Source organism: Budorcas taxicolor, chromosome 19 (assembly GCF_023091745.1).
Source record: "Budorcas taxicolor isolate Tak-1 chromosome 19, Takin1.1, whole genome shotgun sequence".
Lineage (NCBI taxonomy): Eukaryota > Metazoa > Chordata > Mammalia > Artiodactyla > Bovidae > Budorcas > Budorcas taxicolor.
The window spans coordinates 56,389,516-56,527,521 of NC_068928.1; the positions used below are offsets into that span (position 1 = coordinate 56,389,516).

Genomic DNA, 138,006 nt, shown 5'->3' on the forward strand with positions numbered 1-138,006 from the left:
CCCTATGACTTCGGTCCTATGACTTCCTCGTTTGCTTGCCTGAAAAATGGATGATACTCATGGGTTGTTGTTGAGACACTAAATATACAGATGGATCATGGCCAGAGCTTCTGTAAAAATAGATCTCTGACCCGCAATCAGCGGCAACCATGCCAGGAAGCCAGCCTGCTAGCCGTAAGTCAGACTTGTAGGAAATCAGACCGCTATCCCGGACAAGTGGTCCAGAAAGCCAAACAGTAACCCTGGTAACAATCATCCCATGTGGGCAGGGCTTGATTAATGATTGACAGCTGCCCTAACTCTCATCCAGGCTTCCAGCCTAGGACTAATCAGAGAAAACCAGGTATGCACTTCTAACCTCTCACATAGGACACCCTACTTTTTTTTAAAAAAACATTTATTTATTCTTGGCCATGTCATGTGACATGTGGGATCTTAGTTCTCCAACCAGGGATCGAACCTGTGCCCCCTCCCCTGGAAGTTCAGTCTTAACCCATTGGGCCACCAGGGAAGTCCACGCTCTACTTCTGTTATTGTTTTCATTTTATTAACTATTAATATTGTTAAATATATTAATATTTATTATCATACACTGATTTAAACAATATTAATAGATAGTATTGGGCTTCCTTAGTGGCTCAGATGGTAAAGCGTCTGTCTGCAATGCAGGAGACCTGGGTTAGATCCCTGGGTTGGGAAGATCCCCTGGAGAAGGAAATGGCAGCCCACTCCAGCATTCTTGCCTGGAAAATCCCATGGACCGCAGTGCCTGGTAGGCTACCGTCCATAGGGTTGCAAAGAGTCGGACATGACTGAGGAACGAACACTTTCACTCTATGGGAGCCCACTTCTATTTCATCACAGAGGAGCTCCCTGGAGGTGAGGCAGCAGGTCTAAGAGAGAGGTCAGAGGTCTCAGAAGACCAGGAGGCGTGCACACACACACACATACCACAAACACACACTGGTCCATGGGAGATTCTCAGAAGCTGCTGCTTATTCTGTGAGATGCCTCTCAACCAGCAGGCTGTGTCTCACCCTTCTATTCTGAACTGAGGTTCCTCCAGGACTCGGGAGTTTGCCAATGGACTTGACCGTGGGTCCCGTCTTGTCCAACCTCCACATTTTACAGATGAGCTAATTGAGACACCTGGGGCCAGAAATGACTTTTCCAAGGTCATGCACTGTGTTGGTATCAGAGAAGGTCCAGAGCCCAGGTGCCCTGGTGCCAGCTCAGTGGGTTCCCCACCATTAAAGCCAAAATACTGTGCCATCACCCCACCTGTCAGTCACTTCTCAAAAGTCAGGCCCCTGGAAGCGCTCTCGATGGAGAACTTAGAAGAACTCCTGCTCTAGCCCACCCCACGTGACGTCTGCTGGCGATGCCCACTGTCCCAAAGTGAACAGGTGACTGCTGGCACACGGCTCCCCAGCCATCTCCCCTCCGGCCACGTCCAGCCAGCCAGGTGGGCACCTGAACTGGTTGGGGCACCTGGCCTGCGACCCTCAGTTCCCACGGTCCCTGGCCCAGGCCAGCATCGGGCTCAGCAGGTGGAAGGAACCCTCCCAGCCAGCTGTGCCCCAGCGCCCCTTGACAGTGAGCCCTCTGATGCCAGCCCCTTTCCCACAATCCTGCCTCCTCCAGCCCTGGGAGACCCAGTCACTAGATCCTTCTCTCTGGAAAAGGAGCAACGCCCTGCCCTTCTCCACAGGGGCCTCCAAGAACCCCTGAGGCCACAGCCTTCCATTTAGAGCCGCCCCCACCCTCCCGGGAGTGGTGTGGCCGTCAGGGGCTCCAGTGCCAGGGCAGCTGGGCATTCCTCTCCCTGGCTTTGCCCTGTCTGCTAAATATACATCTAGGAGGAGTCTGGGAGGGAAACGCCACAGACCTTGTTAACTCTTTCACTTCCAGCATCCATGGAGAGAGTTGGGGCGGTAGGGCGGAGCCAGGCCTGCAAGCGGGTGGGAGGGGTGCCCAAGCCTGGAGGAGCCCTTGCCCAGGCTCAGCTGGAGGGGTGGGAGCCCGGCCAGGGGTATGGGACCTGGGGTCAGAGGCCAGGAGTGACCATGGGAAGTGGACCAACCATGTCCTCATCACCCCCTCCCCGCTCCCGCCCAGATGACCCCGAGAAGGAGGAGGGTAGGTGGGGGCCCTGGGTGGGAAACCCCCTGCTGGCCACGAGGCGGAGTCAGGCCAGCACCCACTTTCTCTAGGGGCACCTAGACCGTGGCCTGAGCTCTCCCTTCCAGGAGAAGGTGAGGGAGGGCCAGGTGGCAGCCCGGCTCCCCCCGGGGCGTCCCCTTTCCCAGCTCCTTGAGGGGAGGTGTGATCAGACAGCAGCAGGCTCTGGATGAGCCCCCACAACCCCCTTCCCTTCTTCCCTCCCCTGCAGGGCGCCCCTCAGCCAGGCCTGCCTTCCTGCCCCCTCGGTGCCCTGAGAGCCCCCGGGGGCCCTGGCTGAAGGGTCGAAGCATCCCAGGAGCCAGGCCTCAGCCCCCCACCCCGGGTCCCAGCTCAGCCGGTGACTCACTGTGGGGTCGGCAGGCCCCCTCCCTGCCTGCTCACCCTCCCCTTCCTGCCCCCTCCCTGTCCCTCTCCCCTTCCTGCCCGCTTCCTCCATCCTGGCGGTGTGGGGCTGAAGCCGAGGCTCACGCTCTCTGAGTAGGGAACATGCCCTGGGCAGGGGCTGCTAGGGGAGCCTGGGACCCTAGAGGCACTGACCGAGGCCCTGTGGCTGCGAAGCCCGGGTAGGCCGGTGCCCACCGCGGGGAGGGCAGGCAGCCAATGTGGGATCAGCGGGAGGGGCTGCCTGGATCAGGTGGGAGGGACGAGGGTGAGGACCGGGCCTTTCACACACTGCGCCGCGCAGCCAGCCTTCCCCGTCGCCAGGAGGACCTGGGGAAACCGCGACAGTGACACCCTCCCGTCTCTGCCACCTCCCAGCTTGGAGGAAGGTCGTGACTCTGTGGCCTCAGGGTGGAGAAGAGTGACCAGGGGACCGGTTGAGCCCTCCTGCCCAGCTGCTCCCTGCTGGCGGTGGACGGGATGGGGATGGGGGTGAGGGTGGGTGGGGGCATGGAGGGGCGTGGAGGGGTGGGAGTGGAGGTGGGCAGGCACAGTTTCTTGGCGATAACTCAGATCTGCCTGGAAATCTGCTTTAAAGGCCCGCCCCCTGGCTACCAGGCCAGTCTGCGCATCCGGCCTATCCTGCAGCGCCCCCTGCTGTCTCAGCCCATAGTGACGGGACAAAGCGGGAAGTTGGGTTGCAAGACCCTCAAGCTTCCCTGCTGACTAAGGAATCAGGGCCTTGATGGGAATGGGGGGGCGCCAAGATCCCCAAGACACCCCCATGCCAAAGACCATCCCATTGTCCTTGCCGACAGATCTATAACCTGGCCGACCAAGGGGCTCAACATTTAATCTGGTAAATAAGTAAAGTTTTGCTCTCTGGGGGCGACCCCCTCCCCGGGGCATGGTTGCTGAAAATAGCAGACCCTCTAGAAGGCTGGTTCCTTGTCTCCACCATGCCCCCTCCCACCCGTCCCCATCCCAGGAGCACGTGGACAGCCGTGGGACCCTTTACCTAATGGACACGGACAGGGTGGAGGTTGGGGGCTGGGGGTGGGGGAGGCCACGACGGGATTAGGGGAGGGAGGTCAGAAGCCCCCGGGACCGCTGACAACCACGTGAGGGAGCAGAGGCAGTGAGTGCAGGTAAGAGGGGATCTTTGGCAGTGCTGGGAAGCCGTGCATACTTCAGTGCCAGTCGCTCAGTTGTGTCCGACTCTTTGCAACCCCATGAACTATAGAGTCCATGGAATTCTCCAGGCCAGAATACTGGAGTGGGTAGCCTTTCCCTTCTCCAAGGGATCTTTTCAGCTCAGGGCTTGAACCCAGGTCTGCCGCATTGCAGGCGGATTCTTTACCAGCTGAGCCACAAGGGAAGCCTGTGCAAACTTTAAGCCCAGTGCAGAGTGGGAAAAAAACAAACAAACCAACATGCTGTTGGAGGTGAGAGCATTAAAAGGAGCCCAGGAGATGTGGCAGACAGCAATTTTATTCTCCTGTGTGAGAACAAATACGAGCAGCAGCCAGAAAGGGGACCAGCAACCCCGTCACGGCTAAGAAAATGCAGAAAATTCTTCTGAACGAGGAGGAGATATTCTCAGTGTGGAATTTCAAAGTTCTGTAGCCGACTTCGGGAAACTTCTTCAGGGAAGACACTTGTCCTCAGATATTTCTTCATTACGGTTTAACCAAAAACATCAAGATCTTCCAAGAATCCAGGAAGAAAGGAGAGGTCATGTGTAAGGATTCAAGACTGACACTGAATCCGGCTACACCAGCCAGAAAGAAAGGTGGGAGGACATTTCCCAAAGAGCTAAGAGAAAAATTCTTCTCGTCAAAAACTGAACGTACAGCCAAACGAACACTTCCTTTTGAAATAACCACAGTGCTATGGGCCAAATTGTGTCTCCCTAAATTCGTAGATTGAAGCCCTAACCCCTCTGTACGTCAGAATGTGAATTTAAAGAGATGATTGAGTTAAAATGAGGCCATTAAGGTGGGCACACATCCAATATGACTGGTGTCTTTTTAAGAAGAGGAGATTAGGGGACTTCCCCTGGCAGGCCAAGTGGTTAAGACTTTGCCTTCCAATGCAGGGGGTGCAGGTTCAGTCCTTGGTCAGGGAACTAAGATCCCACATGCCTTGCAAGCAAAAAGCCAAAAATATAGAACAGAAGTAACATAACAAATTCAATAAAGACTATAACAACAGTCCACATCAAAAAAAAGACCCTAAAGAAAAAAAAGATTTGGACACACATAGAGACGCCAGGGACGTGGCCGCCAAGAGGAAGGAGTTTCGGAAGACACAGAGGAGCCTCTGCACCAAGGGATAAGGCCTCCGAAAGCAACCAGCTTGCCGACATTTAATCTTGGACCTCCAGCCCACAGAGCCTTAAGAAAATTAATTTCTGTTGCTTAAACCCCCCAGACTCCGGTATTTTGTTATGGCAGATCTAGGGCACGAATACACCTGGACACAGAGATCAGAAAACAAGTTGTCGACCAACTTCCAGACTGGCAGAAATCATGTCTATAGACTTGGAAATACAGGACAAACAACTGTCCTCAGGTATTAACACAGGGTTAAAGATAGGAGATAAGATCAACTGATAAAATGGAAAATCTGGGGCGGGGTGGGAGGAACCTGTAAGGGAAAAGCTTGGAATTTCAAAAAGGATTTCCATCAGCCAAGGTATTTCAGCAGATGGGGTGGAAATAAGCAGGGCGACCCACATCCCGGAAGTGAAGTTCTCCAGAAGCCATTGAGACTTTAATGACAAAAATTCACAAAGGAAAGATGAGCAGCTTCAAGAATAGCTTTCATTCAGTGACTTGTTTATCTTAGTGATGATCTCTTGCTTTCATTAAAAGTTATAAAGATATCAAAAAGGAACTGCTACCTAAAGCTTCGTAGGGAAATATGATGGTGGTGGTGAGTTAGTCTCTAAGTCATGTCCGACTCCTTGTGACCCCATGGACTGTAGCCTGCCTGGCTCCTCTGTCCGTGAAGTTCTCTAAGTAAGAATACTGGCATGGATAGCAGTTCCCTTCTCCAGGGGATCTTCCCAATCCAGAGACTGAACCCATGTTTCCCACACTGCAGGCAGATTCTTTACAGTCTGAGCCCCCAGGGAAGCCCCTTAGTTCCCAGACCAGGGATCAAACCCGTGTCCCTTGCATTGGCTGATGGATTCTTAACCACTGGACCACCAGTGAAGTCCCTTTCTGTCTCCTTGAAGACAGCCCCCCAGCCAGTTGAAAGAGGCTTCTTGTCTTGCCCCACTGCAGCTGCCTTCCATGGCCAAGGTCTCCCCTGAGACGGGACAGCTCTTCTGCAGGGCCCTGCAGGTTTCCTATAAAGTGGGAAGGGGGTTCTCTCCCTCACAATGTGTCATTTGATTCTGCATCAAAAGATGCCTTTCTTCCCAGCACTTCGCTCTGTAGGGTGGACTTGGTCCCTGGGATAGGCTGAGGGAGGCATCACGTCTTGCGCCCCTTCTTGGGGAACCGGAACTCACACCCCCTTCCTCCTTAAGCAAGGAATGAAGCTCTGGTTCATCAGCTTTTCCCATGGACGCGTCTCTGTGCACATAGTGTTACTGAACAAGAATCGGGTCCTGTGCGGCTGCACGCAAAGCCAGTCTACAGACACCAGGTAGTGGGGAAGGAAGGAAGTTCAGTCGCTCAGTCGTGTCCGACTCTGTGCGACCCCATGAGTCGCAGCACGCCAGGCCTCCCTGTTCATCACCATCTCCCAGAGTTCTCTCAAACTCACGTCCATCGAGTCAGTGATGCCATCCAGCCATCTCATCCTCTGTTGTCCCCTTCTCCTCCTGCCCCCAATCCCTCCAAGCATCAGTCTTTTCCAATGAGTCAACTCTTCGCATGAGGTGGCCAAAGTATTGGAGTTTCAGCTTCAGCATCAGTCCTTCCAAAGAACATCCAGAACTGATCTTCTTTAGGATGGACTGGTTGGATCTCCTTCCAGTTCGAGGGACTCTCAAGAGTCTTCTCCAACACCACAGTTCAAAAGCATCAATTCTTCGGCGCTCAGCCTTCTTCACAGTCCAACTCTCACATCCATACATGACCACTGGAAAAACCATAGCCTTGACTAGATGGACTTTTGTTGGCAAAGTAATGTCTCTGCTTTTGAATATGCTATCTAGGTTGGTCATAACTTTTCTTCCAAGCAGTAAGCGTCTTTTAATTTCATGGTTGCAGTCACCATCTGCAGTGATTTTGGAGCCCAAAAATAAAGTCTGACACTGTTTCCACTGTTTCCCCATCTATTTCCCACGAAGTGATGGGACCAGATGCCACGATCTTAGTTTTCTGAACGTTGAGCTTTAAGCCAACTTATTCACTCTCCTCTTTCACTTTCATCAAGAGGCGTTTTAGTTCCTCTTCACTTTCTGCCATAAGGGTGGTGTCATCTGCATATCTGAGGTTATTGATATTTCTCCCGGCAATCTTGATTCCAGCTTGTGCTTCTTCCAGCCAAGCGTTTCTCATGATGTACTCTGCATAGAAGTTAAATAAGCAGGGTGACAATATACAGCCTTTTCCTATTTGGGACCAGTCTGTTGTTCCATGTCCAGTTCTAACTGTTGCTTCCTCACCTGCATATAGGTTTCTCAAGAGGCAGGTCAAGTGGTCTGGTATTCCCATCTCTTTCAGAATTTTCCACAGTTTATCGTGATCCACACAGTCAAAGGCTTTGGCATAGTCAAGAAAGCAGAAATAGATGTTTTTCTGGAACTCCTTTGCTTTTTCCATGATCCAGCAGATGTTGGCAATTTGATCTCTGGTTCCTCTGCCTTTTCTAAAACCAGCTTGAACATCTGGAAGTTCATGGTTCACGTACTGCTGAAGCCTGGCTTGGAGAATTTTGAGCATTACTTTACTAGCATGTCAGATGAGTGCAGTTGTCCGGTAGTTTGAGCATTCTTTGGCATTGCTTTTCTTTGGGATTGGAATAAAACTGACCTTCTCCAGTCCTGTGGCCACTGCTGAGTTTTCCAAATGTGCTGGCATATTGAGTGCAGCACTTTCACAGCATCATCTTCCAGGATTTGAAATAGCTCAACTGGAATTCCATCACCTCCTCTAGCTTTGTTCATAGTGATGCTTTCTAAGGCCCATTTGACTTCACATTCCAGGATGTCTGGCTCTAGGTGAGTGATCACACCATCATGATTATCTTGGTCATGAAGATCTTTTTTGTACAGTTCTTCTGTGTATTCTTGCCACCTCTTCTTAATATCTTCTGTTCTGTTAGGTCCATACCACTTCTGTCCTTTATCGAGCCCATCTTTCCATGAAATGTTCCCTTGGTATGTCTAATTTTCTTGAAGAGATCTCTAGTCTTTCCCATTCCGTTGTTTTCCTCTATTTCTTTGCATTGATCTCTGAGGAAGGCTTTCTTATCTCTTCTTGCTATTCTTTGGAACTCTGCATTCAGATGCTTATATCTTTCCTTTTCTCCTTTGCTTTGCACTTCTCTTCTTTTCACAACTAACTGTGAGACCTCCCCAGACAGCCATTTTGCTTTTTTGCATTTCTTTTCCATGGGGATGGTCTTGATCCCTGTCTCCTGTACAATGTCACGAACCTCATTCCATAGTTCATCAGGCACTCTATCAGATCTAGGCCCTTAAATCTATTTCTCACTTCCATTGTATAATCATAAGGAATTTGATTTAGGTCATACCTGTATGGTCTAGTGGTTTTCCCTATTTTCTTCAATTTAAGTCTGAATTTGGCAATAAGGAGGTCATGATCTGAGCCACAGTCAGCTCTCAGTCTTGTTTTTGCTGACTGTATAGAGCTTCTCCATCTTTGGCTGCAAAGAATATAATCAATCTGATTTCGGTGTTGACCATCTGGTGATGTCCATGTGTAGAGTCTTCTCTTGTGTTGTTGAAAGAGGGTGTTTGCTATGACCAGTGCGTTCTCTTGGCAAAACTCTATTAGCCTTTGCCCTGCTTCATTCCGCATTCCAAGGCCAAATTTGTCTGTTACCTCAGGTGTTTCTTGACTTCCTACTTTTGCATTCCAGTCCCCTATAATGAAAAGGACATCTTTTTTGGGGTTAGTTCTAAAAGGTCTTGTATGTCTTCATAGAACCGTTTAACTTCAGCTTCTTCAGCATTACTGGTTGGGGCATAGACTTGGATTACTGTGATATTGAATGGTTTGCCTTGGAAATGAACAGAGATCATTTTGTCATTTTTGAGATTGCATCCAAGTACTGCATTTCAGAGGTTTTTGTTGACCATGATGGCTACTCCATTTCTTCTAAGGGATTCCTGCCCACAGTAGTAGATATAATGGTCATCTGAGTTAAATTCACCCATTCCAAGTGAAGGGAAGGGCAGCGTTTATTGCAGGGTGCCAAGTGAGAAGTCCAGGCACCTAGTGCTTTAAAAGCCCGAACTCCTTATTTGGTATGTTAAATTACATGGAAATACATTTGTTGGACGAAAGGAAAACAGTCAAACAAGATAAAATCATAACAGTTTAGTCATTAAACCAAGTCAAAGACTTCAATTCCTCTTCAAGAGCTATAGGTAATATTCTGTGCCAAGTCCTTTGAGCTATTTTTGCAGCTACTGAAGCCCCCACCAGGTGGAAGATGTTAGCTGTATGCGGTCCGCGGGCACGTAGACTCCAGATGGGTTGCAAACAGAAAGGTCGATGATGTTGACTCCCAATTACCTCACTACCCACCAATCAGAAGAGTGTCCATGAGCTGATCACTCACCCTGCAACCGTCTCCCTCACTGTCTAAAAACCCTTCCCCAGGGCTTCCCTGGTGGCTCGGGGGCAAAGAATTTGCCTTCCATGGCAAGAGACAGGTTTGGCCCCTGGTCCAGAAACACCCCATATGCCGTGGAGCAACTAAGCCCGTGCCCCACAACTGTTGAACCTGTGCTAGAAACTGTACTCCCAAACAAGAGCAGCCACCGCGATGAGAAGCCCGCATATGGCAACTCGAGAGCAGCCCCCGCTCCCTGCAACTGGAGAAAGAACCCTGGCAGCAACAGCCAGAGGCCCAGCACAGCCAAAAATAAAGAAACAAATAAATAGATGACGTTAAAAAGCAAAGCACTTTCCCTAAAAGCCATCAGGGGGTTGCAGCCTTTTGAGCATTAGCTGCCTGGATTCCTATCTTGGCACCTGCGATAAACGCTGCACTTTCTTCCACCACAACCCGGAGTCAGTGGATTGGCTATACTGCGCTGGGGGAGAGTGGACCCGCGTTTGGTTCGGTAACGATGGGGGAATCCGCCGTGCCCCCGATCGACTCAGGGCAGGCTGACTTTGCTCAGAGGTCCGCTGTCCTTTCTCTCAGTTTTTGGGACCAGAGGTGTCTCATAATTCTTCAGAATAGAGGAAGGTAACGTGTGGTTTAGACAAAGTAACAGATCTCCGGTCTAGCAGGGTGTAGGGCATCAGCCCGGAATTACACCCTCTGAGTCTGAAATGCAGTCTGTGCAGCTCCTGGTGCCAAGACATACCTGAACCTGCGCTTGTTCCGGTCAGGTTTCGCCCCTCAATGTGTTTGTGGCAAACGCAGGACACAGTCTTGGTTTTCAGAGCTTTTTGGAATCTAGACAGGATTGGGGACCTGTCTTTTCTCCCTTATGGGTGTGGCTGAAAGCGTCTTCCTGGACATTCCTGCTGTGGGGAGAGAAGTAGGGAGGGAAGGGGGAAGGCCAAGTGCGTTTATTTTGCACTGACCGTTTGCCCGACACACATCTGCCTTTTTCGCTTCTGTGATCCCACTAAGGGGTTGGGTGCTGGTGAGGGCCCTCCTGGACCTCCCGTTCAGGGGAAAGGTCAGTTCAGCCTGATCAAGAAGCAGAAAGCAGACTGCTAATGTGTTTACCCAATGCCTGGAGCAGGTGGGAGGTCCGTCTGCTGTCTCTCCCAGCTGCCTTTCCAGGCTGGCACCGCCAAAAGGAGAGAGTCTGGGAGGGGCAGGCAGAGCCCCCCTGGGCCTCCCATCAGTGGAGCCACCTCCCTTCCCCCTCTTGGTGGAGAAAGAGCCTTCTTCCCCAAGTGCAGTGAGGTCAGCAGCGCAGCCGGGGCCGCCTCTCCCCTCTCCTGGCCCCTCAGCTAAGAGGGCCTTTTGTTGCTTAGTCCTGCTCCTTGGCAACCATGAAGACTGCAGCCCCAGGCTGTTTGGGGCCCCTGAATCTGTTCTGGCTCCAGCGCAGGGAGTCAGTCAAAATCAGTCCAGGACGCTCAAGACCCCAAGGTCTTTATGTCACCCCAGAGCTGGGACATTGAGTCTGCTTAAGACCACTTTCCCAGACAGCTCCTCCCCATTGTTCAGTCCCCACACATGGTTCCCCCCCGGCCCAGGAAAGGCCTGGAATCCTGGGGACATCTTCCTTTCTCCCTGGCATTGCCAGCAGAAGCCAGAGAAGAAATTGACGCAGGGAATGAGAGGTGGGCTCCAGGAAGGGGTGGGATAGAAGCAATTCATATTCATCCATCTATCCATCTATTCATTCATTCATTCAGCCCACCAACATTAATTTAGCTTCCTGGGGAGTCACCTCTGAAGCGAGAAACCACTCTCCCCACCCCCAGATTGCAATGGAGAGTGTTGATAAAGTTTGTGGGCACAAGCACAAAGACCCCAGTAATCCGAGCATGAGTCATCCCAAACTCCCTGCGTGGGCTCCTCCTCTACAATTCTGCCCCCTTGGGGAGTCCCAGAGGTTTCAGCATAGGCTCTGCCACCGTGCCCACTGACCGCGACCCCAGGGTGCAGGGCAGGTGGGTGTCCTGGAAGACCTCTCGGACAGTGGCCCGAAAACTCTTGCTGACGAAACAGTAGAGGCCGAAGTTGACGACGGTGTTGAGCATAGCCACCATGTTGGCCACATCCAGGGCCAGGTGGACCCTCCAGTCGCGGTAGACGGGGGCCACGTACAGGTGGTAGAGCATGACAAAGATGCGGGGTGCCCAGAGGAGGGCGAAGAGCGTGGTGACGCCCAGGAGGATGGCGGTGCTCTTGCCCACCTGGGGCCGCGGCCCGCTCCGGCCCCTCTGCTGCAACCGGCGGACGATGGCCAGGTTGGCCACCAGGAAAACGCCACAAGGGATGAAATAGACAGTGAGGCAGTGAGCCCACTTGAGCACCTCGTCCAGTGTGCTGGGCGGGTCCGTGTCCCGCCACACGTCCAGCCACCAGTAGAAGGGGATGCCAGTGAGCAGCGCGGCACTGAGGACAGCAGCGACGGCCCGGCGGGCCCGGCCCGGGGACGAGGTGGCCCGGTGGCGCAGGGGGTGGCACAGGGCTCTGTGCCGGTCCACCGTGAGCAGGACGGCGATCCAGACCGAGGCGTGGTTGGCAGCAAACTCCAGGATGTTCGCTGTGCGCACCACGGCCTGGGGCACCTCTCGGGCCAGCACGGCTCCCTGCAGGAGGAAGCCCACGAACACGATGACCACCTGGGTGACGATGTCCGAGGCCGTGAGTGCCAGAAGATAGTAGTAGGAGGGCTTCCGGGTCCTGGCGGCGAGGCGGGCCAGGGCCACTGTAGTCAGGAGATTGACTGATGGTCACCGAGGTTAGGGAGGGGAGGGGTCAGAGGTTAGAAGGGCTGCCTGGTGTGCTTTCTCCTCGTCCCTCCCCACCTGCTGCTTCTTGCCTCTCTTTTCCTCTTTCTGGAACCTTCTGAAAGCTCACTTTGTTGGAAAGGTTAAGCAGATCAGCCTTGCCTTGTCCAGCCATGGCACCGCAGGCCACTGCCTTACCAGGCTACAGGCAGGGATGAGCCATTCCCTAATTCCACCCATCCTCTCCTGCATCCATACCACACCCCTGCTCTGCTCTCTGAATGCAGTGGATGGTGCAAGAAGCTGTCAATGTGAGGCTCTGGGCTGTTCTGCACGGAGTTAGTCATTCTAGGAGATGCCCATTCCTGGGGGAAGAAGGGGGCTGTCTGCTCTGGTGAAAACTTGGGTTTAGCTATTGAGCATGCCAATCTTCTGCAGTGGCTCAGCGGTAAACAGCCTGCCTGCAGTGCTGGAGATACAGGAGTTGTGTGTTCGACCCTTGGGTTGGGAAGATCTCCTGGAGGAGGAAATGGCAACCCACTCCAGGCTTCTTACCTGGAAGACCTCATGGACAAAGGAGCTTGGTGGGCTACGGTCCATGGGGTCACAAAGCATCAGACACAACAGCCACTGAGCACCCTCGCTTTTACTCCCCACTATGCTTGGCTCTGCAGTGACCACAAGGCAAGGGGAAGGAATCTACGATCCCGTGTCTCAGAGGTCAGCACGGAGGATTGACACCCATCGAAGGAGGACCCCAATTTCTGGACCAGCCCTGGACCCCAGACCCCACTCCCCACTCACCAGGCAGCCCCAGGCCCAGGAGGATGCTGTAGTAGATGACAGGGATGACTCCAGCCACACATGGGGATGCCGCAGGGCTCTCGGGCCAACGGCCTTCAAGCTCCCGGCTCAGCCCGCTGCTGTTGGGTGTGGGCAGCAGGGTCACCCGTAGCTGGGCAGCTAGGAAGTGCAGAATGGCAGGTTAGAACTTTTGGTCTCTTTCCAGCCTGGCCTGGAGCAGCCCCACCCTGACCTTGGCCCTGAGGTCTCTACTCACCCTGGCTCCATGCAGAGCCCCTAGTCAGGTCCAGCCAAACGCGATCCCAATGGCCATGTCCTCTCCACCCCAGCCCACCTCCTCAGGGGCCTGGCTCCGCTATCAATGGGAAGAAGTGCTTGGTGGCCTTTCTTGCCATCTTAGAGATTATTTCTGAATCGCCTGGTTCCCAGGCAGCCTGAGTCAGACAGTCTGAACTGGGGCTTGAGCACTGTGTTCTTAAGGCATCCTGGGTGACTGACCCGGACCCACGGTAATCATGGCAACCACGCTGCATAGCAAACAGCTGCCTCCTCTTCAAGGAGAGATGTGACCAAGTTCTCTCCTTTCTACCCCAAACAGCATCTCTCTCTCTCTGTCTCCTAGTACCACTGGAGCTGGAAGGGCCCTGGTTTTCAGATAGGGAAACTGAGTCCAGGGGGCTCAGGTGTGACCTGCCTGCCATCACACGCATCTGGCTGGTGGCCGATATGGGATGAGGACTAAACATGCTCTCGTCCCTCCCCGCCTAGTCTACACTTTCAGATTTTAGGTTTCACCTTCCAGCTTTTGATTTTTTCCACTTCAAGCTCCCCATTCCCACCCCACCTCCAGATTTCTGGGTCTTAATCGCCTTACCTGTCTCTTCTGCTGCCAGCCGCATGCTCCTGGGTCCTGGGTCACCCTGTGGCTTTTTCCGGGGGTGCCTGCAGCTCCCTCTCAGCTGTTTGCCTGACGATTCTTCCAGCAGCACTGAGTCTGTGATCAGTACAATCAGTACGTGTGAAGCGGCGGGTGGTGGGAGGAGGGAGGGGGAGGAGAGGGAGAAGGGGGAGGGTGGGGCCCGAGGCCCAGGGGGATGAGCCTGAACAGTCGATACTGTCTGGAGCAAAGCAGGATTATGAGGGAGCCTGGGAAGGGAAGGGGCGAGGCTGGAGGGCGGCCCTGGGAAGGGTCACACTGGCACTCTGGATGGCCTGCCCCGTGCTCCAAGGGCGCTGGGAACTGGCCTGGGCTCAGTCTGGCTATCAGAAACCCTGGCGGCAAGGACTCTGAAGAAAGGCAGATGGGTTCCAGGAGCTGACTCAGAGAGGAGTGGGGGGCAACCCGTGCCGGGGAGGGAGCGCCGAGGCTGCCCTGGGCGGGACACGGATCTGGAGAGGAGCCCCTGGGCCAGGCTGGAAGGAATCGGTCGTGCAGTGGCTGCGGGTGGTGGGTCTAGAAGGAGGCTACCTTGGGGTGGGGTGGGAGTGCTGCTGGCCTGGAAGGATGGCAGGAAGCCATGCCCAGGGCTGGCCAGGACCCCCAGGAGGAGCCGGACCCAGCTGCCAGCAGCTCTGGGAAACCCAGACGCAGTGGCACCCCACAAGCCCTTGTTTTCCTAGCCCTGGTGAAATGGACAATTCCTTCAAGCAGTCACTAGCAAATAAACACCATCCGGCGTGGCTTGCAGTCCAGAGAGACTAGAATTTGAGCCTGGCCATCTCTCCCATCCCACGTGGGGAAAAGTCACCAGCACAGCCCGCAGTGGGAGCCCGGGACAGTGTGCGGATTGAGTCTGGGGCGAGCTGAGGCCCAGCCTGGAATCGCCTCCCACGCTCACCCTCTGGGAATGCCGCAGAGCCCATCTCCGGGCTCCCTGAGTTAGACCTGAGTCCCTGGGACAGCAAGGAGATCAAACCAGTCCATCCTAAAGGAAATCAACCCTGAATATTCATTGAAGGACTGATGCTGAAGCTCCAAAACTTTGGCCACCTGATGGGAAGAGCCGAGTCATTGAAAAAGACACTGATGCTGGGAGAGATTGAGGGCAAGAGGAGAAGGGGACGACGGAGGATGAGATGGTTGGATGGCATCACCGACTCAATGGACATGAGTTTGAGCAAACTCTGGGAGATGGTGAAGAACTGGGAAGACTGGAGTGCTGCAGTCGGTGGGGTTGCCAAGAGTTGGACACGACTGAGCGACTGAACAACAGCAAAGTTAAATCCCACTCTGGGGCTGGAAGTACCAGGATGCCCACCCCCAGCCTCACCTTCACACCCAGCCTCGGAACTCACAGAAGCCTTGCTGCTCCCTGGTGGCCAGGTCCTGGCACTGCATACCTCCAAGAGTCCACTGGCTTTGGTCAGAGGAGGCATAGTAGACACTCAGGTCCCTACGCAGAGTGTCCGGGACTCCAGCAACAGAGGGTGCAAATGGCACAGATAAGTCCCCAGGCTACCACCCTCCTGCACCAGGAGGCTGCGGGTGAGCAGGGGGCCACTTACAGCCAGGTGTAAGGGTCTCTGCCAACATCTCCTGAGGATCCACCCTATTCCCCAGGGGTCACCCTCCCAGCAGCCCCACAAGCTAACTTGGGACACCTCAATTTCACACGAGAGGGGACCGAAGCTCAGAGAAGTCCAGCAGGTAGGATAAGGCTAAGAGCATGTAAGTGGCAGCAGGCGGAATTTGAACTTGGCCTTGTCCCTCCTCCAGAGCCGTTTACTGATCACTCCCTCCCACCGGAAGAGCAGGTGCTCAGGTAGCGCAAGTCCACCTTGAGCTCAGGTTTTACCAGGAGAGGAAGTGGGTCAGGTAGATACACCCCTCGGATGCACAAGGCTCTCCAGCTGGGGGTGGGTGGGCAGCACGATGCAGGATGCTGAGGCTGGAAGGTGGGTGCCACCACGGGACAGCCTGGCTTCAGGCGAAGCTTTCCATATCATGTCAGTTACTTTGAGGAGCAATTCTTTCCTGTTTATCATTGCTGTGCCTCCCACCCCCAAACCCGAGTGGCCTGGAACCTAGATTCCTGATTCCTTGTTCCCCAATCTAAATGTTCCGGGGTACCCTAGCTCAGGAAGTGAGACATCACAGGGGAGGCTGCAGCTGGGGCGGGGGGCGCTGGGAGCCCACCCCTCCATCCTCCCGCGTCCGCAGATTCCGAAACTCTGCATCCTGCCCCAAGCTTACTCTACCAACACTAGCGACTCCTTGCCTCGTGTGTGGCTACTGAAATAGCTTCCCAGAAGAGATAGTATGGGGCTGCGGAAAGAAAAGCAGAAAAGCAACATCTGAATCCAGGCTCAGCCCCTTCTGGGCCAGGAGACCTCAGACAAGCCCCTTGGGTCATAGGTACTCTTGTCTCAGGTGGGAAGTTACACTGGTCTCCAGGAATTGTTTCAGCTCAGACTTTCTCTTGAGGAATTAAGGAGCTTCCAGATGCACAGGGCAAGATAAAACTGTCTCTGACCTTCCATCTGCAAGACTGGGTAGGGTGGACGCCCCGCTTCCTCTCTCCAGCTCCAAGACTCTCAAGCACACCACAAGCACACAAACACAGGCATGTATACTTCCACACCACCACACACACACACACACACACACAAACACATGTGTGCATACTTACAGACCACACACACACACACGCTTGCACACCTACAAACACACGCATGCATACACTTCAGAAACCCTCAGACTAAGAAAATGAAAACAGAAAATGCATATTCCTGGAAATTCAGCTTTTTTGTTTGTTTTTTAAAATTTATTTGGCTGCCCTAGATCTTAGTTTTGGCATAGGAACTCTCAGTTGCAACATATGGGATCTAATTCCCTGACCAGGGATCGAACCCAGGCTCTCTTCACTGGGAGCTTGGAGTCTTGGCCGCTGGACCACCAGGGCAGTCGCTGGAAAGTCAGTGTTTAGATCAGTAGAGGAGTTTCAGGGATGACAAGTTAGAACTAGAAGAGGTGAGGCCCCCCAGAGATGCGGAGTCAGAGGTGTCCCTCCTGGGTCTTCTGGGTAACCTGGGCCCTCCCCAATTCCTGCACACTTGAAATGCCATCCATCTAACTCTAGCCAGTAGAGCTTAGCTTGGGGGTGTACATGACCATCGTCAAGATACTAAGAAGACACAAGTGCCCTGGCTCTGAGGTGGAGGGTGGGAGATTCCAGCACAGGTGGGTCACACTTCTGAGTCTCAAGGAGACTTTCTAACTGAAAGACCATTTTCTGACTAGTGGGTTCTCTCAGCATCATTTTGTAAAACGTCATCAATGACATCCTATTGAACAGCACTGGGCCTGACCCTGCCCTCCCCTCACACTGAGGCTCTGTCTTGTTGGATTGGGTCAGGGAAGTGGTACAGCCCCCGGGAAGGGCAGGCACACAGCCAGTGGGCAGGGGGTGGCGAATCTGGATGAAGGGAGCTGGGCATGAAGGTCAGGACAGCTGGGAGGGGTTTCCGCTGGGCCGGACAGCTGCGTCTCTGCCAACCCGGACGAAGCAGGTGCCAGACCTAATTCCAGCTCGCTCTGTGGCTCCAGAGAGGGGTGGGGGGTGGAGCTGTTGGGTTTCTCTGTGCCAGCCCGGGGCAGAGATCAATGCATTGAGCCGGTCCCTGGGATTCAGAGAGCAAGGGAGGGCGGGCTCTGACTCAGCCCCAGTGAAGGGCCTGGCCTCGGGAGAAAGGCTAAGTTGGATCTCCTGGGAGGACCCCCACCACACACACACACACACACACACACACACACACACACACACACCCGCCACACACACACACCATTTCAGTTCATCAACTTGGAAGGACTCCCTCCCGCAAGGATCTGGGCCAGGCCCTACCTGTTCCTGGGAAAGGTGAGGCCCCACCAGTGCCGCCCACCCATCCCCCTGGGCTCCAGACCCCACCCTCTTCTCTCTATCCCTTTGTCCTTAGAAGAGCTCGCCCCTGCACTAACCCGGCTGACACTGTCACCTAGCTGTCTGCCTCAGTGTCTCCAACCATCAGGGTGGGTCCTGGCTCCGCTGTGTGTCTCCTTGCAGCTTTTATTATTATTATTTTGGCTGCACCTCTCTTAGTTGCAGCAAGCCAGATCTTAATTGCCTGACCAGAGATGGAACCCGGCCCCCCTGCCTTGGGAGCATGGAGTCTTAACCACTGGACCATCAGGGAAGCCCCCTCCGAGGAACTTTGAGATGGGAAAAATTACAGTAGGAAGTTGGACAGAAGCTGGTAAGAGAAACCTTCCAAGGAGATGAACCAAGAGACCTGAGACCACTTGAGAAGGTGAATTAGAGGAAGAAGGTGCCAGGGCAGCTCCTGGTCAGACGGTGGGTGGGATGCCTGTGGGGGACCAGCCTCAAGCGCGGCTCTGGGTGGGGGTGCTCAGCAGGGGTGCCCAGCATGGGGTGCAGCTGCTCTATGCCCGGCCCCACCATCCTAGCTCACCTTGACCTGGGGGGGTGTGATGGCCACAGCCCCCATGTCCCTAAGGCCCATCAACCTCCTCAGAGCATGCCAGGAACCTTCTTCAACGAAGGACAAGCAAATGACATCAGCTACCCCACGGGACCCTACTTAGAGCCCTGTCCTCTTTTCTGGAGAGCTAGCCCACCCCAACACGGGAGGGGGAGGGGCGGGGCCTGGGCCGCGGCCTCCTCCTCTTCCAGGCGCTTCCTTTGCAGTCCTTGGCTCACCATAGTGCTCCAGCCGTGATGCTGCCAAGCGTACTCTGTGCCAGGGTGGGGGGTCAGGGGAGGCAGCTGGGGACCCTCTGGGCTGGTGGCTGCCTCTGGTTCTGGAGCCCTTTGCCTGCCCTTTGGAGAGCCTTCGACTACCCAGGAGAGGAGTGACTAGCTGTGCCGGGTGGCAGGAGACGTGGGGGAAGCTGCCGGATCTGGTCCCCTCAGGGGCCCAAGAGCAGCACAATAGCGCCTGGGGCGGCCGCTCTCTGGCTCAACTGGTTGCCTGGGTAACAGCTGGGGCCAGTTTCCACCAATCCAAGGCAGAGGCTGGGTGGGGGGAGGGAAGCCAGCCGGGCAAGGGGGGCGGCCATCCCCTTGGGCTGGATCCTATATAAGGAGGAGGGATGTGCACGGAGTGGTCTGGGCTCTGCTGTTCCTCCTGTGGGCTTGGGGGCAGGGTGCAAAGATGTGCAGGCTGGGCTCTGCCAAGCCTGGGTCCTGGGCCAGCTTCTGGGCCATGCTGACCTTGGTGGGCCTGGTCACTCATGCAGGTGAGTGGGCAGTGGGCAGGGAGAAGGGGCAGACCTTCGGGCTCCAACTGCCCACAGCCAGGAGGGGGCGGTGTCCAGACGGCCGGGCCAGGCACAGTGTTGATTTGATCATGCAGCTCCGTGGAGGAGGGCAGCCGGCCTCCGAGGGCAGGAGGGCTGTGCAGGCAGGGGGCTTAACCACAGGAACACCCTTCCACTGTCCATTGTCCCTGGCAGCTGGGCCCAGGCTGGGGAGAGTGGGATCCATCAGCATTTAGAGCCTTCACTGTGACAGCTTGGGGGATGGCGGGGCTGGAAAATAACCAGGGCTCCTCTCTCACCCTTTCTCCCTCTCTCTATCTGCCTGTCACTCATACACAGAGGCTCTGCTTTCCTGGGAGCCTCTTCAAGAGGCCACATGGGCCCTGGGACTGTGTGTGTGTGTGTGTGTGTGTGTGTGTGTGTGTGCGCGCGCGAGCGCGCACATACGCGCACTGGGAGGGTGAGGGTGCCCATCTGCTCCCCTCGACTCCTCAGTCCGTGCTCCACTTGGGGAAGCTGCTGGCAGTGCTTTCTGTCGCCGAGTCTTCCGTCCATGAGCACGTATCCCCATCTGACCCTCATGGTGTCCTGGAAACAGGGGAGGAAGGTCCCGCTTGGCTCGCCTGGAAGCAGGAGGACGCCAGTCCCCAGGCGCAGGTGCCTCGAAAGTCCCGTCCAGGACCCGCTCACTCTGTGCTTTCTTGGGTCCCCCAGGAGGCCAGTGTAGACCCCTGCCTCCCAGATCAGGACCACCCCCCCCCCAGGCTGCAGCCCCCTCCCCTGCTCCGCCCCCTCACCTCCCACTCAGAACGTGGGCAGATTCCCTCCACCTTCCTAGCACCAAGCCCAGCCTCTCCCAGAGCCTTGGGTGGGCTCCTTATCACTTCCTCAGGGAGCCTGTCTCTGATTCCTGCACCTACAGGAGCCGCCACCCCACTCCCGTCACCTCCCTTACTGGTCACAGCCTAAAACCAGAGTGCTTATTTGTGTATTTATTGCCTAAGAAGCTAAGTTGTGCTTTTATGAGTGTAAGGAGCTGGTTTGTTTTGTTCACTGTGCTGGTCTGAGCTCCCAGGGGAGTGTCTGGCTTATTGTAAGTGCTCAATAGATTATTTGCTGGGGAATGTGCTGCTTTGGGCCAACTTTTCTCTTCCAAGGGGTAAGGTGGGCAATTCTTCAGGAAGCAAGGGGGTGGGGACCAAGAGGCTCCTCAGTCCTCGCCTAGGGGTCTGGCATCATGGAGATCAGCTCTAGATATTAATTTTTTTTTTTTTTTTTTGGATGTGTTAGGTCTCTGTCGCTGTGTGTGCTTTTCTCTAGTTGCAACAAGCAGGGGCTCCTCTTCTCCGAAGCGCGCGGGCTTCTCACTGCAGTGGCTTCTCTTGTTGCAGACCTCGGGCTCAGTAGTTTCAGCTCCCTGGCTCCAGAGCACAGACTCAATAGTCGTGGAGCACAGGTTTAGTTGCTCTGTGGCACGTGGGATCTTCCCGGATCAGGGATCAAACTTATGTCTCCTGCATGGGGAGGCGGATTTTTACCACAGAGTCACCAGGGAAATCCAGCTCTGGACGTTTTGTCCCATTCTGATTCATGACCTCTCCCTGCTGGGAATCTGCTCCCCCACCCCTTCCAAGAGCATCTTCTCAGGGTCTGCTCAGGTTCACGAATTTCCCCATCTAAGATGTGCCTGTCTGCACATACATGCATCCACGCACTTCACAGGAACAAACGGGAGCACACAGCCTCCCCAGGCTTCCCCTACCCTCTGCCCACATCCAACCACAGGCACCTCCAGCTGGTCTGTCTGCAACCCCCTCAGGCTGCCCCCTCAGGCTGCTTTGTGTTCCTTCCTGCTGCAGCTCAGAAAACTGATGTCGGTGGGGAGTCAGCAGGCACCTCCATCAACCACTCCCAGATGCTGCTCCAGCGCCTGCAGGAACTGCTGCGGCAGGGCAATGCCAGCGATGTGGTGCTGCGGGTGCAGGCCATGGGCACCGACGAGGTCCGAGTCTTCCATGCCCACCGCCTGCTGCTGGGACTGCACAGTGAGCAGTTCCGGGAGCTGCTGAGTAATCAGAGCGAGGTGGTGTTGCAGGAGTCCCGGGACTGTGCTGCCGTCTTTGACAAGTTCATCAGGTGGGGAAGGATCACGGGGAAGATGTCACCCCTTTCCATGTCCCTGGCTTCTCCACTCACAGGGTGATGGAAGCCCTGGCTCTTAGCCCTGCCCCCTCCCTGGATGGCATTAGGATGACCATGCAACCACCTCCCTCTTCCCTCTTTGCACCAGCTTCTTGCAAAATGCAGCATGACTCCCCTGCCTGAAAGCTCTGAGTGGTTTGAAGTTAGTTACCAAATACTCTCAAAGCTGTTTCCAAACCTGGCCTTGAGAGCTTTTAAAGACTAGACTTCTGGGCCCCACCCTGAATCCCAAGCTTCATATCTAGGGCCGGGCCAAACAGTTTCTTCTTTTAATGTCTCTGTGCGGTTTAGCTGTCTGGCCAGGTTTTGAGCCACAGGGCTAGGGGACTGCTTCCTGGTAGCGTGCTGCACAGGGACACTGCCCACACTCTAGTCTGAGAAAGTGACCCTGCTTTAATAGCTTAGACGAGATGGCTGCAGAATATTGGTGATTTCTTCAAACTTCCAGGCAACAAAAAGAGAGAGAGCACAGGAGAAAAGCATCTTTCCTCGACCCCCTAACTGGGAAAGATTGAAGGAAGGAGGAAAAGGGCACGACAAAGGATGAGATAGCTGGATGGCATCACTGACTCAACGGATAAGAGTTTGAACAAGCTCCAGGAGATGGTGAAGGACAGGGAAGCCTGGTGTGCTGCAGTCTATGGGGTCGCAAAGAGTCGGACAGGACTGACAGACTGAACGATAATCTCTACCCTAGTCAGTTCTATTTAACCAGGCTTTCCCCCAATCCCAGTCTGTGCCTTTGTGGACATCTCATTAGCTAGAATTTAGTCATGTGATTTAAGGGATTCTAGGAAACATCTTTTGTTCCCAGAGGCAAACAGCGAAGTTCAATGGCTTGCCCACTCTCATAGCAAGTAACTGGCAGAATATGAATCCGAACCCACGCTGTAAACCGGGTGAAGGTAGGAGCTACATCTTTCTCGTCCCAGCACAGAGCTCAACCACTCAGTGGACACTCAATCTAGGAATCACTGATGTGCTCTGTCAGCTAAGTCCTGTCTGACTCTTTGCGACCCCATGGGCTGTAGCCCACCGGGCTCATGTGTCCATGGTATTTCCCAGGCAAGAATACTGGAGGGGGTTGCCATTTCCTCCTCCAGGGGATCTTCCTGACCCAGGGACAGAACCTGCGTCTCCTGCATTGGCAGGCAGATGCTTCACCACTGAGCCACCTGTGCTCAATAAATGCTTGCTTATTCCCACGTCCCACGAGAAACCGGAAAGACGAGGAGGTGAAGTAGGATGCGAGTGGAAAGGTCCTTCTGTTGGCTTCCTTAATGACGATGCTGTCGCCCAACGCCGGGTACCCTTGGGACTCAGGAGGCAGTGCTGGGTAGGGTAACCGCGGCCGCCCTGACCGCGCTCCATCTCTGCGCCTCTCTGGCAGGTACCTCTACTGCGGTGAGCTGACCGTGCTGCTGGCGCAGGCCATCCCCCTGCACCAGCTGGCCACCAAGTACCGCGTGGCCTCCTTGCAGCGGGGCGTGGCCGACTACATGCGCGCGCACCTGGCGGGCGGCGCGGGCCCGGCGGTGGGCTGGTACCACTACGCAGTGAGCACCGGGGACGAGGCCCTGCGCCAGAGCTGCCTGCAGTTCCTGGCCTGGAACCTGTCGGCCGTGGCGGGGAGCGCCGAGTGGGGCGCCGTGAGCCCCGAGCTGCTGGCGCACCTGCTGCCGCGCTCGGACCTCGTGCTGCAGGACGAGCTGGAGCTCTTCCAGGCGCTGGAGGCCTGGCTGGGCCGCGCGCGGCCGCCACCGGCCGTGGCCGAGCGCGCGCTGCGCGCCATCCGTTACCCCATGATTCCTCCGGCGCAGCTGTTCCAGCTGCAGGCGCGCTCGGCCGCCCTGGCACGCCATGGCCCGGCGGTGGCCGACCTGCTCCTTCAGGCCTACCAGTTCCACGCCGCCTCGCCGCTGCACTACGCCAAGTTTTTCGACATCAATGGCAGCGCCTTCCTGCCCCGCAACTACCTCTCGCCCGCCTGGGGCACCCCATGGGTCATCAACAACCCGGCCCGCGACGATCGCAGCACCAGCTTCCAGACGCAGCTGGGCCCAAGCGGCCACGACTCGGGCCGCCGGGTCACCTGGAACGTGCTTTTCTCGCCACGCTGGCTGCCGGTAAGCCTACGGCCCGTCTACGCGGACGCCACGGGCACCGCGCTGCCCCTCGCACGCCCCGAGGACGGCCGGCCGCGGCTGGTGGTCACGCCGGCCAGCAGCGGCGGTGACGCGGCGGGCGTGAGCTTCCAGAAGACCGTGCTGGTGGGGGCGCGCCACCACGGCCGCCTGCTGGTCCGCCACGCGTACAGCTTCCACCAGAGCAGCGAGGAGGCCGGCGACTTCCTAGCGCACGCCGACCTGCAGCGGCGCAACTCAGAGTACCTGGTGGAGAACGCCCTGCATCTCCACCTCATTGTCAAGCCCGTCTATCACACCCTCATCCGGACCCCCAAGTAGCCAAGCGGGCCGGGTTGGGGAGCTCAGCATCCCTGATGCCTCTGGATCAGCAAAGTAGAGGTGTCTATCCTGGCCTGCTGGGTGACCAGGTGCTGGCGGCCTTAGAGCTGGGTGGTAGACCAGATGCCTGGTTTCAGGAGCTGCCTTCACACTGACTTGAACATGAGGTTCTTGGTGTTGTGTATATGTGTGCTCAGCTGTGTTTCAGTCTTTGCCACCTCAGGTGCTGTAGCCGGGCGAGCTCCTCTGCCCATGGAACTTTTCAGGCAAGAATACTGGAAGGGGATGCCATTTCCTCCTGCAGAGGATCTTCCCAACCCAGGAATTGAACCCATGTCTCTTGCATCTCCTGCATTAGCAAGTGGATTCTTTATCACCAGCACTACGTGGGAAGCCAGTGCTCTTGGTAGAATAAGCCAGTGCTCGGAGCGGCAAGGCGGTGATTAAACCACCCAGTTCTGGGGGTAAAAACAGTCCAAGGAGGGCTCCACAGGGCAGAGACTTCCCATCGTTCATTAGCTTTTCCCCAAGGGCCCCCGTCCCCACAGGGGACAGGGCAGGTAAAAGCATCGCGATGGCCAGGTGCACCTTGGGGGAGCTTTCTCACCTGAAACTGAGGGGCTCAGCTGAGCAATTTCTGAGCCCTGACTTCCTGGGGTGGGAGGGGTAAGCACAACCCTAAGTCTCTGACCTCTCCTGGGAGGAGGTCTGGGCAGAGACCTCAGAGTCTGGAGGAAAACCGCTTTCCCCCAGGAGTTTGTTGACTTGTGCTCTACAACCAGAGGAGAGGAAGAGGGTGTGGTGGGAAGAGGGGACTTGGGTTGAATCTTAACCAGTGATGTGCTCAGTTGCTCAGGCGTGTCTGGCTCTTTGCAGCCCCATGGACTAGAGCCCGCCAGTCTTTTACCCATGCGATTCTTCAGGCAAGAATCCTGAAGTGGGTTGCCATTTCTTCCTCCAGGGGGTCTTCCTGACCCAGGGATTGAACCCACGTCTCTTGCATCTCCTGCATTGCAGGCAGGTTCTTTACCATTAGCACCACCCGGGCAGGGAAGCCCAGTCTGTCAGGACACCCCACCTTTCAAACAAGGTCTAGTTTCCGGAACAACCAACAAAACTCTAATGGGATTTTTATTGTTAAAAAGAATTGGGCAGGGGGAAGGTGGAAGCAACTGCTAAATAATATTAGATTCCTTCCCAGGCCCCAACCACAGTAAGGGAAATGCCCGTCGGGCCGTTCCCCAACCATCCAGCATGCCCTTATCCCAGATGTGGGCCCAGGAGCCCTAATCCCACTAACAGTCCCTCCTTGCTCCACCCCCACCCCACATTCTTCAGGCCAAGCCTGGCTGCAGATCTTAAGAGTTTCAGCAACAGGAGTCTCTGCCCAGGGAGCTCTGGGATCCAGGGCTGGGAAGCAGGGAGCCCTGCCATCCAGGCCATGCCTCCTGGGCTCTGCTCCCCTTCCTGGTGGCACTGAAGGCACGGAAGTGTGGGGGTCAGGCACCCCCATGATTCCTGGGTCCCAGGGGCCCCAGCCTTCTGAGGTCCCGAGCTCTTGATGCCAAGTCATCCCCATCTGCCCAGCCTCCGTCTCCCTTTCCTGCCATACCCCATCAAGCCTTGGCGGGCAGGAGGGCCGGTTCCAGGCAGGGCCCTCAGTTGTGCTGCAAGCGTCCATTTTTGCCTTGGGTGCCTGTGCCATAGGGCAGGCGGGGCATCCGAGCAGCCCGTTCGGAAACATCCGCTGGGTTGGAGGGGGCAGCGAGGGTGGAGGGGTCCTCAGGGCCTGCGATGGAGACGGGCCAGGAGCTGTGCTTTAAGGCGTGCCTTTCCATGCCCCTCTCGTCACCCACACTGGCTCTGAACTCCCTAGGGGCACCGCCCCCCCCAGAAGCCAGTCCCACTAATAGTCTTCAGGAACCCTGTTTCTAGCAAGGGGCAGCCATAGGGGCAAGGAGCTCAGCCAGCCTCCTCCCTGGCCAGGCTGAGGGCTCCCCTCTCCCCATTGCTATCCCCACCCCCACCCCCACTTGCTGGCACTCACCCAGGTTCTGGCATGGAGGGAGTTTGACCTTGGCCATAGGCAGTGTGGCCTTTCCCATGTGCTGGATGGTAGGGGTCAGGTGCCCAACCACTGGCAACCTCTGTTCTGGGGTGTGATTCTCCATGGGACGGGGCCCAGCGACGTGCATCTTGGGGCGGGACAGCTGCGTTGGCTGGAGAGCCAGATGAGCTGGGAGCTGCGTGGGGATCTGATACAAGGAGATGTTAGGTTCACTTGGGGGTCGCTCCATGGAGAGTGGTGCACAGCTAGGGGTACCCTGGGGCCTCTGGAGGAGTCCAGCCTTCAGAACCCTGCAAGGAGGGGGCCCAGACACCCCCAGCTCCTGTCCCCCTAGGCTCACCCCTTGTCCTGTGACTTCAAAGGACTGGGACTTCCGCTTCCTCTTTGCCTCCAGGGACTCCTCTCGTTTCTTGCTGAGGCTTTTCTTCTGGCCTTGCAGCGCAGGACAAGGGCCATTGCCATGACGCTCGACTGCCCGGGATGGTGCCTCGCCCGTGCTGCTGGACAGGCTGTCCTCGCTGGCAGCATGCTGGAGGGTGGGGCTGGGTGGCCGCTTGCAGGCCAGCGGTCCGGGCGGCCGCACGTCATCAGTCTTGCCCAGCGAGTGCAGGGACAGGCTGCTGTGCTTCATGGTGGGTGCCAGCAATTGGCGCCCTTCGGCCCCCAGGGCCTTTGAGCGGCGCTGGGCAGCCTTCACGGCAATGCTCTTGGTGTCGGCTGTGGTCTCCTTCCTCCCTGCGGCAGGACAGAGGGGCACCCAACCCGGAATCAAGGCTACGTTTTCCTCCCCGTCCTGTACCTCCAACACCCCTTTCTCTGCTGCAGCTCACCCCAACTTGCTTGCTGTTTGAGAAACTTTGGGCAAGTTTCTGAGCCTTCATCTGTAAACTGATGATGGTAAAACTAACCCCAGTGGGTTGTGAAGATTTTTTTTTTTTTAACCATGAAACACGGCATACGGGATCTTAGTTCCCTGACTGGGGATCAAACCTTCGCCTGCTGCAGTGGAAGTGCTGAGTCTTAAGCACTGGACTGCCAGGGAAGTCCCAGGTTCTGAAGATGGATTGCTGAGATAATGAGGGTCGCCTGTGGCCACAGGGTAGGGAGGATTCGGACTCTATTTGCTGTTAAAATTATTTTCGAGTGGGAAGTGGAGGGGGCGTGTGTTCCCCATTCTGGTTTCCAATTGTGTCCCCTGCTCTGTGTGGACAGAGGGAAGGAAGGGGCTCCGGGATGGGTGCTCTGAGCTGTTGAGATGATGCCAGGCTCAGGCTGATGAGGGTGGTGGGGGGAGGCAGGGGACACACCTTTGTGGGACAAGGGGATCTCCGACAGGTTCTTGATGCTTTCAGGGGAGGAGCTGATCTGGCTGTTCAGACCGATCTGAGTGGCAGCCTGTGAGAAGAATGGGTTGGGAAGAGAAGCCATTGGACCCAGCAGGGACCCTACGTCCTCAGAGGGCTGTTTTGGAAAAGTTCCATCCCAACCACTGGGTGTCCCTCCCGGGTACTCCCACCCACATCTGGGGGCCTATGGGGCCCACTGCTCACCTCCTGCATCACCAGGTTGCTGGCCAGGATAGGGGGTGGGGTAGGCATAGAGGAGCCCTTCGCTTGCCAGGCCCGGGAGCTCGCCTTGAACTCGTGGTTCGCTTCACTGAGGTTGGCAGAGGAGGATGGGCAGCTGTTGCCCAGGCTGGTGCCACGGGGGGCCCACCGCCACCCCTCCTGAGAACTGTTGCATTGTGGGAACGAGGACCCCAAAGTCCTGGCTCCAGACCTGTGCCCCCTCCCCTCTTTCCTGCTCCATCCTCCCTGGGAAGCCAGGTCTGGGCTGGCATCTCTGAGACACGGCCTGGTGGCCTCAGGTGGGCTGGATGGCCGGAAGCGGTCCTCAGGCTCACCTCTCAGTGCTGAGCAGAGGGAGGAACCTGCTGTGCTGGTGTGGGGACTCCGAGTTCGGCATCTTGATGGTCTCTAGGTCAGACTCCTCTGGGGTCGGCACGGTTCCTGGGGGGCTAATCTTGGGCAAGGCACTGTCCTGGGGAGGGGAAAGGAGGGAGAGGGGAGTCGGAAGACTTGGTCTCGGACTGAGTAAACAGCCTGGGTGATACAGGCACACAGAGTATCTGGGGCTGTAATCTGGGCTGGGAGCCCCAGAAGACGGTTGGGGGGGGGGCCCGCAGGGGGCGGGGGGCGGGGCTTGTGTTCCGAGTCCCCAGGGGCCAGCCGTGGTCTGCTAGGCATCCCCAGTGGCACCGCCTGGTGGTCTGGTCTCCTGGGAGGGCATCTGGGGCCCTTAGTGATATCTCAGATGGCCAACCCTGATCCTCAGGCCCTGGAGGGGACACGTGCGGGAGAAGACCACCACGGGAGGGGACCTTGGCGAGGCTTTGGGTCAGATAAGGAGGAGGAGTCAGCTTTCTGGGGACCAGCCAGCCCGGACCCGAAGCCACCCTCGTTGCTGGCAGGCGCCGCCTTGGGCATCAGCCCTGCCCCTAGCACAGGTGCGCATGGTCCAGCCCAGGCGCCCACCTGCAGGGCCCGAGAGGCCAGGCGGTCCAACATGGTGGCACGCTCCAGGTTGCCCTCCTCCTGCTCCCGCAGGTACACTTCGTACAGCTCCTTCAGGTGCTGCGGGACGGCCAGGTTGCAGTCTGCGGTGGGGGAGCGGAGAGGCAGGGCTCAGTGTGCGCTCTCGGGCCCTCGGCGGGTCGGACGCGCGGGGCGGGCGCCCTACCCTGGATGAGCCGCCGCTGGGCGCGGATGATCTCCTCGCAGAGGCTGCGGCGCTGCTCCAGGCGGCGCAGGGCCTCGCGGCGGTGGCAGAGCGCTCCGTCGCGGCGCAGGGCTCGCGACTGCATCTCAACGTTCTCCAGCTCCAGCTCGTGCACGCGGCAGAGCAGGCCGAGCGCCTCGCGCTGCTGCTCCGAGCTGACGCGCCGCGGCAGCGTCTCCTCCAGGCGGCCGCGCCGCGCGCGCAGCTCTCGGCACCGCTGCTCCAGCGCCAGCTGGGGAGCCGAGCGGGCCGTCAGCACCAGGTGGCCCCGAGGGGCCGCCCGCGCCCGCCGCTTAGCGGGTCCTCGCCCTTCCAAGGCCCCGGATGCTGGGCGGCCGGCTGAAGCCCCACTCCGAGGCCCGCTTTTCGAAGCTTTGTCTTGAACTCTGCAGCCGGGGACTGCTCCTGAGTGACCCCTCTGTGCCCACCTTCTTGCAACCCATCCCTGAAACAGGCTCCATGCAGTGAAGTCGCTCAGTTCTGTTCGACTCTTTGCGACCCCATGGACCGCAGCCCGCCAGGCACCTTCTTCCACGGGATTCTCCAAGCAAGGATACTGCAGTGGGCTGCCATGTCCTTCTCCAAGGGATCTTCTCGACCCAAGGATCGAACCTCGGTCTCCCGCATTGGCAGGCAGACCCTTTACCATCTGAGCCACCAGGGGATCCAGGGAAATGAGCTCCGTGAACCAGCTCAACCCCAGCCCATCTAATGCCCTCTGGACTGGTGGACCCTGAAGGCCCCTGGTATGGCTATGCTCCAGAACAGAGAAGGGAGGTCTGGGAAATCCTAATTAAAATGTTGGCTAACAGTTTTCTGAGTCTTTAATATGTGAAAGGATTTATTTAATCTTCTCATCAACCCCACTAGGGTTGACCACTCCCATTTTAAAGATGAGTTCTTGCCTGGAGAATCCCATGGACAGAGGAGGCTGGCAGGCTATATAGTCCAGGGGGTAGCCAAGAGTCGGGCCCAACTGAGCACACACACACACAAAGCGTTCGTCCCTCACTGGCGTCTGACTCTGTGACCCGCCAGGCTCCTCTGTCTATGGGATGCTCCAGGCAAGAATACTGGAGTGGGTAGCCGTTTCCTACTCCAGGGGATCTTCCTGACCCAGGGACCGAACCGGCACCTCCTGCATTGCAGGCGGATTCTTTACCATCTGAGGCACCAGGGAAGCCCTCAGATGAGAAAGAGAGACTCAAAGTCACAGGGGATTTGTGGCCTGAGAGCCCAGGTTTCACTCCTCCCACAAGCCTCCCCCAGCCCCTTCCTGCTGTCTCTCAACCCCCCTTGCCCAGCCCCCGAGCCCCAGGCACCTTCTGCTTTCGCAGTTTCTTCTGCTCGGTCATCAATGTACCGATGCTTTCGCGGGCGGACACCACCTCGGTGGGCTCCTCGATGTCTGGCTGGTTGTCACCGGTGTCCAAGTCCTTCCTGGTGTCATCCTTAGTGAAGGACTCCTTCCGACGCTCCTCCCACCACTTGAGTGCCCGGCGTGACTTATGCTTCCAGCTGCCGCAGCCCCAACCCCAAAGGAGACGGGGGATTCAGGCCATGGGGGTTGGGGGGCATAAGGTGTGGCCCCAGCTCCCGGCTCCCATCCCAGGCCAGCGGTGCTTACCTGGCGATGGTGAGCAGGTGGCGGGAGGTGTCCATCTCCAGCTCCATCCTGCGGTTCTCCAGCTCCAGCAGGCGTCTCCGCGTGTCCATTTGCTCTTGGAAGGTGCTGATCAGCTGCTCACGAAGGTGTTCCATCGCAGCCTGTTCTCCCTGCCCGCTGTGCAGCTGGACCTCGGCTGCCCGTTGAATGGGAGGTGGCAGAGGTCAGCGGAGGAGGAAAGGTCAGCCCAGGAAAGTCTGGGTCCGCCTGGGCCCTCCCCTGCTCTCTTTCTCCCCAAAAGACTTCTGTGCAACCACCTCCTCCAGGAAGACCTCCTAGATTACCCCTCCCACATCCCACTTCTACACTGTCTTCAGGCGGTGACCCAAAGGTGACTCCCAGCCCCCCAGTATGAACTGGGCTTCCGCCAGCCTTAAGAGTGCTTTTCTGTCAACTAGTAAAAGGCGCCCCTTAGACACTTTATTGCCATGTGCTGCAAAATCATCAAAGCAAGTACAGAAAATCTGTCAGGGAACCGTATCCCTCCTGGCGATGCCAGGCCCAGTCTCGCAGCTCTCACTGCAGTCCCCAGAGTGAAGCCCCCACACAGCTAAATGCCGAGGTGACTCTCAGTCTGAGGCACCGAATCCTCAGGTTGGGTCTCTGAGGCAGAGATCGCGATTCTGCTTGACAGCTGAAGGATGGAAGGCTTAAAGGCTACTCAGCCAGAAAGAGCCCGAGTCCGGCTTTGAAGCCAGCGCTGTCTGACCGCAGAGCACCCTGAGGCAGCCTAGAGGGGCATCGGGAGACGGGCTCTGGCTCACGGAGACCCACACACGCACCCTGGATGTGGCGGATGTCGCCCCGCCCCAGCTGGGCTCGGTCCGGGCTCCGCCCGCCCCGCTCCTCGATTTTGTGCTTGAGCCTCTGGATCTCGCCCCGCAGGTCAGCAATGATGTTCGTGTACTGGGCAATGTGGTAGGAGACGCTGAGCAGGTTCTGCTTCACCTGGGGAGGGGGCAGGGTACAGTCACCGGGGGCCCAGGGCCTGCCAGCGGGGACCCTCTTTTTATCCTGGATGACAGTAATGACCTCCTCGCCTCCAACCCTGTTCTATGCTGTGCTTAGTCACTCAGTTGTGTCTGACTCTTCTTGACCCCATGGACTACAGCCGCCAGGCTCCTCTGTCCATGGGATTCTCCAGGAAAGAACACTGGAGTGGATGCCATGCCCTCCTCCAGGGGATCTTCAACCCAGGGATTGAACCCAGGTCTCCTGCATTGCAGGCGAATTCTTTACCACCTGAGCTACTAGGGAAGCCCTGCCTCTGACCCTACAACCTATCAAACTACATGCCCCTACCAGAGGCATACTCCTAAAATTACGCGGCACCCCCATCCAAGCCCCAGCTCTCTGCGCCACTTGAACTTCGTTGGCTCCCTACTGCTGGGAGAATGTCCTGATTCCTTCATCTGGTGTTGAAGGCACACTGCTCTCTCTAGTTTCATTTGGCTCACTGCTCCAGGGAAGGAAGCATTCTCCTCGCCCGACCTCCGCCACGGGCACCACCTCCTCCCTGCCTTAGGAGCCTCTGTCCTTACTGCTCCCTCCCTTCTGGAGCCTCCTCTTCACCCTTCAGATTCCCACTCACCGTCTCTAAAGAGGTCCGTGGGATCCCACTGGCCTCCCTGCTGTTGGCGTGCTGCCTGCTATTAATAAGATTCTGAACTATCAATTCGCTCTTTTAAGGGTCTCTTCCCACCATTAAGTTCCTTAATGGAGAGAGTAGAGATAAAGCATCCAACTCCTGACACAGTAGCTGGAAAACTGCTGTGTTAGGAGAATGTTGGTTAGGTTCTTAGACTCTTCACATGGGTGGGCCCAGATGACCTCATAGATAGCCAGGATTCTAACACACTGACCAGAAAATGTAAGGAAATCTTGGAAACTGGGCAGAGCTCAGTGCCATTCCTCCCCAGCCGGGAAGCCACTTAGCTCCCTTCAGCCTCACTGTCCTCAGCTGTAAAATGAGGACAGAAATAACGCCTGTCTCATTTGAGGATCGCATGAGATGAATTGATAAAGGGCCCACAGTATAAGTGCTCAGTAACAGTCACCGCTATTGTAACTGTTAGGGTTAGGGCCTTTGGAGGAGTAAAGGTCTCAATGAGCATCTTTTAAGATGAAACCAGGAAGATGGAAGGGGATGGTGGGGCTGGGGGCACAGACCTTGGGGATGAGCACAGACTTTGTGTAAGAGGAGGAAACGGACATCCTTGGTGGTCCGATGGTTGAGTCTGCCTGCCAATGCAGGGGACATGGGTTTGGTGTCTGGTCTGGGAAGATCTCACATGCCACTGGGCAACTAAGCCCGTAAGCCACCCTTACTGAGCCCACATGCCCCAGAGCCCGTGTCGCACAATAAGAGAATCCACCACGTCGCCACTAGAGAGGAGCCCCCAGTTCGCCGCAACCAGAGAAAGCCCACACACAACAACAAAGGCTGACCACGGCCAAATAAAGTTAGAACAGAGAAGGGGCCCCTCAGAAGCTGTGGGCTTCCTGGCAAGTCACGGGGCCAGAGCAGTGGCGGCTCGGGCCAGTGTGTGTGTTCCAGAGGCTGGGAGTGGCAGGCTCTGGAGTCAGTCCAGGGGGCTTGAATCTTGGCCCAGAAGGGCGAGTGCTGGGGGCACAGAGCAGGGGCCCCTCACCCGGGTCTTGATGCTCTTGGCCCGGCCAGCGTAGGTCAGGGTGTTCCGGGACTCCTCAAAGGCGCTGCTCGCTGGGCTGATGTGGGCGATCATCACGGTGCGGCTGTTTCCCCCCAGGGAGTCCTGGATGGGCCGGGGGCGGGCAGGCGGCAGTCAGCAGGGCACCGCCTCCCTGGGCCCTGCTCCCGCTCATGATACCCTCGTGGCGTGTGCGTCTCTCTCTCACACTCGCGGGTGCTGGTGCTGAGCACCCCATGGGCCCTCCCGCGCCCCCTGCCGTCTCCCCACTTCTTCCCTCTCCCAGTTTCTTCTCCAAAGCTCCTGTTTGAAAATTTCCAGCATCTGAGTCAGGGTCTCCCAGCTCTCCTCCTCCCCTGCTCATATACATGAGGACGAGGAAAGGTTGGCTGGAACCAGAGCGGGAAGAGCGCTGAGGGGTCCTGGGCTTCTCCACCATCTCCTCGGGCCTTCCAGGTTGCCCCCTTTGCTGACAGCGGAAGGCGCCATTGTCTTGGCTGGAGCGAGGCTGGGGATGGGGTGAATTGGGGCTGTGGCCACCGCCTCCCTTGTCCTGGGCTTGCCCTGCTCTCTTCAACGGAGAGAGCGCGCGGGGCTACAGGGGCCTGGGGTCAAAGCCCTCGGGCGCGGCAGTGACCAGCTGAGCGACTTCAAGCAAGCTCCTTCACCTCCCTAACCCTTAGCCCCCTCGGGTTTCCAGGTGGCAGGAGTCGGCTCTCACACCCCCAGCCAGCGGGTGCAGCAATGCTGGCGGGCTGATGCCCAGCGTTAGGTCACCTGCAGCTCTGCCATCAGCCCAGCCAGACCTCTGCTGGGGCCCTCCATCCAGCACTTACTGGCGGGAGCCCTTGGGGAGGTTACTTAGCCTCTTGGTGCCTCAGTGTCCTCATCTGCAGATGGAAATAATGACCCCCTAACTCAGATACGCTGACCTGATTAAAGGAACTGCAAAGAATTCCCTGGCCATCCAGCAGTTAGGACTCCATGCTTTCACTGCTGAGGGCCCGGGGTGCAATCCCTGGTCGGGAAATTAAGATCCCACAAGTCATGCAGAATGGCTCCCTCCTCTCCAAAAAGGAACTGGGTGTGGCGGGGTGAAGCACTGCATTCAGAGCCCCACCAGGAGCGTGCCCCCCACCCCACAACAGCAGCCTCTGGGAGCCACGACTGTCCACCTGGACCCCCAAATCCAGATGACTCCCAGTTCCCTCAAACCCACAGCCCTGGGGCTGGTGGAAGGGGGGCGGTCAGATGCTCAGATGCAACCTCTTTTCCTCCCTGCTGTTCACAAATGGGGGCCTGCGAGCGTGAGCTCAGTCGTTTCAGCCGTGTCCGACTCTTCTAGACCCTGCGGACTGGCTCCTCTGTCCATGGGATTCTCCAGGCAAGGGCATTGGCGTGGATTGCCATGCCCTCCTCCAGGGGACCTTCCTGACCCAGGAATCAAACCCACATCTCCAGCATCTCCTGCGTTGCAGGCAGATTGTTTTTTACCCACTGAGCCACCTGGGAACCCCTTACAGGACCCCCAGATTGGATCTGAAATTTGGATAAATGAGTGAGCTTTTCTTAAAGTATGTCTCAAAGATGGCATGGGACATACGTACTGATACCCAAACCGGACTTCGTTATTTATCTGTTGTTTATTCACATGCAGGTGGACATCCTGTATTTTCCTCTGCAAAGCTGGCAGCCCCACCCCGGGTGCCCAGGGCCCAGGCCCAGTGGCAGCTGGTACCTTCAGGAGGCGGGTGAGCTTGCTGTCGCGATAGTTGATGTACTTGTTGGTGCCCTTGCCGCTCAGCGCGTTGATGCAGTTGCCCAGGGCCAGCAGCGAGCGGTTGATGTGGGCCCCCTCTTTCATGCGCTGCCCACGGTTCTGAGTCTGGGGGGGGCGAGCAGCAGGTATGACTCCCCACCCCAGGCCATCCTGGGCTGTAAACCCCCTCCCCGTCCCCCAGGGCTCTGCAAGGAAGAGACGCTGAGGATCTGGTCTGCCCTCTGCCCAGGGAGGGCATTCCAGGTCAGAGAACGAGAAGGTCTGTGGACAAGAGTGGGGCTTCCTAAGTGGGCACTACTGGTAAAGAACCTGGCTGGCAACGCAGGAGACACAGCAAACGCCAGTTCGATCCCTGGGTCTAGAAGATTCTCTGGAGGAGGGCATGGCAACCCACTCCAGTACTCTTGCCTGGAAAATCTCATGGACAGAGGAGCCTGGCGGGCTACACTCCATGGGGTCAGAGTTGGACACGACGGAAGCAACTGAGCATGCACGCTGGACAAGAGCGGGGGACAGGAAGCTCCCAAGGAGGGATGGAGCCTGGGTCTTCGTCTCCCTGGGGACTGACCCGCTGGCACAGTTAAGGGCAGCGCCTAGGGTGAGATGGAGGGAGGTCGTGACTTCCCAGGCAGCTCATCTGGGAGCCGGCACGGCCGTGGGCTCCCGGCTCTAGAGAGAGAGCCAGGCACCAGGGGGAGGGACGGAAGTTTGTGTGTATGCGGGGAAGGGCATGTGAGCGTGTGTGAATTGCATGTGTACATGTGACAGCGTGTATATGTGTATAAGAAGGTGTGTGAGGAATCCCCTGGCGGTCCAGGGGCTAAGACTCTGCGCTCCCAATACTGGGCGCCTGTGTTCAATCCCTGGTTAGGGAACTAGGTCCCACATGCCACAGCTAAGAGTTTGAATGCTGCAACTAAAGATTCCATGTGCCATAACTAAGACCTGAGCAGCCCATACATAAATAAATAATCAATAAATATTTAAAAAAAAAAGGAAGCCTGTGTGTTAGGAAATGCATGAATTTGTGTGTGAATGGATGTGAGAGCAGGACAGGACCAAGTCCCAGGAGGCTCTGCCACCCTCGGGAGACGTCTGTCCAGCCTGGTGAAGGTGGGACCAGGTGGCTGCAGGGCACACCCTCTCCCCGCTGGCTGCTCCCTGCCCCTTTCCTCCAGGAAGCCCTTAGGCCTTTACGAAAAGAGAATGTGTTTCTCCCAGTCCACCCTGTTGAAACCAACCCCACATGTTCCAACATGAATCCCTTGTCACTTTTCCCTGGTGCTTGCGTTTGCCTCAGTGCTAATGGTGAGATGCCCATGGATTCAGGCGACCACGAAACTTCTGAATTTGCCCACAAGAGGGGGCCTGGGCCCAGGCTTGGGTGGCAGGGCTGGGCAAACGGTGATGAGGGGGAATGAACACTGACAAGTGGGTGGTGGGCCCTTTTCTCTCCCTGAGGTGGTGGGCAGGGTCCCCTCCCGGGCTCTGCCCAGGGTCTCCCCCATCAGGGGTCATCATTTCCCCCAGGCCCTAGCTCCTCACCGGGCCCATTCATTCTCCTGGCGGTTTCCCCACGTCCTCCGGGACACGCACTGTCTCCTTCCCTGGAGAGACCCTCACACTGCCAGGCCCCTTCCCACAAACAGCCCCTTGGCAGGGGGGTCTCCCTGGGGTACCCCAGCCCAGCCCACCCTTTCTGTCCTCTGTGACATCCCTCAGTGCCGGCCCCTCCAGAGCACCCCTTACTCCCACCCTCCCTGAGGCAGTCCCCATTGTACCCCTTGGGGAGTGGGGTGGGCCAGCCTCCCTGCCCTGCACCCCCAAGCTCTGCCCCCAGCCTCAGGGGGAGCCGACCTCACCTGGGAGGCCCGCTCAGAGCCAGCCAGGTCGATCATGAAGAGGCGGCCCTGCCGCACCTCCTGCAGGACGTCCCTGACCCGGCTGCGCTGGCGCACGGCCACCTGGAGCACGGCGTGGGAGCGTGAGGATGTCTGGTTGGCGGCCGTGGGCTCCTGGGTCCTCTGCCGGTTCCCCCTCATCAACAGCTGCATGATCTGGGTGGGCGGGGCAGAGCAGGGAGGCCACTTCTGGGGGCCCGTGGGGACGCTCCCCAGTCCTGCCTCTTCGAGGTTGGGAAGGGGCCCAAGGCAGGGCTGGGTCAGCCCGCCATGTGCTGTGAGGGCTGAGAGGTCAAGGCCTGTCTGTCAACTGGGAGGTGGGATGCCAGGCCCGTCCCCAGGGTCGGCGTGGCCGGGAGCGTGTCATCCAGGGTCCCCTGTGTCTGCCCCAGCTCCAGCCCAGCTGAGCCGCAGCGGCTCCCTGGTTGCAGAGCCCTGCCGCCTCTGGTCACACTGCCACACACAGAGGTTAGCGTCTTCCACTACCCGACTGGCTGCACAAGACTTGCCTCTTTGGCATTGATAGTGGAGACCTCGGTGATTCCGGCCACCTGGATCACTCCCTTGGAGTCTTCTCTCAGCTCCAGGTACCCCAGGGCAGGGTTCAGCAGGTCCCGGATCATCTCATTGTAGATCTGATGGGACCGATTGGGAGGGGCAGGGGACAGACATTAACGGGAGACCAAGAGCAGGAGGTTCAGGCAACAGCCGGGCTCTCCATCCCTCCTGAGAGCTCCAGGCTCCTCTCAGGGAAACCCTGGGTTAAGGAGATGGACCCCTTCCTTCCTTCCTATGGGGTGGGCGTAAGGGGGCTTCAGCGTCCGGGGGGAAACACTGGGCTGCCAGAGCCAACGCCACAGAAGGCAGCAGGCCAGCCGGGCACCGGGCAGAGGATGGGACCCAACCCATGGCCAAGCCCTGGTGGTTGCTAGGCAACCCTTATGGTACCTTCACCCAGCCTCCCCAACCACGGCCCCCGAAGTGCATCTTGCTGGCTAAGTCAACACGACGCTTGGCTGGAGCAGGTGCTGGCAGCAGTGCCTCGCTGCCCCTCCTGAGCTGTCACCCAGGAGATTATCAGCTTCCAGAGGGAGTCAGGGAGGCCAGGAGCCAGATGGAGCCTAGCCCCGTGGCTCTCCCACCGCTTCTGGCCTCTGTGGGCCCCCACCCCTACTGATCTGCTATTGCCCAGTGATAGCACTCCCACAGGTGGGCATCGGGGGCTGTGTCAAGGTGGAGAAGGCTGGCAGGTCTAAGCCTGTCCGTATATGTAACGTTCTCACCTGTACCTACATATACAGGGCGCCTGCAGGTAGCCTAGCAAAGCAAACAGGGTTGGCTCAGTCGTGTCCAACTCTCTGCGACCCCATGGACTGTAGCCCGCCAGGCTCCTCTGTCCACGGGATTCTCCAGGCAAGAATGGAGTGGGTTGGTTTCCTTCTCCAGGGGATCTTCCCGAGCCTGGGTCTCCTGCGTTGCAGGCAGATTCTTTACCATCTGAGCCACCTGGGAAGCGGTGGAGTGGGCCCAGAGGATGGCCTCTGGGAGGCTGGCTGAGGTCTGTGCTCAGTGACCAGGTAGCTTTGGAGTAGCCAAGTGGGCAGGGCTCGGCTCTAAAGCCGCAGGGTCCTGAGTCTGAATTCCTGTCCCCCCACTTACTGTGTGACCACGGGACTGTGGCTGTCTAGTTGCCTGGCCTCTCTGAGTTTTTATAAAGTGAAGCTGACCACAAGCACGTGGGAGGGCAGCCGTGATGAGCGCCCCCAGGAGACTGCCCCGTGGAGGACGGGGCGGGCCGAGGGCTCACCTCCAGGTAGGACATGGACACCTCGTATTCCATGTCGTCGCTGGTCTCCTCGATGGCACGGAAGAGGTCGTTGAGGGTCCGAACGTAGATGCCAGGCTCGTGGTCTGTGCCCAGCATGGTGTAGGTTTTCCCGCAGCCTGGGGCAGAGGGGGGAGGGGGTGGGTGAGCAGGACAGAGACTGGGAGGGTGGGGCCCCTGGCAAACCTGGGTCTGTCTTCAAGGCTGGAGCCTCCCAGGTGGCTGGGAGGTGGGGGGAGGGGGAGAAGATGGCATCCTTAGCTGGGGGTGGGGCTCTGGGTCCAAAGGGCTCTGGGAGAGGGCAGTTTCAATCAGCCACATCCTCGATTCCTGCTCCAGCCTGGGCCAGACAAGCTCCGAGGTGGAGGGTGAGGAGCTTGATTCTTGGGGGCACTCGCCCTCACCTGTGGGGCCATAGGCAAAGACAGTGGCATTGTAGCCTGAGATGACGCCTTCGATGAGGCTCTTGGTGGTGGCTTGATACACCATCTCCTGCAGGAAAGAGGAGACCCATCAAGACCCTGGGCACAGCCAGGGCAGAGCACACAGGCCCGCAGGCTCACCCTGACCCCCACAGAGGCAGTTTCATCCCTAGAGCCCTCGGGCCCTGAGAAGTGGGGGTGAGAACGGGGGAAGGATGTCTCTGCTTTTCTCCCATGGGTGTGTGTTGGGGGGGAATGCCAGCCTGCAAGAGTGTCAGGACACCTGAGACCCTCCCCACCAACAGCTGGCTCCTGGCCCCCAGCCCAGAGGACGCCTCACACCTGCTCCTTGGGGCATCCGTGGATGGGTGAGACGGGGTCCCTGGGAGGGTGTCAGCTTCCCCGAGGCGCCCCTCCCAGCACCAGACGGGCTTCAAGCACCTTCCTGCAGCTCCCCTGGGGGCCACCTGTGAGGAGTGTTGTGCGGGTCCCCGTGGAGGGTGGCATTTGTGTGCTGACCGCGGTGTGTCCACGCAGAAGGCTCTGTATGCGCCATGCAGGCTCACGCACACGTGTGCATGTGGGGATGCGGCAGGTAGAGAGTCAGTGATGGAGGGATGCCTGGGGCTCGGTGCCAGGGTCCCCTAAGGGCTCCCTCCCAAGTCGGTCAGAGGGCAGAGAGGGGATCCTATGTGTCCCCAGGCCCAGGCGCCCCCTCACCTGGGTGGCAGTGAAGTCAAAGGCCACGTCGAACAGGTAGGACTTCTCCCGGGAGCGGTGTGCCCGTAGGATGTCATCGGGGTCCTCCATTGGGTCCATAAGAACCACCATCTGCAAAGGTCCCAAGGGGAGGCAGGCGGTAACCCGGGAGCCCCAGGTCCACCCCGATGTCCACACTGACCACTGGCCTCACCCCCACTCAGGACGTGGGAAAGAGCAGGAGGTGCTGGATGAGACTTGGCGCGCGTCCAGGAGCGTCGGGGTCAAGGTCAACCGAGTCCCAACAAAGGACAAGACACTGAGCGGGCGGGCTGCCCTGGGACCACCCCAAGGTCTCAGAGCTCCCTTCCTGAGTCAGCAGGGGAGTCAGGGCCAGTGACGGCCCAAAGAGAACTTGAGAGGAGACAAGGCGTGAGGGCAGCCGCCGAGCGGCAGACAGAGGAGGCTGATTTGGGAGCCGGTCCAGTACTGTGGACGCAGGAGATGATAGGGGTCCCTCTGGGTGCACCCCCACCCAGCATCAGGATTCAGGAGCCCCCGGTGCTGGGAGGACCACAGCTTTGGGGCTCCCACCAGGCTCCTCCCAGTAGGTACGCACTGGTGCTCACTGCATCTAAACTGGCCCAAGACACCCACCCCCACCCCCGGTTCCCCCAGGTCCCAACAGGGCCCTCCTCTGAGATCTTCAGTGGAGGGAAGAAGGAAGAAGTAAGACAGCTTCCTAGGAGGCCCGAGCCCGGGACCCTCACGCAGAGGTCTTAACCAGTCAGGTGGGATTCCAGGGGAGCCACGAGAGGGGATGCCCCAGACAGGCTGGGGTGGGGCTCTGTGTAGGGGAACGAGGAGGCCACTGCCCCGGCCCTCGTCACAGACTGCTAAAGCCTGGGTGGGCACAGCAAGCTGAGTGCATGGCACTGGGGCCTGCAGTGTACCTGGGGTGCACACCTGTCTCCGGCCACCTCCTCCAGGCTTCAGCCCCAGGGCCGTGTAAGCCTCTCCCAGGATCCATTTCCTGGCTCAGGCCCTAATACCTGGAGCAGGAGCCCTGATCAAGTGTCAGATCCAAACGAAGAAATATCCGCCCACAAGTCCCCAGGCGTGGGTCCCAGAGGAGGGATGCAAGGGAGCCTGACCAGCTGCACGGCTCTCACCCTCGGTGTCAGAGCTCCTGAGCACACCGGCAGCGCCAGCAGCCCGAGGGGCACCCTCTGGAGGCTTTTAGTGCAGGGGAGGGCGAGCAGCCTGCACGGATGCCCATCACCCACTGACCACCTTCAGGTGACCTCTGGGCACTGCCAAGTTCATGGGCACCATGGGCATCGGGTCCCTTTGACATGCAGCCTCCTGAATCAGGACATCGTCAGCACAGCTGCCATGAGCCCCTCTTAAAAGAGGGCTTTGTCTAGGTCTCCATCTGTCTGGACCCCTGTCCGCACCCCACTCTTCAGAGCATCAGCCCCTTCCCCGCCCTCTCAGGCACACGATGGAGCCTTTGTGCCCCTCGGCCAGATGAACTGGACCTGAGCTGCGGAGGGCCGGCGTGAGGGTGGGGTGCTTGGGGCCGCCCGGAGGCAGCACAGGAGTTCAGGCTGAGTGACCACAACTGCTGGGCACCTTGCATGTAACCCAGGCATTACGTGATACCCTCTGGGTCAGAGAGAGATGCGATTTCCTGCATGGCGTTCAGAGTCCAGTGGGGCACAGACCATTTTAGTAACAAGCACTGGGCTCCGGGAGGCAGGCAGAGTGCAGAGAAGGGGCACACGACCTAGCTTTTCTACTACAGGAGGGCCTCCTGGAAGAGGAGGTACCAGCACTGTCTTTTTTCTTTTTTTTAATAAGATATTTAATATAGTTCCCTGTGCTATAGAGTAAATCCTTGTTGCTTGGTGGTTTAGTAGCTAAGTTGTGTTCGACTCTTGCGACCCCAGGGACTGGAGCCCACCAGGCTCCTCTGTCCATGGATTTCTTCAGGCAAGAATACAGGACTGGGTTGCCATTTCCTTCTCCAGGGGATCTTCCTGAACCAGGGATTGAACCAGGGTTTCCTGCATTGCAGGCAGATGCTTTACCAACTGAGCCACCAGGAAGTCCTTGTTGCGTATCTACTTTATTTTTAAAAAATTTCTGGCATGCCACGAAGCAAGCAGGATCTCACTTCCCTGACCAGGAATTGAACCTGTGCCCCCTGCACTGGAAATGCAGAGTCTTAACCACCGGACCACCAGGGAAGTCCCAGCAGCAAGTCTTAAAGGATGAGCGAGAATTGGCTGAGGAACGGGAGGTGGGAAAGCAAGCAAGGGGACCACACGAGCAAGGCCACGATGTGACAGGCAGGCTGAGGGCAGGTGGCCTCAGCCCAGAATCACCAGCAGTTCTCGAGAGAAAGGTAGGGTTGGAACAAGAGCTCAGGAACTTTTCCTCCTGTTCTCACTGCCAGGAATCCCACGAGCACAGACCCAAGGTGGCCACAGAAGGAGACGTAGGGGCCCCTCTGTGAGCACGTGTTGCCCCCCGCCCCGCAAAGCAGCTCCTGTACATCCTAAAAGTCACCCAGACTGGCACCCGGCATCAGCCCAGGGAATGTTTTATTTTTTCTGGCTACACCTCGCGGCATCTGGAACTTTCCTGACCAGGGACTGAACCCATGCCCCTCTGCCGTGGAAACACAAGAGTCCTAATCACTAGACGACCAGGGAAGTCCCCAAGGAAAGCTTTCTAAATAAAGCTGCACTGGGGCCACGAGAAGTGCTAAATGCTTTGCACAGTTTCTCATCTTCTCCGACAACTTAGAGCAGGCCTCATTATTGCAAGATTGTAATGAGGAGTCAGACTGGTACCCAAGGCTGCACTGCCAAGTACAGAGCTCACTGGATTTAAAGCTACTGGGTTCCAGAACCCAGGCTCCTAACCAGGCCTCCTGTCCCTGCCTCTGGAACAACAGCGGCCTAGCTGGGGGGATGCTCATCTGTTTGGTTGAGCTGTGCCCACCTCCCACCAGATTTAAATGTTGAAGTCCAACTCCCCAGCCCCTCCGAGTGTGACCTTATTTGGAAATAGCGTTGTTGCAGATGTAATCAGTTGAGTTAGGATGTGGTCCTTTTATAAGGTGGTGATGTCCTTATAAAAGGGGGCTACTAGGGCACAGACACATGTGGAGGGAAAGAGATCCAGCCAGTCCATCCGAAAGGAAATCAGTCCTGAATATGCATCGGCAGGACCGATGCTGAAGCTGAAACTCCGATAGTTTGCCCACCTGATACAAAGAGCTGACTCCTTAGAAAAGACCCTGATGCTGGGAAAGATTGAAGGCAGGAGGAGAAGGGGACGACAGAGGATGAGATGATTGGATGGCATCACTGACTCAATGGACATGAGTTTGAGGGAACTCTGGGAGACGGTGAAGGACAGGGAGGCCCGGTGTGCTGCAGTCCGTGGGGTCTCAAAGAGTCGGACACGACTGAGTGACTGAATAACTGTGGAATTTTGGTCCAGCAGCCTTGGAAACTGATACATCACCCCCCACCCCCTGCCCCGAGGCAGGCCCCTCCCTCAGCCCGGAGGTGGTGGGCTCAGCCTGGGATCCTCCTTTCACAAAATCCCTGAGTCTTAAGTGTCCATGTTCAACCTGTAGCACCCTGGACACTTGCCTCTGGGAGGTTTCAAGGGGGACGTTGACCACACAAGACGCACAGGGCACCCCCCTACACTGGCAGGGGGTGGGGTGGGAGGTGTGGCTGGGGCTGGGCCAGGTGGCAGCACACGGCAGGGCCCTGCCTCCACTGATCCAGGCCCCCTGACTCCGCAGAGGCCCCGGCTTGCCCTCTCCCTGCCCTCACCACCCCACATCCAGACCTATTCTTGACTCAAGGCCAGTTGTGATCTTTGCACAGTTCTAGATTTGGGCTGGGAAACCCAAGATCCACTGGGGAGCTAGGGGGGGCCTCAGACTCGGGTTAAGGGGGTGTCATCCGTATATGGGGCTACAGAAGGGACCAGGCTCCTCCCCAGCATCTCCTAGGTGAGAAATACCAGGAACAAAGCGTGTGGGGACTTCTTCCTGCTGAGCAGCGCTGAGCTGTGGGGCTTTGATCAGGTGAGCAGCGCTAACCGCCTCTTTCTGGCCTCTCGATGGCTCAGGGTTTCGCAGTCTCAGCACTACTGATGCTTTGGGCTGGACCACTGCGAGCAGGACTTGTCTCGGGTGTTGTAGGATGGTTGGCAGCAGCCCTCCGGCACGGGAGGCCCTGGCACTGCCTCCTCCCGCGGTGACATCGCCACATGCCCCCCGGGGAGCAAAATCACCCCCGCGTGAAAACTGCTGTTCCCCCTCAAGCCACCAAACTGGCAGCGAAGTTCTCTGAGCAGGGGGCGATGTGCAAATTGGGTTCAGGCTCCAGACTGCTGGGTGACCCCAGGAAGACTGCACCACCTCTCCGGGCCTCATGTTCACCCTGGCCAGAAGTCAGGGAGGACCCACAGGGCCATAGCCTTGAGAGAAGAAATCACCCCATCTCCCCTCGCCTGCTCGGGAAGCCCCAGCAGAGAACAGGAATGTGAGGGGGTGCCCAGCTCAGGAGGCGTCATTTCCAGTCCAGGTTGCTAAGCCCACAGCTCCTTTATTCTCGGGCTGTAAACCAGACACAGCAAAACAAAAGCCGGATTCCGCTGGATATCACCTCTGTAAAACTGTTTCTGGATTTGTTTGTTTGTTCTTTAAGAAGGAAAATTTGTGGCTGGTCAGATTTCTAGTTGTACCATCCTGTGGGTACTCAAGAAAGGAGATTTTGATCCCAGGAAGGGTGTTACAGGGCCCTGAAAGCCCTGTATCCAGATGAAAAAAACATTAGAATGCTGAGCTCATAAAGCCACCCAGGTCCAGCCAACTGCTCCGAACAGGGCCACACCTGGCTGACATCCTGCCCAGGTCCCCACCTTCCCACAGGACTCTGAGGACCCGGGTAACAGAGGTGTGACTGACATGGCCCAGGGCTGCCTCTCTCTCTCGGGTCTGCTGATCCCTTCATCACCGTCTTCCTGGGAGCCTCTGAAATGCAGATTCCCAGCACTGCCCAGATTCACGGAATGAGAATCTCTGGGGAACGGGGCCCACAGATCTGCCCTTTTAACCATCGCCCTTGTGGCTCAGTGGTAAAGAATCCATCTGTCAATGCAGGAGACGAGAATTTGATCCCGGGGTCTGGAAGATCCCCTGGAGGAGGAAATGGCAACTGACTCCAGTATCCTTGCCTGGAGAATCCCATGGACAGAGGAGTCTGGCCGGCTACAGTCCTTGGGGTCCCAGAGTCAGAGATGGCTGAGCACAACACACAACACACAGCTTGCCGTGTACCCATTCAGGCGCTAAGTGTAAGCAAGCTTGCATCCTGGCGGCATTATTCACAACAGTCAAAACGTAGGAAACAAGCCAAATGTCCATCAACTGAGGGGAGGCCGATTAGATGCGGAGCAGCGTGGAATACTACCCAGCCACAAAAAGGAATGACACTCTGACCCAGGCGACAACGTGGATGAACCCTGAAAACATGCTCAGTGAAACAAGTCAGACACAAAGAACCACAGATTGCAGGATCCCGTTTCCACAAACTGTCCAGAGCAGGCGAATCTATAGAGATGGAAAGTGGTTGTCTGGGGCCGGGAGGGGGCTGGGGAGATGCGTGGTGGTGTGGCTAAGGAGGGAAAGGCTCCCCGAATCCTCTCCCAAGTCACCCTCCACCAGGCTCGGCCCTCTGGGGCCATGGAGCCGGGAAGCATCCAGGCGGTGGGCGTGCAGGGAGACCCTGCCCCGGGGGCAGTGAGCAGACTGAAGACGCCCTGGCTCCCGAACAACACTCACGGATTCTGACGCTCAGCATCTGTCACCTTATCCTTTATTTATCTTTCGCAATAGCCTCACCCTCACACGATCACTCTAATCCTCTCAACAGCTCTACGGCCTGGCAGAGCAGGTTATTAACATCCTGCCTTCTGATGAGAAAACAGAGATAGGAAGTCCCTTGACTCCTGAGACAGGACCCCCGGGGGCACAGGGAGGTCGACAGTTGGGGTTTGAGGCTAATTATGGGATTATGCATATGGGCAGGTGACTTAAATCCTGCAGATAAACACAGTCTGGGAGGCTGGGGGGAGGGGCAGTGGGCTGTGGGCTCCAAGGGGTGGTGGGGGCGGGGTGGGGAGAAGGAAGCTCTTTGTTCTGGGAGCTTCTTTTTCTAGCCTTGGGACTCCTGGGCCCCACAGCCCTCTCAGGCTGCCCTTCCCCACTTTACAGTCATCAGGGGCACTCCCTGAAGGATCTGGCGTCAGAGTCTAGACCCAACCCCCGATGCTAGGAGACTGAGCTCCTACTGGACTCCTCCCTGAACATATATATGTGGCAGTGACCAACTGGGGATCACCAGACAGGAAGCCCAGAAGCCAGAAGCAGGTGGGCAGGAGGTGGGCCAGGGTTTCACTTATCTCCGGGGCCTGAAACCATCCTGACTGTCAGCCCTTGAGATAAACTAACATCTCTTAAATCCCGACCATGCACCAGGCACTGGGTAAGCACTGGGCGTCCAGGAACCCATGGAGACGTCGATGTACCCATACTAAACCGCTTCAGTTGTGTCGGACTCTGTGAATCTATGGACTGTTGCCCGCCAGGCTCCTCTGTCCATGGGATGCTCCAGGCAAGAATACTGGAGCCGGTTGCCAAGCCCCTCTTCCAGGGGATATTCCCGACCCAGGGCTCGAACCAGCATCTGCTATGTCTCCTGCACTGGCAGGCGAGTGCTTTACCACCAGCGTCACCGGGGAAGCCCTGGAGACATTTAAGAAGGCACTGTGTTGACAGTGCTATGATGACGCCCCGAATCAACCGTCAACCCAAATCAACCCGCCCGGGGACGGTGGGTGGAGCAGGTAAGACCACAGGCACCCGAATCTCCTCTTTACAAAGCCAAACCTTGCTCCAGCTTCCTCAGAATGCAGGCACCAGCCTCTGCTCTGCAGAGGACACCCTGCCCTGCCCCTGTCCACCTCTGCAAAGCCGGGGTAACACGGACTCCCTCAGCCCCAGGAGAACGACCCCCAGCTCCAAGCAAGGCTGTCCTGGGACCCCTCATGCCAACAGGTGACGGACGCCTAGGCCTACCTCTCCCCACTAGGACTGGCGGGCTTTCACAGCACGGCCTCCCTGCTAACCACCAAGGGCCGGGCTTCAGTAGTGTGACCTCCGGGTTGCTCCCCACCCCCTGGCCTGAGCAGGGGGGGCAAGTAGCTCCTCCATCACAGAGGGAAGAAAAAGCCCAGAAGCCCAGGCCAGGACAGACTGGGCTGGGAGCCCCTCTGTGGGGCGGGGTTGTGAGGCAGGGCCACAGCAAGGGGGCAATGGGAGCCGCTGGGTCAAGGGCAGGTCTGCTTCCCAAGAAGTCTCTTTAGCAGAGGCAGGGCGTTGTGCAGGCCACCTGGGCCAGCGGCGCCTTTGCTGGGAAGCGGCTCCATGGCCCTGTTGTGCTGGGGCTGCTCCCACGCTCACCCTGCCGGTCACCGGGCTCCAGACCTCAAGAAGGAGGAGCTGAACAGCTGCCCCATCAGTGAGGCTGGTCAAGCCTGCAGCCCCGAGCCCTCTCGGGGTCAATGATGCAGGCCTGGGGGGCCAGGGTCAGAGACGAGCCCTGGGGGTCACCAAAGAGCCACAGAGGTCAGGGTGCAGGGCCTGGCCAGACTGGGAGGTTGCCCTTTTCTTAAATTTTGGCCTCGAGGCATGTGAGATCTTACTTCCCCAACCAGGGATTGAACTCAGGCCCCTTGCATTGGAAGGTAAAGTCTTAACCACTGGACCACCAGACAAGTCCCCCGTTTTGCTTCTTGGACTCGTGTGTCTTTACCTCGTGCCAGCCAGGGTCTTACTGGTCAGAGGAACGGAGCACTTGAGTGGTGGCTGGTTTTTGAGAGGCGCCCAGCCTGTCATGCACTGTGGCTTCTCCCAAACTGCAGGCCAGGCAAGTGCATCCTTGTTGTATCTTAGTTGCCTGAGCAGAGATCAAACTGCCATGCAGGGGAAGGGCGGAGTCTTAACCATCGGACCACCGGGGAAGTTGCAGGCATGTGCATTTTTGAACCCAGTGGGGAGAGAAGATGCTCCGGGCAGAAGCCTAGTGTTCTCCCCCTGCAGGGCCTGGAGTCCGTGTTGAGAGCCCTGGGCCCACGCCACTCAGACCACCCTCTGTATGTCTAAGCCGACAAAGGAGCAGGCCCGTCAGCACTGCCCAGCCCAGGACCTTCCCAGAGGCGCAGTCCGGCCTCCCTCTCCACTGACAGGGACAGAAGGAGCCAGTGTTTGCCGTGTGTGGGCACACAATGGGCTGTGCCGTGGACCAGAGTGTTTCCATCAGCGTCAGTTAATATCTCTCAGCCCCCAGTCCGGCTGGGAGCCAGGAGCAGTACAGAGAGACGGCATCTTTGTCCCTGACAGTCCTGGGGACAAGCGGGACCAACAGGGAGTGGCCTTGCCGGGAAGGAGGGCTCTCCTCTGGAGTCCCCTGGCCCTTCATGGATAGCAACGCTTGGCACTTTCTCTCACTAATCCAGTAAGTCCCCTACACTGAACCTTCAAGGTGCGAACATTCAAAGATGCCAAGCTACACCTGGTTCCAGCAAGGACCTGGAGCCCGTGCCTTCAGCGCCAGGCGTGCGAGCTGCTGCAGCCTGCCCTCCCTCTCCTCCTGTTGACGATCCTTCAGCTCCACCGTCTCCCACCTCCTCGCCCCCTCCAGTCAGTAACCCTTCTTGCTTGTCCACTCCTCGCCAGCCCCTGTATGCACTACTGTCCTTTTCAAGGTACTGTACTGCAAGATTAAAAAGGCTTTCTTTATTTTTTGTGTTTGTTTTTAAATATATTATTTGGGTGAAAGGCATTATAAACCTATTACAGTACAGTACTACACAGCCAATGGTGTTAATTGGGTACCTAGGCTAACTTTGTCGGACTTATGCACAAAGTGGGCTTACGAACGTGCTCTCCGAATGGAACTCCTTAGTAGGTAGGGAACTTATAGTAGATGACGTGTGTGTTAGTTGCTCAATCGTGTCCAACTCTTTGCAATCCCATGGACTAGTAGCCCTCCAGGCTCCTCTGTCCCTGGAATGTTCCAGGCAAGAATACTGGAGTGGGTAGCCATTCCCTTCTCCAGGGGATCTTCCCAACTCAGGGATCGAACCTGGGTCTCTTCCACACTGCGGTCAGATTCTTTACCGTCTGAGCCATCAGGGAAGGCCAGTAGATGATAATTCACAGCTATTAAATGCCTACTGCGTACCGGGGTCTGGGGGAGCACTGTGCCCACATCAGTGTACTCCCTAAAGACTCCTCAGGGAAGGGTTAGGGTTACTGTCCCCAGTTACAGAGAAGGTAGCTGAGGCTTCTGGAAGCGACCTGGCCAAGGCCACACAGCTGGCGGAAGGCAGAGCCTACCCTGCATGACTGCTGTGTGTGTGCGTCCTGCTCCCGCTGGCCTTTAGCTGGGGCCTCCAAGCCCTCCCCTGCTTTCCCTGAGGTCTTTGAGGAAGGCTCCCCTTTTCCAAGGGGGAGCAGAGGAAGAGAAGTTAGGAGGCCGGTGCCGCCCAGTTCCGCCGTGCCCACAGCTCGTGGGAACCCCCGAGGCAGGCTGGCAGCTCACGCTGGGTTGCCCGCCTGTGCTCTTCTTATCTTGGCCATCGGGCTTCCTGAGTCCAGCCTTCCAGGATCGAGGGCAGCAATGCTCACTTTGCGTCTCTATCTGCACGATGTGGGGCCACCCCGACTCCTCTGCACACTCTGCCGCCTTGATGAGCCCTGGAGCTCAGGAGAAGCCGGCAGCAGCCACGGAGCAGAGGCAAGTGGCCGTTTTCAGGGTCCCCACAGGCTAGAGCAGCGTGACGCCTCTACCCAGGCACCAAGAGTGCCCTTGCTGCCCCCACCACGGTGCCCACCCCCAGCCCACGCTTGGATCCTCAACTGCCTACCCCAAAAAACATCCTGGCTGGGACTTCCTTGCTGGTCCAGTGGTTAAAAATCCACCTTGCAATGCAGGGCACACAGGTTTGATCCCTGGCTGGGGATGTAAGATCCCACAGGCTTCAGAACAACTGAGCCCGCGCGCTGCAATTGCTGAGCCCTGGGGCCACACCTAGAGGGAAGCCCACTCTCCACAATGACGATCCCACATAAGACCTGATGCAGCCAAAAATTAAAAAAAATTTTTAAAAGATTGAAATGTCAAACATAAAACCTTCCTTGAAAAGCAAGCAAACAAACAGAAAACACCCCTGCCGTGGGGGACAATGTGGCTCCTGCCCGCACCTCCAGCCTCCTCTCACCCCTTCTCTCTCCAGCCTGAGCCACGCTGGCCTTTTCTAAGCTACCCAAGTGCATCACCACCCCTCTCACCCCAGGGCCTTTGCACATGCAAGTCCATCTGGTTGAAATTCCCCCTTCAGCACACTCCTAAAGAGCTCCCCTTCATCCCATGTGTTTCAGCTCAAGCATCCTTTCTCAGGGAAGTCCTCCCTGACTCCGGGACAAGGTCAAGTTCCCTCTTACTCTCCCAGCAGCACGCATTTCTTTGCAGCCCTTGCTGCCTACACACGTATACGTTTCTTTACAAGAAAGCCATGGAAGGAAGACAGGGTCTTTTCTGCTCACCGTGGTTTCCTGGCTCCTAGCACTGTCCCCAGTGTGTTGTGGGTACTTGATAAATATTTATTGTCTCTTGTGTAAGGGGAGGTGGAGCGTGCCCTGCCCAGCTCATAATAGTGACAGGAAGACCAAGAGAGCAAACAGACATCCAAAGACTCTGCAAACCATCAACAGTCTGGTGACCCTAGGAACACATGCTCTATGGGGAGCAGAGCCATTAAGGTGGGGAAGTTAAGTCATGAGTACAGGGAAGGTATGTGAATTTTTTCAGGGCTGGATGAAAGGGCTCAGCTCACTTCCTCCTGGACCAGGGAAGGTTTTAGCTCTCTTTGGATCAATCTAGGGAGGCTTCCTGGAAGAAGGACGGTGGTTTCCTTGATGATGCAATCAATAGTACAACCAAGGATTCAGAGGGTAGAGGAGGGGTCATTCCTGCCTCCACCAGGTGAGTAGGTACCTGCCCCTACTAGGTGAGCGCAGACCCCGGCCCTTCTGTGCAGCTCCCGGCCACAGCCCCCACATACCTGCTCGTCCACTTTGTGGGCGATGAGGGTGGCTCCTTCTTCCAGCTCCGCCACGCTGATGGGCCGGACCCGGAGCGCCACCTGGGAGGGAAGGTCAGACCCCCGGGATTAGATGGAGAGGGCTGTGCCAGGGCCCCAAGAGAAGGATGAGAGGACCCCAGGATCCTTCCCTTAGACAAGCCTCGTGGGTTCCTCTCTGATCAGCCAGCCAAGCCTGGTTCATCTTGAGGAAAACTCGGTGGTTCAAGGTGACCATCCAGGGCGAGGGCATCAGGTCCACAGCATGCAGGCTGTGTCTGTCTATGAATTTCCCAGGAGCCTGTGCACCAGAGGAGAGCCCCAGAGGAGACAGCTGTCTGCTCCTCCCGGCTGCATCAGTCACACGCCCGAATTAAGCACCTGCAGCTCCCCTGGGCTTTGAACTTGGAGCCCTTGGCACCGGGGCAGCCTGTCTGTGCGTCTGTGAGTGACGCGCTGCACGTGGCGGCCGGATGGTGGGATGGAGGCCCAGGGAACCTCCCCTCCTCGTGCTGACTACATCCCTACCCAAGGACGGCCCCATCAGGGGCTCCCTCCTCTCTCGGTCCTCCGGCCAGAGAGAGATGGTGGGTCCCCATCCTGGGCATGGGTCTCCCCAAAAGGAGGGGAACCTGTTTCTTCTTCTGATCAAGGGGAAACACCTGCTGGGCGGGTGGGTATAACTAGCCATCCACAGGCCCGGTAAGAACCCTTCACTCTCAGAGGCACTTCATTGTCAGAGTGCCCTCCTGCCTCCTCAAACTCCACGGATGGGAGGGGCGGCCCCTTTGTCCACACCTGCCAAGGCAAGCCATTTGCAAAGAGACAGTTCTAAACTGCCAGACAGGATGTTGCAGAGCCCTGGGCTTGCCGGGGTTGCCTTATCCTCCAGTTATATCATCACCCACCCGCTGGTGGTGGAGCCTCCCCAGATCAGAAGTTAGGGGCTGGGAGGGCGCATCAGCCTTGGGATCACTGAGTCTCCCCCACCCCCGTCACTCTGACCTGGCCCTGTTGATAATCAGCAATCTGTCTTTGCCTCTAGCTGCTTCTTGGACCCCCATTCACACCTCCTCCTCTGCCCAGTCCCCAGGGCCCTGGGGCTCCATCAAGTGGCTTCCAGCACTTCTTTGAAATATTTAGAGTCCTGACACGGACAGCAACTCAATAACCAGCCACCCTCAATCCTGTGCCCGGTCCTCTGTCACACGGGGACTCTTGCCCACCTATGGTCCCCAAAACCCTCTAACCTCCTGACCCCACCAGTCCCGGGTACCCTCGTTCACTGGGAAACCTCCACTTTTCTTTTCCGGAAGATGGGTCAGGCGCCCCCTGCTCCTGTCTCTTCTGGATCAGAAAGCAGTCTGGCCGCAGGGTGTCCCCTGGTGGGAGGTGTAAAGGGGGGTGGGACTGAAGCTTGGCCAACTTCTCAGGTCTTAGCAGGGTGGCCAGGATGCCTTCCTTCTTGATATCCACGACTTGGCAAAGTTGCTCTGGACCGTCGCAGCCCCGGGTCTTAAGAGTCCTCTTAGTGGAAACAGTCTGGGGGCCGCCGGCAGGGTCTGGGTTCTGGGGGCCCGGAGATGGGGTCGAGGAGGAGGAGGAGGCTGACCGGGTCTCACCATGAGTTGCTGGTCCTTGGAGTCCCCGCTGTCCTTCATGCCTGCGGCGGGCGGAAGGGCTCAGGCCGAGATCGCGGGCATGGCCGAGCCGCACGCCCACCGCCGCCGGGGCCCGCGCGGCTGCTGCCTGACAACCCGAAACCAACAAGGCGCGCGCGGCCGAGGGCGCGGACCGGGGCGGGCGGGGCCTGGGGCGGGCCGCCGTCGGGGCCCGCCCCCCTCGCGCTGCGAACGGGAGGTGGCGGTCTCCGCCCGGGAGGCCGCCGAGCCTGCGCTTCTTCCCGGCTAGCGTCGGCCTGGGCGACCCCCGGACCCTAGGCGCGGCTCTGCATCCGCCCCGCGGGCGCCCGCGCTCCCTGCCTTCCGCCCGCTCGGGCCATGCGCATCGGCTGCCCAGTCCGCTGCCCGTCCGTCCGTCCGACTCTCAGCGTCTCCCGGGCGGCGGCGGGCAGCCTCATGTTTCCATGGGTGCTCCGGGCACCAAGGCTGAGGCTCGTGTCGCTGGCGCGGTGTCTTCGCCAAGTGTCCGGTGACAGAGCGGGTGGGGAGGATGCCCGGGCTGCCCACCGGCGCACGTGCAGGGGCACGCCTGTATCACTTGGGTTGTCACGGAAGAGCCCCGTGAACTAACAGGACCTGATGGGTAAACCCAGAGTCTAGGCCAAGATGGGTGGGTCTGTGTGCCTTCTGGCTCCCTGCCTGCTGTAAGACCCACAGTGTTGTTGAGTCGCTAAGTCGTGTGGGACTCTTTTGCGACCCCACGGACTGTAACTAGCCAGGCTCCTCTGTCCCTAAAATGTTTCAGGCAAAAGTACTGGAGTGGGTAGCCCTTCCCTTCTCCAGGAGATCTTCCCGACCCAGGGATCGAACCTGTGTCTACTGGCATCTCCTGCATGGCAGGTGGATTCTTTACTGCTGAGCCATCAGGACAGCCCAAGAGCTACCATACTGTGCAAGAAAGTGCAGGTCAAACGCTGTCGTCCCCGTCCTTGGTGGGAACAACAGTGATCGCAGCTGCAGGGAGCACGGTGGAAAGACTCCTGGCCTCAGGAGGCCCTGGGAAAACAGGATTCTGGTCCCACCTCGCATCCAGCCTGCTGAACCACCTGGAGCCAGGTTTCCTGTGCCCCCTGGGCCTTAGTTTCCGGGGTGATGGTGAAATTCCACCCACTTCTGATGGAAGAAGCCCCCATCTTAACTGTCTTCTCCTGAAGTTGAGCCTGGCAGCCCCCCCCCCCCCCCACAATGACTGGGCAAGGGGCGTCCAGTGTGGTTCATTCCCCCTTTAAGGAGCTGGGTAAGGAAGAGCCGCTCATCCCCCGGGACTGTCTCAGACAGCCTGGCACACATCCAGAACATGATGCCAGCCTGTGCTCTGGGACTGGCTTCCCTGGCTGCCCCCGAGGAGCTTGTGTTAGGTACAGTTATTAATAAACAGTGTCAGGAACCTGCCCGTGGCCTTGGGGTCGGTAAACAGATAAACCAAGGATAGCCTGGTGGAAACCAAACACTCCTGCAGGGGCTCCCGAGGTTTCGGCCCTTTCTCTGGCCCAGGCTGCTCCCGGGACTGCGCACAGCACTTGGCTGGTTTGCAAGTGGGTGAGCGGCACTGAGAAGCAGGTACGTTTGAAGATGGATCATCTGGATCAAAAACACTTTCCAGGGAATTCCCTGGTGGTCCAGTGGCTAGGACTCTGTGCTTTCATTGCCGAGGGCCAGGTTCAATCCCTGGTTGGGGAACAAAGAGCATAGCGAGGGTAAAAAAAAGGAAGATCCAAAATGTGTTGAAAGAAAAAAAAACACACAAAACACCCCCTAGGCTTGCACTTCAGACCCCCTGAATCGTATCTGTTTGGATCAGTACAAGAGGCCTCTAACTAATTACACTATAGCTATTTTTCCCTCTTTTCTGTTTCTCCTCATGCATAAATCCCACCCAGGATGGCCCATGCTGGTCAAAATAAGAGGAGCTCCTAAACAGGCAGTCCCAGCCCATCTTACTTGCATCCTGACTCACCACAAAGTCCTCTCTATTCTCAGACATTCCCTGCTTGACTCTGGTGTTTCTGTCAGTGACACCGCTGTCTTCGAGAGCCCTGTACCTCTAAGTCGTCTTTGAGTTCCCCTTTCCTCTCATCCTCTCCATTCATTTTCTTTCTTGACGTAAATACATATTCTCAAATGTATTTATTTTTGGCTGTGCTCGGGCTTTCTCTCGTCGCTTTGAGTGGGGGACATCCTTCGTTGCAGTGCTCAGGTTTCTTCTCTTGTTGAGGGACACAGACACCACGTGCTGTGGCTCGGCAGTTGCAGCTCCCGGGCTCTAGACACAGGCTTAGTAGTGATGCCTGGGCTTAGTTACTCCACAGCATGAAGGATCTTCCCGGAGCAGGGATAGAACCCGTGTCGCCGGCATTGGCAGGCAGATTCTTATCCACTATACAACCAGGAAAGTCCTCTTCTCTTTCTCTTTCGACCACACCATGTGGCACGCGGGATCTTAGTCCACTGACCAGGAATCAAGCCTGGGCCCTTGGCAGCGGAAGCGCCGAATCCTAACCCAAACTCTACTCTGATCCTGGCGGTTCTACTTCGGCAAGCGTGTCTCCTCCTTGTCATCTCCTGGCCGCACACCCTGGGCTCCAGCTTTTACCTCTTCTCACCTGGATGGCATCATGGCCTCCTGGGCCCCCTGCCTGCTGTCTCCCTGACTTTTCAAAGCTATGCTCCGACCTGGAAGCAGAAGCAGGCCTCTGTTTCTGGGAGACAGAGAACAGCCCTAAGTGGGTTCCTAGCAGCCTCCCTTTGCCACCCCTGGGGCCAGTGCCATCTCAGGGGCCTCTGGACCCTGGGGAAGCACTGGGTTCCTAACAAAGGGCAAGGAGATCCTTCTTCAGAGTTCTGCCCTGGGGCCCACAGAACCCAGTTGCCCGGCAGAAGGGACTGGGGGGCCGTGACCCCCAGAGAGCCCAAGGCTGCTATGGCGGCAGTATGCATCGTCGGCCAGCGGCATCATAATCGATCAGGTCGGCCGAGAGGAAAACACAGGTCTGGGAGGAAACAGACTGTCCCCTGGGTGTGCATGGACCCCGGGTGGGGGGCCCTTAACTGCCGTGGACACACCAGTCCGGATGCTGCTTCCGCCACCCCCACCCTCCCGTCCTGCTTGGATGGGCCCCCACACCCAGGCCCCGTCATCCACGTTCCATGCCCACGTGGCAGGTCTTTCCAGCAGCGTCTGGGTCTCCAGTGATGCATCACGGTTTTGTCTTGCTTCCCAGCGGGGAAGACTAGGCAACAGGCTCCAGAGGAGGCTGAGGAACGAGAAGGCCGGTGATCATCGGTGAGGATGGGCGGTGATGGGTGTCGCATTCTCAGAGCCCACGACGCCCTTTACCACGCCGTGTCTGCGGGGACCTCCTCTCTGTTCCCACACCTGTTCCTCAAATGCCATCTGGCACCATGGCACGTCTGCACCACAGTGAAGGGCTTGAGACTCCAGAGGTGGCCCATCCTGGCCAGCACCAGCCAAAGGCCCAAATTCAGGTACAGTGAGGGAATACTCTCCCTGGGAGTTCATCGGCCGAACATCTCACGAAGCGGTCCGTCAGTGTGCCCGGGGCCAATGCAGGGAGCTCTGACTTTCTCCCGGAGGTTTCACTGGCTAGACTGTTTTCTGTAAGTGAGGGTTTCTTGGCCTCCGCGCTGCTGACGGCTTGGCCAGGATGATTCACTGTGGTGTCGACTGTCTCGTGCACCCCAGGGTATTTAGCAGCATCTGTGGCTCCTATCCATGGGATGCCAGTAGCGCCCTCTGTGTGGTTATGTCAGTCTGAAATGTCCCCAGGACTCCCCTGGTGGTCCCGTGGTTACGAATCCGCCTTCCGATGCAGGGGGACACGGGCCTGACCCCGTCCCAGGAAGATTTCACATGCTGCGGAGCACCTGTGCCCGTGCACCACCAACTGCTGAGCCCGAGTGCCCAGAGGCCGTGCTCCTCGACGAGAGAAGCCACCGCAATGAGAAGGCTAAGCACTCCCGCTAGAGAGGGGCCCCTGCCCTTGGCAACTGAAAGCCTGTGCTCAGCCACGAAGACCCAGCACGGCCAAAAATAATCAATCAATTAAAAAAATCAAAATGTCCCCAGACGTGGCCAAGTGTCCCACTGAAGGCAAAATCACCCCCTTGCCCAGCCACTGAAACTGCTGACCATCAGGCAGTTCTGGGGCTCCCTGTGTCCTCCCGCAGTGAGAGGCCCATCACAGGAGACCCCACAAAGCAGGATGTGGGATGTGCCAGTGGCCCCTCCCTGGATGCAAGTGGGCCAGCCCCTTCCTCCTCCTGGGAGACCGAGGAACGGGGTGTGTAAGGGCATAGGCTCTGGGGTCCCCTCCGTGCCACTGCTCCCACGAGACTCGGGCAGCTCCCTCCCTCTGGGTCTTGCTCGGCAGGCACGTAGTGACTCAGGGATTGAAGGTGCTGATATCACCCCTTCTGGGGCTATTGCAAAGATCAAGTGCGCGACCCGTATGCCCCTTGATGACTGTTTTATCATGGCAACTGGATTTTTTTTCCCTCTTTGGGCACAAGGGGTGACTGACCCTGGGTCCTTCCCCAGTGAGATCCTTAACACAGGCGGTTTTTAAAAGGGCACTTCCGGTCACCTTCAGGACCAGTGGCCACCCGTAGACTGAACGGTGGTCCGGAACTTCTCCTGGCGCAGGCCGGCTTCTGAATGGCTCTCTGGTCCTACCGTCTCTGGTCCCTGAACGCTCTGCATTGCCGTGGTTTCAGGGCAGCCCACTGCCCCTGCTGCAGCCCCAGAGGACCTTGCGCCACACCCAGCCTGTGGTCACCTGCCCTGCAGGCTCATGGTGAGCTGCCTGGGCTCCCGTCCCCGCACCAACCCTCATGAGCCCGGTCAGCTGGCACATGCCCACCTGCCTCCCAGAACCCGTTTCTCCCTCTGCTGAGGAGGAACAGTCAGAGCAGATATCTTCGGCGACTTTATCAAAAGAACGACAGAGATAACTTGAAAAGCTCTGAGTACAGGAGGCATAATAGGCACTAACCTTTAGTACTGTCATTATTATTATTAGTAATTGAACTTTGCGAGCACGAAGATAGCAGAAAGCTCACTGTATTCACCTGGCTTGTTTCATCTGTCGTCTCTCACCCTTTTGGAGGTAAACATCTCCCAGGGAAGTTGCTTGGGAAAGACATCTTAGAAGTGGACAGGCTTTATGTTCCCCAGCCATATCAGGGTGGGGAGGTTCAGTAAGGGAGAATGAGAGACCCCCGCCCTTCCCCACCCACAGGCCTTCCCAAGCCCCGACGGTGGCCGTGGCCAGCCCAGGGGAGGCTCTGCAGGCTTGTGAAGGGAGGTGCTCGTCGGGGCAGCCCTCGAGAAGCTGAATCCACGGGGATGGTGGGGTTAGGGCAGCTGGCTGAGCTTGGCTGAGGACCAGCTTGGGGATGAACCTGTGCCCCTTCCCTCCCTCCGAGGGGAGTCGGTGGGGACCGGGGATCTGGTCCCCGGGCGAGGGGGCTGGGTCGGAGTCCCTTTGCCCCTCCTGTCTCCTCTAAGGAAGGCGGTCAGCTCCCACTTGTAACACCAGGGCGGTGCCCAGAGATGAGACAGAGGCACGCGTGAGAGCTGGGCTCTGGTCAGGGCTGACCTCCCAGCGCTGGACTCTCTCCACTGCCTCCTTCCTCCCCTTCGCCGTCGCCTCTTTCTTCCTCTGCTTCTTCCTCTCCTTGCACTTCCTCATCTGTGTCCTGGCTTGGCTGTTTCAGCTACGGAAAGACAGCAGAGACTCATTGGTGGGCAGGACTTCCTCGCACCAGGACGTTAACCCCTGAGCCCGGGAATGCCGGGCACCCAGGAGGCCATGCAGCCAACACCACGGCCTCAGGGGCTGAGAGGGCACTCGGCTCTAGTGGGCATAGATGGCGGGCACCTGCCGCTTGCTGCCTGGGTGGCCATGAGCTACCTCCCCCAAGATTTACTGGCCCCCCTGCTCTAAAGCCTGGCGTGATTCCTTCAGGGCAGTGGCTGGGATTAGAAATAATTCAGGTGAGGACCCAGCAGAAGATTCTCTGTTCTGACTCCAGCACGTCTGGCTAAGTGCAGAGACGCAGAGATGCGTAGGAAGCCTACAGCGAGCGGCAGAGGGAGGGGACCAGGCTCAGTGAAGCGTAAGCCCTTCTGAGAGTCAGTGTCTCCATCCAGAGTGCTCCAGCCGCTGTGGGGAGCGCGTTCAGGGTACAGCAGGCACGGAATCAGTGGCCGCATTGCACTTTGTCTGCAGACCTTCTGGAGGGCCCAGCGTGGACGGCTTGGGGAGGCCCAGGCTACGGGGTCAGAAAGCCTGACTCCAGCCTCGCCTTGACCACCCCCCCCGCCCAATCCCAGACCACCGGATGGTGTGAGAATAAGGCCACTCAGATCCGACTGCTTCTAATGCACAATGCACCCACAGAAGTCACTGCCTGTCTCGAGACCCAGCGACGGGGATGCGGGGAGCAGTCATGAGATGGAACCCGTCAGCTCCTCTGCATGCTTACCTAGCTTCGGACCTGGCCACTCCCTTACTGCCTGAAGACTGGCCACCCAGCCCCTCTTGCTGCTGGGGGCTGGCTTCATGGGCCGGTGATGGCCTCACCCCTGCTTCAGCGCTCTGTTATCACTGTCTCGAACTTCTCAATACTTTTTATTTTTGGCTGAGTGGCATGCGGAATCTTAGTTCCCTGACCAGCGATAGAACCCGGAGCCCCTGCAGTGGACGCGTGGGGTCTTAACCACCGGACCCGCCAGGCAAGTCCCTTGAGCTGCTCTGTGTGTTTTCCTTCCTCCCCTAACAAGGCAGCCAGTCTTGCCGACAAGGGCAGACGCTGTTCCACGCTCACTCGTTCTTCCCCCTGGCACGTTGGGCTTTTACTCTTTCGCATCTTAGCATCTTATCCCTGGGCCCCTGAAGGTAATGGTCCAGGCAGACCACATCTTTTCCTTCCTCTGCCCCCTGGTACCCAGGAGGCCCTGGAAGGTGACCAGACACCGCCTTCATCACTCAGCCTCCTCCTGTTCCAGGTGGAAATGAAGGAATCAAGACGTGAAGTGACCAGCCCAGGCGACACAGCTAGAAAGTGCTTTGGCACAGGGCCACGGCTGGATGCCGCTGACTGGTGGACTCTAAGTTGGGCCGACTCTTGCATGGATGGCCGAGCTCAGGACCAGTCTCACCCCCTCCTGCCGGGTGGGGTCACCACGGACCTCGTAGGCCCCCCTGCGCCCTCCAGGCCTCCAGGCCCCCTCTCCTTTCATAGCTCATGTAGCCCTGGGTCCTCATCCCGTTGGTCACTTGCAAGGAGTTCAAGGTGCCCTCTGGGGTGTAGGCAGAGGATTCTGAGAAGCTCAAGGAGCTGGAAGCCTGTTTGGAGACAGAATTCCCCAGGAGGAAGGGAGACACTCTCCCCATTTGCCAGACGGACAAAGGAAGGTCTGCCTGGTGGGGCCACTTGCTCGGGGCTCCCCAGGAAGTCAGCAGGCAGGCAGCCGGGGCCCTGTGGCTCCCTCCCGCCCAGCCCACCCTGAGCCCCTGCGCAAGGCCCCTACAGATTTGGGCTGCTTCTTCATGGCTTCCGCCTCCTTCTTCTTCAGCTCCGTGAAGATGATGTCAAAGAACTCCTCCTCGGCCTTGGTGACCAGCTCCTCCAGGTTCAAGACAGGCGGCTCATCCCTCAGCTCGTCATCCCGGCCCTCAGCCTTGCCCTTCTCCTTCAGGCGCATCTCACGGTGCCTGGCTTCCAGGATCTTCTCCCGCCGCGTCTCACGCTCGAATATCTGGGGCACAAGGACAGGGAGGCCGTGGGAGCGGCCGGAGGGCGGTCCCAGCTCCCAGCGCAAGGGGACCAGTGGGCTCCCCTCACTCTGCTCAAGGCAGCCCCACAGAGCTCTGCTCTGGGCCGATGGCAAGAAAGCAGGGGCTAAATACTGGGGCTGGCAGGAGGGGAGCAGGGATGCCAAATCACGCAGTTCCAAGGAATACCAAGTGCCTGACGCCGGTGTGAAGCATGCTCCCTGGGGTGTGCAAAGCTGCATCCCTGGGCCCCCGGAGGACCAGTTCAGTGGTGGGACCGCACGCCCAGGCGGAGCCAGGAGGGCCTCCCAGAATATCAGCACCAGGGCGTTTCAACCCCTCTTGGTGGCCCATGGCTATGGGGAGGCGTCTCTAGGACTCTCGGCCAGGGTGACGGATCTCGGCACCCCAGCGCCCCCTTCCCCCAAGCAGTCCCTTCCAGCTGCTTCTCCATTGGCATCAGATAAGCTTCCTCAGACAGGCTCGGCTGCCCCAAATGTATACTATTTACAATTAGACAAAACGACCAAGTCACACTGCTTGGATCTGAAGAAAACCGAAGCCTGGAGAAGTCAAGAGACTTGCCCAGGGCCGCTGGGCTTCCTGAGCGGTGAAGCCTGGGCGGGTTCAGACACGGCCAACACCCATCTCTCAGGCCCATTCCCTGACCCTCCCCAGAATGTCCACCCACTTCCCAGGAGGCGGTGGAAGCGCGTCTGCCCTTTGCTGACCAGCCTACTCGGCCGGGGGCCAGGCCAGGACCAGAGCTGGTGTGCCCAGCTCGCCGGGGGCCCGTACCTACCGCAGAAGCCGTGTTCTTCTCATTTCTCTGGAGGGTGCACAGCCCGTTGGAGACCTCCAGCAGCGTGGTCGTCCCCAGCTGGGAGCCGCAGGCGATGAAGCACCCATTGTCTTGCACCCGGAGGCAGAAGAGGGCTTCGTCACAGACCTGCTGGAGGGCCGGGCAGACGCTGGGGAGCCACGTCACCCTCTGCTCGTCTGGCCATCTGGGTCTTGGGGAGGCTTAGGCTGGCAGCCCTATTCAAACACCCCTGGGGACTTCCCTGACCGAAGGGGACCCCAGCCTCAACCCACAGGAGGGTGTCCACACCAAGGTCGGTTGCAAGACCCGTCACTCCAGCCTCATCTCCCACCGTACCCCACCTACCACACCCACCCCCTCAATGGCCACACAGATCGGCATGTGGATCCTAGTTTCCCAACCAGGGATCGAACCTGTGCCCCCTGCATTGGAGGGCAGAGTCTTAACCACTGCACGGCCAGGGAAGGCCCTCCAGCGCCCCTTTCATTCTGCGGTTTCCCCAGCCCCGCTGTCTGCCACGCCCCCAGCCTGCAGGTCTCCGCCCCGCCCCTGCTGATAAGATAAGGCTGGCTCAGCTGGGAGGCTCTGCTCGGCCCAGGCTTGGCGGGAACAGGCCTGGCGGGAGGAAAGGCCAGGCTTCTGAGGGCGAGGATGCACCAGGAGGGGGGTGCACGCGACCTTCAGGCTGAGGGCAGGGTCGCACTGCTTGAACACAAAGTCCCAGATGTCCAAGGTCCCGTCCATCTTGGTGGTGAAGAAAACTGCCGGCCTCACGGGGCTCCAGGCGCCATCAGTGAGATAGGCCATGTGGTATCTGTAGGGAGCCAGGACCTCCGGTCAGGGACCACGGGGGGATTGGGATGCAGGGAGAGCCTGCTGAGCTGAGACCCTGCTCATCCAGCCCCTCCCCGGCTCCTCGGTCTCAGCCTGGAAGTTCTTCCTGGCGTCTGACTTCTAGCCATGCCAGCCTCACCACCCATGGTTCACAGTTTGCACTGTAAAGGGTTCTGCTGTTTCTCTATACCTAACCGGGCACAGGCCTGGGCCCGGTCCCCTGGCTATGAGACTCACTTGAAAAGGCGTTGGAGGAAGGAAAATCTGCCCAGAAACGTTCACACTATTCAGATGAAGAGAGGGCTATACTGCCTACTTGATTTAACCTCGATTTTCAAAGATTTCTACAGCAAAAAATGAAACTGCACCCTTATGTTATATACAAAAATGAACTCACAATGAGCTAAAGACTTAAACATATAATCTGAAACCATAAAGCTTCTAGAAGAAAACACAGAGTAAAAGTTCCTTGACAGTGGCCTTGGCAACGACTTTTTGGATTTGGCACCAAAAGCATAAGCAGCAAAAGCAAAAATAAGTACGTGGGAATGTATCTACTTAAAAAGCTCCTGCAGACCCAGGGAAGCAGTCAACAGAACGAAAAGGCAACCTAAGGAATGGGGGAAAGTATTTGCAAACCAGATATCTGATAAAGGTTTAACACCCCAAATATATAAGGAACTCGTACAATTCAATTAAAAAAGCAAAACAAAACAACCCAATTTAAAAAGTGGGCAAAGGACACGGACAGACATTTCTTCAAAGACGACAAATAAACGGCTAACAGGTACGTGAAGAGATGCTCGACATCACTAATCATCAGAGGAAGATAACCAAAACCACAATGAGATATCCACACCTGTGAGGATGGCTAAATTATTAGCAAAGCCAAAGATGAGTGTGGGTGAGGATGTGGAGAAACGAGAACCCTTGTGCACTGTTGGTGGGAATGCAAATTGGTGCGACCGCCATGGAAAACAGTATGGAAGGTCCTCAATCCTGCTTCTGGGTCTTTTTCTTTTTTGGCTGCAAAGCATGTGGGATCTTAGTTCCCTGACCAGGGATCGAAGCCACAGCCCCTGCACTGACAGCAGAGTCTTAACCCCTGGACTGCCAGGGAAGCCCCCCGTTTCTGGGTCTTTATCCAAAGGAACTGAAGGCAGGATCTTTAAGAGACACCTGCCCCCATTCCATGCTCACTGCTGCGTTATTCACAATTGTCGAGATATGGAAACAGGCTCAATGTCCATCAACAGATGAGTGGGCAGTTTGAAGCTTATTCCCTTTCTGAAGTCGCTGGATCAAGCTATTTCCTAGCATTAGCTCGGATGCTTGGAGAGAAATGTTTGCTCTGTTATTATGGGTGGAGACACAGAGGCTCAGAGCCCCCCTGGGCTGGGCCGGGCCCCCTGTCCCGTCCAGCGCCGGCACCCCTCTCCCGGCCCCGTCTTCCCCTCACTTGGTCCACATGATGGACGACTCCCGGCTGTCCTCTGACCAGATGCGGGCGGTCCAGTCGCCGACGGTCAGGAAGTTCTTCGGGTAGAACGGGTTTCTCTGCAGGGCGTAGATGGGGCCGTGGTGGCCTGAGAAGGTGCACACGATCTTCTCGGCCGGCGTCTTGCCCTTGCGGTTGCAGGAGATGACGACGCCTTGCTCGGTGCCCACCATGAACTTGGTCGGCTGTGGAGGGGGTGACGTGTGAGTGGAAGTCTCCGTGAAATCTCAGCTCAGGGTTAAGCTGGCAGGGAGAGCAGCCTTCTGGGGCCAGAGCGTTGGGGCCAGCGGGCTGGGGGCCCAAAGATGCCTTTGGGTTAAGCCTCTGCTTGAGCTGTGCCCCGCCCTTTTTGAGGGGCCGCCCCCACTCTTGATCAGCTTGAGCAGACCCCACCCTTCTTTAGCACCTGCTCAAGGGCCCCGGGAGTGAAGCCCCCAGTCATCTGTTCCCTAGAGCTGCGTCACAGCCCTCCATACAGCACCATGCTCGCTAAGGATTTTGTCAAAAAAAGATCCTGAATGTCTGTTTACACACAAAGTCAGTGACTGAATGAATACTGTGACCCCTGAGTCCAGAAGAGCCCCCTCCAGCCTCCAGCTACTACTCGCTGCAAACCTGGGCTTCACTGTACACCCATGTCTAATGATTGTTGCTGGAGTTTTTCAGTTGTTTGCTCTTTGCTTTGTTTTTTAAAATGTATTTGGCTGTGCCGGGTCTTCGTTGGGGCATGCGGGATCTAGTTCCCTGACCATGGATTGAGCCTGGGCCTCTGCTTTGGGAGTTCAGAGTCTTACTCACTGCACCACCAGGGAAGTCCCTCCATAGCATCTTTACTCACAACAGCTAAGAGGTAAAAGCCACCCAAGCATCCCAATGAATGGAAAAACAAACTGCGGCCTGTTCACGCGTGTGTGTGTTAGTCGCTCAGTCGTGTCCGGCTTTGTGACCCCATGGACTCTACCAGCCAGGCTCCTCTGTCCGTGGAATTCTCCAGCAAGAATACTGGAGTGGGTACCCATTCGCTTCTCCAGGGAGTCTTCCTGACTCAGGGATTGAACCTGGATTTGCTGCACTTCAGGCAGATTCTTTACCATCTGAGCCACCAGGGAACCCCAGTCTATTCATACAATGCGATACTATTTGGCTTCAAAAAAAAAAAAAAAAAAGAGGAAAATTCTGCCATGTGCCACACTGTGGATAAACCTTGAGAGCGTTGTGCTAAGTAAAAAGAGCCCGTCACAAAAAGACAAACAGTAAGAATTCACTAAAGTGAATGGGGACCCGGAGGAGTCAATTTCATAGAGACAGAAAGCCGAAGGGACTGAGGGAAGGGGAAGACGGGGAGTTAGTTGATTAAAAGATACAGAGTTCATTTTGCAAGATGAAAAAGTTCTAGTTCTGGAGAGCCCACAGTGTAAATATACTTAACACTACTAAACTGTCCACTTAAGAATGGTCAAAGTGGAGACTTCCCTGGTGGTCCAGGTGTTAAGAATTCACCTTGAGTGCAGGGGACACGGGTTCAATCCCTGGTCGGGGAACTAGGATCCCACATGCCGTGGAGCAACTGAGCTCACGAACCACAACTAGAGAGTTGATGCACTGCAATGAGAGATCCCACTTGATACAACAGAGATCCCTCGTGCCACAACTAAGGCCTGACACAGCCAAATAAATAGTTTTTTAAAAAAGAATGGTTAAGGTGGTACATTTTACACTATGTGCTTTTAAATTTCTTTTTTTTTTTTTTACCACAATTAAAAAGAACGGCTGGGCTACAAACGGAGGGCTTGCTTGCTTAGTTGCTCAGTCGTGTCGGATTGTTTGCGACCCCATGGACTGTACTCGCTAAACTCCTCTGTCAGGGGGATTCACCAGGCAAGAATACTAGAGTGGGTTGTCATCTCCTCCTCCAGGGGATCTTCCCGACCCAGGGATCAAACCCACGTCTACTGTGTCCCCTGCATTGCTGGAGGATTCTTTATCTGCTGAGCCATCGGGGAAGTCCCATAAATGGGGTGGGGGGTCGTTAAAGGAAAGTGAAAAGAGAAAGCTTGAGAAGCCCAGAAAAGTAAGGAAGAACGCCAGCTCCAGGGCCCCTCGGTTGGGTGAGAGTGGAGCGCCCTGCCCTGCAGCCAGAGCCTTGGGTTTGAGCCCCGGCTGCTCCCTGCTCTGGAGACTAACCTCCCCACTAAGACTCCTGTTGTTTATCTGGAAAGCTGGGATAATGCTAATCCCATCAGCTTATAGGACGGTCACGGGAGACTGCATCAGGCGGCTACAAGGGGCCAGCACGTGGCGTCCACTCAGCAACAAGGCGGCGGGCAAGCGGGGACCAGCGATGGTGTGGCCACTGCGTCTAGAGCCTCGCCTAGAAATCTCTGATTCCAGGACAACCTTTTTCTGAGTCCTCCCCATAGAGCCGGGGGCTTGGGGAATGGGGGACGTCCAGTAAAGTTGTCGTCCACCTCCCCCACCACATTCATCCCCCAGCTTGGGGTGGGGGAGGTGCTCCCAGGGCAAGGGTGAGGCCAGAGCCCGTCCACCTCCGAAGGGCCTGGGAATGATGTCGGCCTGGAGGCAAACCAGTGACGATCCCAGGAGGGGGTCAGGCCAGGAGCCGTCCGGGAAGGTCATTTCATTGCTTTGGAAGGAATCCTCATTTGAGCTTCCAGAAGCCTCCCTCCTTGGACACATCCACATGACTGCTTTGCTATTTCTCTTCATTGGGTTTTATTTGTGGCTGTGCTGAGTCTTCACTGTGACTCGGGTTTTTCTCTGGTTGTGGCGATCACGGCCCACTCTTCATTGTGGCGCGTGGGCTTCTCACTGCGGCGGTGTCTCTCGTGGTGGCCCATGGGCTCCAGGGCACGCGGGCCTCAGCAGTTGCAGCAGGTGGGCTCATCGGTGGCAGCTCCCAGGCTCTGGAGCACAGGCCCAATAATCGTGGCACCCGGGCTTAGCTGCTCTGCGGCACGTGGGATCTTCCCAGATCAGGGATCGAACCTGAGTCTCCTGCATTGGCAGGCGGACTCTTTACCACTGAGCCACCTGGGAAGCCACTATTTCCTATTTACTTTTCTTCTATTTTTTTAGATTCTTTATTTGGCTGTGTTGGGTCTTAGGTACAGCCCTCGGGCTCACTAGTTGTGGTGTGGGGGCTTAGTTGCCTTGTGGCATATTGGATCTTAGTTCTTGGACCAGGGATCAAACCTGCGTCTCCTGCATTGGAAGGTGGACTCTTAACCACTGGATCACCAGGGAAGCCCTCCGCTTTGCAGTTTCTTTACTGCTCCTCCTCAGTTACTAAATGCCATCGTAGGTCTGTGATCAGTTTGCCCGGGAGCCTCCTCTAATCTCATTTTTCTCTCCAACACCTCTTCTTTCCCCCCAGGGGGTGAGCTGCCAGCCCAGGGCCCCACATGAGGACATGAGTCAGGGACAGAGGCAGAGCCTGGCGTCCGGATGCTAATCCTGGACAGGGCTCTTACAGCATGGAGCGTCTCTGGAATCCTGTGCAGTCAGAAAGCTCGCCTTCTGATCAGCGGGGACACTTGCCAAAAGGGAACTCAGTGAATTAAAGAGGCTTGCTGCCTCTACTCTGCTGCCCCCTGCTGGAAAGTGGTTGCAAAGACCACACAGGTCTAGGAGGGACCATCCAGAGCACGAGGTAAGAAGCAGCGTGGGGCCCACGAGCCTCTGATACAGCAGCCACGGGCCTGCCCTCGGCTCTGGCTGCCCCGGCCACAGAATGTGGGGAGGGGAGAGCAGGGGACACCCACCAGAGTGGACTCGAATTCCAGGGAGATGGCCCCCAAGGCGTTCTCCAGATGCTCCTTTTTGGTGATGTCCATGATGAGGACCTCGGTGGGCTCGCTCAACTTCCGGATGTCCCACCACATGACCTGATGGGAGGAGGGGCCGACTTTGAGGCCTGGAGTCCCGCAATTCTTACCCCCTGCACCTTCCCGGGGCCAGACAGTGGGTGTCAGACACCCAGCAACCGAGGGAACAGGGCTGCCTTGAAGAATTGCTCCTCTGGTCCATAGTCCTGGCTGATCATCAGCCCTGGGCAAGCTCCCTAAAATCCAGTAGCAGGCGGCCTCACCACAGACCTACTGAGTGAAAACTGCCAGGTGTGGGCCCTGCAGTCTGCATCCTTAAAGACCCCTCACAATATGGCAATCTATAGCAACATTCCAAACGCACATGTGCGTTGACCCAGAAATCCCACTGCCAGGAACGTATGTGTACGCAGTGTGTATGGGTATGCTTCATGTGTGCAGTAATCTATATGCAAATACACTTCTGTGCAGAAAGACAAGTATTGGATATTAATGCATATATGTGGAATCTGGGGAAATGGTACAGATGAGCCTATTCGAAGGGCAGGAACAGAGATGCAGGCGTAGAGAAGGAACGCGTGGGCATTGGCAGGGAAGGGGGGGATGGGACGACCTGGGATAAACGCACTGCCGCGTGTGAACCAGATAGCTAGTGGGACCTGCCAAGCAGCATAGGACGCTCAGCTTGGTGCTGTGATGACTTAGGCGGGTGAGCTGGAGGGAGGCTCAAGAGGGAGGGGATGCATGTATCCATATGGCGGATTCACTCTGTTGTTCAGCAGAAGCTAACACAGCATTGTGAAGCAATTAGACTCCAACAAAAAGATTCAACCCCTCCAACACACTCTTGGCTACATTTTTGGTAACTACAAACTATTAAAATCCACTTAAATAAATTACAGCATATCCATAGTTTGTTAAGTCGTTAACAGGCAGGGGGCAGCACTTTACGAAATATAAAATCGTCTTTGAGACATGCTAAATGAAAAACATCAAGGGCAAATCAACGCGCAAGGTGTGCAGGAAGAGTGCCGAGACGCAGACGTCTGCTTCGTATGTGGACACTGAGCCTGGAGGCAGATGGAGATGCAAGTGGGCACCACAGGAGGGGGCGCTGGGAGGCTGAAGGCCGAGGGGGGAGGACGGGCTTCACCGCCTGCCCTTCTGTACATTTAGGCTGGTGTTCCACACGCATCTTTACCTATTGCTCCATTTAATAATGAAATGCAAAAGGAAACATCCCCATGGGGGACCGTGTGACTGCTGCTGCTCCCCACTCCCTGCCCCTCCAGCGCCTGGCTGCTCGTACCTGCCCGTCCGTGGACGCCGAGAAACACTCCGTGCCCGTCTTCGACTGCAGCCAGATGGTGCCGTACACAGGGTCTCGGTGGCTGAACTCGATGGTGGACAGCTCTGCCACCAGGCTGCCCTTCCGCGTGTCCCAGCAGGCTGGCCGGGAAGGAGACGAGGGGGTGGGTGCTGGGGGCACAGGCTTCCTGTCTTAGCGCAGGGAGCACAGGATTGGGGGATGCTGCTTGTCTTGGTTTGACAAGTATGGGGCTTTTTTAAGAATCAGGGCTAAGTTCAAACCAGCCTGAGTTTCCTACCAGCCCCTGAAGCTCACTTCATTCATTCCAATGGGGCCCCTAACATGTGGTGAGCATCACGCTGGGCCCTGGGGAAGCCACTGGGACTCAGACAGGCACCGTCCTTAGGAGACAGGAAGGGAAATCTGCCATGTTAGAGCCCGTGCTGTGATTGCTCCAGGGGGAGACACAGGGAGGCAGTCAGGGAAGGCTTCCTGGAGGAAGTGAGGAGGAACTAAGATCGAGGAGGAGCTTCAGGATGGAGTGAGGCAGGGAAAGAGAGAGGAGCACCTCCATCCTGGGGAAAGTGAGAACACTCGGGCAAATCTCTCCTGTTGGATCCATTCGTTCCCTTTCTGCCTTCCCTTTCCGCCTCTGCTGCTGCTGACCGGAAAAGAAACTCACAGAGGGAGATTATCCTTTCTTTGGATTCATTGTTAGGACTTCATCTCTTCTGCTTTACCAAGAAAGACTCAAAGCTTATCTGTATATATATTTTCTGTCCTGATGGATTCTGTCTTCATTTTCCCACGAGTGTATGGTGAGGACCCACCCTGTTACTCAGAGCTGTTTCTAGGAAAGCTGGTTTTGTAATACAACAACAGAAGTCCACGATCCATAAATCTCGATTTATGGAATCCAAGTCTCAGGCATTTGGCCCTGCACCAGTCTGGCCCAGAAACGGGTTTCCTTAGCTCAGCTTGCTCTGCTCCAGCAAAGCAGTGCTCGAGGGCAGGTCCCACTGTGTCTTTCTCATAGACAGCAGAGCCCCAGAGCCTGGGCTGGTCTGGGCTGGCAGAGAAAACCACTGAAGGGGTAATGAGTGATGAGCGAGGCAGGGCTCCGGAATAAACCATGGCCACATGACTCTGTTGCTGTCTTTCATAGCGCCAGCACCCAGATAAAGCGGCAGGGAGATTGATGGGCTTTCCTGGTGGCATTGGTGGTAAAGAATCCGCCTGCCACTGCAGGACGTATAAGAGATACCGGTTCGATTCCTGAGTGGGGAAGATCCCCTGGAGGAGGGCATGGCAACCCACTCGAGTATTCTTGCCTGGAGAATCCCATGGACAGAGACGCCTGGCGGGCTACAGTCTATGGAGTCACGAAGAGTCGGACATGACTGAGCGACTAATACTTTCATGTGATGGGAGTCCACTTCTATTTCATCACAGAGGGGCTCCCTGGAGCGGGGGCAGGCCTCAGGTCTACGAGGGAGGTCAGAGGTCTCAGGAGGCCAGGAGGCATCCTGACCACGTAGAGTTTCTGGGAAGTTTCCCAGCCCTTCTGGCTCCTCCTCCTTGAAGGGGAACCCTTATCATGCCTGGTTGAGTCCGGCCTGGGGCGCAAACAGGAGGATTAGGAATTTGGCTCTTCCAAGGCCAGGGGTGGCCGGAAGCCAGGAAACTTCAGGGCCATGGAGACAGGTTTCTTCTGAATTCACATGGGATCTAAACATCAGTTTTCTGGGTGTCCACCAGCAAAAATGGCAAAGCAAGGACATCTGAGAATTCTCTTTTCCATAAAGGCCATGAGAATGTTGGCAAAATCGATGATCAGAATCAACTTTTTCAGAACTCCGGAAATTAGCCAAAGGCTGGCAGCAAATCAGAGTGTTTATTCAAGAAAAATAGCTGACTCTTGATAAGAACAGTAAGTTTTGTTGCATTGTGGCTTGCCCCAGTTAAGATACTATAATCTCCGGTTCTATGATAGCCTTGAAAAATAACTCTCTGCCTTCCTGTTAAAAACCAAATATCTTGGCAGCCACAGGATGGAGCAGAATGGAGCTGGAGCTCTTTCAAAGTCTCCTATTCAAAGAGTTGTCACTGTTTGACCTGTCTAGCGGTTCCCTGGAAGACCCCCTCCCCGTTTGCAAAGTTGTCTGTATTCAGCTTGACTCAGAGCTTGCCCAGGGCAAAGGGTCTTTTTAACAAGTCTATCTTGAAAATAATTAAAATTGCAGGCAACTGATTAACTTTGCAGTGTCCGGAAGTGGTGGATAACAGGTGGGGCAAACAATAGGCTAACCAAAAAGCTTCAAAGGAAAAGCCGGAGAGTGAGCTGTCCATAGGGGTTTTGAAAAGCTCTGATGTGTTCCCAGGAAACTAGAAGCTCCCAGGGCTGTGTGCACACCTTTGTCGTTGTTCAGTCACGTCTGACTCTTTGTGACCCCGTGAACTCAGCACACCAGGCTTCGCTGTCCTCCACTATCTCCCAGAGGTTGCTTAAACTCATGTCTGTTGTTGGGCATGGGCATCACCATGCCATTCAACCATCTCATCCTCTGTCGCCCCCTTCTCCTCCTGTCCTCAATCTTTCCCAGCATCACTGTCTTTTCCAGTGAGTCAGATGTTCACATCAGGTGGCCCAAGTACTGGAAAGAACTGGGAGGGCCCTCAGCTCTCACCTCTGGCTGACCTATAGGCTCCGGGCAGCGGCTAAGGAAGAACTGACAATTGCCCGGCTATGTATTGAAAGTATGCTCAAACACGCGCACAGACGCCTCCAGGAAAGTCTGCGAAATTTTTTTGGCTGTAGATGGCAACAAGCAGGAAACATTCATCTTGAGTGCACATGGGATATTCTCCAGGACAGATCCCATGAGACAAGTCTCAGTGGATTTTTAAAGACTGAAGTCACGAAAAGTATCTTTTCTTACCATAATAGAATAAAACTAGAAAGACCAGTAACTGAAGGAAAAGTGGAAAGTTTACAAATATATAGAAAGCAAACAACATGTTTCCAAATAACCCATGGGTCAAAGGAGAAATCAAAGGGAAATTAGAAAATACAAAATGCATGAATATGGAAACACAACATACGAAAACTTAGTGTAGCTAAAACAGTGCTTAGAGGGAAATTATAACTTTAAACATCTGTATGTTTAAAAATCTCAAATCGATAATCTAACCTTCTACTTTAAGAAATTTAGAAAAAGAAGAACAAGTTAAACCCAAAGTAAACAGAAGGAAGGAAATAATAAAGATTAAGGGTGGAAATAAATGAAATGAAGAATAAAAACCAACTTAGAAACATCAATAAAATAAAATATAAAGTTGGTTCTTTGAAAAGAAAACAAACGTTACCAACCTCTATCTAGACTGACCAAGTGAAAAGGAAAGAACACTCAAATTACTAAGATCAGGAAAGAAATAGGAGACGTTACTGCCAAACTCACAGAAATGAAACGACTATAAGAGAATGAACAATTATATCTCAACAAATAAGATGACCTGGACGAAACACAAAAATTCTAGAAAAACACAAACTATAAAACCTGATCCAAGAAGAAACAGAAAACACGAGAAGACCTGTAACATATACAGAAGATAAAAACCACCAATGAGGAAAATCCTCGGACCAGACGGCTTCATTGGTGAATTCCACCAAATATTTAAGGAAGAATGAATATCAGCTCTTCACAAACACTTTCAAAAAAAAGAAGGAAGAGGAAGAACCACTTCTCCACTCACTCTGTACAGCTGGCATTACTCTCACTCATTACCATATATTATAAGGGCTTCCCAGGGGGCACTAGTGGTAAAGAACCCGCCTGCCGGTGCAGGAGACACAAGACCTGCAGGTTCTAACCCTGGGCTGGGAAGATCCCCTGGAGGGGGGCACGGCAACCCACTCCAGTATTCTTGCCTGGAGAATCCCATGGACTGTAGCCCACCAGGCTCCTCTGTCCGTGGACTTCTTCAGGCAAGAACACGAGTGGGTTGCCATGCCCTGCTCCAGGGGATCTTCCCACCCCAGGGATCAAACCCCCATCTCTCCCATTGCAGGTGGATTCTTTACCGTCTGAGCCACCAGGGAAGCCCTGGTCCAGGGTAGGTTCACAGTAAATGTTCCTTGACTTTGCTTGACCTATACTTTTTCTTAACCTTTAATTTTCAATGAACTTCAGACTCACTTGAACTTTTACAAATGAAGACACTGCTGCTGCTGCTGCTGCTGCTAAGTCGCTTCAGTTGTGTCCAACTCTGTGCGACCCCATAGACGGCAGCCCACAGGCTCCCCCGTCCCCGGGATTCTTCAGGCAAGAACACTGGAGTGGGTTGCCATTTCCTTCTCTAATGCATGAAAGTGAAAAGTGAAAGCGAAGTCGCTCGGACGACTCTTAGCGACCCCATGGACTGCAGCCCACCAGGCTCCTCCGTCCATGGGATTTTCCAGGCAAGAGTGCTGGAGTGGGGCGCCATCGCCTTCTCCGGAAGACACTGATGAGGCAGCAACAGAACTTGTCTCACCTTGACGCCTGAGAGCTGCCGGAAGTACCCACCCCCCGACTTTGTCCTCCACAGCAAGCCTCGTCTGGCAGGTGGACCCTGGCTGGACCGCAGTGGAGCCTCGCTGCCTCAGAGCCTGGGGGAGGTTGGGCTGGCACCTGGTTAAGCACCCGGGAGGTGGTGGGGAAGTCCTTCCTTACCGATCTGCCCATTGTAGCAGCCTGCCAGGAGCACGTGGGAATCTTTGGGGTTATACTCCAAGGTGACAAGAGGAGAAGACGGCTTTAGGGTAATTTCTGGCCTGTTGGGGTTTTCTATAAGGCAGAACAACAACAACAACAAAAATATATATATATATATATATATATATATATATATATATATATATATCTTACCAGACCTGGAAAGAAAAGGACAGAGTCAAACAATTCAACCCCTTGTCCAGGTCGGGGGCGGTGGGGCAAAGCTAGGAAGCCCCTCTCCAGGCTGCAACCTCTGGTCCTCGGTGACCAGCCTCTAGCCCTAGAGGCTCTTCTACAGATGTTATTTTTTGGGAATCACGTGTGTGTGTGTATGTGTGTGTGTGTGTGTGTGTGTGTGACTGTCATTCTAATCCATTTCCCAGGTTGGTATAAAATGAGCTTTTGACCCTAAGGCTTTTACGAAACGCTAACTCTCCCGTGATTTGTGTGAACCAGTTGCCTTGTCTGTACAGCAGACAGAATGATGGAGGGACAATAATGTCAGCCCATGGGGCGGCAGTAAGAGTTCACTGAGCGGCTCAAAAGTGGGAAGTGCTCAGCTCCGTGCTCGGCACCCACACCGCTGCTAAGAGCTAATGTTCATTTTCACAATGACAGCGACGAGCGATGTCTGAGAGCATGGAGCCCACGTCACCTGCCACCTGCCAGGCTCTGCCTGTGAAGTGAGACCCTTTGTCAACTGTGGTCCCTGCTCCCGGGTGGACACACTACCCTACTGGCCAGGAATTAGGGACAAGTGCCAGGACAGGTGGGACAGGGGGTCCCCTTCCCTCCCCCCGGGTCCCTTCTCAGTCTGCTGGGGACTCTCCGATACGCTCTTCAGGGACCCAGAGTTGGGACTCCAGGGGTCTGGTCTTGAATGCCCTGATTCAGGATCCGGAAATGAAGGGAGTTCCTGCTTCTGCTGTGGCTTCGCTTGACTGCACCTGAACCCAGGCAGGGACAGGACAAGACGTTGGCCTCCTCCAGGGCCCTGGGATCCCGGTGTGGGACCAGCCCCCCCCGACAGGCCCGCTGCTTCCACCTCCCCCCGAGCATTTGCTGGCCTCTGCCCGGTTCCCTCTCCTTCCCGGGTCCCCAGGCCCCTCTGCGCCTCACCCAGGTCCCAGATGTACGATTCGTTGCTCATGCCCTCGGGCGCCCGTTGAAAGTTCAAGCAAGAATATGCCACTGCCAACTTCCTGTTGCCATCGGGATGCCAGGAGACGTGTGTGGCTGGCCGCTTAATTTCCTGGGGGTCCCTTTAGAGGAGGGCGAGAGGGCAGAAGACCAGAGTTTCTGGCTCCCCAGACTTCCTATTTATATTTGCTCATTTTTTTTCTTAAAAGAATTCAAACATCATTCAATATTCACTAGGAGAAATTTACTTTAAAAACAAAGCCTCCAGGACCCCCTTAATTGGAAAACTGATCTCACACCCACAAAGAAAAACTAATAAAAAAAGAGAGAATGGAAATAAAATTTTAAATTTCGATCTGATGTCTTCATTTGCTGAAAGTTCTGAGCCTGAGGCTTGATCTCTCATTAATATTAAACTATGAGGGAAGGTGAAGAATCTGGCTCCTTGGTATTTGCCCACCTGAATCGAAAACTTCTGTCCACACAAAAGGCTGCATGCAGAGGTTTATAGCAGTGGTATTCACAACTGCCAAAACTTGGAACCAACGGAGATGCCCTTCAGTAGGTAAGTGGATAAATTGTGGTACATTTAACATTATTATCACTCAGCATTAAAAAGAAATGAGCTATCAAGCCATGAAAAGACATGGTGGAAACTTAATGCACACTGCTAAGAGAAAGAAACCGATCTGAAAAGGCTATATACTGTATGGTTTCAACTATATGACATTCTGGAAAAAGCAGAACCACAGAGCCAGGACAAAAATCAGTTGTTGCCAAGGGTTTAGGGGCAGGGAGGGATAAATAAGTAAAATACAGGGGATTAAAAAAATATATATTTTTGTTTATTTGGCTGCACTGGGTCTAAGTTGTGGTACAGGGATCTAGTTCCCTGACCGGGGATTGAACCTGGGCCCCATGCATTGGCAGTTTGGAGTCTTAGCCACTGGGCCACAGAGGATTTCTTTTTTTAATTGAAATATGTTGATTTACAGTATTGTGTTAGTTTCACACGTGCAGCAAAGGAAATATATACACACATTTTTTTCAGATTCATCTCCATTTAGGTTATTACAAGATATTCAGGGGCTTCCCAGGTGGCTCAGTGATAAGGGATCCACCAGCTAATGCAGGAGACGAAGGAGACACGGGTTCAGTCCTGGGTCAGGAAGATCCCCTGGAGGAGGAAATGGCAGCCCACTCCAGTGTTCTTGCCTGGGAAATCCCATGGACGGAGGAGCTGGTGGGCTACAGTCCTGGGGGTGCAAAGAGTCGGCCACGACTGAGTGCACGAGATACTGAATATAATTCCCTGTGTCGTAAGCATATCCTCGTTATTTATTTATTTCCCATATAGTTGTGTATATCTATTAATCCCAAACTTCTGATTTATCCTTCCCCTTTTGGTATCCATTTCTTTTTCCTATGTCAACACAGGGGACTTTTAGGGCAACGGAACTATTCTGTATATTGGCAGAGACCTGGGTTCAATCCCTGGGTCGGGAAGATCCCCTGGAGAAGGGAATGGCAACCCACTCCAGTATTCTTGCCTGGAGAATCCCATGGACGGAGGAGCCTGGTAGGTTACAGTCCACAGGGTCACAAAGAGTCGGACACGACTGAGCGACTTCACTCACTCACTCACTCATGACACCAAGAGGGAACCCTTTTGTGAGCTACAGACTCTGGATGTGCTGTAGGCTGAGCGTATCCCCTCAAACCTCATGTGTTGAAGCCCCGTCTCCAGGTGCTGGTATCTGGAAGTGGGGCCTTTGGGAGGTGATTAGGTTGTGAGGGTGGAGCCCCTATGAATGGGATTAGTGCCCTTACAAAAGAGGGTCGAGAGAGACCCCTCACCCCTTCTGCCTTGTGAGTTCTCAGCAAGAAGGTGCCTGTATCTGAATTATTAATAAAAATCGAGCAGTGAGAATTTTGAAACATCCCGTGGTTAGGACTTGGTGCTCTCTCTGCTGGGGGCCTGGGTTCAATCCCTGATCAGGGAGCTAAGATCCCACAAGTTTCGAGAAGCAGTTAAAAAAAAAAAAAAAAAAGAAAGAAAGAGAGCCCTCAAAAGACACAGACTCTGACCTTGCTGGCACCCCACGCTCAGACTTTCAGCCTCCAGGGTGGTGAGGGATGCGTTTCAGTTGTTTGTAAGCCGCCCAAGCGGTAGTATTTTGAGATGGCAGCCTGAGCAGGCTAAGGACAGGGCGTAACGATGTCAGTGTTGTGCTCTGACTGTGATGAATGTCCCACCTACCGGGTGAGGGAGGCAGGAGATGCTGGTAGGGGGAGAGGCCTTGTGGGTGGGGGAGGATGGGCGTGCGGGAATTTTCTGTACTTTCTGATCAGTTTTGCTGGGGACTAAAAACTGCTTGAGAGACTGCTGTAGGAAAGATCCAAAGTGTTCTTCTTACTTGTTGCAAGTAATAATTCTTTCTTTCTTTGGGGAAAAAAAAACAACTGCTCAAAATAAATTAGCGCAGTTTGGTCGCTCAGATGGTAAAGCATCTGCCTACAATGCGGGAGACCTGGGTTCGATCCCTGGGTTGGGAAGATCTCCTGGAGAAGGGAATGGCAACCCACTCCAGTACTCCTGCCTGGAAAATCCCACGGACAGAGGAGCCTGGTGGGCTACAGTCCACTGAGTTGCAAAGAGTCGGACACGACTGAGCGACTTCACTTTCACTTTCAAAAAATGAAAGGGGAGAGACAGTGTAAGAGTGAAAAAAGGATTAAGGACTTAATGGTCCCACATGTGGGCTCAGAGGGGGAGGCGGGAGGAACTGAGAGAAGAGCAGTGACATATACACACCCTGACTATCGTGTGTAAAGGAGCTGGCTGGTGGGAGCCTGCTGCACAGCACAGGGCGCTCGGTGATGACCTAGAGGGGTGGGACTGGCGGGGGCACGGAGAGCTCCGGGAAGGAGGGGACCTGTGCACACATAGGCTGATTCACTTCATTGTACAGCAGAAACTAACACAACACGGTGAAGCAATTATACTCCAGATGCTGAAAAATTAAGTTGAAAAAAAAGGACGCAATGGTCCCCAGCTGACACTTTGTCATGGAAGTCATCGGAAGAAATGAACAAAAGGGGGAAATGAAATACGTTTCCGGTCGTGTGACGAATCCACTTCACTCCTCCCCGGGGGCACGGCCAGAGCAGAAGCAGCACAGGTTGAGTCCCATCCTTGGCTGGGTCACCTACCCACTGAGAGCCCTGAGGGTGTCTCCTCCCTGGGGCCAGTTTCCTCATCTGTCAAACGTGGAGGTTGGATGTGATGATTCCTAATGCATCAGTCCTCTCGGGTATCCATATGTAAGGTCAGATGCAGCAAGCAGAGAAGGCGGCCCCCGCCCCGCCCTGGCCCTTCTCATGCATGCCCATTGCTAGAAGTCTGCAGTGCCCACCATGACTCAGCCCTGGATCAGAAGAGTCCTTGCTGGTTGTGCTTGGACTGGGTCAAACACTTTCCAGGTGGCAAAATGAATTGCCTAGAGTTGGCATTTGATGCTAGCGGCTTCTGAAATCACAGGTTTTCTCTGCATATTCAAGAACACACACCTGCATGTATATACATACGTATACACATATGCATATATACAAGCACACACGCACATATACATAGGTATATTTGATTTTCTTTTTTGGTGCATAATGGCTTTTCAACGTTGTGTTAGTTTCTGCTGTATGATGACTTGATCGGCTACAGGTATACAAAGACTCCTTCCCTTTTGGACTTCCCTCCCACCCCTCGAGGCCATCACGGAGCACCGAGCTGAGCTTCCTGTACTTTACACGTGATAGTGGACACACGCCAGTCCCAGTCTCCCGATTCAGCCACCCTCCCCTCCCCGCACTGTGTTCACAAGTCCGCTCTCGACATCTGCATCGCTACTCCTGCCCTGCAAAGAGGTTCATCTGTACCATTTTTCTAGATTCCACATACGTGCGTTAATATACGACATTTGTTTTTCTGATTTACTTCACTGTGTATGACAGACTCTAGGTCCACCCACGTCTCTGCAGAATGACCCATTTCGCTCTTTTTAGTGGTTGAGTAATATCCACTGTATATATGTACCACATCTTCTTTATCCGTTCATCTGTCATTGGACATTTAGTTTGCTTTACCTAGGTGTATTTTAAACAAAAGGTAGTGCTTTCTACACACGGTTCTGCGTCTTGATTTGGTTTGGTTTCACACAGCAATCTGGGAAACTCTCGCCTAAGGAGCTGCCTCATTCGTTCAGATAGCTGAGTGGTAGTCAGCGTGCGGGCATAGCAGAATTGCTGGAACCAGACCCTACTGATGGGTTTAGCGTGCTCCCAGTCTTGGCTAGCGCACACCTTGCTACAGCGAATATCCAGTGATCTCACATATGTGTCTATGGGCTACGCTTCTGTCACACTGCTGTCCTTGGAGGTTATTCCAGGCAGACTCCTAAGTGCTTGGGACAAGGGTCTTTTTGCTCACAGTGCAGCCAGATCACGGATGTCTGGTGCTCTGGACCTTCTCCACACAGTATGAATCGACCACACGTGTACTCAGCTTTGTAAATTTGCTTTTCCTGAGACTGACTCTCTCCTCCCTTTCCACCCGCCAGGCCTGCCTCCAAGGTAGGGACCACTTATCTACTGGGCATTTTATCGCTCTGTCCCTTATTTAGCTCTGAGCACAGAGGGCATTTTTCCCCACAGCATAGAGTGATGGGTAAGGGGTCCCCTTTGGAAGCACCCATCCACAGGAGTGACAGAGGTTGGCCAGGCACCTGCCTGGCTACAGAGGTACCTGAAGACATTGATGGTTTTAGCTGAGGGGGCCTCGTCTGTCACCTCCACCGCATCCTCGTCATCAAAATACTCCTGGTAGATGTCGATGGCGTTATTCTGCTTGATACAATGCTCCATGATCTGCGGGGGACACAGCGGGAGTCCTTAGTGGCAAAGGGAGGTCCTTTCAGCCTGACCAGGGCTAAGATGGAGTCTGGGAGGGATGAGAGACATCCCCCAGTCTTTTCCCATCCTTCCAGGCTACGAATTTTCAATGGAGGCAACATCTACCCCGCAAAAGGGTGGAAATTGGTTCCAACTGTTTTCAAATTGCTTCTTGGGGGTAAAATAATATCACTTTTTTTTTTTTTGTACAAAGCACAGACATACATTTTGTGGTTGTTGTTCAGTTGCTAAGTCATGTCTGACTCTTTGCAACCCCGTGGACTGCAGCACGCCAGGCCACCCAGGTATACATATAGTACGTAAATACATAGCACACCTTTGGTATTACATTTTCACCGGGGTGGGGGAATGTCTAAAAAGGCTTGTTGAGAGACAACAATGAAAAAAAAAAGGTGAAGAAGCACGGTTCCAGCCGAACAGAATTAGTAGCCACTCAGTGTTCTCGCCTGGAGAATCCCAGGGACGGGGGAGCCTGGAGGGCTGGGGTCACACAGAGTCGAACATGACTGAAGCGACTTAGCAGCAGCAGCAGCCCCTGTATATGGCATCCATCTCCTGTTTCCGCCATCCAGAAGGCCCTCCCCCATTATTCCAAATGTCCAACAAGGAAAAACCCAAGCTTAAGGGCCTCCTCCTCCAGGAAGGCTCCCCTGATACCTTCAGCAGGAAACCAACTCTCCCTCCTCACGATAGCAAAGCATTTCTCCCCTTCCTTTCAGTGTGAGATTGTGTGGTACACGCGTGCTCAGTTGTGCCCCACTCTGAGACCCCATGGACTGTAGCCCACCAGGCTCCCCTGCCCATGGGATTTTTTCAGGCCAGAACACTGGAGGGGGTTGCCGTTTCTTACTTCAGGGGAATCTTCTCGACTCAGGGATTGAACCTATATCTCTTGTGTCTCCTGCACTGCAGGTGGATTCTTTACCTGCTGACCTGCCTGGGGCTGCTGCTGCTGCTAAGTCGCTTCAGTCGTGTCCGACTCTGTGCAACCCCATAGACGGCAGCCCACCAGGCTCCACTGTCCCTGGGATTCTCCAGGCAAGAACACTGGAGTGGGTTGCCATTTCCTTCTCCAATGCATGAAAGTGAAAAGTGAAAGTGAAGTCGCTCAGTAAGTGTCCGATTCTTTGTGACCCCACAGACTACAGCCTACCAGGCTCCTCCGTCCATGGGATTTTCCAGGCAAGAGTACTGGAGTGGGGTGCCATTGCCTTCTCCCAGCTGCCTGGGGAGCCCCTGTTAATACTGCGATATCTGTTTTTGTCTTTGGCCTCCGGTGGCTCACAAACTCTTTAGGGTGCGATATATGTGAATTTCATTTTTGCAGTCTCTACTGCACCTGGTAAAGTCTAGAAGCTCCGTCCAAATGTGCTGAATGAATGAATGAATGATCCCTATTGGCAGGTAGCTGCTGGCTAGGGTTCCTTGGGAGTCTCTTTGCCCAGAGGGTTTCCCACTTTCCTGATTCCTCCTAAAACCTGTTCAGTCCTTGGATTTCCCTGCCTTACCCTTGGCTCTGCTGTGTGGACCTGCCTACCTGCTCTCAGACGGAAGGCTCCATATGGTACCTGGTGTCCTGCCTCAAGGAGCTAGCTGCTGAGCCTGACATGCAGCTGGGGAAGCAGTTGTGGCCGAGACCCTGCCGGAGCGGAAGGAAGCCTTACTGAGCCCAGCTGCAGGACGGCGTTGATGTAGTTTTCGTCCTTCTCCACCTTCTTCCGGAAGCGGATCGTCTGCTCCAGCTCCAGGGGGTTCACGTCCTTGGGCCAGCCGCCCTCGATGTGGTTAATCCCCCGGGTTTCCATCTCAAAGCGCTCTGTGTTGGCCTAAACCGAGAGTCACAGGTGAGAAGAGCCCAGCCCTGGTGGAAGCATGTTTCTGCAAACCAGAGTCCCGGGTCCCTGGGCTCTGAGTGTTCAGGGAGGGACTCGTGGTACCCTAGACCAGAGCCACAAGGACTTCAGGTGCCAGCAAGGAACTTTCTGGTCCTCGGGTGGTCACAGGCGGCCATGAACGTGCCAGCTTGGGGAGTTAGTAACAGCCACTTTGCAGCTGATGCCAATGGCCGGGAGAAATCCAGTTCTGACCTGACCTCAACTCTAAAACCCAGAGGAGCCCACCCATCCATGTGCTCTGTGAGGCCCCAAAGAACAAAGTGACTAATCCTACCGTTTATAGCGAGATGGGAATCAAAACATAAAAACACTTGAGAGTTTGGATTGGCTTTGCTTGTTCTCTGTCGCAGCGAGGATGGCACGGATGCAGCTTTTCCTTTAAACTTACCTCTCTGCCTCCTTTTCAGTCCCCTCACCCCGCATCTTTTCCACTGTGATAACACACACACGTGCTTCCCTGGCGGCTCAGATGGTAAAGAATCCGCCTGGCAGTGCAGGAGATGCAGGAGACCCAGGTTCGATCCCTGGGTCAGGAAGATCCCCTGGAGAAGGGAATGGCTACCCCACTCCAGTGTTCTTGCCTGGAGAATCCCATGGCCGAGGAGCCTGGCAGGCTACAGTCCTTGGGGTCACAGAGTCAGACACGACTGAGCAACTAACACTTTCACACAGTACACATAACATCACGTCTACCGTTTTGGTACCTGCCTGGTGGCCCAGTGGCTAAGACTCCGCAGTCCCAATGCAGGCAGGGGGCCTGGGTTCAACCCCTGGTCATCGAACTAGATCCTGCATGCCACAACTAAGACCCGGTGCAGCCAAATTAATACACAAATATTTAAAAAAATGAAATCTACCATGAAGTGAGGTGAGGTGAAGTTGTTCAGTCGTGTCCGACTCTTTGCGACCCCATAGACTGTAGCCTATCAGGCTCCTCTGTCCATGGGATTTTCCAGGCAAGAGTACTGGAGTAGGTTGCCATTTCCTTCTCCAGAAGATCTTCCTCACCCAGGGATCGAACCCGGGTCTCCTGCAGTGTAGGCAGACACGTTACCATCTGAGCCACCAGGGAAAATCTACCATTCTGACCATTAAAAAAAAATGCTCAAGTTAGTGGCATTAAGAACATTCACGATGCTGTGCAATCCTGAGCCCTATCTAGTTCCAGAACTTTCTCAATACCCCAAATGGAGACTCCACACTCACTGAGTTCTCACTCTTACTTCCTTTTCCTTTATAAGCCATTTCTCACGAAAGCTAGAAGTCTCAACAGGGCGGAGTCACTGGCTTTGGAGACCCCAGCGTGGCATGGAATTCGTGGCTGTCGTCTTGTTTCGGAAGTTCCCATGAACAAGACTGCTCTGGCCCCAGTGACAGCAGCTCACCCTGGGGAAGCAGGAAAGTCAATGTGTTTGAACTGGAAGTTATTGGAAACACTCATAATGTGTTTTGGCCAAATCAGTGTGATTTTCATGCCGCTCATTTAGGAATATGACAACAGGGTTATCCCCTCAGTCTAATCTTCTCCCGGCAGTTGTTGACATAATCAGGAGCTGATCACCTGCTTTGGACAGACCAGGAGAAATCTGGGGTTTTGAACAGCAACATCACCCTCGGTTCTCTTATCTTAGAGGCACCTCTGACTGGAACTTTCTATGGGACCGTTTCTTTTTCAGAAGCTAGGAGGTGTGAATCCCTGGCCCCTCAGATGCCTCTCCCAGCTGTTGTTGCCGTTCGGTCCCCCAGTCGTGTCTGACTCGGCCTCCCTGCCCCTCACCGTCTCCCGGAGTTTGCCGAAGTTCGTGTTCACTGCTTCAGGGATGCTGTCCAGCCGTCTCATCCTCTGACGCCCTGTTCTCCTGCCCTCAGTCTTTCCCAGCATCAGGGACTTTTCCAGTGAGTCATCTGTCCGTATCAGATGACCAAAACACTGGAGCTTCAGCTTCAGCATCAGTCCTTAGAGTGAATATTCAGGGTTGATCTCCCTTAAGATTGACTGGTTTGATCTCCTTGCTGTCCAAGGGACTTTCAGGAGTCTTCTCCAGCACCACAGTTCAAAAGCTGCACCAAATGCCTAAAACAACTCTAGCAAGAGTCTTAGAGGAGAGGCCAGAGAGAGGAGCTCTTGATTTGCATTCACCTGGCCCAGAGGATGGTTGGTACTGGGGCTTGTCCTGACCCTGGGCACCAAGCTGATGCCCTCACACATCCAGCATCCGCACTGGTCCACTAACTGGCTTCCCATGGGAATGGAGTCACGCAGTCCCACTTACCAGCCCCGACCCACAACCCTGCCAGACCACACCTCCACTGGCCCGGCACTTGGCTCAGGGACCCACCTCATGTTCCGACATGCTGGTGGAGCACTGGATGCCCGTGTCCACCGGGTTCCGCTCTACAAACTGCTCGGCCAGCTCGGGGTTGGGCGGGATGTCGATGTTCAGCTCTGCCTGGCGGTCGGAGAAGTTGCATTGCTTCCCAAACTCACTGCGTTTCTTCACGTATACGTACACAATCTCCATGGTACCGGCTGCTGCAGGGATGGGGAAGGGTATGTGGTGAGGGCCTCCAGCTGGCTACCTCTTGGTCTCCAGGGGCCCCACCACTGTGGACGACTCCGTGTTTCCTCTCTGGCTGTGGGGGGAAGGCTCCTAAGGGATTTGTCCAGATGCTGAGCTGCATTTGAAAACATAATCTATGGAGTGATTGACTACAGGCTAAGCGTTTTCTTGCTCGGTTCTTACAGTTGCCCTCTAAAGTGGACACTGAGATCACCAATCCACTGCAGGAACCTGATATTCACAGGTACCCAGAATGCCTCGCCCAGGACCACAGAGCCAACGAGTGTTGCCGCTGGTCTACCTGACTCCAAAGCTCTAACTCACCAAATGATACAGTTTTTGCTGAGCTAATATGATTATCCAGAGGCAAGGAAGAAATATTGATGGTGACTATGTTGAACTAAATTCCCTGCCACACACTGGACCTGACAATGATTTCACTTACTTTGTCAGAAAACATTTGTTAAAACCATGATTAGCGACTTCCTCGGTGGACCAGTGGTTAAGACTTCGCCTTCCAGTGCAGGGGGTGTGGGTTTGATACCTGGTCAGGGAGCTAAGATCCCACAGGCCAAAAACCCAAAACATAAAACAAGCAATAGTGTAACACATTCAATAAAGACTTTAAAAATGGCCCACATTGAAAAAAAAAACCTGAATAGTCAAGACAGAGTGGTATGCTGGCATAACGACAAACACTTAGATCAATGGAATGGAATTGAGAGCTCAGAAATAAACCTTTATATCTATGGTCAATTGATTTTCATTGAAGGTGCTAAGAACACAATGGGGAGAGGATGGTCTTTTAAACAAATGGTGCTGGGGACGCTGTACATTCACAGGCAAAAGAATGACCCCAGGTTCCTACCTCACTCCATACAAAATGATGACTCAAAATGGATCGCAGCAGGGCGTGCAGGTTCAATCCCTGATCTGAGATCCCACAGCCAAAACAAACAAACGAAAATACAGTAGTGATTCTCAACCTTGGCTACACCCTTAGAAACACCTGGAGGGCTCTGGAAAAAAAAAACCACGATGCTCGGGTTGAACTGCAGGCTAATTAAACCATCATCTCTCAGCTGCAGCCAAGGATGAGAACCACCGATTTAAAGTGAGGGCTCTTAATCTCACGGCCAACATTCCTCAAATCTGGACTGTCCCTTCAAAACACAGAGATGCCCAGCCCCGCTCCTGTAAACACTGATCTACATGTCTGAGAAGAGGCTTAGACATTTGTACGGTCACATGAAGGCTGCCCAGGCCACCCTACTGTCCTCCAATAACCCCCACAAGGCCTGGATGTTGAAACTCAGTGCCCAGCTGCCGTGGCCGGCCCAGCACCCGCAGAAGAGCTGGCGCTCTTGCACCCGTGCACCAGTTTGACCCCTGGGTGAGGAAGATCTCCCAACTCCAGGGCTTCAAGGAACCAGACGGGTGGGTCCAGGCTGCTGTCCCCCAAGATTCAGGGCCAAGAGCTCTGCGGCAGCCTAGAGGCATGTGCCTGGGTAGCCTCAGGCCCTGGAGCAGCTGGGACGGGGGTGAGGGCGATAAGGTTAGAGTTAACTACTAGGCCACTTTGCATCCACAGGCGTTGTTTGTTGGAGGCAGTACCACCCTCCCAACCGCCTACTTCTCAGCCCCAGTACAGCTCATCCTGCATCAGACTTGCAGGGAGCAGTATTTTTCGCTCTTTCTTGTGGTTTGGAAACTTTTCTACCCAGGAAGGGTAGGAGCAATGGCTTGGAGAACAGAGGATGGGGACAGAAGCACAAATGACAGCAGGTTGCCCGAAGGGTTTATTTTTCATGGACGAGAGAGAGCCTCGTGGCAAAGGGTGCTCACCCAGTGAGCGTCGCCCTGGCCGCCAGCTCATCGCTGAACTACAGCAGGGCTGCACCGGCGCCCCTGCCCCTCCACCTCCCAGCGCTTGCCCCCAAGGACTGCAGGCTCTGGCAACTACAGGGTGCTTATCCCTCCCTCTGGTAAGAGACAGCTGCCACGAGACGGCTGGCTCCTAGGGGACACAAGGGGTCTTAAGAGCACGAGGAAAGCCTAGGAAGACAAAAATAGCCTCTTTAGCCCAGATCATATTTTTAACAGCTTTGCTTTCCTTCTTGGTGCTTCCCAAGGCCAAGCCAGGAGCGAGAACAGAGGCATTGTTTTCTATCTGGAGGCAGACAGAGGAGACATTTAAAGGCTGGCTGGGTGATGGGAAGACAGCTCATTCAAGGACCCAGAGCGGGCTCTTTCTCACAAGCTGGTGGAGCATGAAGATGAATGGTGAGGTCAGAGCTGGGCGGGGGGGTGGTCTCAGGAGGTCTCTCCCTGCCCTGGTGAGACAAGTCTCACAGGCTGGGCTGCGCCAAAGCAGCGCCTAAGTAAGGCTGTCTTGCAAAGGGAGCTTCCAGGGGAGGCAGAAGCCGCCTCGCTGCCCTCTGGGACTTTGGGGGAGGAGATGCCACCCGTGGGAACCTCAGCCCCACAAGCATCTCAAACACAAGACCACATGGAATTAGAGACATGCTGATCTGAACGCCAAATATGCAACCGCCTCCGACATCCTGGGGCAGTCAGATCAGAACCGTCACCAAACATAAAAACAAGACTTGTGCAATGATAATGAGCGAAGTGATTCCTGGAAAGAACCTCCTTTGGCTTCAGAGAAAGGGAGAGACGAGGGACTGGTGGGGGGTGGCTGAGGAGTTCAGTGGAGGAGCTTCACGGGCAGGCAAGTGGAGGGTGGCCACCTTCCCCCACCACTGGACTCCCTGGTGTCACAAAGGTGACTAGGCCTCTCCTTCGTCTTGTCCCTGCGGCAGGCTCCAGCCTTTGTGCTGTCTGGCTGGACAAAGGACTGTAGGCAGAGGGACTTCCAGCCCTCTTTCTTCTGTCTACGCACCTTCTGGAACTTGGGGTCATAAGGGACTCACTCGCCTTCAAAAGTGGCTGATCTCCCTGGGAATTCCTTCCTCTGCTCCACACTGGGGTCAACCTGGGATGAGCTCCAAGAGGTGGAGGGTGAAGACAGCCAGAGGAGGGAGGAGGTCCCCAGACCCGGAGGGTGATGTGGGCCGGTGTTTCCCTGCTCTGCCCACTACAGCACTGAACCCTTGAGCCATGACTATGGTTTTTATTTTTTTTTTTTATGTGGTGCTAATAGTCATTGGGCTTTCCTAGAGACTCAGTGGTAAAGAATCCACCTGCCAATGCAAGGGAGGTGGGTTTGACCCCTGGGTGAGGAAGATCCCCTGGAGAAGGAAAAGGCAACTCCAGTATTCTTGCCTGGAAAATCTCATGGACAGAGGAGTATGGCAGGCTACAGTCCATGGGGTCACAAAAGAGTCAAACACAATTTAGTGACTAAACAACAGCAACAACGAATATTCATTAATAATGACAGTCCATGAGAGTAATGGTTCCTAATTAGAAGACTATTCACTCCCATCCCCAGTGCCTGGCCCAGAGGGGGGCCCCCTCCTCCCTTTGTCACATGCTGAACGTGCAATGTGACCCCAATCCACCAGGACGCTCCCCTAGAGGTCTCTCCCCTACTCTTCCTCTTGTGATGTGAAAAACTCCAGCAAGCTAAGGATGTAAGAGGGAAACACTGGGTCCGAAAGCTGGGAGAAGAATATACTTGTGTGGTTCGAGACGTGAACTGTAAACTTGTTGCAGGAAGAAGGAACTAACCCTGCGTGTGACCTTCAGCACGATACCCTCAGGGCATCCGGATGGATACCCACTCCTGGGTTGAGGAATAGGTGAAATGCTGCGGAGGACCACCCCTGCAGAAGGGCTCAGTAACTCTAACGCCCTTCCCGCCATTCTTACCAGAAAGCTCTCCTCTTCACCGGGCCGGGCCGCCCACCACCCCAGCCTCAGGCTGTATTTTCGATCCCGGGAGCTGTAAACCCTTTAGGTCTCCCATCCCCCCACCAGGAGACGGATCGCGTCAGATCCGGACTGGCCGCAAACGGTGCAGGAGGCAGGGTGTTTGGAACTTGCTGGGTCCTGGGACTCCGGGAACATCGAGGGCAGCGAGGACTGATGGGCGGGGGACCCTAGGAGCGCCGGTCCCCGGGGTCCATCATCCGGCAGAGCTAGCCCGGAAGGACGCCCCACGAGGAGCTTCTTGCACTAGAGGCGTTTCTCACCCTCTGGGGCTCCCTTTCACTCTCCAGCCTTCTCTTCAGCCGCGGACATCCTCCCTGCGTCCGCCCCTTAACCTCGGTCGGTTCCTGCTGCCGCTGGGGAAGGCCCCGAGTCGCGGAGCTGGCTCCAGCGCTTCTCAAACGGCTACGGAGTTTAGTCGTTGCCTAGCAACCCTGGCTGGGCCCAGAACGCGAGGCTGCGCGGCGCGGAAGGAAACCTGGAGCACGTGACCCTTCCATCCCATTAAGCCACGTCTCCGGTCCCTCCTAAATTAGTCAAGCACCGGTAACGATAAACGTATCTAGGATCTTTGCCAAGGCGCTTATCCAAGTCCACAAATATGCATTTGGCAAGATTCTCAGAAAATGCAAAATGTACTACTCAGCGCTCCTCGGAGTCCTGAGCCCTGGGTGAGGCTGCGTTATGGATTTGCTCATGATCCAGAAGATCGATGGGAATTAGGACCCCCAGCTTCCTCTCTGTTACCGTAGCCCCTGCACATTGAGTAGTAAGCTCAAGTCTGAACCACTCGACCAGGAAGGAGACTCCTATAAGGTAGGGGCTGGGTGTTTCCACAGCTTAGCTCTTGGTTGCCGATGAATGAACGAATAAAATGAAATCTCTCCTTAGTTAAGACAATGAGGTGAAACGATGTAAACTAAAAGAACCTGATGTGGGGCTAGAAAACATGGGTTTGAATCCCAGCCAGATGGTTCAGATGGTAAAGAATCTGCCTACAATGCAGGAAGGGAAGATCCATCCCTGTGACAGGAAGATCCCCTGGAGAAGGGAATGGCAAACCACTTCCGTATTCTTGCCTGGAAAATTCCATGGACAGAGGAGTCTAGTGTGCTACGATCCATGGTGTCGCAAAGAGGCGGACACAACTGAGTGACTTTCACTCACTCACTTGACTGGTCACTAACAGAGTGATGTTGGGCAAGTTGCCTTCCTTCTGACTCGTGCTTAGTTGCTTGTGTGTGTGTGTTAGCCGCTTGGTCGTGTCCGACTCTTTGGGATCCCATGGACTGTAGCCCGCCAGTCTCCTCTGTCCGTCCAGGCAAGAATATTGGGGTGGGTTGCCGTGCCCTCCTCCCGGGGATCTTCCTGACCCAGGGATGGAACCCAGGTCTTCTGCATCGCAGGCCAATTCTTGACCGTGTGTCCCCAGAGAAGCCCCGCTTAGTTGCTTAGTCGTCTCCGACTCTGCGACTCCATGGACTATAGCCCGCCAGGCTCCTCTGTCCTTGGGATTCTCCAGGCAAGAACAGTGGAGTGGGTGGCCATTCCCTTCTCCAGGGGATCTTCCCGACCCAGGGTTTCCTGCATTGCACGCGGCTTCTTTACCGTCTGAGCCACCAGACTCGACAGTCCTCATTGGCCTAGGGAGGGAGCAGCTGCAGTACTCGGGATAACTAGGAGGACCAGCTGAGCTGACGCGGCAGCGTGCCCAGGCTGGAGCTGACTACAGAGCCTGCTCCGGAGGCCAGCTCTGTGCCTCTGACGGCCGGGGATCTAACTTGAGTTCAGAGATGGCTGTTGGAGATCTGGACCTGGGCGGACCATGTGTCATACAAGAAGTGGGATTTGGGGTTGGAATGGAGCCTTGACAAATGGTTATGAGCTGCAGAAGGGAAGGAGAGGGGGTCCCTGCTGGGGGCCAGTGAGAGACGAGTTTACAGAAGTCAGCTGGAGCTAGTTTGTGGGGATCTGAGAGGCACTGTAGGCTCCTGGCCAGCTTCTGGGGATTCTGTGAAAGGACAGGAGGAAAGCAAACATCCCTCCCTCAGGTGCCCCAACTTCTCTGTAAATGTGTTTCACTACTGCCTGGCCCCTTGAGATGGCGCTTTGCCCAACGGCACCAACAAAAGGCAAGCCCATGGTGACTGCGGCCATCAGCTGGCCCCTGGACTCCTGAAACCAGTTTCTCGGAGCCGAGGAGCCCCTCCGAGTGATGGGAGCTGGGCGCAGGAGTGTCTGAAAGCCCCGCTGAACCGGCTTTGTGTGGTCAGAGGCAACTCAGACACAAAGCGTCCAGAAGTGGGTCAGCTCCACCCTGGGGCACTGGCCGGTTGGGGCTGTGATCACAGATTCACCCCTCACCCCTCCCCCAGCTCTGGAACTCTGAGGCTCCCTGCACACACAGAGGTGAGGGGGAGTGGGCGGAGAGAAATAGAAAAGTCGAGAGGAAAACTGCAGCCTCCCTTCCCGTATCATTGCGATGACATATTACAGGCTTCTCGCCCACTCTCACTCGGAAAGCCTGCTTGCTGCCAACCGCCAGTGGGCAGCTCCGCTCACTGGAAAGACAGGCAGCACCCATGGGCGGGCCCGTCTCCGTCACCCCGGGAAGCCAGCAAGAGCATATAATTAGAAGGAAGCACAAGGGTCCCGTTTTAAAAAACTGCAGCGTCTTCCAGGTCTCCACTCAATCACAGCAGATCTGGCAGCTTTGTATTTTTGTTAAATGACCCAGTGACTTTAATCACCATCCAGATTCTTATTTATTTGGGTGTGTCGCATCCTTTTTGTGGCAGGTGGGATCTTCAGTTGCAGCGTGTGGGATCTAGTTCCCTGACCAGGGATCGAACACGGGCCCCCTGCATCGGGGGCTGGGAGTCTTAGCCACTGGGCCACCAGTGAAGTCCCGGCAACTGAAGTTCTCTGCTGAGAGCAGCCCCTGGCCCTGGCCATCCCCAAGGCCAGTCCACAGTCCACTGCAATGTGGTCCCACCAACCTCTTTATCCAGTGTTTCATCATGATAAAGTACACATAAAATCGACCATTTTTTAGTGCTCTGTTCAGTGGTGCTAAGAACCTTCATCCTGTTATACAACCATCACCACCATCTATCCCAGAGCTCTTTTCATTTGCAAATCAAAACTCTATTCCCATTAAACAATAAGGCCCTACTCCCCTCTCCCCGAATTCCTGGCAAGCACAGGAATTTCTGTGTCTTTTTGACTTTCTATGTCTATGATTTTGACTACTTTAAGTACCTTGTAGAAGTGGAATCATGGGGCTTCCCAGGTGGCGCTAGTGGTAAAGAACCCATCTGCCAACGCAGGAGACAAAGAGATGCTGGTTCGATCCCTGGGTTGGGAAGATCCTCTGGAGGAGGGCATGGCAACCTACTCCGGTAGTCTTGCCTGGAGGACCCCGTGGACAGAGGAGCCTGGCGGGCTATGGCCCATGAGGTCGCAGAGAAAGGTGAGACTGAAGCGACTGAGCAGCGGCAGAAGTGGGATCACAGTTTTCCTTTTGTGTGTGACTTATTTCACTTGGCAGAATGTTCTCTGGGTTCATTCATGCTGCAGCAGGTGTCAGGCTTTCCTTCCTTTTTAGAGACTGTGTAATATCCCATTGTGGACACAGCACATTTTACTTACCCATTCATCTATTAGTGGACGCTAAGGTTGCTTCCACTTTTTCCTATTGTAACTAACTGTGCTATAAACATGGGGGCACGGGTATTGAGACTATTCTTTCAATTCTTTTGGGAAGTGGAATTGCTGAATCATAGGGCAATTCTATTTATTTAATAGAATTTATTAATTTTCAATTTTTTTTTAAGAACCTCCATACTGTTATCCGGTGGTCAGGTATCATGGATGTGAGAGTTGGACTGTGAAGAAAGCTGAGCACCGAAGAATTGATACGTTTGAACTGTGGTGTTGGAGAAGACTCTTGAGAGTCCCTTGGACTGGAAGGAGATCCAACCAGTCCATCCTAAAGGAGATCAGTACTGGGTGTTCTTTGGACGGACTAATGCTGAAGCTGAAAAAGACTCTGATGCTGGGAGGGATTGGGGGCAGGAGGAGAAGGGAACAACAGAGGATGAGATGGCTGGATGGCATCACCGACTCGATGGACATGAGTTTGGGTGAACTCCAGGAGTTGGTGATGGACAGGGAGGCCTGGCGTGCTGCGATTCATGGGGTCGCAAAGAGTCAGACACAACTGAGCGACTGAACTGAACTGAATGCTCTTATCCGAAGCAGCCATACCATCCCTTATTCCCACAAGGGTGCACAACTCCGTCAGCTGCTCCAGAGGAATCAGCATAAACAAGAGTCTCAGGCGGGGTGCCCTCCCAGGCTGGCTCGGGTGTTTGCCGGACATGAGACGCTGCAAGGAAGGACTGAAGGGCTCCGTGTGTCGCGGGAGCCCGGGCGCAGGCAGGCAACCCGTGCAGGGAGAGTTTCGAAAGAGGATGCAGCAAGGACCTGCCACCAAGCTGGGAGGGGGGGCCCGCCCTGTGACCCCGCCGCAAGCCCGTGTCACTGCCCAGGGGGGCCCGCCTGGGCCAAGTTACGCACTCCTGGCTCCGACACATGCACCGACTGCACCAAGTCCTTTCTCTGTACATCTCCGGCTTCTTTATTTACAAAATGACTTGGGACAGTTCCTGGCACTTCGGCGGTTACTCAATAAATGCCACTTGTTATCAGCAACCCTAAAAGCAATCACCTCCAAGGGGAGCTTTGGAGACTCAGGCAGAAAGGAGGCCTGACTTTGATTCCGAAGAGCAGCGAGGTGAGGCCCTGTCTCTCTTTATTTAGTTTTCTGTTTTGTTTTCTTTCAACAGCCCTGTCTTTAAATCCTCAACACCGAAACCCGCTCTGATCCCCTCCCCGAGTATAACCCAGCCAGCAGGCGCCATCAGTTACCTTCATCATTCCCGAAGCCCAGGAAGTTGGACACAGCGTGCATTTTAGTACCAGTGGTTTATTTCTTCCCCAGGCGAGGGCGCACCGGTATTAAGCAGAGGCGTGCCCACTTGGCTCCTCCAGGAACCACCCCGGGGATTCTAGTTTAGTTAACATGCATGAAAAACTCTAGTGGCCAACGAGGAACGTTAAGAAGCACCACCTTGACATGCACCACCATGCGACACGGCCTCGCGAAGGTGGGGTCACGGTACACGTATGTACAGGGGAATGAGGGAGACAGAGAGTCCCGGCGGCCCGGTGGCCCTGCGGTCAGGGAGGCTTGGCTGGGCCTGAAAACCACTCTGCTGTTCAGCCTTTGGACCAGAAGCGGTGCCCCGGTCCACAGCCACGCTGCCCCACGCCCCTGCTTCGGTGTGGGAGGCTGTGGGCCTCCCGGGCCTTGCGCTCTTTGTCAGCAGGAGGTTGGAAGCACCAAAGACGCTAACGTTGGATCCTCAGCGGAGAGGGCGGTGGGTCATCACTTCCTCCTGGTCCCCAGGCTCCTCCCTCACCCAGCAGGCACCGGTCGGGGATGGGGACAGGATGGAGGGAGAGGTAGGGAAGATGCCCGTCTGTGCATCAGGACACCATTTTGCTAAAACCTTTAGGACCTACTTGGAGACAGATTTAGGGAGAGCTGATGTGGCCACGCAGCCAGTCTCCGGGACCAGACTGCTCATGTTCAGACTTCCCTCCCAGAGACTTTATTCTCTCAAGATGGGTCCGTCCAGGTGGGATGAACACATATCCCCACCAACCAGCATCTAGGGACAGGGTGTCTCACTGACCTCTGTTTTGTTCAACAAATCAGGTGGGAGGGATCAGCCCCACATCTGCTGTAAAAACTGGCTTGTGGGATGAGTTTCAATTCTTTGGATAATCAAGAATCTTACACTGGCAAGAAAGAGAGTCGCTTTTTCAAAGTGTCTGTGAAAACCTGAGACCGCCCTTACCACCATGAGCAAACTCACAGCGGAGATTCTGGAATGGAGGTGAGGTGACAGAAGGTTGCAGAGAAGACAGGTCCACCACTGCCGCCTGGAAGCCCACCAGGCTGCGAGGCCCTGGAGCTCCTGGCCTCGTAGGCAGAACCTGCCAAGGCCTTCCCTCCATGGCCCGGGAAGAGTCCACTGGGGCCCGGGAGGCTGAGTTGGACAGTGTCTGGTCTCATCAGGGATGTCACCTTAAAAAGGATCTCCTGATCCGCCCACCTGCCTTTACCTGTGGGTAAATGGTACCCATCTGAGCAGCCAGGAGGAGAGAGGCGACCCCGAGAATGGTCACCTGGGCTCCCAGCTGTGTCTGCAGGAGGCAGAGTCCCAGCAAAGGGTCCCTCGAGCCTGACCCAGGCCCTCGTCACTGCCCTTCCGCACCTGGTGAGGCGGGGAGTCAGGGGCGAACTGAGGCAGGCTCCTAGCTTAGGGATGGCCAAGAACCTGGGGGCGTTTCCGGTGTGGAGAGGGAGTCAGCGGAGGAAGAGGGCTGGTCCAGCTCACGGGGCTTGTCTGCCCGGGAATGTCAGCCAACCCCGGGCTGACTCTCCCTGAATCTCCAGTCACTCCCTGGCACCAGCCAGAGCCTTCCGATCCTGTAGTCTCTATATATGCCTTTGGTTTCTGTTAAAGAAACACACTTGCATTTGCCTTAGTTAAAAACCAAAACGGAGCACGGATGCACGAACTCCGGAAAGCATGTTAGCCTGGAAACTCATTCCCGTAGTGCCGCAGGTGTTCATCTGCCACGGACAGGTAGGTGGCCCGCATGCTGGGCGAGTACTGTGGGAGAGAGGGAAGGAGGCAGTCAGGACAGAGTCACACGTCGCCCGTCACACCGGACACCGTGCCAGCAGAAGCGCCAGCTCTTCTGTGGGTGCTGGGCCGGCCACGGCAGCTGGGCACTGAGTTTCAACATCAAGGCCTTGTGGGGGTTATTGGAGGACAGTAGGGTGGCCTGGGCAGGCTTCATGTCTGCTGATGCTTCCGACCCTGGGGCCATCAGGACATCTGCTTCCCAAACTCAAGATGCACACCCGACCAGCCTCCCTAATGCAGCTGTGCACTAAGGAGCCCACTGACTCCGACAGCCAGGTTCAAATCCCAGCCGTGCACCTTACTCATCCTGTGACCTTGGAGGAGGTTCTCCAATTGCTCCAGCCTCAGTCTCCCCATCTGCACAAAGGACCTAAGAGGACTCATCTCTTACATAAAAAGGATGGATTAATATAAAGCCGGAAGATAACCCAGGGCTTCTCAAACCTGGCTGTGCATTAGAGACACTGCAGGGGTGGGGTTGGGGAGGGTTCTAAAAACATCCGGATGCCCAGGCCATACCCACCAGTATTTTTTTAATGAGATAAAATACACATAAAATAAAGCCTTTGGGACTTCCCTGGGGGTCCGGTGATTAAGAATCCACCAGCCAATGGAGGGAACAGGGGTTTGATCTCTCATGCCACGGACCAACTAAGCCTGTGCACCCTAGGGACAGTGCTCCACAGTAAGAGAAGCCACCGCAATGAGAGGCCCACACACCGCAACGAAGAGTAGCCCCCCTCCCCCGCCGCTGCAACTAGAGGAAAGTTTGCACCCAGCAGCGCAGGCCCAGTGTGGCCGTAAGTGAATGAATAAATAAGTTAAGCTTTTTAAAAGTGCCGCCTCTAATATTTTTATAATAAGTTCTTTCCAGTGCAGCCAAGTCAGAGAAACAAAGTTTGAGTGTTCGTAGCAGATGTTAGCCAGCTAGTTAAGGATGTGGCTTCTTATGTTATCACATCTCCCATCAAACGTACGACCTGAGAGTCTGCATGTCTAACAAGTTCCAGGTGCTGCTGGTCTGCGGACTCTGAGGAGCAATGATCCACAGGACCCTGACTGTCCTCTGGCCCCAGGGGTTCATGTCTGAACCACTCACACCAGAGCCAGACAAAGGCTTCCAGCTGGGCGGGTGGTGGGGGCCCGAGACTCCTTAACCCCTTAACATTGATTGAGTCTCAATTCTGCTCTCCCAGGGACACCTAGAGGCACTTTTAGCTGTTCTTCAGTTGTTAAGTCCTGTCCCGCTCTTTTTGACCCTATGGACTGCAGCACGCCGGGATCCCTAGACTTGACCATCTCCTGAACTTTGCTCAAATTCATCTCCATTGAGTTGGTGATGCTGTCTAACCATCTCATTCTCTGCCTCTTCTTCTTTTGCCTTCGGTCTTTCCTGGGGGAAGGTTTATTCTGCCCTTGAGCCTGGCAAATAAGGTTAGTTTTCTGATTATCTCTGCTGAAGGCAGGGAGAGTGGCCTGGATCTTTCAAAACAGAAGGCAATCCGAAATTCATTTACAGTTGGCATTGCAGGGCCTTGAGTAATTCATGTCACAGCATCGGATTTCTCCTAATTATGTTGTACTGAGATTAATATGAAAATCAATCTGAATTCCTGGGGCCACAGCAGCTGGTGGGAAGAAGCAGGAGCCGAGAGGCTTCTTCTGGTTTACAGAGAAGCCAGCTTGGGATTTAAAGGTGCCAACTCTGGAAGTAGGCCTGGACGGGCCGCTGTCCCCGCCTGGGGCCCCCAGGAGCCAGAGCAAGGCCCGGGTCGAGCACGGTCTCTAAAGGACAGCGGGGAGGCGCTCTGGGCAAAACAGCAACAAGGCGGCGCCGGGCAAGGAGAGCCGGAGGGTCGGCTTGAGCAGGACACTGCGGACACTTGGGGCCGATCGTCCTGCGTGCGGGGCCTCCACCCGCTAGAGGCTGGGAGCAGCCAACACCCCCCGCCAGGTGTGACAACCAAAGATGCCTTTAAGTGTAAAGTGAAAGTGTCAGTCTCTCAGTCGTGTCTGAATCTTTGGGACCCCATAGACTGTAACCCGCCACGCTTCTGTTCATGGAATTCTCCAGGCAAGAATACTGGAGTGGGTAGCCATCTCCTTCTCCAGGGGAATCTTCCCGACCCAGGGATTGAACAGGGATCGAACCTGTGTCTCTGATGTCCCTGCCTTGGCAGGTGGGATCTCTGCCACCTAAGCCATGGGGGGAAGCCCAAAGATGCCTTGAGACATGGCCAAGCGTCCTCTAGGGGAGCAAACTCGAGCGCCCCTGGGGGAGACCCAGTGCTCCACAGTAAGGCGGAAAGGTCGCCTCCTCAGGCCTCGAAGAACAGCTCCTCCCTCTAGGGCCCATCGCACCGTACAGCACTTATTACAGCAGCTTTCTGAGTCCCCTCTGCGGATTTTCCACTTCCTGAAGAGGGCTGGGTCCCCGGCTCTCTTTCCCGGGTCCAGCGCTGTGCTTTTCACTAAGAGCACTCGCTGGACGCTCTGAGCTGGTTCTCAAAGCCAAGTCTACGTCATGGGTCTCGTGTTCTTGGGGTGCCAGGGCTCCAGGTTCGCCATCTGAATGGCTTCTTCCAAACTACCAGGATGGGGCGGTGAAACGCCTAGCCCAGCGAAGGCGACGGCTCCTTCCCAGACACCTGGCTCAAGAACAACCCCCTTCTTTCTTATAAGTGCCAGGCTGAGTTTTGTTTGCTTTCTTTTTTTTTTGGCTGCACCACGTGGCATCAGGATCTTAGTGCCCCCACCAGGGATCAAACCTGCACCCTCTGCAGTGGGAGCTCGGAGTCTTAACCCCTGGACTTCCAGGGACGTCCCAGCAGTCTGCTTTAATGCTTATCCAATAACAAAACCGTTTCATTCTTTTCTACCTCTGTGGGAGGGATTCACTGGGTCCCCAGGAGGTTTTCTCTTTAACTGCTCCCCTCTCCCCAGCAGGGTTTGTGCATTTGCCTGGGGAGCCCAGCTTACCGTGGGTGGAGGGGAGCCTCTTCCGATGAGTGGCACGTTCTCGTAGCGTGGGTTCCCGCCGAACAGTGCGGCTTGGTTCCTATGGGGCCGAGAGGAGTGAGGGGTGCTCAGGGTGGGGACACAGGTGTGTGTCCGGACTTCTGCAGGAGGGTCCCGGGGGTGTGCATAATGGTGATGGAATCAGACAACAGACAGAGCGGAGAGAGAAGCAGCAGGGAGCGGGTGATGGGGCCAGGGAAGACGTGGCTTCTCGGGCCTTCGACCTGCCCTGCAGGCATGAGGCAAAGGACCTGACACCTTCAGCGGCTCTTCCTTGAGCAGATGCTCTCGGGGTCGGGGGGGGGGCCCTGCACTCAGGCATCCCAGCTGCAGCCAGGGGCCCGGCTGGCTTCGGATGCCTTCCTCCCCCGCCCTGGCCCCCTGGCCCCAAACATGACCCCGCCTGCAGATCCAGCTCCCCCAAGGCCAGGAAAAGCGCCGCCGCCCCAGCCCGGCATGTTGAAGGGAGGCCCCAGGAGCCCCGCCGTACATGTACTCTGAGACGGGGGCGTTGGAGATGGTCTGGGCTGGGTGCAGGCTGCCCTGGCTGCCCAGGCCGCTGCTGTAGCTGCAGAAGCTGTGAAGCTGCCCCCGAGGCGGGTTGTGGGTGGCGATGCGCCGGGCCTGGGGGTTGAAAGGGTCGTCGTCGTCGATGTCGTCATAGTCCCTGTCCCTAGGATGACAGGCAGGATACAGCCGTGAGGGCCGGGGGAGGGGCGCCAGGCAGTGGGGTCCCGGCCTGCTTCCCAGTCTTTCCTCCCAGGACTCCCCGTCTGGCTGCAGGTGTCTCCTTGAGGTTCTCTGAAAGTATGGTCTTCAGCCCCGCCTTATACATATTACTCTGCTCCGTTCCCAACTGCACAGCCACCTCCTCCAGGCAGCCCACCCTGCTGACCACCTGCACACTGATCCCTGCCTCCTTTTCTGATTACTCTCGAGACACTGGAATGCTATCTTGTCTGTCTTCTCCGTGAGACTGTAGGTGCCCTGGTATCAGTGCTACAATCTGTTCCTTCCAGTATTCTGGGGCGTCCCTCCCAGCAGCAGCATCACCCCGCAAAGTCCTGCAGAGGAAGAGGGGACAAGCTAAGGAGGCCAGGCTGTGGCACGATGCCCTCATCTTCCCTGGCCCTGCTCTGGCCCCCTCAAACCTCCTTCTGGGATCCTGCCTGGACTTTCAGGGATGCTGCAGCAGAAATCCAGCCAGCCTGTTGGGGCTGAATGCCCAGTCCCCCTGCTGCCCTTCTCCAGCCCAGGTTATCAGTTCTCAGCTCAGCTGGAGAGCAGAGCCTCCCGCCCCCTTCCCCAGGGAGCCCACCTGGTGGCACAGTGCTTCCAAGCCCCCGGCCCCAGGCAGATCATGATGGAAAAGGCCAGGGCAGCCAGGAGGGAGAAGAGGCCGAGGTACAGCAGGCCCTCGAGGCCGTCGTAGCAGATGCCGGTGAGGGCGTCCAGGTAGTCCTGGAGGAGGAAGAGGGACACGCAGCTGCAGGGGGCGAGCGGCACTGCCGGGGGTACAAGCTGGTCTCTGGAAGCCCCTCTCTCCCAGCCTGGACCTGGGATTGCCTCCCCTCCCCGCTCCCAGGCACAGTATACACCCATGAAGGGTCCATATTTGGGACCCCGACATGACGGGGCACTTCTTGGTTCTCTCTCCATGCATTTGCTGAAAATAACTGTGCGCTGGGCTTGGAACAGGACAGATGACGAGCTTGCGGGTGGGGGAGCCAGAGGGCAGAGGACATTTAATCTGAGGCCAGGACAGCAGGGAAGCGGAGGGAGCCTGCAGCCTCTGGGGCAAAGGGGCCAGGCTCGGTGTGTTCAGGGAGGAGGGAGAGGTCAGCTGAGGACATGCGAGACGGGGCCAGGTCATGCTGGACCTCGCAGGGCAGGCAAGGAGGAGCTTGAATGTAACGCAAGGTGATGGGAAGGCATGGGTGGGTTTGGGGACGGGAGGCTGTGATCCAATTCGGTTTTTAAAAGGCTGCTCTGGCTGCCGTGGATAAAAGGTAAGCGGGTGGGAGAAAGTGGGGACCAGTTAGGAGGCCACAGCTGTCACCCAGGGGAGCAGGGTGGTGCCTGGACCAAGGTGGGGGCTGCAGGGAGGACAGAAGTGGATGGAGCAGGGCAGATCCGAGGGTACAGCTGTGAGCACTCGCTGAGGGATGGGGTGTGGAGGTGGGGGAGGAAGGAAGGGTGCTGGGGCCATCCCCTGTTCTCAGCTCTCAAGTCAGGCTGCCGGGGTTGAAAACCCAAGACCTTGACTCGACAGCTCTGGAATCTTCGGTAAGCTACTTTATAGGTAAACAGATATATATACATCTGTCCATCTATCTATCCATCCATCCATCTATATTCACACACAAATTGCTATCTATAATATTTCTCATAAATATCAGGTATTTCACAGTTTAACAGTGAGGACTAAATGATACATCAGATATACAGTGCACAGAACAAGGTGGAAGACAGGAACTCAGTAAATTGCAGCCATGATCATTATCATGACTATTCGCTTGAAATCCACGTGGGATGTGGGCTTGTCAACATACACTGGCTTCCTGCTTTGGAGGAGAGGAGGGGCTCACATGCACCCAGCGTGCTCCCTGCATGGATGTCTGATACTGCAGGTTCCTAGAGATGACCCTGGCAATGAGAATGGGGTGTCCACTTGCAACGCAGGAACTGGATGGATTGACCAGATGGCTGGGGGTCTGCGCACTAGGGAACAGCCTTCCTCATGTAGCTCAGGGTGCCCCGAAACAGATCCAACTCTCCGTACCCCCACCCCGTACCTTTCTCTGCGTCTCCCAGTCTCAGCTACTGGAGAGAATCTAGAAGCCAGGCACTGTTCCACCCCATTCCCTGAGTCAGGCAATCACTCTCCCAGCCTCTGCTGGCTTCTCCCTGGGACGATGTGGCCTGCTGGAGTGCCCCTCACCGCCCTCCAGCTGCCCCCCAGGGCCACCCCGCACCTTGTGCAGCCCCCGGCAGTCCAACAAGGCAGTCAGCTGGTGGAGGCCGGACTCGGATGAGTTCAGCAGGAGCTGGATTCCAAGCAGATCTTTCTGAAGCAGGGAGAGGCAGAGAGTGAGCGCGGGCGGCGGGGAGGGTTGGGGATAAACCCACAGACGGCAGCTTCGGCAGAAAGGCCTTTAAAGCCACAGCAAGGGGCTAGACTGCACAGGGAAGGGACACACTTTCTCTCCCCGGCCCGGGCCCCAAGGGCAGGGCCGGCTGCCTCACCTCTGCGGTGGGGAAGCGGGGCACGGCGAACTGCAGCAGTCCTGCCACCTGGATCTGCATGGCGGTCAGTGAGCGCTGGAAGACGGTCAGGGCCTGCGCCGGGAGAGATCGCAGCCCCGTGTGAGGTTTACTCCCAGGAGCCCCCCACTGCCTCTTCCCCTGCGGCCCCCCGATCGTCTGCAGCTGCAGTCACATCCCTGATCGGGGACGGCCCTTCCTGCTGGCAGGTCTTCCCCTCAGCCCTCAGCCTTCCCGTCCACCTGCTTCCTGCTACTCGAAGTATCCTGCTGGGACAGCCTGGTCGGGGAGCTTGTGAGAAATGTACAATCTGGGGCCCGCCCCAGACTTAAGCACAACCTCCGCATGGAAACCAGCACCCAGGGTAATGGAGCTGACCCAGAGCCCCCTACAGAGGACCCCAGAGAAGCAAAGAACAGCCAGGCACCTCCACCTTACAGGTCAGTGCTGCGGCTGACCACATGGGGGCACTGGGGGCAGGGTGAGGGCTGGATCGGGGGTGCCATACCTGCTGGAAGGGGCTGCTTGCGCTCTGACTGCAGTACAGGTAGTATCGGGTCACCTCTGCAAGGCAAAGACACCGGAGTCAGGCAGGAGCTCACACGTGACCCGCGCTCATCCATCCTCCGTGGCCAGGCCCGTCCCCGAGCTCCCGAAGGAGGCAGCTTCTAAGACCTGGCCCACTGGTTCGGCTGGTCCTGAAGGACCGTGACGGGGCGGCTCTGGGTGACTACAGGGCTGCAAGGGAAACTAGGGCACGTCTGGGGCCTCCCTGGCTCAGACGGCAAAGAATCGCCTGCAATATGGGAGACCCCTCGGTAGCGAAGATGCCCCGGAGAAGGGAATGGCTACCCATTCCAGTATTCCTGCCTGGAGAATCCCATGGACAGAGGAGTCTCGAGGGCTACCGGCCACGGGGTCCCAAAGAGTCGGACACGACTGAGCGACTAACGCTTTTACTTTTTCTCAGGGGCACAGTCTGGCTGACCACGGGCCCGGACCGAGCATCCCAGGCGGTTCTGACAGCAGCTGAGATCCTTACCGGGGCGGACCTGGCCCTCTGTGATGTTCAGGATGAAGGTGTCTGGGGCCGCGCAGAAGTCACTGGTGCCCTGAGACAGGGAGAAATGGGAGGGGTGGAGGAAAGTCACACACCCCCAGGAGTTCAGGCACGGGGACCCTGCGGCTCAGACTCGGCTGGGCAAGAACCGTCAACGGCCAGCTTCCCTGGGCTTCCCTGGGTCCTGGCTTTGCCCCTGCCTGGCTCTCTTAACTTTAGAGACAAGGGCTTAGCCTGGATCTCAGCGTCTTCATCAATTACACAGGAGAGAGATGCTCTTCACCTAATGAATCAATCCACGCAGCGTACTCAGAAAAGTGACGGGCAGACAGACAGCATGCACTCTGTGCCGCTACCTTTGATTTCTGAATGCCTCTCCTGGGAGGGACCCGGGTGAGGCAAGGGGGTGTGATGGGATACATTTTGGAGAGTTCTATGCACCATAGCCTTGTTTGCCCATCTCTGTTTTATTTTTTTTCTTGCTGTTACCAAGCCCACCCCTGCTCTGGGTGGTGTCCATCTAAGAAGCCTGCCCAGAATCTCTTCCTAAAGAGTTACGGAGGTGCTAAGTCCATCTCTGAGCTTTTGGGTCCAGGTCTTGTCGTGATAAGATGGGAGGTCAGGACGAGCACAGGGCTGAGAGGGGACAAGGGCTCCAGACTGCCGTGGCCACACCGGGGAACCCAGACCCTGCTGCCCGGCCCGCCCTGGCCAGGGGACCACCAAGAGCCCACGGGGCCAAGTGACGGAAGGTCCGGGACCTGCAAGAGGCGGCTGCAAGGACGCCACCCTCTGAGCCAGGCACTCCGCAGGTCTGGCCTGGGGGTTGCAGTGGGCACTGGGTAGAGTGGGGCTCCCCACTTCTCAGGTCACCCCGTGACCCTCCCAGAAAGGGAATAAATGTGCAGGAAACCAACGGACCAGTGGGAAGGGTTGAAGGCAAAAGGAGAAGAGGGCGGCAGAGGGTGGGATGGTCGGATAGCATCACTGACTGAATGGACATGAACTTGGGCAAACTCTGGGAGATGGTGAGAGACAGGGAGGCCTGGCGTGCTGCAGTCCACGGGGTGGCAAATAGTCGGACACGACTGAGCGACTGAACAACAGCAACAAGCCGACGGACACTGACCACTCGCCTCCCAGGGGTCCACCAACCATCTCGCCCTCATCAACAAGCCTTCGCGGAGGGTTCTGCTCCTCTGCCCATCCTACAGGAGGAAATGCCTGGGGAACCTCGGGAACGCTCCTGGGGCCCCTGCCAGGGAGGGGGAGTGCTCGGTGGCCAGAGCACCTGGGTGACCCTCCAGCCTCTTCCAGAGGCTACTTCTCCCCGCTCCTTCTCCTTGGGTGCTGTCTCTCCTCTCTGCCCCTCACCCCTGCCTCACACTCCGGACTGTACAGCGGGGTGGTCGAGCAGACAGGGCTCGACTCTGGCTCCCATCTGACTCCTCATCACGTTCTTTATAAAAAATATTCATTTGACTGTGCGGGGTCTCGGTTGCGGATCGCGCGATCTTTAGCTGGGGCTCGGGAACGCTTAGTTGCGGCGTGTGGGTTCTAGTTTCCTGACCAGGGACCGAACCCAGGTCCCCTGCACCAGGAGCTCAGAGTCTCAGCCACTGGATCACCAGGGGAAACCCCATGGCATGTTCTTGGGGGGCAGTGCTCCTTCCTGGAGACCCTTTCTGGGGGGACAGGGGAGGGAGGGGATGAGGCCAGTGTTGGCACTCTGCCCCACAGCTCTCAAAAACAAAAACAAGAGCAGCCCCAGAAAAACAGGCTGGGCGGGCAGGGGCAGTGGCCACACAAAAGCTCCCCACAACAGCCTCGGAGGGCCTGGCTCCTTCTGCCCCACTTCCTATTAACATGCAGCAGGAGCTGCAGCCCCATCAAAGGCCCATTCACTGCCTCACCCTCGGCCTCTCTCACACAAGGGCCTGATTAATCGAATTAGGGAGATGGCCTTTCTCTGCAGCTCCCTGGCCACCCGGGGGGCCCTTGGCTGGAGCTGGAGCCGCCTCTGGTCGTCATGAACACAGAAGCCTGGTGAGAGGGAGGAGACCCTGCTGGGAAGGAGCCGGCTCCCAAAGGGGCGCCCGCGGTGGCCGGCTGGAGGCACCCGGGGGAGGGCCCGCCGTGTGCGTGCTTCCCTGTGCCCACTCTTGTCCCCAGAGAAGCGGCTCTCTGCCAGGCAGCTGTGCGTGTGGCCTCGGCCAGCAGCCACCCTCCCTGCACTCTGTTCAGCCCGCCTAGCTCCAGATGACGTCAGGGTGCATTTGATCATGACCTGGGCCCTCCTGGTGGCTCAGACGGTAAAGAATCTGCCTGCAATGCGGGAGACCTGGATTCAATCCCTGGGTTGGGAAGAGCCCCTGGAGAAGGGAATGGCAACCCACTCCAGTATTCTGGCCTGGAGAATCCCATGGACAGAAGAACCCGGCGGGCTACAGTCCACGGGGTTGCGAAGAGTCGGACACGACTGAGCGACTTTCACTTGGGCCCTCCTACTCTGCTCTTCCCTGCACCTGGAGGGGCCCCAGCCCTGGGGACGTAGGCTCCTCCTGCCCAGGGCTCCCTCCGCAGTCCAAAGTGGACACTGTGTGACGTGGGGATGAGGGACAAGGCAGGAGAGGCCCACCTCCTGCCCCTTCCGGACAAGCTCTGCCCAGAGCTACTCAGACAGGCAGCACCAGAGTCCATGCATTCTAGGGGCATCGTGGAGGCCCACCGGCCAAGGCCAGGGTCACTAGCCAGCCCCCGTTACTGGACAAGGCATGCGTTTGGGTAGAGGGGTTCCTGTGTGAGCCCCCTCCCTTTTCTTCCTCCTGGATCGAAAGGGCAGAATGGGTGCAGGTCACAGGTTTGCTCTGTGGCCCTTAAGTCAGCTAAGGGGTTCTCTGAAATCTCTGTAAATCTGCTCCTCTGTCACAAACACACACAGAGACACGCAGCCTGTACCACCGCTGTGTGGATCCACATGGGGCTGTGATGATCTGCCTGTGAGCTGGAACTTCAGAGGAAACATCCCGTTCTTCTGGTTCCTGCATCTCCAGGCACCCATGCCCCCGAGAACCACGTAGCCGAATGTTGAATGAACGAACGCCGTGCACACAGCTCCTCTGGAGTGTTTGGTCCACCGGAGACCAAGCATACCTGCCTAGCTAGCGTTCCGCCCACACTCCTGACACCTTGTGTGTGTGCCTGTTTTCGTTTTTTAACATTTCAAGGTACCACAGCTGGAAACACACACCACTGTGAATCGGACAGTCTGTGTGAGTCCAAGCGCAACGGATGGGAGGCCACCTTCTGCTTTCCGGACACTGGGGAGGAGGGCCCGGGAGTGCCCGCCGAAGCCCAAGCTTCCAGAATGGGGTTCAAGCCCCGCCCAGCCCCACCAGCTGGGCTCAGCTCTTCACACCCAGAGGAGGCACCTGGTTCCCCATGCCCGGCCACACAGGCAGTGGCAGGTGGGTCAAGAATCAGGCAGGCCTCTTATCTTGGATCTGCCCCCAAATGCCTCGTGACCCCCGGGCAAGCCTCTTCCTTTCCCAGGGCCTGTGTCCCCATCAAAAGGGATAAGCCAAGCCCCTTTAGTTCCCAGCCTCTCGGATTCTTGGTTAGCGACTAAGACCAGAAGCTGGCCCTGCCCTGGGGACGCTGGGCGGCACACAATGACACACCACCAGACCGAAGACCACCCGGGCGGGCCACCCGGCACCCCCACGGCCCCCAGCTCACCACAGCCGCGGCAGCGTCAGCAGCCAGGGACGTCCAGCTGAGGAGCAGGGCCAGCACCCCGCAGCAGAGCATCCTAGAGGAGAAGTAGCCGCCAGCGGGGTCCCGGCAGAGGCCGGCAGGTGGGGGCCCTGTGGTGGCTGCCCGCCCCCCAGCCCCCCAGCCTTCGGGGCCCTTCCTCTCGGCTACGACCTTGTCCCCCTAGTCCTCCAGACTCCCTAGGTGGCCCCAAGGGCAGCCCCAGCCTTGACACCGCCCCGCTGACTGCTGGCACAGGGATATGGACCCTGCGCACAGGTCCCCAAGGGAAGAGACAGCAGCCAAGGGCGTGAGCTGAGCGGCTCTAACGGCTCAGCTGCGGGACAATCAGGCCCAGGAGGTAGGGGCTGGGAGGGGGGAGAGCCTGCCCCTGGCTTGGTGTCCAGACGGCAGGACGGTGGCTGCCGCCCCCACCCCGCCCCGGGCCGGGTGCTGAGAAGGGGGGAGGGAGGCGGTGTCAGGCTGCCCCTGCTGCCCACATGCCCCTGGTCCCCCAGGCCCTCATCCCTCTGGACGGCGGCACCGTCACTCCCCATGCTTGGCCAGCTCTTCCCCCAGACTCAGAGGCAGGCTACTCACGAGGCCAGGAGGCACCTGGAGCGCTTGGCCAGACCCAGGCAGGCAAGGAGGAAGAGGACCAGGTCCAAGACGAACAGCAGGAGGTAGGAGAGCCACCTGAACAGAGCGGGAGGGGCGGTCAGGGAAGAGCTGCTAACCCGGGGCCCTTGGCCCGCTGGACTGTTCGAAGGACAAACTGCCCACAGCCGGCAGCTAACTGATGAGCCTGGGGGCCAGTCCTGCCCCAGACAGCAAGAAGCCAGTGTGCATGGTGGACAGCCCTTGGGGTTCCGGGGGCTGCACCCCAGCCTGTGCTTAGACAAAGGAGTTACCCTCCCTCCCCCAGCTGAGTGTCTGAACCAGCACTATCTCCTAGAACTTTCTGCAGTGATGGACACGGACCACCTACACACTGACTACTCTCTGTCGCTACCTATGTGTGGCCGATACAACCGAGGAAACGAATTTCTCCTTTCATTTACTTTTTCTTTTTTTCAGAACTGAAGTATAGTTGCTATACATTATGTAAGTTACAGGTGTACTATATATGAATATTTTTGGAAGTTGCTCAGTTGCGTCTGACTCTTTGCGATCCCATGGACTATTCAGTCCATGGAATTCTCCAGGCCAGAATACTGGAGTGGGTAGCTTGTTCCCTTCTCCAGGGGAATCTTTCCAACCCAGGGATTGAACCCAGGTCTCCCACATTGCAGATGGATTCTTTACCAGCTAAGCCACAAGGGAAGCCCCAAAATACTGGAGTGGGTAGCCTATCCCCTCACCAGGGGATCTTCCCGATCCAGCGATTGGGAACTTCTTCCCAACTCCAGGGTACAATATATGACTCACAATTTTTAAAGGTTATACTCCATCTATAGTTACTATAAAATATTGGCTATACTCCTCATGTTGTACAATATATATCTTTTATCTTATTTTTTAATTTAATTTTTACTTTTTATGGGAGTGTAGCTGATTTACAATGATGTGATAGTTTCTGGTGTACAGTAAAGTAATTCATTTATACACAGACATGTACCCACCCTTTCGTTTACTTTTTTTTGGCTGTGGGCCATGCGGGATCTTCCTCAACCAGGGATTGAACCCGCACCCCCTGCAGCAAAAGTGCAGAGTCCAAGCCACTGGACCGCCAGGGAAGCCCCTCACAGCCTTTGTTCCAACAGCCACTCGTGACCAGCGGCCACGCCACGGACAGAGCAGGTCTAAACCATCTCTTGGCAGCCTTCTGGGAAGCAAGTATTTGGACCCCGGTTCCCGTTGCTTCTAGAAGGCACACACAGTGTCAGACCAGGCGAGTTCTGACGGATCCATGCCACGGATCATAGCTATGATGGATCATAGCCACGGATCCAAGAAACTCCGAAGAGGCCTGCATCTTTAACGATGGTGGACCGCAATGAAGAGCAGCTCCCGTTCTTCACAATGAGAGAAAGTCCAAGCCCAGCAAGGAAGACCCAGTGCAGCCAAAAATTAAATAGATAAAAAGAACCTCGGGCCCACTGAGCACTGGAATCCCATTCTACAGACTGGAAAACCAATGCCAGGGGGAAAAGAGGCTGGCCCAGGAATTCCAGACTCTCCGAGCCTTCCTGCAAGAGACAGAGCCAGCCACTTGGAGCCCCTCAAAATCCTGGCTTCCCATTTCACACCTAAAGGCTTCTTGTTACCCTTCTCTCCCCTACTCGGCGCACTGGCAGGAAATCGAGGTAGGACTGAGTCGAAGCTCCTCGATCATGAAGCTCTAAGATTATGTTTCAGCCTGCTCGGCATCCCCGCCTCCTCGCGTTATAAGTTTCCTGGAAACAGCTCTGTGAGGCAGATGCGCTTCCCCAGAGGAGCTGGCTGCTGACATGGGGATGAGTTTCTAACCAAGAACTCGGCTCTCCCAGGAGCCACACGGGCCCCTGCGGCCACGGCTCCTCCCACGTCCGGCGTGGGTGCGCCGGCTCCCTTACACTCTTTGGAAGCCTCTGGAGAGCAGTCTTGGGGCTTTTAATTGCCTCTAACATGTAGCCGGGCCTTGTATAAAAGTACTAAGAAGACTTTGCTCAGCTGGGTGGCTGGGCTCCAGCACCATCCAGAAAGCAAAGGTGGGGAGGTTGGTCCCAAGGAGACCCGGGACCTGGGGCTGGTGAGCTCATGAAGAATAAAACGAGGCTTTTGTGCCAGGGCGGCTCATTCGAGAGGAGGGAACAAAGGGCAGATGAGGGGAAGGGCCAGAACGTCAGCAGCGCTCCGGAGCCACAGGTGCCCACCGTGAAGCAGCCCTGAGCGAGGGGAGGTATCTGGGGGCAGGGTTCCAGGAGGCCCTCTCCATCACCCTCACTGAGATAGATGCCGTGCAGCTGTCACCACCTTACCCCCAGCTTTTATAAAAGTCATCTGAAAAAGTAAGCCCTTTTGATGCTTATGTTCTGATTTAGTTCACCAAGATTAATTCTCAAAATGCCCAAATTAAGCCCTTCAGTATACAAGGCTGCCCAGGTGCCTCAGTGATAAAGAACCCACCCGCCAAGGCAGGAGATGCAGGAGCCTGAGTGAGTCCCTTCTGTCCCTTTTTTTTGTCTCAATTGTACTTTCTGGCAGGAGAGTTTGGTCCAGACTCATCGGGGACAGCCCCTACCCAAACCTGGAATCAGACATTTTCCCAAGGGAGCCTGGTTCCTTTCAGGGCTGCCCCGGCAGTGCAGTGGTAGAGAATCTGCCTGCCAAGCAGGAGACCCGGGTTCGATCTCTGGGTCGGGAAGAGTCCCTGGAGAAGGAAATGGCACCCCACTCCAGGATTCTTGCCTGCGAAGTTCCAGGGAGAGAGGAGCCTGGCGGGCTACAGGCCATGGGGTGGCAAAGAGTCGGACATGACCAAGCGCAGAGGCAGTGAGGCGCCCGTACGCCGTCCCGGGCTAGGTCAGAGCGGCAGGGTCGAAACGGACACCACCTCCCATGATAAGAAGGTTTCGGAGGCTCGGACAGGGACTGTCCCTCATGTCACGGGACTAATCCGATGCCACTGTTTTGGGTCACAGGTCACAGCTAGTCCTTAGAGTCAGTAGTTTCCTTCTGGTTACTTGGGACACGAGCAAAAAAATACAAGGAAAGAAAAATCTGGGCGACATCTGGGAGGGCGGGGGCTGGACGGGCAGGCAAGGGAGGGACGCAGAGCACTGTCCAGAGCTGGGGCCTCCTGAGCTTCCTCTGGTCAGGGCCTGTCCATCTCTTACCCCAGGGAATGGAGAGCCCAGGTTGGGGAGGTCCAGAGGCCACCAGGGGCATGTTCTCTGGGTCAGTATTAGCTCAGCCTGCAGTGGGGCTTTCTCAGAAAGCGGAAATGAATTCAGAGTAAATTGTGCAACGTTGTGGTGGAGACTGTGACCTTTGCCGGTGGCTTGAAGCAGAGGCAAGAAACTGGGGAGGGTGAGGGGCATCCAAAGGACAGATGCTTGCTCCCAGGATTCCTGCATCCCCCGCGCCCCCTCTGAGCCAGGCGCTCTGCCCTGAGTGCACAAGGATGTGTACGCCGTGAGCGTGCATCACCCTTCCGCTGGGAGCCCCCCAAATCTGGACTGCCGCCTCCTTTCTTGGTTGTTCCCAGAGGGACCTTCACCAGACCCTCCGTGTGGACGGAGGGCAGCTGATCCCTGGTCAGCTGGCCTGTGTCCACCGCCTTCACCTGGGATGGGGTTTGGGTGATGGGGAGGCAGGGGAGATGTAAACGAAACCCCAAAGGTCTGAGGACGTAGGAGTGAGTCTGCATACCTGATATGGCAAAGGCGGGGTGGTGCCCTGCAGTCCCTATCACTCCACTTTTGGGCATCTCTGAGGCTGGGGGGCATCTCTGAGCTTGCGAAGCAGTTGCCATCGGGCAAGGCTCTGTGCTGCCAAAGGGGCTGCCATCTCCCTGACCCCTCGCTCCCCTGGGGCTGGGTCTGCAGGTACAAGGAGCCCTGGCCCCTCAATCCGAGAAGGAGAGGAACCTGTAAACCAACTGCACTTCACTCAGCCCTGAGGATGCTGGTCCCGGACGAGCTCCCTGCTGTGTGCTGGGTGGGTGGCCAGGTGCAGGCTGAGATCTTGGCTCGTCACTGCCCCTCTGGGGGGCTCAGTGCCTGAGTCTAAGTTGGCTGCACTCCCTGCCTCCACAAGCTCTCGTGTCCTCTGATTTCAGACAATGGCTTAGTGAGATGTTCCGGGGGCACTTCCCTGCTGGAACCCAAGATGCTGACTCTGCTGAAGGGAGCTGGGCTGGCCCCTCCCCCGGGCCCCTCACCTGTAGTACTCCACAAAGCTGGTCTGGTCGGCCAGTTCGGTCAGTTCCTCAGTGACCTCCATCCACACGGGCACCCCTGCCATCTGGACAATGATGCTGCCCGCCGTCTGCTGTAAGAACTTCAGCGTCTGGAGGTAATCGCCCCGGGCGGCAAAGATCTCACCCAGGCGGGCGAGGTGCTGCTCCAGGTCCACCTTCATCTTCTGGGTGGTTCCCGACACCTGTGGAGGGGCGGGGCTTGAGAGTCTGACCTTGGCGGGGAGGAAGCCAGAGGGGGTACACCGTCTGATTCAAACTGGAGGGGAAGAACTTGGCCTTGAATGAGAGCTCCACAGGCACCACCAGTCCTGAAGTCATGAGGCTGTGGTCCAGGTGGAGAATGGATGGCAGAGCGTCCCCCTACCCACCCAGCCCGAGGGTTCCTCCATCAGGGGCACAGGCCCGATCTAGTTCTAACCAGGACCCGGCCTCCGAGACCCAGTGCCTTCCTAGGAAGACAGACCCAGATGCGGAAACAAACAAGAGAAGCCATTTTTCTTCCTTGAAGATTCTCTTCCAAGTTTAAACATTTCGGACGATGAATTCTTGTTGAGGGTGAGGAATAAAACGTTTAAACCAAAGAATCCCTCCGTTGCTACCTGACCTTTGGTTCCCACAATAGGCTTTCTCAGCATCTCACAAGAGAAAGGCTTTGTTGCAGAGCAAGCAACAGCTGACAGCGTCCTGAACCCGAGTTCAGAACAACGGGACTTTGAAATGATACAGGCAGATCTGATGCTGCCGGGACACGCACGTGACGGGAGGAGGAAACCGGTGCCTTCTCTGTGCTCACCACCCTCCTGGCTCCCCACGTCTGCCCTGTGTGGAATTGAGCAGACCTTGAAGGAAGCATCTCTCTGCTCAGAAGTAGAGAGGAAGGTCAACGGCGGTGACTGTCCTGGGCTTGCAAACAAGGACCACAAGGACTGGAAAGATGCTTCTCAACAGCCCAGATGTAGGGTCCTGAGACAGAGCCCAAGAATTCCAAGCACCTTTCCCCCAATCCTGCTCTGAGCCTGGGTGTCGGCAAGAGGGGAGGAAGGGCCTGGTTGCTCTGAAACTGTCACGTTTCACCAACAAGCACAACTGGCTGGAAACGGGGAGTGTGTGCTAATTGTCCAGGCAGCCTTCAACTCCCCAGGTCTGCAAGGAAGAGAAAAATGACCCAGATCGGGAATTCCCTGGAGGTCCAGTGGTCAGGGCCCTGCACTTTCACTGCCGAGGGCATGGGTTCAATCCCTGGTTGGGGAACTAAGATCCTGCAAGCTTTGCGGTGAGGCCAAAAACACAAACAACAAGCAAAACCAAAGGACCCGGAAGAAATGTTTAGAAACTTCCCAGGGTGAGAGCTCCACGGAGAGACGATTAGACCCCACTCCCGGCAGCAAACGCTACTGCTGCGAGTTAGAGGGGCTTGACAGCAACTCCAGGGCCTTTCACATCTGTGCTGTGCTGGGAGTTCCTGGTTCCACAAAAGAGAATGGCCGCCTTTGTTGCATTTTGTTTTTTTCCAGTGTCAGCAGCTTATTCCCTTTTCTGGCTTGCTCCTGGTCCTTACAAGCTGGTTAACGGCTACGAGGTGCCAAAGTGCAGAGACACTGGGCACACGCGTTAGTAAATCCAGCAGCTGACCCGCACTCCTTTCCAGTTCCGTGAGGTCACGGACAAGTGCTCTGCAGCCACTGATCCAAAGGCAGTCTTCATAAACGTTAACGCTGGGAGCAAAGCCCGCTCTGCGTGATGTTTCCATATTCCTCTATGAAGCCTAACTCACTTTAGACCACAAGGCTGTTAAAAATGCTCTGTAAACTTTTCCTGTAAGATCACTTCTTTCCCCTTCTGTAGCTCTAAAATGTTTCACTTCTCTACTTCTTAAATTCCTCCTTGGAAAAAAAAAACAACAACAACGCACACACACATACAAGCCAGCAAACATCTGCCAAGCCTTCTTTTCCTCCTGATGTCTTCCCATAGGAAACCAAACAAAACAGAAAAAAATTAAAATTATAGCGCTGACCCACTTACAGCTGCCCCCTCCCCATTCTGCCCCCAGTCCTTAGAGATTCAGCACAGAGCTCCCTGAAGGGAGACAGGGAGGTGGGACACTCAGAGATGGCCCTGGTGCTCCCACAGGAGAGAGACACTCTTCAGATCAAGAGGGCTGGCTCAGCTCCCCAAGTTGGGGCGAAATTAGGGGCAAGCTAGCAGGTGGAGGAAGCTGTTATCCCAGAGGATGGAGCAGGCATTCTCCAGCTGCAGCCCTTGGACCAGCGGCCTCGCATCATCAGCTGAGAACAAATTCTCAATGCAGATTCTCAGCGGAGAGCCTGGGGAGGCGGGAGGGCCCGCCATCTGGGTCTGTCAAGCCCTCCAGGGGATTCTGATGCAAGCTTAAGTTGGAAAATCTCTGACCGGGAGGAAGCGCCTTCTCAGAGAGGAAGGAGGTGAAGGGGCAGAGCCTAGGCAGACTAGGGGCAGGGCCCGCGTCTCAGAGCCTGGAGGGGAAGGGCTGAGGCCAGACCCCTGGGCTCCAGTACTGGGTTCTGAAATGTGCCAGCTCCCCACCCTGGGGCAGCCACAGCACCTCCCTGTGGCCAGTTCCTTCACCCAAAGGGATGCCCACAGGCCGGCTGCCAGCTCAAACCCGAGCCAGCCGAGCTCCCAGAGGGGTGGAGTCCCGGGCCATGGTTTTAAGCTGAGACCCCAGTGGGCTTCCCTGATGGTAAGAAGTGCTATGCAGGATACCCGGGAGATGAGGGTTCGATCCCTGGGTCAGGAAGATCCCCTGGAGGAGGGCATGTCACCCCACTCCAGTATTCTTGCCTGAAGAATCCCACGGACAGAGGAGCCTGGCGGGCTGCAGTCCACAGGGTCACAAAGAGTCAGACACAACTGAGCGACTGAGCAGCAATGGGTTAGAGGCGTGCAAGGTGCCCTGGGTGAGGTCCAGATGGGGTCACTGGATCCAGAGAAAGGATCCACCCAAGGCATCCCAAGTGACCCTTTCTGACCCCCCAAATCAGTGTGTGCAGCTGATTCAGGACCCTGCTGCCAACCGTGGCACAGGGCTCCCCAGGCTGGGAGGGTGCACATCTGGGGCTCCTAGTCCAGGAAGAAGAGCCTGGCAGGGCCCACCTTGCTCTGGCCCAGGTCTGAGTTGCCTGACCTGTCTCCTGAGTACCCCACCCCCAACCTCCAATCAAAGCTTCCACTCTTCCGAGGTAATAATAGTAATACATATTATTATAGTAATTATAATAATAGCATCATTAGCATAGCTCCCCCACCAACATTTGGAGAGTTCTTTGTAGATAACCAGGCATTTTCGCAGGCATCATCTCATCAGCCATCACTCATCTGATATTTGGCCTTCACCCCTCAGATCTGGGGGCCTGCTAAGACCTCCTGTCTCCCCGGAGCCTTGGGACCTGGGAGCCCACCCCAAGGTCAAAACCAGCCCTGGAAGCCCAGCACAGGGCGTCCCTCTCCAGGCAGTACCCCTGGCCCTGGGGCACTCTCGGCATGGGGCAAGGGGCCCAGCCTGGAGGTCCCGGTCCCAGCTCATCCCTGGGTGATAAAGACAAGAAGAATTTGAGTTTTCCCATCAGGATGGCTCGGGGACTTTCTTCCTTGGTCCCTGGGGGAGCCACAGGCCATTCTTACAATGGTCACAGGTCAGCCAGTGAAGGGCACGGCTCCGGGGCTTCCCCAGAGGTTCTCCTTTGGAGGGTGAGTTCTTCCGCCCGGGTGGGTGGAGCCCTTTCCACACCAGGGCAGAAGTGAGGGTGGGGGCCCCAGGGAGTAAGCCCCGCCCCAGGCCAGGGCGTGCCTAGGCCCCCCTGTGCTGGTCAGCCTGCGTCGGGTCCCCCAGCTTCTCCACCCTGCTGCCGTTACAGCTGCTCCAGGCCAGGGTCCAGACAGCTAGCTCCTGGCCCCCAGGGATGGGTCCCAGCAGACACAGTGGGGGGAACAGATGAACTCAGCAGGAGAGTGGGGCCCCGGGTCTGGCCTATGGCCCTTAGCTTCCCAGAAGGACTTTATCTGAGGCCAAAGGCAGGGCAGCCAGCACCCGGCCACCCCACCCGAGGACCAGCACAGCTGTCTCTTTAAGGGAGCTTGTCCTGGGAGGGCTGGGGGATTAAGGCCTTAGAGGAGCTTAAGGGAGGGGGGGTGCAAAGGGGTCGAGTCCCTCCTCCAGAATCCTCTTCCAGCAGCACCGGGATGAAGTCCACACACTCTGGTCAGGGCCGGATTGTGTGGCTGAGGCTGCCGGACACAATCGGCCATTGGCTGAGGTCACCCCTCTGCTGGGGACCTGGCCCAGGGTGGACATAGAGTGACTGGCGTTTCTGAAAACTGCCCTGGAGCTTGGCTCCTGGGACACTGGGGCTGCTGGGAAATCAGCTGGAAAGACCTGGTGCATGAACGTGACAAGCACGGGGGGCCAAGGGCTGTGTTTTCAGAAGACCCTGCCTCCTTGCCCTCCTTGCTCACCAAGTGGACCTCTGCCTTGCACTAAAAATCCCACTTCTCCTCTGGCATGTCCTTCACCCTGAGCCCCAAGCTGGAGCCACGGCGCCTGGAAACCAGAGCCCGGAGCACACCGTGCTGGCTTTGGGGGCTCTGCACTTGGTTTTGAAGTTTTCCCCTTGACATCTTCTAGACCCGACCCACAACGCTCTGTACTCAGCGCTGAGAGTAAACACAGAAAACACTGTGGGAGGAGCTTCCCTGGTGGCTCAGTGGGAACGGAGCCGCCTGCCGAGGCCGGGGACGCGGGTTTGATCCCTGGGTTGGGAAGATCCCACGTGCTACAGAGCAAGTAAGCTGGAGTGTGGGTTGCTCTGCTCTGGAGTAGTTGTGAGTAAGCTCACAGCTACTGAGCTGGCCCTCCAGGGCCCGGGGGCTGTAGCTACTGAATGAAGCCCGTGGGCCCTGGAGTCCATGCTCTGCAAGAAGAGAAGACACCACGAGAGAGAAACCCACTCACTGCAGCTGGAGGAAAGTCCATGCAGCAGCAAAGACCCAGCGTAGCCAAAAATAAACAAATAAAAAACAGTGTGTGTGTGTGTGTCTGGGGGGGGGGGGGGCGGGGGCGGGGCTGATTTTCCACATTCAAGAACCTCTTGGGCACAGGTCTCCTAAAGGTGGGTAGGATTCGATCACACGGCCGTCCTGCCCACCCCCAGGCCCCATCCGCCTTTCTCCTTGGGTCCTCACTCCCACCCCTGCCTGGGGAGCAGAAATGGCCTGTCTGCTCCTGGCGGGACCAAGCGGCAGCCCCACGGGGCATCCAACCCCCTTGGAGTTGAGCTGGCCGGATCTGACCGGGGCGTCTGTGGGGACCAGGCTGACCTCGCGGGCCGTGCCTGGCTGCCCAGGACCTTACCAGCACATCGATCCCAGAGAAGGTGTGGTTGGCGTTTTCCAGGGCGTAGAGCAGCTGATACACCCCGTCGTTGGCCTCGCTGTTTCCATAGAAACCTGTGCCCACTGCAGCGCTGTGGGTGAGACCCCAAAGTTAGAGGTGATACCCGGAGGAGATGGTTTTTTTCAGGACACTATTTTTTAGTGCCGTTTTAACCGCACGATGAACATGAATGGAAAGTATATGGAAGTCCCTGTGGTCTGGCCCCTCACTCACACAGACTCCCCCACCATCCACGGCCCCCACCAGAATGGCACGATTGTTACAACTGATGAACCTGAGAGGACAAGCCACTATTACCCAAAGTCCACAGTTTACGTTTGGGTCACTCCTGGGGCTGTAGAGTCTTATGTCTGAACAAAAGTATAAGGACACGTGTTTGCCATTATAGTATCACACAGAGTAGTTCCATGGCCCTTAAAATCCTTTGTGCTCTATCTTGTAATCCTCCCCCATCCCGAAACCCTGGCAACCATTCATGTGTTCACCGTTTCCATAGTTTTGCCTTTTCCAAAACGTCATATGGTTGGAATCATACAGTAAGTGGCCTATTCATATGCATTTAAGCTTCCTCCGTGTCCTTTCGTGGCTTGATAGCTCATTTTTCTTTGAGAGCTGAATAATATCCCATTGTTTGAATGAAAACAGCTTGGCTGTTCACCTCCCGAAGGGCATCTTGGTTGCTTCTATTGTCGTTCAGCTGCCAAGTCATGTCTGACTTTTTGCGATCCCATGGACTGCAGCATGCCAGGCTTCCCCGTCCTTCACTATCTCCCAGAGTTTGCTCAGACTCATGTCCATTGAGTCGGTGATGCCATCCAACCATCTCATCCTCTGCCGCCCTCTTCTCCTCCTGCCCTCAGTCTTTCCCAGCATCACCAGGCCTTGGCAATTATGATACAAGAGGATCTAAGCATCCATTAGAGCGGGTGTTTGACTTCAGCTGAGGGACTCTTTCCTGGGGTAGGGGAGAGGGGGTGGTCTAAACTTCTGGCAAGTGTGTTGGCCCGGCGATGAGGGGAAGGCTCTGGGCCAGCGGGCCCTGGCCTGACCTGGCACGTTTCATTTAGCCCACGGGAAAACGCTCCCGTCCTCTAGTCCCGGGGCTCCGAAGGGTGGAAGATTTTGCTGGCTGGGCCCCAGGGATTCTGATGCTGGCAATAAGTCGGGGAGGGGCTCAGGAACCCGTATCTTTCGGGCTCCCCAGGGCTGACACACGTGGGCTTGGGGACCGCTGAAGTCTCGTGAAATCACACCTGCCTCTCCGAAATCCTCTTAGTGTTGGGGACTCCCCTTCCGTTCTCTATCCTTTCCCCCACTCTCCTGTGTTGCCCATCCTACTGAAAAGTTCTGGATTCTAGAAAGTCCTACTCTTCAGTGTGATGTGCGGGCCTGTCTTTCCGGCGGCACACAGGCATAGCTGCCCTGCAGCAGGTGGGATCTCCCTGGATCAGGGATGGAACCCATGTCCCCCGCGTCAGCAGGCGGATTCTTCACTACTGGAACACCAGGGATCCAGAAAGCCCCCCTTCTTATGTGGAGCGGAAGTCTACCTCCTTAAACCACACACCCACCGATTTCTGGCTGTCCTCGGGGTCAGCCTGGAAGAAGCCTCCAATTCTACAAGATGACCTGGACATCTGAATGGGGCTCCGTATCACCCTCCTTATCACTCTTCCAGTCGAGCGTGTCCTCCAGACCCTGGTCCACATCTGGTTCAGCTCATCTGGTCGGGCAGTGCTCTGAGTGACGCTCCCAAGCCCAGGCGGTCCCTCCAGCTCCGAGCTTGGGTTCTCCCTCCCCGCCACTGACCCTGTGGTCCACAAACACCCCTGGATTTCTCCCCAAGGACCCCTGCGAAGCCCAGGTGCTCCTCCTTCCTCTACTGCTCTACTGACTTTTGTTTTGTTTTAACCAAAAGCAGAACTCTAAATCCATCTCCGTGAAATTTCATCTGGTTGGTTTTGGTCCAACATTCCAGCCTGAGCAAATCATCTCGAATCTTGCTTCTGTCACTGATTGTATTTTATATGACTCACACCACTGGGGGTCCTCTGAAGAATCATCGAACAGCCTCGAGTTTTCATCCAAAACACTGGTTTTGGGGGTAGGGGTGAAGCTACATGTGTTTATACTTATCCTTTTTCTTTGAAAGGGACAGGACCTTCGAAGGAATCCCCTGGAAGGCTGTTACGGAATCCTCCTTCCAGGGCACCCTTGACCCTGAATTCAGTGTGTCTCAGGAAATGGTCCATGGCCCGCAGGACAGAATCACTTGGAGGCTGGGGGGGGCGGTCCAGCTGCACCCACTGTTATCAGTGTGGTCTGAAATGTGCATTTTGAAACAATGTTCCCGTCTGCTTCGTGGGTCTGACGCACGCATGCATACGCCCGTGTCAGCTACACTTTGGTGAACCAGCGCATAAATCAATACTCTTTGCATTCACCCAGAACTGTTCACCCAGCTTTGAACCCCCTTAACGGCACCAGCCCGGCGTCAGAGCTCATTGAAACCGCTCCCTCCTCATCCCCCCAGCCTCACTCTGGATCCCTCCTCCCCCTGCTCTGGTTGACTCCCTTCCTTGCCCCTCTCCCTCAGCTCACTCCCACCTGGCTCTGATCTGAGCTTGACTCCAGCGACTGGAACTGTGGACTGTGCTCACCCCAGATCCCGCCACCCTGCAGCCCCACACGGCAGGCAGGACAGACGGCGAACGTGACCTAACGGGGAGAAGACAGCCCTGGGGCGCTGTGAGCCGCAGGGGACGAGCCCCAGGTATCCTCACGGCCCAGGCTCACTGGACCCCATCTGCCTCTCCCATCTGGAGACAGTAGGTCAAATCCAGCAGGACCATCTCCCAGAGAGTTTCAGGCAGGCCTGAGGCTTTTGGGAAAATCTTTGTAGATACAAAAACAAGGAAAAACAACTCCTCGGACTTCGTAGCTAAGACTCCGTGCTCCCAATGCAGGAGGCCCAGGTTTGATTCCTGGTCAGGGAACCAGACCCCGCATGCCTCAACTAAAACCTAGTGCAGCCAAATAAATAAATGAAAATTTAAAAAAAAAAGAAAGAAAGAAAACACGAAAAATACAACTCATCAGAAAACAAGGCCCGTGTGTGTGGGGTCACTTCTTGAGCAGTAGCTTGACTCTGACACGAAGTTAGAGATTCTCACTATTGGAGCAGAGAAGACCTGGCTGAGGGCGCTAAGAGCCACTGATCCTGTAGAAGGTGGAATTGATCTGGGCTGGAGTCAGACTCTGATCACAGATCCAGGGCGGTAGCTGGGAGGGGATGGGATGCAGAGAGCAGAGTTGCCACCGGTCAACTGCCCAGGGAGCTCCCTGCTGGGCTGGAGAGGCTCACACCGAGGGTGGCGGCCTGGGATGCTAGGGAGCTTCCCGTACCACCCGGGACATCTGATTCCTACCGCTTGGGGAGAAAGTGGACAGCATGCACCCCAGAGACAGGCTCTCCCACCCAGGTTCCCGGAGCTCAGGCACAACCACGTGGGCAGACAGCTGATGAGCCACCTGGGGTCTGTTATGATGGGGTAGGGCTGGAGGTGGAAGGTGAGGAAGGGGTGTCCTGGTCAAGCGGCTGGGTCAAGGAGACCCAGACGGCCAGGGCTGCTTTTCGTCCGCTGCGTCCGCCTCCCACCTCCGCGCCCCTGCCCGGCCCAGCGCAGACGGACACTCACCAGCAGATAAGCGCGGCCACCACGGCCGTCCAGGTGACGCAGCAGGAGCGGGGGCGCTTGGTCTGCGCCGCGTCGTCCCGCCGGCAGCAGCACACGCAGATCAGGTAGGCCGCGAGGAGGATGAGGTTCAGGCCCAGGCCGACGGCGGCCACCAGCCCCAGGAACAGCAGTGACTGAGGAGGGAGAGGCCGGGGGTCAGCGCTGGGTCCCGGGGAAGGGCCCCAAGCTCAGCGGGGCTGCGGAAGCCGTGACTGAGCTGTACGTCCGTTGCCCTCCTCCCAGGACTGATGCTCCCGCTCTGTATAAAGTGCCCTGCCCTCGGGCACCAGGAGTTGGGGGGAGATGGAGCTCAGGTGTGGGAGGGGGCAGAGGACCTGAGACAAGAGGCAGGAGGTGTGGCTCAAGGCTGGCCCCCCATCTGGGGCATGCACACCTGGATGAAGGTAAGGACCAGACCCTGCCTAACGGATTCTCTGAGTCACTCAAGAGACAAGCAGGAATTGTCCCCAGACCCTGAGGTCTATGGGTGATGCTTGGTATGACCGAGGAAGACAAGGAGAGGGATGTCCACACGACTGGAGCATCCAAGGCCTCCTGAGGAGGTAGGGCCTGGGCGGGGTGTCTCAGAAGCTGAGCGGGGGCCTGCGGCCAACGTCCTGGCGTATGCCCCCTCTGAGCCTCGCTTTAGGAGTTAGGGTCCTTCCTAACCAGAGGCCAACTCCGTGAGGGGGGAGTGGGAAATGTCAGGAGATGCGCCTGCGGAGGTCCCTTCTACCACACCCGGAAAGGGACAGTGACCCCCAGATGCCAAGGGTAGCAGCCAAGCCTAGAATCCTGAGAGGGAGAAGATTCCATCTCAGGCCTGCCAAGCACCACAGGGTCCTACAAAGGGGGCTGCTGTCGGCCAGGAGGCCCAGAATCCCCTACTCCTTGCCCTCCAGTCTCCTGACTCAGCCAGATGGACAGTAGATGGCCCCAGGGCTGGAACTGGCTCTAATCAGGCTCCTCAGCCGACAGCCTCGCCCTGCTGCACACGGGCCCCTGAGTCACTCCCAGCTGGGAATCTCCAGCGCTCCAGTCTGGGCCGTCGAGCGGGGGGAGATGAGCAGATTGGGGGAGATACCGGGATCCTTCCGGTCTGAGGAGGAGACAAGTCTCAGGCTGTAGGGTGCGCACACCTGGAGGCTGAGGCCTGCAGTCTGAGGTCATCTTGGCAGGAAGGGGCGGAGCCTCACAGGGGAGAGGGGGCACCTGCTCTGCTGGTCGCCTGGACCGACAGGCTCCCGAGCCTCACGGACAAATGGCCAAAGTGATGGGGACAGCCCGGAAGTGGACAGGGGGGACGGCCCACTTGGGTGTGGGATAGGTGGCTGTGACAAAGCGTGGCTCTCGCCTCCACCTGGCGTACTTGCGTCACAGACCCTGCCAGGGGCCTGCCCTGCCACCCTCCCGACTCAGCGGCGTGGAGGGTGAGTCCTCCTTCTCCAGGCAGTTGGGAAGGCCCAGTAGACCTGAACACATGCATCCCCCTGTGGAAGTCCTCCTGGGGTGGCAGGGGCGGGGACCCCTGAGCCCGGACCACTAGCCTTGTCCCATGCACGGAGCCAGGAGGCTGGCCTGGGGAGATCGTGGGAAGGAGCTGCCCCTGCCGCCCCCCTGGTGGCTCAGACTGTAAAGAACCTGCCTGCAGTGCAGGAGACCAGGGCTCGATCTCAGGGTCAGGAAGATCCCCCAGAGGAGGAAATGTCTACACACTCCAGTATTCTTGCCTGGAGAATTCCATGGACAGAAGAGCCTGGCGGGCTACAGTCCACAGGGTCGCCGAAGAATTGGATGCGATTGGCAACTGACACTGCCAGCCCCAAGCACAAGCCTCCAGGGCAAGCCGCTTGCTCACTGGAGGCCCTGTGGCCCCGGGCCATGGGGAAAAAGGTCAAGAACAGATAGGAGTTTCAGCTCAGTTCAGCCGCTCAATCGTGTCCAACTTTTTGCGACCCTATGGACTGCAGCACGTCAGGCCTCCCTGTCCATCACCAACTCTCGGAGTTTGCTCAAACTCATGTCCATTGAGTCGCTGATGCCATCCAACCATCTCATCCTCTGTCGTCCCCTTCTCCTGCCTTCCATCTTTCCCAGCATCAGGGTCTTTTCAAATGAGTCAGTTCTTTGCATCAGATGGCCAAAGGATTGGAGTTTCAGCTTCAGCATCAGTCCTTCCAGTGAATTTTCAGGACTGATCTCCTTTAGGATGGACTGGTTGGATCTCCTTGCTGTCCAAGGGACTCTCAGGAGTCTTTTCCAACACCACAGTTCAAAAGCATCAGTTCTTCGGGGCTCAGCTTTCTTTATAATCCAACTCTCACATCCATACTTGACCACTGGAAAAACCATAGCTTTGACTAGATGGACTTTATTGGCAAAGTAATGTCTCTGCTTTTTAATATGCTATCTAGCTTGGTCATAGCTTTTCTTCCAAGGAGGAAGCATCTTTTAATTTCATGGCTGCAGTCACCATCTGCAGTGATTTTGGAGCCCAAGAAAATACAGGGGTTCAGAGCCTTGCTGTTCAAAGTGGAGTTCACCAGCACTGCCGCACTGACCTCTTCTGAGATGCAGAATGCACCATCTCCAGCTCCACCCTGGACCCAGTGAATCAGAAGTGCGCCAAGAGGACCGGCAGGGCTGTATCCTGTTCAAGTCTAGGAAGCACCGAGTAGTGTCCACAGACTTCCTCAAGGTGTTTACGGCAGCGGAACCTTTCCTTCAGACTCGCTTAGCAGAGCACCGATATACAGAGCGTCTCCTGACTGAGAGGTGGATGTAAATGCCACGCTTTGTCCTGGCCACCCCCTCGCAGGCCTGAGGTCCCTCTGCTAGAGCCCAGGACCCCCTTCACAAGGTGCAGACCACTGTGCAGTGTGCAAACCCCTCGAGCCGGCAACACTGCTCCTTCCCCTGGCAGAAAGGAGGGCTTGTGTCCCCGCCGCCCCCCCCCCCCCCACAGCTGTTCACCGCAGCCTAACACTGCAGTAAGAGTCAAGTGCCGGAAGCAACCCAAATGCTGACCAACAAGAGATCTGACATGTAACAGGGGCTAGAGCCACAAAATGGAATACTGTGCAGCCGTGGAACGTCAGTGGCAGTGACAGCCGGTGATTGGGTGAATGTTTCAGACGCGACACAGGAAGAAACGAGGGAGACAGAGCAGCAGGGGGTGTGGGGGCTAACGGATGTCAGACGCGAAGAGGGGAGGCTCAGCTGCAGGGACAGGCCGAGACGCGCCTGCCTCTAGGAGGGAATCAAGGGGGTCAGGGACAGACGTGGCCTGGGGTGGTGTCTCATACGCACACACACGCGCATGCACATACACGTGCTGAGGTGTACACTTACTAAGAGAGCACACTTCCCTATAAGTTAATCCTAATGAAAACAAAACAAAACCCAGATAAACCTTTTGCATAGATCAGAGACCAGCTAACAGTCAGACCTCCTCCCAGCTTCCCTAGACAATCTCACCCTCAATATACTCCCAAACAGGAAAACCCACGGACTCTACCACGGGCCCCCACCCGGCACAGCAGGACCTCCGGGAAGTAATCACGACTTGGGGTGGTGCCACCTGAGTGTCTCCAAACCACAGCCCGTCCCTACCCCTGTGTTTGCTCCCCATTTCACCCCTCACAACACACTCGGGCCCCCTGACCTCTTGCAAGCCCCGTACTGTGGGCAGGGCCCTGGGATTCTCAGGCCGAGGGGCCTCTCCAAGCCGGGCGTCTAGCCTCAATCCTTTTACTCCTGCTTTGGCCCAGCCCGGGGAGGCCATGCCTGGGAAATCCAAACTTGGAGGCACTTTTGTTAGCAGTTCTCTTCCAGAACTTTCTTCCAGCACTGGGAGCAGGAGGGCAGGGGCAGAGGAGCTAGGATCAGGGTTTGGGCTGTTTAGCGACTAAGTCGTGTCCAGTTCTTTGCAACCCCATGGACTGTGGCCCGCCAGGCTCCTCTGTCCATGGGATTTCCCAGGCAAGAATACTGGAGTGGGTTGCCATTTCCTTCTCCAGAGGATCTTCCCGTCCCAGGGATCAAAGCCAAGTCTCCTGCATTGGCAGGCAGGTTCTTTATTGCTGAGCCACCTGGGAAGCCCAGGGTTAGGGTTAAGGTTGGAGGCAGGAGGGGCTGAAGGAGGGAGGGAAGAGAAGCCTGCACAACCTTCACCCCCCGTCACCCTGCCGTCACCCGCCACCCTCTAACAGGCAACAGTTCTGCTCCTAACGGACTCTGCAGGTCTCCGTTACACACCTCCGTGTGTTACAGGGAGGATGTCCTGTCTGCAGGAAGCCAGGAAGTCAATTCGCACGCCCTCCTGCGCTGAGGGAGCCAAGAAAGGGCAGGTTCCCAGCCCCTGCGGCCACCACCTCCCTGAGCTGCCCAACAGCCAGCCCACGACCCCCGCATCAGGGCTCAGGCCTCACCCTATCATCCAGGCAACGTCCACTCATTCTGGTTTGTCACTTTGTAATGAGAAACCAGAGCACGAACCCAGGACCCCAGCTGGGGGCAGCAGTGACAGACGGGCCTTCTGGGAAGGCCGAGGTGGCAGCTGAGCCCCCAGGGGCTTCTGCACTTGGGTGGAGGAGGGAGGGGGCAACATCCTGAGCATCCCTCACCTTGAGACCCCAGGAGATGAAGAGTGTGCCAGCCCAGGGGTGAGGCCAGAGGCCGGGGAGCTGCAGGGTGAGGCCCTGACTGGAAAGGGTTAAGCTCCCCCACCTCCTGGGCTGGTGGGGGCAGCGTGAGTGTCTGCTGATCATGACTCAAGGTTCACGCTGGATGAATGGGGCTTCCTCATCCTTTGGCTCCTCTCAAATCCTGCAGCGGGGTGGGGCGGGGAGGGCTCAGGAGGTCTTTCCTCCTGAGAAAGGCCCCCAAGCTGGGGGAGCCCCATAGCTCTGGATCCAACCCTCCCCTGGGAGTGTGTGAGACTCTGCGGAGCCTATGAACAGGACTGCCCGGGGTTAACACGTGGAGATAGGTGTAAAAAGTGAAGAATGTCTCCTCTGCTTCCTCATGCACGTCCCAGGACAATGGCCGGCCAGCGGAAGCGGGAGAGCAAAGGTGGGAGAGGGAGCAGGCAGGGGGCCCTGCCCGGCGGCAGGGCGCAGTGAACCTCCGCGCAGCATCGTCTGGAGCCTCCAGCCTCGCAAAGGCACCTGGTCCTCAGTGTCTGCTCTCCCATCTCTCTGGGATGGGTGGTGATGGGGCCGCTGAAGGGGGAAACCGGGGTGGCTGGTTTGGGGAGACACAGCTGGGGGCAGTGTCAGGGCCCTTTCCCCAGCTCTGCCCAGGTGACACCTGGCCAGTGGGGGCCTCCTCTGTGTCAAGCGGGGCTTGTGGCAACTTACGAAGCGCCCGGTGCTGGTCACATGCTTTATACCCACTAAAGGACGATGGGGTCCTTTCACTAGCTCTTTGATGCTGGGATCTGTTCCATCCCCACCCTGTCTCACCTGGGCAAAGGTGAGGAGGGTCTCAGCAGCTTCCCCACCTGGAGCTGGGGACCCAGCTGGGCGGGGGCGCCCCTTCAGCCTGGGGCTCGCCACTTCCCCAGGAGCCTGGTGGATGGGGCCCAGGCGATCTGGGCAAGGACTCAGGGTCTGGTCCACTGGCAGGGAGGGGTGGAAAGACTGACCCACAGCGGGCTTCCACGGCGGCTCCCAAGACCCCAGAAAGTGAGTGGGGGCGGTGGGGGGGGAAATCTGTTTCCTCGAGGAAGTTCTGGGGCTGACTTTGCTCTTCCAGATCCCCGGCACAGCCCGCCCCCTCCCCTGAGCTGTCCTTCATCTTGACTGCCTGGTCCCAGCTCCACTTAATCCTTGGTGTGCACACACGTGTGTGCACACACACACGCGCGCGCGCGCACACACACACGCACGCACACACACGCACGCACACGCGCACACACACGCACGCACGCACACGCGCGCGCGCGCGCACACACACACACACACACACACACACACACACACACACACACTGTACCACAAGCCAGCACTCTTCCCTTGGCCCTCCGGGGCAGAAGCTGCAGCCCCCTTGGCACGTGTCTTTCAGTCCTTCCTGATCGTGACAGCAGAGGGTCCTTGTCTGCATCCTCCACGCGTCACTGTACTCGGACACGCTGTTGAACATCAAGGCCAGTCTTCGTAGTGATTTGCGTCCCTGGGACCACCACGTGCGAGGGGACCCTCTAGACACTGAGCACGTTTCAAGGGGCAGCTTGTTCACTACTTGCAGAGGAGCGAAGGGAGGCTCAGGGAGGTACAGACACCTGCCTGGTCACACGGTAAGTGACAGCACTGGGGGTTCCAACGCACAGCCCCCTCCCAGCTGCTCAGCTGCTGAGCCCCGAAGGCCTTGGCAGGACAGCTGGCACGTGACCCCACGTCCGGCACAAGGAGTCTCCCCAGTTAGGAGTCTGCTGAGCGCTGAGCTGATCGACAGCAGGAGGTGCCCAATCGATGGTGCTAGCTGACATGGGCCGTGACTGCTGCTCAGGAGGAAGGGGACTTCCAGAAGAGACTCCTGGTCAGACACCAGGGGAACTTACCGGAACGGGAGCCGCCTGAAATAAACACCCAGAGCCAGACTTCCTGTCCAGTCCTGTCCAGCCCCACCGCACTCGGATCCCAGACAGGGCCCTCGGGCTGCCTGAGCAGGTCGAGGAGGGTGGGGGTGAGGCCGGGGGAAGGGGATGCCCCTTGGAGTGCCAGGGTCTGACATGAGGAGGAGAGGGACAGGGACTGTGAGTTGGTCCCTTTGGCTTGACTGTCACCTCTCCAGGGGACCAAGTGGGGTGGGGCAGGCTCAGGCCCACCAGGACAGCCAGACTGCAGCTGTCTGTCCCGTCCAGCCCCCTCCCCACACCTGAAGGTCGTCTCCACCCAGGCAGGAGCTTACTTTTCCTCCAGGGGAAAGGAGAAAGCCACAGTGGGAGACCCCAGGGCAGGATCTGGGGCGCGGGGTTTGGGATAAGCAGATGTGAGGTCAGACACACACACACAGACACACACACACAATCTGCAAGCAACACAGCTGTCTCTGAAATCATATCCGCCTCTTTTCATGCGTTCACTGGGAGCGGAAGATTCCCTGGAGTTCTCCCCAGGCGACCACATTCTCAGGGAGCCAGCGGCCTTCCCCAGACAGGGCTCAGGCAGGGGGTGGGAGGGGGCGTGCAGACCGGGACGGGTGCAAGCTGGGGAAGCCAAACTGGCCGAGTACCCCCCGTCCAGCAGCAGCAAGGGGGGCCCAGTTCACTCCCGCTTCTGTAAGGGCAGGCAGCATCTGCCTGGGGCCCACGGGTGACAAGGACGCTAGGGGTTATTATTAGACTCCCCGGTCAGGTGCCCTGCACACCCCACTGGATCAGGATCCCCTGGACCCTGCAGGAGAAAGTCCTGGTGGGGGAGAGGCGAACAGTTGACTGCCAGCTTGACCTCCGAGGCCCGGCTCCGCCCGGACCCGCCCCACACGCGTAGATTGTGGAGAAACTGCCCGCCGGGGGTCAAAGTCCCCAGATTGGCGCACAGGTCTAAACAAACGGGCCCCATCTCGGGTTTCCCAGCCGCGGAATCTTTGACCCGACAGAAAACTGACTCAGCCTGGCCTCGGGGGCTGAACTGGGCTGGGCCAGACCTGACCAGGCTGGGAGATTCTGCACTCGGTCTGGGCGGGGAAGCCTAGGGGAGCACCCCTTCCCCCTAGGGGTGCAGAAACCTGGGAGGGAAGGGCCAGCAGAGCGGGGCGAGGGCAGAGTTGCAGGGATGGGGGAAGAGGCTGGCCAAGCCGCCCAGACCCCAGAAATCCAGGGCTCAGAAGGTGCGTCTGTACAGACGAGGGGTTGGGGGTGTTGGGGGGGGCACTGTCTTTCCCCCGCATATCCACATGAGGCTGCAGGTCCACACCCCTCTCCTCTGGCTCCGTCGCCTTCCAGGAGGGGCCCAGGCGGAGGGGCTGGCAGGGGCTGGGGAGGAAGCGTGCCGCGGAGACGAACCCGGAGACTTCAGCCAGTTTCTGCCCAAACTTCTCCCAGGCCGCACAGACCCGGAAAGCGAGAGAGCCTCTGGTTCCCCGCAGGAGGAGGGAAACCCCGGGGAGCGCCCCGCCGTCCCGCCCCCGACTCCCGCAGCTGGCGCGAGAGAATCACCGGGTTCAGGTACCAATGCACCCCCAGCCCCGACCCCTGAGCGGCGCTGCCCTCTCGCTGGGCGCTCAGCCCCCACCCCCGCCCCGCAGGAAGCGCCCTTCCCCCCGTGCCGTTGGCCGGCTTAACTCCCATCTTTCCAGTTGTCCAGGCCCGTGAGGTTCCCAGACGGGAGGGCCGTGGGCCAAGGCCCCACGGGGGAAAGGGCGAAGCGGGAAGAGGCTGCGGGGAGAGTGTGGGTGAGTGGGGTGTGGGGTCTGGAGGCGCGCGGAGCGCGGCGGGCTGGGAGGCGGGAAGGGGCGGTGCGGGGACTTGGGGCTCCGGGTCGGGGACTCACCTCCTGGTAACTCTCATCGCGGGGCCTGAAGGTGCTGTCCACCGGCTGCAAGCGCAGCCCTAGGTGCGGGACGCTGTGCAGCCACGCCACCCACCAGGGCGCGATGTACTCCACGCGCGCCGCCGGCATGGCTCAGCCCGAGTGCGCCCGCCCGCCGGTCGGCCCGGGACGCGCGCCCGCCCGGCCCGGCCCCGCCCAGCCGAGGATCAGGCCCCGCCCCCGGAGCGCGGGCCCACCCCACCCCTTCCAGGGCGGCCCCTGCCCCGGGCTCACCCTGGGGCCACCAGGGGTCACTCCCTAGAACCCGAAGCATTTCTTTGGTCTGGAATTTGTCCTGGCGGCTCAGACGGTAAAGTGTCTGCCCGCAATGCGGGAGACCTGGGTTCGATCCTTGGGTCGGGCAGATCCCATGGAGAAGGAAATGGAAACCCACTCCAGTACTCTTGCCTGGAAAATTCCATGAACTGAGGAGCCTGATAGGCTACAGTCCATGGAGTCGCAAAGAGTCAGATACGACCAAGAGACTTCACTTTCACTTTTGTCCTGGCCCAAGTCCGGGTGAAAGAGGTGGAAGAAGGGAAAACAGCCCCCAGAAGTCTCCTGAATCTGTCTCTGGGTCCCCACTTGCTCCTTGGAAGAAAAGCTATGTCCAACCTAGATAGCATATTAAAAAGCAGAAACATTACTTTGCCAACAAAGGTCTGTCTAGTTAAAGCTACGGTTTTTCCAGGAGTCATGTATGGATGTGAGAGTTGGACTATAAAGAAAGCTGAGCCCCGAAGAATTGATGCTTTTGAACTGTGGCGTTGGAGAAGACTCTTGAGAGTCCCTTGGGCAGCAAGGAGATTCAACCAGTTCATCCTAAAGGAGATCAGTCCTGAATATTCATTGGAAGGACTGATACTGAAGCTGAAACTTCAACACTTTGGCCATCTGATGCAAAGAACTGACTCATTGGAACAGACCCTGATGCTGGGAAAGACTGAAGGCAGGAGAAGGGGATGCCAGAGGATGAGATGGTTGGATGGCATCAGCGACTCAATGGACATGAGTTTGAGCAAGCTCTGGCAGTTGGTGATGGACAGGGAGGCTTGGCTTGCTGCAGTCCATGGGGTCGCAGAGTCGGACACGACTGAGCAACTGAACTGAACTGAACTGGGTCCCCAGGGTTTTGGTCACATCATCAAATCAAGTACATAGACTGTCTGAATGCCTCGGCAATCATGGTATGAGAAAGGTGAGGTTGACTGTTCCTGGCGCTTTCAGAGGGTAGAGGCGGTGCTAATGGTAAAGAACCCGTCTGCCAATGCAGGAGGCACACAGGAGAAGTGGGTTCGATCCCTGGCTTGGGAAGATCCCCTGGAGAAGGAAATGGCTACCCACTCCAGAATTCTTGCCTGGAGAATCCCATGGACAGAGGAGCCTGGCGGGCTACAGTCCATGGGGTCCCAAAGAGTCGGACACAACTGACTGGAGTGACTTAGCGTGAACTGACAGATTGCGGACCGGACCAAAGGGACCCAGTCCCTGGGTCACTAGTTCTAAATTCACTCTCATCCGGGATTGAGCGTCCACTCTGTAAACATGGTCTTGCCCTGGGAGCGCCCAGGTCATCTGCCCAAACAACTAAAGGGTCCCAGCTGAAAGAAGGAGCTGGTTGGAGGGCCCCAACCTCCCACGGGAGAGACCCTGGAGCCTGGGGGATGGGAGGGAGCCAGGGAAGGCCAGGATGGGCTAGACCTCCCAGGGAGATGTCGGAGCCTTCGAGAACACAAATTAACTGAGGGCCTACTAGGTGCCAGACGTTGTTCTGTCAGTGAACAAAAGCTGATGGAGTCTGGCTGGGCGGGGATTGTGGTTTAGCGGCAGGTGGTAGCAGTACCCACAGAAGGACAGGCGCTAGCTCAGCGGTGCCTTGGAGGAAGGCAGAGCAGGGTCAGCGCATCAGGATGCTGGGGTGGGACTTGTGGGGGGTGCAGTCCCAGGTCTAACAGAGCCTCGTGGGCAGAAACGGACTGCGGTCCCACGACCCAAACAGCGTTCTGTGATTGCAGGAGGCATGGGGCCAGGAGAGGGTAAGTCTTGGGATAGGGTCCAAGACTGGGTAAAGGGCCGTCTGAGGTCAGTGACGGAGGAGTAGAGGAGTGAAGGGGTCCTGAGAAGATCAGGCTTGTGTTGCTGGCAGTCTGATCAGTGGTAGTGCGGGGTGGGGGTGAGGTGTGTGAGGTGGGGAGACCCCTAGGTTTCTGGCTTGGGGAACTGGGTGGATGAAGGTGAAACTCCATGGGTGACATACGTTGACTACTAGGGGAGTACAGAGTACACACCCCTTCCCTTATTAGAGATCCAGGACTGGGAGACGGAGCCCTGTTTAATAGTTGAGGCTTCTCTCTCCTCCAGGAGGTCACAGTCCTGGTCAAGGTTCCCAGAACTGCAGCCATCCATCTTCAATGCTGGGGAGCACCGTTCCTGTCACTGGGATTTCCTTTCGTTAATTCAACAAACTTTGAGCACCTTCTGTTCTAGGGGATACACTGATGAACAACACACATTCCTGCCTGCATGGGGTCTCAAGCTTAAAGGTGAGGGGAGGCAGCCTTTATCCCACACGGTGATTAATTACAAACCCCCACCCACCCCCAAGTGCCTTCCAGAGCCCAGCACTGGTTTGTAAACTGGGACTGAAGCTGGGGTGTGGGGACATTTCCTGAAAAATGACATGAGGTGAGAGCTGAAGGATGTGAAGGAGTTAACTCAGGGCATCCTGGGAAGAAGGCTGGATTCTGAGCACGGGGACAGTACAGGGTGAGATCAGGGCCCAAGGCCCACAGGGCACATCGGGGAATAGTGAGTCCAAACTTAGCCAGGGGAGTGACAAGGAGATGCTGGAAACTCCCGTGGCTGCTGCCAAGGACTGGGGTGCAAGAGGGAACTGGGGTGGGGGCGATGAAAATCTTTTCTCTGGACTGCAGTACAAAATACAGAGAACTGGATACCAAGAAGGGTGAATTTCACTATAAATTGCATCTTAGCTAGCCTTGATTTATAGTTTTTTTAAAAAAAGAGAAGCTGGCAAGGTGGGCTAGTACGGCCCCACGGACCCTGGCAAGGGATCTGGTCTTGAACCAGCCATGCTGGCCGCTGAAGAGGGTGGACACCTGGAGCGATTTTGGAGGGCCCTCGGTGGCACTCAGCAGTGACCTCACAGGCCGGGACCTCCGGGGTAGGCACTGCCTGGTGCCACACACGGTCCCCCCCTCCCCGGGCTGCAGCTGCTGCTCCTGGCCTCCCTGACCCGGAAGTTAGGAGGATTTGCCGTTCCTCTAGAAGATTAGTCACAACTGTTAACTCAAGTGCCGTAGGGGAGAGGAGTGGGGGAGGGGTCTGCCTCCCTGTGAGTGGCCCGGAGTGAGCCCACCTGTCCTGGGTGGGGGCAGGGCCCAGAGTGGGGGCGCGCGGGGGCAGGGGGGCCGCACCCACACTCGATGCTCATGGCAAGCAGAAGCTGGCCACCACCACAGCCTCGGGGTGCATCCTGAACACAAACCTGCTTGGCCAGTCTGCACCCAGCAGACCAGAGGCCTCCAGAGAAGTGGGCAGCAGAAAGCAACCGTGAGCCCTCCCGGGGACTCGTTCCGGGGTTGACCAGCCCTCCTGCCCACGCCACTCCTCATTCAGCTGGCGTGGCCAGAACCAGCTCACCCAAGCTGTGGGCTGACCTCAGCAAGGCAGTGGTGGGCCCTGGGCATGCCAACTCACACAGAATCTCTGGACTCCAGCCCTGGACACCATGGTGTGAATTGTTACAGAGGACCCCAAGTCGCTGGGAGGTAGAGGCCAGGGCTGAGACCCACAGCGTGAAAGGATGCCTTCTCTAGACAAATACCGGCAGGCCTTGTATCCTAGGAGCTGGGGCTGGTCTCTGCACAATGCGATGGGACAAAGGGAGCCAAGCGGTAAACCCGCCCTCTTCCTGGGAAGCTGGGATGGTGAAAGGGCAGGCAAGAGCGGGAGCCGCTGAAGGCGCCCCATCTGGTCTGGTCACCACCAGAGCCCCAGAGGGCACTTCTCCCAGAAAAAAACAAAACACGCGCTTCACTACCTCCCGTGCCGTAGAATTCCTAGGAGAGAAACTGCCAGGCATCTCAGGCACTCGGCCCCTTAGATGATACCGATGGAAACCGGGCTGAGCGTCCCTGGCCTCCTGCCCTCACTTGCCGGACTCTGGCGCCACCTTGTGGCCCGCCCGGAACACCGCGCCAAGACTCTAAAACCACCGGAGAAGGGGCTCTTGCCATAAACTGAAGGGGAACTGAGGCACAGTGCTGGGAAAAGCAGGCTGGAATACCGCCTTGCCAACGGCTGAGGCGTCCACAAGACCCATGCGGGCACCTGCACAATCTTACCAGGCTCACTATTTTCTCTGCTTAAAATGCATGCCTGAAGCATGTGGCCCTCCTCTCGGGGGAAAGGATGAGGGTCCTTCTGAGGCAGGAGGGGGTGTGGAGGCAAACTGCCCTGCCAACTGGCAGACACCCACCAACCACAGGGGACCCACAGCCTCTGCTGAAGGCGATCTTGCCTCCGAGTTCCAGCTGTGCTTCACTGTTCCCCTGGCGACTCCGACACCAAGATGTGGCAGACAGAAGCGTATGGAGCCCTCAGGGGTTGGGAACTGTGCAGGTGAGATGAGGCAGGGACAGAATTCAGAAATAAGCCTTTGCATATGTAATCAAAGTCTGACGAGGACGGGACCACCATCAGCAGGCTACGGTCCATATGGTCGCAGAGAGTTGGACACAACCGAAGCAACTTGCCACGCGTGGAAAAGGCACAAGATCAGGGCCAGCAAGCCAGCAGGGAGTGGATGCAGGATGAGCCCCCGGGAGCCAGGCCTGGCTGGGACCGCAGCTGTCACACCACGATTTGGACCTGCACATGCCTGAGCCAGCAGGCATGTTCCACCCTCTCAGCCACTGCTCCGCTGCCCGGGGCCCAGGGCCCGGTTTCTGGCTCTGCCTTTTGGCTCCCAGGGCTTCTGTCGCTGGGCTGACACCCACTCACCTCCATTCTCAGCTCCTTGGAAACTCTCATCTAAACTGTCCTTCCAGCTGCGTTCATCTGGTGAACAGCTGGCACCACTCCTGAGCTCTACTCAGTAAACACACAGGACTGACTTTTCTTTTCTGTGCCTGAGAACTCAGGTCTGCAGAAAAAAAAAATTTTCACACACCCACCTGTGCATGTAGTTGGTGGGTATCCGTCAGCTGGCAGGGCAGTTCGCCTCCACACCCACTCCTGCCTCAGTGAGAGGACCCCCATCTTTTCCCCACAGAGGAGGAGGGCCACGTGCTTCAAGCACACACTTTAAGTAGAAAACAGAGTCTGATACTATTCCACAGGTGCCCGGCACAGGTCCTGTGGGGAGCCTCAGCCTCCAGCCCTTGGCAGAGGCATCCCCGCCACAGCCCCGTCTCGGGCTGCCGAGGGGTGGGCACCAGCCTGTTTTTCCCAGCACTCTGCCTCAGCTCCCATCAGTCTAAGGGAAGGGCCCCTTCTCCAGTGGCACCACATTTCAACATGGCAGAAACAAAAGCCGCCACATTCCGAGGAGTCTGAGGAAAAGCCAGCTTCATTTACTGCCACTTCTGAAAAGGCTGATCAACTCCGTCAAACTATCATTTTCATCACTGGGGAGCTTATTTTACCTAAGTGACTTTTAAATCTCAGGAGTGGAGACTGGCTTTATTTCCATCAGTATCTGACTCCTTTAACTGCCTACTTCTTCTTACTTTCAAAATTAAGACTTAAAAAAACAAATGGCTTAACTGTCCCCTGGGAGGGATCATAGCCCAAGATAGGGGAGTTAATGAGGGACCCCAGCCAGGACCCCCACGCTATACCCACCAGAAGCCATCAGCAAGTTAGGACCCACCCACCCCTGTTCTCAAAGACAAAGGCCATTTTGAGAATTTTAAAAATTTTAATACAGTTCAAAGCAGCGTATGTGGTTCATTTCAGCTCCTTCACGGCCAAACCTAGAGGCAAAGACACATAAACGTGAGCCAATCAAACGACTCGACTCGTCTGAGTTACTACTGCCTGTCTGGATCTGGCACTTAGGCTAAAGAGGGCTCACAGAGCTCAGAAATTAAGCCCACCAGGCAGGTCTGCGTCAAACATAAGTTAGTGTTTAAAAATAAAAACGCAGTTAACTCTCACATAGGAAGTGGCGCTGGCTGATTTGTACTGTGAAGACGTGGCCTGTGGAACCCTGGCTGGGCTCTGAGCTCCCAGCTGCTCTGCTGAGCCTTCCGCCACCAGGATGGCCCCTCTGCTTAATCCACCCGCATCATCTGCCGTATTCAGTTAAGTTTCTCAACCAGTGAGAACGGGGGCCATCAATCCCAGCACCTCCCTACCCTGCAGGGCCGTGGTGAGGATCAAATGAGTGGCCCACGGGGTGAGCGCCAGCTGGCATGATGCTATATTAGAAAGGCATGGCTCCCTCTGGGTCTGACTTCTGAGAACCGCCCACGTGACACCACCAGCAGGAGCAGACAGTTAGACAAAGCACAGAAGGGACTCTCCTAATTCTGGAGACAAGTCGGGAAACAAGCCCGTTGCACAGCCCGCCCCCGCCCCTGCACCGCGGGCTGTCCGCACCCCTGTGGCTTCCGGCTACTCACCGGGGGGCAGGGACTGCTTCAGCTTCTCGGCCTTCTCTTTGTCTGTGATGACCAAGGTGTAAAGGTATCTGCTGCATCGAACTTTAAACTTCACATTATCCTTATTTTTCTTGATCTTGACGGCTACCAGAGAGACCAGAGTAGTAATAAGACCGTGGCACAGGAGAGAGACATCGCAGTCCACCTGCTGTTTGCTACTTCTGCACAAAGCGGCACCGGTGACTGCTGCGCTCACCTCCCTCGCGGTCCCTCTGATCAACAGAAAATAAGACCCCCCACCCACCTCTGACCTCAGTGTCAGAAATCCACATTTCCCCTGTATCAATACTCTAGAACCTGAGTTAAGGTCTGTATTTGTAACACAAGTAGCATCTGGCACAGAGAAGGCAATGGCACCCCACTCCAGTACTCTTGCCTGGAAAATCCCATGGATGGGGTCGCAAAGAGTCGGACATGACTTCACTTTCACGCACTGGAGAAGAAAATGGCAACCCACTCCAGTGTTCTTGCCTGGAGAATCCCAGGGACGGGGGAGCCTGGTGGGCTGCTGTCTATGGGGTCGCCCAGAGTTGGACACGACTGAAGTGACTTAGCAGCAGCAGCAGCATCTGGCACAGTGATACACTCCAGACCATCCAGTATCCACCTTAAAATTCTCTATCAGGACCACAGCTTGGACAATAAAGAGCCCCAAGTGTGCCCCAAACTCAAAAGTGTGCAGTTTGAAATTTAGCGAACAATCTGATTACGTACAAGCGTCAATGCATTTCTATGAGGCCAGGAGCTACTCCGCAAGCGGGAAGACAGCCCCTTCCAGGTGACTCATGTCTGGCACCTGTCAAATTGCTCGTTCTGACTCCCATGGCACAGGCTGACCTGGCCACACGACACGCAACTCCATCTCTGCCAGTAACTGCTGAAGGGGTAGCGCACGTCACAGGAAGCAGAAACTATGCCTGAGCCTGCCCAAGACACCGGCTGCCTTGGCTCACATTCTAATAAATCAGAACCGTGGATATTTATTCAAACCAACCTATTCTGCTATCTTAACATTCCTCTCAAAGCTGAATGTACTGTGTTGTCCCTAGCAGCTGCCGTACACCTATAAACTGAACTCTCACAAGGTCAGACATAAGCAACTCTTAAAAAATGTTTACTCAACAACATATGATGCAATAATTGTATTTACAGGAATATACTCCAAAGAACTGACAGCAGGGACAAGAGAGATTTTACATTAAAACTCACAGCAACATTGTTCACAAGAGCCAAAGGCAGAAACCACCCAAATGTCCACGTTATGCTAAATGAACTCAGCCGGTGATGAAAAGACAAATGTCACACGATTTCACTCACATGAGGTACTGAGAGTGGTCAGGGTAGAAGAGACAGTAGTGGAGGCAGGAGAACGGTGTCGCCAGGCGGGAGAGTTGCAGACCAGGACTGGCCCAGGGCCTGTGAGGAGCCAGGCTGCCCGGGAGGAGGTGGGCGATGGGTGGAACCCATCTCCCCAATCCCGTGGAAAAACTGGTCCCTGGTGTAAAATGGCTGGGTACTCTTGGTTAATGGGTTACAGGGTTTTAGTTTTGCAAGATGAGAATTTCTCAAAAAGCATGGCTGCTCTACAATGTGAATACAGGCAAACACGGCACACACATTGCACACCCCAAAACGGCGAGCTTCACATTGTTTATGTTACCACTACAGCGATGACGACAACTGTAAGCTTATCCAAAGACGACTTCCTGGGCACCCTGTCATATCCAGGGGAACATGATTCTCAGGTCACACTTTAACACCAAGCTCCCAAACAGAAGAACAATGCAAAGCAGTCTGATGGATCTGGTGTCATCTCTTCACTGTGCTAAAATTCTCTACCGGGTCATCTGGTCTGACCCTGCCACCAATCCTGTGAGACAGGTACGATCACCCCCCTCTGCTACAGAGGAAATGGTGGGGTCAGAGAGTTACCCACTGGGAGAGCTGGCCTTTGAACCCAGGAAGTGACTGCAAATTCCCTGGTCTGGACTAAAGCTGACCTGATAAAGTTTCTCTTTGCACATGACTGTAAATAAAAAAATACAAGCACGTGGTCACCTGCAGTTCCCACAGTACCTGTTACAGGTAAGGGGGACACAACTACGAATCTCCTCGTCCCCCACGCCAATCCCCAAAAGGCTCTCCCGTGAGCCACCGCTTCACCCCACCACTGAGACAGGGCATCAGAGACCTCAGTGCCTTAGCCCACCTTAACCCGTCCATTCAAGAGTACTCTACTTTCCCAACCTCCCCTTTGGGATGTATCTGGGAGGGGAGGGAAACTGCAAGTAGCAGCCCCAAAGAGATGTGTTAAAGCTGCACATCTGAGTCCAAACCCAGTGCTGACCACGAGCTCCCCAAACCCCCTTCAACAAAGAGACGCGAGAACTCCCTCTCACATCAGGGTAGAGAGAACAGAGGCAGCTGGGGCGGGCACATGTCAATCAAAGACTTGCTGCTCTACGTGTCTCCTATCAGTGACCCAGCGTTTGCGCAAATGACGTAGTTCATTGTGAACAGAGCTTGTCCTCGGCCCAGAACCCAACACGCAGCACTGACTCCGAGTCTGTGAAACCTGAGTTTCCCGACGTCCCCCCTGCAGGAACCTCCACTATCCCCCGGGGTTTGCGCAAACTCCCGTCTACTAGGTCGCTGATGCTATCTAACCATCTCATCCGCTGCCGCCTCCTTCTTTTGCCTTCAGTCTTTTCCACAACCGGGGTCTTCTCCAACGAGTCAGCTCTTCACATCCGTTCACAGTACCCAACACACACCAGGAAACAAAAAACCCCTGGGGACCCTCCTTAAGGAAGGAAGAGAACACACCCCGGACCAAGCGCCTTGTCTTATGGGAGACAGGCTGAGACCCCGAACCCCGACAGCAGACGAGAGCAGAAGCGGCCGCCGG

The 138,006-nt window shown here is 56.3% G+C and overlaps 6 protein-coding genes and 1 non-coding gene across 8 annotated transcripts in view; 2 read left to right on the top strand and 5 right to left on the bottom strand.

Annotated features, from left to right (window-relative positions):
• Positions 1 to 11,273: 11,273 nt before the first annotated feature.
• On the bottom strand, positions 11,274 to 18,437 carry GPR142 (G protein-coupled receptor 142). Its single transcript, XM_052658655.1, has 6 exons — positions 18,402 to 18,437; positions 17,278 to 17,441; positions 15,249 to 15,346; positions 13,828 to 13,947; positions 12,954 to 13,112; positions 11,274 to 12,145 (listed from the first exon to the last, which is right to left on the bottom strand). Exons 1-6 carry the CDS (start codon positions 18,435 to 18,437, stop codon positions 11,274 to 11,276), a joined length of 1,449 nt encoding a protein of 482 aa, XP_052514615.1.
• A 666-nt stretch (positions 18,438 to 19,103) lies between these two features.
• Positions 19,104 to 23,876, top strand: BTBD17 (BTB domain containing 17). The gene is made up of 3 exons (XM_052658500.1): positions 19,104 to 19,188; positions 21,069 to 21,345; positions 22,802 to 23,876. The coding sequence occupies exons 1-3, from the start codon at positions 19,104 to 19,106 to the stop codon at positions 23,874 to 23,876; spliced, it is 1,437 nt and encodes a 478-aa protein (XP_052514460.1).
• Positions 23,877 to 25,534: 1,658 nt separating this feature from the next.
• On the bottom strand, positions 25,535 to 52,586 carry KIF19 (kinesin family member 19). The gene is made up of 20 exons (XM_052658499.1): positions 52,548 to 52,586; positions 50,908 to 50,988; positions 39,706 to 39,816; positions 38,968 to 39,055; positions 38,546 to 38,682; positions 37,248 to 37,373; positions 36,700 to 36,894; positions 34,796 to 34,942; positions 33,040 to 33,162; positions 31,171 to 31,336; positions 30,350 to 30,524; positions 30,045 to 30,240; positions 28,684 to 28,954; positions 28,479 to 28,600; positions 27,848 to 27,984; positions 27,495 to 27,600; positions 27,252 to 27,339; positions 26,285 to 26,679; positions 25,924 to 26,086; positions 25,535 to 25,665 (listed from the first exon to the last, which is right to left on the bottom strand). The coding sequence occupies exons 1-20, from the start codon at positions 52,584 to 52,586 to the stop codon at positions 25,535 to 25,537; spliced, it is 2,997 nt and encodes a 998-aa protein (XP_052514459.1).
• Positions 52,587 to 54,215: 1,629 nt separating this feature from the next.
• On the top strand, positions 54,216 to 54,287 carry TRNAE-UUC (transfer RNA glutamic acid (anticodon UUC)). Its single transcript has one exon. It is a non-coding gene; the product is annotated as a tRNA-Glu (tRNA).
• A 3,927-nt stretch (positions 54,288 to 58,214) lies between these two features.
• On the bottom strand, positions 58,215 to 83,991 carry DNAI2 (dynein axonemal intermediate chain 2). The gene is made up of 12 exons (XM_052658510.1): positions 83,809 to 83,991; positions 81,239 to 81,400; positions 79,408 to 79,529; positions 74,589 to 74,731; positions 73,428 to 73,541; positions 68,716 to 68,855; positions 67,344 to 67,466; positions 63,523 to 63,746; positions 61,908 to 62,043; positions 61,209 to 61,355; positions 60,163 to 60,390; positions 58,215 to 58,343 (listed from the first exon to the last, which is right to left on the bottom strand). The coding sequence occupies exons 1-12, from the start codon at positions 83,989 to 83,991 to the stop codon at positions 58,215 to 58,217; spliced, it is 1,851 nt and encodes a 616-aa protein (XP_052514470.1).
• Positions 83,992 to 94,592: 10,601 nt separating this feature from the next.
• Positions 94,593 to 128,499, bottom strand: TTYH2 (tweety family member 2). The gene is made up of 14 exons (XM_052657176.1): positions 128,371 to 128,499; positions 119,837 to 120,009; positions 116,097 to 116,208; positions 110,669 to 110,889; positions 106,405 to 106,500; positions 105,790 to 105,862; positions 102,034 to 102,103; positions 101,500 to 101,555; positions 100,974 to 101,066; positions 100,703 to 100,795; positions 99,046 to 99,188; positions 98,218 to 98,400; positions 97,689 to 97,767; positions 94,593 to 94,673 (listed from the first exon to the last, which is right to left on the bottom strand). The coding sequence occupies exons 1-14, from the start codon at positions 128,497 to 128,499 to the stop codon at positions 94,593 to 94,595; spliced, it is 1,602 nt and encodes a 533-aa protein (XP_052513136.1).
• Positions 128,500 to 134,333: 5,834 nt separating this feature from the next.
• Positions 134,334 to 138,006, bottom strand: part of RPL38 (ribosomal protein L38) — a 4,279-nt gene continuing 606 nt past the window's right edge. For both annotated transcript variants that reach the window (XM_052657178.1, XM_052657177.1), the window contains exons 4-6: positions 136,416 to 136,529; positions 135,060 to 135,182; positions 134,334 to 134,408 (exon numbers count right to left, since the gene is read on the bottom strand). In XM_052657178.1, the coding sequence (XP_052513138.1) occupies positions 134,383 to 134,408; positions 135,060 to 135,182; positions 136,416 to 136,529 (263 nt within the window). In that variant the 3' untranslated portion in view covers positions 134,334 to 134,382. The remainder of the gene's footprint in view (positions 134,409 to 135,059; positions 135,183 to 136,415; positions 136,530 to 138,006) is intronic.

Bases quoted from the DNA above. Each gene is read 5' to 3' on its own strand.
- GPR142 (XM_052658655.1), bottom strand. From the start codon at position 18,437: ATGGGGGCTGTGGCCATCACACCCCCCCAGGTCAAG. The intron at 17,442-18,401 runs GTGAGCTAGGAT...CCGGGTTGGCAG, and splicing joins TCACACCCCCCCAGGTCAAG to AGACGCAGCTGTCCGGCCCA. The intron at 12,146-12,953 runs GTGAGTGGGGAG...GGTGACCATCAG, and splicing joins CCTGGGCCTGGGGCTGCCTG to TCAATCTCCTGACTACAGTG.
- BTBD17 (XM_052658500.1), top strand. From the start codon at position 19,104: ATGTGCAGGCTGGGCTCTGCCAAGCCTGGGTCCTGGGCCAGCTTCTGG. The intron at 19,189-21,068 runs GTGAGTGGGCAG...TTCCTGCTGCAG, and splicing joins GGGCCTGGTCACTCATGCAG to CTCAGAAAACTGATGTCGGT. The intron at 21,346-22,801 runs GTGGGGAAGGAT...CCTCTCTGGCAG, and splicing joins GTCTTTGACAAGTTCATCAG to GTACCTCTACTGCGGTGAGC.
- KIF19 (XM_052658499.1), bottom strand. From the start codon at position 52,586: ATGAAGGACAGCGGGGACTCCAAGGACCAGCAACTCATG. The intron at 50,989-52,547 runs GTGAGACCCGGT...CTTCCCTCCCAG, and splicing joins CCAAGGACCAGCAACTCATG to GTGGCGCTCCGGGTCCGGCC. The intron at 25,666-25,923 runs GTGAGTGCCAGC...TCTCCATCGCAG, and splicing joins CCCTCCATGCCAGAACCTGG to GCCCTGAGGACCCCTCCACC.
- DNAI2 (XM_052658510.1), bottom strand. From the start codon at position 83,991: ATGGAGATTGTGTACGTATACGTGAAGAAACGCAGTGAGTTTGGGAAG. The intron at 74,732-79,407 runs GTACCTCTGTAG...CCTCCTCTAAAG, and splicing joins AAAACCATCAATGTCTTCAG to GGACCCCCAGGAAATTAAGC. The intron at 73,542-74,588 runs GTGAGGCGCAGA...TCTGCCTTATAG, and splicing joins ATCGTACATCTGGGACCTGG to AAAACCCCAACAGGCCAGAA.
- TTYH2 (XM_052657176.1), bottom strand. From the start codon at position 128,499: ATGCCGGCGGCGCGCGTGGAGTACATCGCGCCCTGGTGGGTGGCGTGG. The intron at 106,501-110,668 runs GTGAGGGGCCCG...CGCTCTGTTCAG, and splicing joins AGCTTTGTGGAGTACTACAG to GTGGCTCTCCTACCTCCTGC. The intron at 101,556-102,033 runs GTAAGGATCTCA...TTTGCCTTGCAG, and splicing joins AGAGGGCCAGGTCCGCCCCG to AGGTGACCCGATACTACCTG.